The 144,179-nt window shown below is 43.1% G+C and overlaps 1 pseudogene; it reads left to right on the top strand.

Annotated features, from left to right (window-relative positions):
• The first annotated feature begins 106,918 nt into the window (after positions 1-106,918).
• Positions 106,919-108,762, top strand: LOC147702202 (uncharacterized; annotated as a pseudogene).
• Positions 108,763-144,179: the final 35,417 nt, after the last annotated feature.

Below are 144,179 nucleotides of genomic sequence, written 5' to 3'. Positions count from 1 at the left end.
TAAAGCATTCCCCACCCGGGACCAATGGACCCCATCCTCTAGATACATATGGTCCCCCCTGATACATCCGTGAGGAATAGAATGCAATGTACTTGTACGGAACAACCTACCAAGTTTGTTATTCACTTTCTTCACCGAATGATTTAAAGCTGACACAGAATTAGCCCCCCGCCACACCTTCCGTGGAATCATATGGGACCATGCAATCGTGCACCCCGGAACCCTTCTCGCCAACCAACTTACTGTGGATAGAATCAACTCGAGAAGTACTCGTCAACCAGTGGTCACCAAATCATTGCCCCCATGATGCACTATGATTACAGATGGCTGTGACCTTGTCCGCCCTAACAAACCCTCCATAAAAGTTTGGAACTGGTCAATACAGAGCCCGCCCCTTCCGTGGAAGGTCACCCTGTACCTGTATTCCCCAGCCATGTGAATCATGTCACCTGCTTTGAATACGTCTGCGGCACGCCTCACGTATGAGTGGCCCACGACCCACACCACTCTTTCCTCAGCCGGTGATCTTTGACCGCTGGTTCCCAGGTGTCGGGTCGACTGCACAGTCTGCCCCGCCTCACAAGCTCGCGAAACTGTAAACCAAACAAAAAACAAGAAGCGTAAGTGCTTGCCATTAGCTTCACAACATGTGCAACCGCACATACCTTTTATAACAATTCGAGGACCAACGCCCCAACCGTTTCACTTTTTCCACACTCAGACCCCTGGCTGTAGCCTCTGTAGCAGCCCCTATCCGGAAGGAATGGGTCCCAAACTCGCACGGGTTCAAGCCTGCAGCTGCGATTGCCATTGTTAGCACCCGCTGGAACTGAAACCTAGTCAGTGGGGTGGCGTCGGCATGCCTCAGCAAGCTTCCCCCCCATGATGCCGCCCTCTGCGCCAAATACTCCTCAACGCATGTTACCGGGCACATGGGGGATCCCGGAATCCGCTGGACTACCACGCTGTCCCCGATCGCTCCCTGATCGCTCTTGGATCTGGCAATTGAGACTACCATTGTCTCCCCCTTAATTTGAATGTGTTCTCGACACAGACCTCCCCCCGTATCCTGCTTGTTCCTCGCTACCAGTTCGCTTACCCGCATAGCCCCATGAAATGCTAATGCAAAAGCGGCCCGGAACAGCACTGTCTCTGATTGAGATGAACATGTCGCAGGAAGTACGGACATTAACAGGGACAACCTATCCAAACCTATCGGGTGCCTCTCATCCACTCTGCGACCCTCAAGGCGTTGCCACCCACGCAGTGCCTTCTGTACTAGAAAGGACGATGTGGGGACCTGGATGCCATGAGCCCGTGCCATGAAAGAAATGGCGGCGCGGTGCCTATTGGCCGTAACCACTGATTTGCCTGCCTGATGTAAAGATACCAGAAATTTCAGGACATACTCTTCCTGATCCCAGTGTTCCCCCCTAGCAGGACCCAAAAAGGACCAATAAGAACGGAACATCCCTTCATATGCCTTCCTTGTCCTGGGTGCTAGACACTCTCGCACGAGGTCTTGTAGTCCGGGGCACCGAGAGACCAGAGAGCTTCGGGAAATGGTGCCGCCACCGGGTCCGCTGAGGGCAGAAAACCCCAGAAGGCCTGCATACGGGAACGAGAAAGCGCATCAGCTGCCTGATTTAACACCCCTGGCACATGTCTTGCCCTAAAGTGGACGTTTAGTCTCATACACAGCAGGACAATTTCCTTCAGCAATCTCAAGATCCATTTGCAGCGTGCTGTCTGACTATTGATACACTCAACCACTGTCATATTATCAGACCAGAACACCACAGAGCGATCACGAAACCCCTCAGGCCATGTTGTTAAGGCCACCAGAATAGGGAACAGTTCAAGAAACCCAATGTTACCTGTGAGCCCACTCTCGTGCCACCATGCCGGCCATGTTCGTGCTGACCAATGATTACCAAAGATGGCGCCAAAGCCCACACTCCCTGCCGAGTCTGTCCACAACCCCAGCTCCTCGGAGGAAACCGCTGGTTTGTTCCCCACGACACGACCTTTGAAATCCGCCAGAAATGCCAACCATATGCGCATGTCCTGGCGAACCTCTGCTGAGAGCCTTGTGCGGTGGTGCCCTTCCTTCAGGCCAACCATGGCTTGAGCAATAGAGCGGGAAAAGGGGCGAGCCATTGGTATCACTCTAAGGGCAAAATTCAGCTGACCCACAGCCTGCTGCAACTGATGCAAAGTTACTTTCGTCTCGCTAATACATGTTTCAAGCGAGGCCTTACATTTCATTACCTTTTCCATGGGCAAACGGAAGCACCCCTTTTCAGAATCCAGCTCAATTCCCTGAAACTCGAGTGAAGTAGACGGCCCCACTGTCTTACCTGGTGCCAATGGCACGCCAAAGCGTCTCATGAGATCACAAAATTCATTCAAAGACTGTGCACATTCTGTGTCCCCGGCTGCCCCCAGAAACAGAAAATCGTCAAGATAATGCATAACATGTGTAAACCCCGTGGTTCTTGTGAACGCCCATTGCAAAAAACTACTGAATCTCTCAAAATACGCACAAGAGATGGAGCAACCCATTGGCATACATTTATCCATGTAATAGCGTCCATGAAACATAAAACCAAGGAGACGCTGATCATCTGGGTGTACCGGGAGCAACCGGAACGCCGACTCGATGTCTGATTTAGCCATCAGCGCTCCGGGCCCCAGGCGATTCAAAATGGCGACGGCCTCATCAAAAGATGCGTACCGCACCGAACAAACTACCGGGTCAATCGCATCGTTCACGGAAAGACCCCTTGGAGCTGACAAATTATGTATCAACCTGAATTCCCCTGGATCCTTTTTGGGGACCACTCCCAGAGGCGAACAAACAAAATTAGCAACTGGTGGCATGTCATATGGTCCAGCAACCCGACCTCGGGCCACCTCTTTCCCAATCTTTGCTTGTACCACCGCCGTATTCTGCTGAACCGATAGTTGGTTCCTACATTGTGCTTTCCCCTGAAAATCCCCCGCCGGGATGCGGAAACCATACGAAAAACCATCACGCAACACCCCAGCGGAGATATGATCTGGGTATTCGTTCAGCCAAGGGATCAGTGCCATGATATCAACCGGAGTAGGTAAAGGCGCCCCTCGGACTATTTCAGACCTGTTTGGCGCCTCCTCTACTTCCCGTATCACCAGTCTTGGCTCTGCACGTACTCTCGGGGTGCGAGGACTGCCCGCACCCTGCACACTCATGCCTGAACCTGCAAGACCCCTGTGGCCTAGAACATTTGCCTCTGTTAAAGCTCCAGCAGACCCCTTTTTTACCTGAGTTGCCATTATTCCTTGTGTTCTGATCATTGCTTGTTCCTGCCCCAAAGGGTGCCCCCGACGAATGGCGAGAAGACTCAACCCCGTTTCCCCCTAAAGATGGCGACTTCGCCGTGCTCGACTTCTCAATTTTTTGCCAGGAAATGGAGTCGAAACAATCCCACGTCAGGGATGAGTCGTGCTCCTTGGACTTACGAAATATGCTATCATAACAAAACCATTGATTACCCCCATATGTTTCATAAAATTCCATGATACGTGTCTGATACACGGCTAATTCCACCAATAATTCGGGCCTACGTTCCCCCATAATTGCTCTGGCCCAATTGGCTATCGATTCATCTACTCTGAAACCGGCCATCTTTGCGCGCCATACACTAGGATGCAAAAACTCTTTCTGGTTTTTTACATGCTCAATCTCATAGTGATCGGTCAACAGGGAAAACATGTTCACATATTTGTCCGCCCATATCCTTTCTTTTACCTCAATCGGGATATGCTGAACAACTTTTTCCCTCCTTGAAGGTACCGATCCCTCCCCCGCCATCGGCAATGGCTGCTTACCTGAACCGGTAGCTGTGACTGTTGTCGCTGCCGAGCCAACGCCCGATACTGGTTGTTCCACGGGAGCCTGCGGGGAAACAAGAGGAAATGGTGCCTTCGCAGCATCTTTCGATTGCCGCAACTGCTTCATTATCGACCTGGCTTCTTCAGCCGTGGCCCCCTCATTCTCTCTGCCCAACCATGCCGCCAACTGGGCAGCCAGCTCAGGTGGCATATCCTCCCCGTTCACAGGAGTGACCACCACAGGAATCGGTTGCCCCGCGTTCGGGACCGGAACTGGGGCCTCGATCGGGGTGACCGGGTTCGCTGGAGGTGATTCGGGAACCGGGGCCTCCCCATCCGATGCACCCTTCTTGGCCCTTCTACCTCTCCCGCTAGGGACTACTCCCGGCAATGCTGGTCCGACGACTCTCTATGGTCCACCCGCACCATTCATTGCCCCCATCAGTTTCTTCATGTCCGCCATGTCTTTTACCAGCATACGAAGCATCTGGTCGGTCCCAACCCTCTTTCCGACCTTCTTGCCAGGCATCGTCCCGGATAATCCTCAAGGTCCTAGGCCAGGAAGCTTCGAACTCGCTGAAAGAAGAAACACAAAATTAAATTCTTAAAATTGGCTCTTCGTTCCGTCTCGAGCTCACGTGCAACGGGGAGGTGCAGCTTCAGAGCACAGGAACAAGAGGATGCTTCCTTGGCTTGTCGCTCCTTTTATCCTTCTTCGGGCGGGCGTGGACCCACCTCCAATCCGCCTCCGGGGCGTGGCTAGCGGTGTCGGTGTCTAGGACAACCCTCTCTGGGGCGGGAAAAGGCGCGCCCCGGCTACGCCGCTTCGGGCATACCAGCCGAGACTCGCCTCCCGCCCAAAATGGCTTCCCGGGGGGGATCGGGGTACTCAACCATACGTTCGGGGGGACCGAGTGGTCGCCCCTTTCCAGTCACCTTTGTGCAATAAAGTGCAGTACTAAAAAATGTAGAATGTGTGCAGTCACTTTTTTAGTAGTGAAATACTTAATAATGCTGCTTGTTTAGAATTAGACTTGTGTTCTAAATCTACAATTTTGTAGTCAGTATACATAGACTGCTGCATACACTTTTGGGCAGATTTACAAGCCCCTTGGGCCTGTTTCTTTTTTTATTGTGTTTCATTTTTGGATGTAATGTTGGTAAAAAAATAATGCAGCAAATTGGAAATGTATTTGCAAAATGAGTCAGGATTGTCCACTGAAATGTAGTGGTTATATACATGGAATGTGTTCAGTCACTTAAACGTTTTAGTGTGGTAAATGTGTTTTGGTAAAATGTTTGGTTTTACATTTTTTGTCGAGAATCACACTGAGTGTCTGTGTAAATTAAGGAATTATACTTGCATCTTTTTCCATAATCTCTTCTGTCTCTCCTCACAGTCTACCTCTCTCTGCTTATAATGTCCCCTCTCTTCTGATATTTCCCCTCTTTCCTTATTTTCACTTGTCTTTCCTCATAGTGCTGCTTGTTCTCATAGTCTCCCATGACTCCTAATCATTCCCCCTCTTTTTATACTCCCTCCTCTGACCTATTAATCCTCCCTCTCTCACCATACCTCCCTCTTATCAATTCCTCGGATAGTATACATAGACTGCTGCATACAATCTTGGGCAGAGTTACAAGCCCCGTAGGCCTCTTTCTTGTTCTATTGTGTCTCATTTTTGGATGTAATGTTGGCAAAAATAATAATGCAGCAAATTGGAAAAGTATTTGCAAAATGAGTCAGGATTGTCCTCTGAAATGTAGTGGTTATATACATGGAATGTGTTCAGTCACTTAAACGTTTTAGGGCCATATGTAGGTGGCAAAATACCGGTCGGTAACGGCCGATTTCGGCCGTTACCGACCGGTATTTGTAATTCCAGATGTAGGGGGCCTGAAATTTACCGATTCTATATATTTCCCGAATCGGTAATTTTACCAAATCTGTAAATTACCGAATCGGTAAATGTATAGAATCGGAAATTTGGGATGTAGGTGGCACTGGAAACAGTGCCACAGGCCCTTAGAAATTGGTTATTTACCATGAAATTCAAAGGCATGGTAAATAACAAATTTCTGTGTACATGCACATCTGTGCATGTACACCTGTGCCATGTGGCACACATACATGGCCTAGAGTGCAAAGTGACGCCCTGTCCCCCTTGACAAATCAGTAAAATTACCGAATCAGTATTTACTCCCGCCCTCCCAGACTATTAAGGGCATTTCATTTGATGCTCGGTCTTGTTTGCTAATACTGTGATCGTTTTCACCCTGAGGCGGAAGCCGGGGTTATTTGCGCTCCCTTGCGCTCTTTTGGTAATAACGTGTAAATTGAACGCTAATAATACAGCGTTTTACTGGATCAGGGATTTTTAACTCATGTAAATATTTTAAGGGCAGTTTTTATTTGATCCTTACCTCGGGCGAGATCACTTCGCTCCAGGCTGTGTCACGAGCACACCACAGCCCGCTCCTGATTGGCGCTGGGCACTTACTCCCACCCACCGGATCCGCCATCTTGGGAAGGGAAGGGAGACGGTCGAGCCTATCGTCCCTCCCGCCCTCCCAGACTATTTAAGGGCATTTCATTTGATGCTCGGTCTTGTTTGCTAATACTGTGATCGTTTTCACCCTGAGGCGGAAGCCGGGGTTATTTTGGTAATAACGTGTAAATTGAACGCTAATAATACAGCGTTTTACTGGATCAGGGATTTTTAACTCATGTAAATATTTTAAGGGCAGTTTTTATTTGATCCTTACCTCGGGCGAGATCACTTCGCTCCAGGCTGTGTCACGAGCACACCACAGCCCGCTCCTGATTGGCGCTGGGCACTTACTCCCACCCACCGGATCCGCCATCTTGGGAAGGGAAGGGAGACGGTCGAGCCTATCGTCCCTCCCACCCTCCTCACACGACCAATGGATAAAAACAAGAGCATTTCCCGTCCGCGCAGCGGGCGGGCGCAGCGGGCGCGCCGGCGGCGCGCCGAAGGCGCGCCAAAGGCGAGCCCGTCTGCGCCCGTCCGCGCCGGTCACGGGCCTAGGGCCACAACCCCTGGCTCTACTGGAGCTGACCGACGACTACACTACTCACATGCCTTGTTGAACGACCTCCGTCCACAAGCGAAGGCAGCATGCACAAGGTATAGTCCAGATTTTATATCGCCTATAAACGCACTATACTGTGAGCATTGTCAGACGGCTATTCCCCTCCTAAATCACACTGTGAGAGATAATACTCGCAAACAGACAGGACTAAATTTCTTAATAGCCCTTATCAATGTGCGCTCTCTAGCCAAACACAGGCAAGAAATAGCAGATGTCATTACTGACAGGAACATCGATATACTGTTCCTGACAGAGACATGGTTGGATAAAACTTCAGATCCAGACCTTGCAATAGCCGTCCCTACAGGTTTCAAATCCTACAGATTAGACAGAACGGGCAAGAGAGGAGGTGGGATTGCTATAATTGCCCGCGACATTTTTAAAATTCGCATCACAACAACTCCTTCCAAGACATGTGAAGCGTTTCAATTTGTAGGATATCTATTTGTCCCCCTCTTTTAATTTTAGAGGTTTTTTATTATACAGACGGCCTGAAACTCGATCGGGATTTCTCACAGAAATCACTACCATCCTAGAAGCTTCTGCCAACGACAAGTCCACTACTCTACTAGGAGACTTTAATTTCCACTTGGACTGTAGCGAGGACAAGGATACCATTTCTCTGCAATCGGAAATGGAGGTTTTTGGCCTAACACAGCTGGTAAAAGGCCCTACTCATAATGCTGGACACACCCTAGATGGTATATTTACCAATCTAGAGAATTTACTAGTGACTGATGTCCTGCCAATGACCTGGACTGACCATCATCTGGTACTGGCCACGATACATATTGGTAAACCTCCTATTGCCACAACACCAGATCCTATACCAGAGTCTTTTAAAGTATGGAAAGACATTAATATTTCTAACTTCAGGGACACACTGGAAACTTCCAAACCTTCCCTGTCTAATGATCCGGGTACTGCCACTGAACAATACCACGCATGGTTGAACCAGGCAGCTGATAACCTAGTACCAATCAAAAGAATATCTAGGAACAGAAGGTGTCCTTCAGCACCATGGTATACTGAGGAGCTCAGAAAACTCAAACAGCAATGTCGAAATAAAGAAAGACATTGGAGGAAAAACTACGATCAAGAAAACAGAAAGATGTACAAAGTACTCTTAACTCAATACAAACTCCTAATCACCGAAACTAAAAAAAGGTACTATACAGAGCAGATCGAAAGCGCTAAAAATTCAAAAAAGTTATTTGAAATAACTAAACAGTTGGCGGGATCTGTTCCAGACCTGAATCCCCCCTGTTCACAAGAGTTCTGTGATTCATTGGCCTCTTTCTTCTTCACTAAAGTGAACGATATTTTCGCTGCATTTAATCTTGGGCACAGTCAAAACACAGAAAAGATAATGACCCCACTCTCAAGTAATACTCTATCTGCCTTTGCAGAAGTTACAGAGAATCAAATTTATGATATCATTAAAACCATTAAATCTGGATCAGCCTTAGACCCATGTCCCCTGAACACCCTCCGTCCGTTAATGGATACGGTGATTCCAGTTATAACTAGAATATGCAATTTAATGTTTCATACAGGCATCTTTCCAATCCATCTAAAGAAAACTTTATTAAAACCTCTCCTAAAAAAACCTGGCCTAGATAAAACAGAATTGAAAAACTTCAGGCCCATAGCTAATCTACCACTCCTTGCAAAAATAGTAGAAAAAGCCATGAATGTACAACTCACGGAATTCATCGAACAAAACCATCTGCTCGATGAATCACAATTCGGCTTCCGTAAGTTTCATGGAACGGAAACAGCGCTTATTAAAGCGGCGGATGATATCCGATTAATTAGAGACCAAGGTGGTGCAGCACTTTTGGTGCTTTTGGATTTATCGGCCGCCTTCGACACGGTTGACCATAAGATCTTGGTCAGCCGTGTCGCAAGGATGGGCGTGCAAGGCCTAGCTAAAAATCTTTTAGCATCTTTTTTGGCGGAGAGAACCCAGGCCGTCACTCTGGGTCAATTCAAGTCCGCAGAGCTGACACTGCCATGTGGGGTACCTCAAGGTTCATCCCTTAGTCCGACACTTTTTAATATCTACGTGTCGGACCTCGCAAAAACCATCAAAGCGCACGGGATGAACCTTACCTCATATGCTGATGACACCCAGCTGATCCTGGCAGTCAGACATGATGGGGAAACAGTAGCAGAAAGTTTCAGAACAGGTATGCTGGCCATCGGACATTGGATGTCAGCAAATTGTCTGAAACTAAACTCTGAGAAAACGGAGGTGGTCACTTTTGGCCATCTCAGCCCCAACTGGTCGCCATCATGGTGGCCTTCATCATTTGGAACTTTGCCAAAACCAGCCACAAAAGTAAGAAATTTGGGCGTCATTTTTGACGACAAACTAAATTTCATGGCCCATGCCAATCAAACGGCTAGTGTAGCATTTTTTAAACTACGCTTGATAAGGAAGATTCTCCCTTTTCTCCCAAACAATGTAGGCAAAACTTGCCCAAGTGAGGGTCATCAAGAAAATGCAAACAATTCAAAACGCTGCAGCCAGACTTCTTTCAGATACCCCCAGATTTAAGCCAATAGCCGAGACCTTAAGAAGTTTCCACTGGCTCCCCGTTAGGAGCAGAATTAAATTTAAAACACTATGTATTGTCTATAAATCGCTACATCATCAAGCACCCCAATTTTTTAGAGACAACCTGGTTCATTATGCTCCCCCACGAACACTTCGTTCAACAACACAGAATGATTTGGTGGTACCTCGGACCAAGCTGGTCAACTGGGGAGACAGACGCTTTCTGGTCACGGCCCCAAAGCTGTGGAATACTCTCCCGCAATCTATAAGATCCTGCCCAACCCTCATCTCTTTCAGGAAGAAACTGAAAACTTGGTTATTTAGCCTCTAATAAGTTTAATAGAGTAGCACAGGAGAGCAAACATATGAACAGCGCCGAGACGCCTGCGGGCAATTGTTCGCGCTTAACAAGTGTTAAAAATAAATAAATAAATAAATAAATTTACCTATTCAGTAATTGCCATTGATTCCTATGGGCCTCAAGGCCCATAGGAATCAATGGCAATTACCGAATCGGTAAATACCGATTCGGTAAATACCGAATATTACCGATTCGGTAATAATTAAAGGATTATTACCTACATGGCATTTACCTAAGTGTAAATACCGAATCGGTAAAATTCGGTATTTACGATTCGGTAAATGCCATTTACCTACATATGGCCCTTAGTTTGGTAAATGTGTTTTGGTAAAATGTATGGTTTTAAATTTTTAATCTAGAATCACACTGAGCATCTGTGTAAATTAAGGAATTATACTTTTTCCATAATCTCCCCTGTCTCTCCTCACAGTCTACCTCTCTCTGCCTATACTGTCCCCTCTCTTCTGATATTTCCCCTCTTTCCTTATTTTCAATTGTCTTTCCTCATAGTGCTGCTTATTCTCATAGTCCCTTCTGTCCTCTTAGCCCCCTCTGTCTTCATTGTCTCCTCTGTCAACTAATGGTCCCCCTTCTTTTTATACTCCCTCCTCTGACCTCTTAATCCTCCCTCTCTCATCATACCTCCCTCTTAACAATTCCCCAGTCAGTATACATAGACTGCTGCATACACTCTTGGGCAGATTTACAAGCCCCTTGGGCCTCTTTCTTGTTCTATTGTGTCTCATTTTTGGATGTAACGTTGGCAAAAAAAATAATGCAGCAAATTTGAAAAGTTTTTGCAAAATGAGTCAGGATTGTCCTTGAAATGTAGTGGTTATATACAAGGAATGTGTTCAGTCACTTAAACGTTTTAGTGTGGTAAATATATTTTGGTAAAATGTATGGTTTAAATTTTTTTGTCTAGAATCACACTGAGCATCTGTGTAAATTAAGGAATTATACTTGCACCTTTTTCCATAATCTCCCCTGTCTCTCCTCACAGTCTACCTCTAGCTGCCTATACTGTCCCCTCTCTTCTGATAGTTCCCCTCAATCCTTATGTTCACTTGTCTTTCCTCATAGTGCTGCTTGTTCTCATAGTCCCTCCTGTCCTCTTAGTCCCCCTCTGTCCTCATTGTCTCCTCTGTCTCCTAACAGTCCCCCTTCTTTTTATACTCCCTCCCCTGACCTCTTAATCCTCCTTGTCTTATCATACCTCCCTATAAACAATTCCCCAGTCAGTATACATAGACTGCTGCATACACTCTTGGGCAGATTTACAAGCCCCTTGGGCCTCTTTCTTATTCTATTGTGTCTCCTTTTGGATGTAATGTTGGCAAAAAATAATGCAGAAAATTGGAAATGTATTTGCAAAATGAGACAGGATTGTGCACAGAAATGTTGTGGTTATGTACATGGAATGTGTTCAGTCACTTAAACGTTTTAGTGTGGTAAATGTGTTTTGGTAAAATGTATGGTTTTACATTTTTTGTCTAGAATCACACTGAGCGTCTGTGTAAATTAAGGAATTATACTTGCATCTTTTTCCATAATCTCCCCTGTCTCTCCTCACAGCCTACCTCTCTCTGCTTATAATGTCCCTCTCTTCTGATATTTCCCCTCTTTCCTTATTTTCACTTATCTTTCCTCATAGTGCTGCTTGTTCTCATAGTCCCCCCTGTACTCTTAGTCACCCTCTGTCCTCATTGTCTCCTCTGTCTCCTAATCATTCCCCTTCTTTTTATACTCCCTCCTCTGACCTCGTAATCCTCCCTCTCTCATCATACCTACATCTTAACAATTCACCAGTCAGTATACATAGACTGCTGCATACATTCCTGGGCAGATTTACAAGCCCCTTGGGCTTCTTTCTTGTTCTATTGTGTCTCATTTTTGGATGTAATGTTGGCAAAAAAATAATGCAGCAAATTGGAAATGTATTTGACAAATGAGTCAGGATTGTCCACTGAAATGTAGTAGGTATATACATGGAATGTGTTCAGTCACTTAAACGTTTTAGTGTGGTAAATGTGTTTTGGTAAAATGTATAGTTTTATATTTTTTGTCTAGAATCCCACTGAGCGTCTGTGTAAATTAAGGAATTATACTTGCACCTTTTTCCATAATCTCCGCTGTCTCTCCTCACAGTCGACCTCTCTCTGTTTATACTGTTCCCTCTCTTCTGATATTTCCCCTCTTTCCTTATTTTTACTTGTCTTTCCTCATAGTGCTGCTTGTTCTCACAGTCCCTCCTGTCCTCTTAGTCCCCCTTTGCCTCATTGTCTCCTCTGTTTCTTAATAGTCCCCCTTCTTTTTATACTCCCTCCTCTAACCTCTTAATCCTCCTTCTCTCATCATATCTCTCTCTTAACAATTCCCCAGTCAGGATACGTAGACTGCTGCATACACTCTTGGGCAGATTTACAAGCCCTTTGGGCCTCTTTCTTGTTCTATTGTGTCTCATTTTGGATGTAATGTTGGCAAAAAATAATGCAGCAAATTGGAAATGTATTTGCAAAATGAGTCAGGATTGTGCACAGAAATGTAGCTGTTATATAGATGGAATGTGTTCAGTCACTTAAACGTTTCAGTGCGGTAAATGTGTTTTGGTAAAATATTTGGTTTAACATTTTTTGTCTAGAATCACACTGAGCGTTTGTGTAAATTAAGGAATTATACTTGCACCTTTTTCCATAATCTCCCCTGTGTCTCCTTAAAGTCTACCTCTCTCTGCCTATACTGTCCCCTCTGATATTTCCCCTCTTTCCTAATTCTCACTTGTCTTTCCTCATAGTGCTGCTTGTTCTCACAGTCCCTCCTATCCTCTATGTCCCCGTCTGTCCTCATTGTCTCCTCTGTCTTCTAATAGTCCCCCTGCTTTTTATACTCCCTCCTCTGACCTCTTAATCCTCCCTAGGATATAGTAGTAAATAGTAATATGCATGGTGTTTATTTTTTTGTCTAATATCACACTGTGTCTCTGTGTACATTAAGGAATTATATTTGCCCCTTTTTTCATATTTTCTAAATTCTCTTATCATACTCCCTCTTCTATCCTCTTACTTAATCCTCTCTGATTATACAACCTCATTTTTCTTATATGTCCCTCTCTCCTTATACTTCTCTTTTCTCTTCATATGTGCCTTTCTTTTTGCATAGTTCCCCATCTCTCCATAATCTATCTTAATATTCATCCCTGTCATTATAGTTTTTACTGTCTTCTCATAGTAATCTCTCTCTCCTTTTACACTCAGTCTTCTCTTATATTTCTTTTTTCTCCACATGTTTGTCTCTCTCTCTCTTTATATTCCTTCTTCTTTTCTCATATATACTCTTTTTTCTTTATATTCTCCCTTTCTTCTTATTCTCGCTGTTCTTTGCACATACTTCACATTCTTTTCTCTTATTTTTGTTTCTCTTCTCATACTCTCCTCTCTCTGCTCACACTTCTCCTCTCTTTTCTTATACTCCTGAGTCTGTCCTGATATTCTTCTCTTTTCTTATTGTCACATTCCTGTCATCATTCTCACCCCTGTCCTTATACTCCCTCCTGTTTTCATATTTTCCTCTCTTTTCTCTTACTTCTCCCTGTCTCCTCATACTATTCCCTTTTACTTATATTCCCTTTTGTACTATACTCCTCTTTGTGTTCGTCTTCTCCTGTCTCTCTTCATATTCTTTTTCTGTTTTCATTTTGTCTTGTCTCTCTTTATACTTCCCGTTTCTGTTCATATTGCCTGTTCTCTTCTCTTACTCCTCCTTGACTCCCTGTGTATACTTTGCAGCACTTTCCTCATACTCCCCGTCTTTTCATACTGACCTCTCTCTTTATATTTGTTTGTTCTGTCATACTCTTCCCTCTTTCGTCCTACTCTTTTCACTCTAGAAAATCTACCATCTGTTTATACTCCTTCCTTTCTCCTCATAGTTTATCCTCTGTTTTTGTACACCCTTTTTCTTCTTATGCACCACTTTTTCTCACATTATCCCTACTCTCTTCTGGTACTCTTCTGTCTCTTTATATGCATCCCTCTTTCCTTATATTTCTTTTTGTCCTTATACTAGTGCCTGTTGCCACATATTCCTTATTTTCTGTATATAGTCCTTGTCTGTCTTATTATACTGCTCCCCTGTCTCCTTACAGTCTGTCTCTTTCTTCTTATACTCTACCATCTCTCGTCATACTGCCACCTTTCTCCTCATACTCCTTCTAATCTCTTCATACTTTCTAGTCTATTCATAGTCTCTTTATCCCCTTATACTGCAGTGTCTGCTAACATTCTTTTTCTATTTAAATTTTTCGTTCTCTCATAGTCCTCTTTCTCTTGTTGTAAATCCTTCTATTTTCATACTCCCACATTTGTTGTGATAATCTCCCCTCTCTTCTTCTAAGTAATATAATAGTGTATTTCATATATTTATTTTTCTAAAGTGATATATATTTTTTATAATACATTCTTTTGATCAACACTGAAAAAAGTCATCATACCTACAAAAACAGAAAAGAGGAAAGAACGAAAGAAAGCAGTTCATTTAAAGAGAAGTCTTCTACAAGATTCACCTGAACAACAATGTGTTAATAAAAAGAAAAAAAGTCCTGGTAAGAAAACTTAGACTTTCCTGCGAAAATTGTTAAACACTAGGGGGCCAATTAGGATGACGGGCAGACTTTGTCCGCCCGTCATCCTGTCGTGTCTAGGGACTGCCCACCATAAGGGCTGGGGTCCCGTTGGGGGCAATAGGATGCGCCCGCCACAGTGGTGGGTGCATCCTGTATCTTCAGCATTGCGGTGGGCGGTGCTGAATGCACCGCCCTCCGCAATGCTGAAGATACATGCAATGCATTACAAAGAATAACGTGACAGGCACCGCACGGTGCCTGCCATGTTGTACTTTATAATCCTGGGGGGTACCATCGGTACCCTCCATGTGCACCCCCCACTCCCCCGGAGTCCCTGGGGGCCCGCAACAGACCCCCGCAGGGTATCTCCGCATGCCTTTCCATGGCGGCATCGCCACCACCGAACGGCATCTAACTAATCCCATGCTAATATGGCTGGCGGTGTCTCATAGACACCGCCACCATATTAAACCTTTTCCGCCCGGTCCGCACGGTGTTTCCATCCGCTGCGGTCCCGCCCACCATCGTAATATGGTGGGAGGGAATTTAGGTGCTGATGGCCTGGCGGTGGCAATCCGCCACCATCCTAATGGGCCCCTAAGAGTAGTGTGCACAAAGAAAAAAATAGTATTACTGTATCTGCAACTAAGAGGAAAGAGAGGAACCATGGAAAATCATCTTCTGAAAAAAATGTGTGTAGCAAAAGGAGGAAAAACCAATATAAGGAAATAAGGAAGAAGATGTTCTATAAAAGATTATTGTCTAGTTTGACTAAGGTAGTAGAGAATTGTAAAAAAAAAACAACAATAGAATTCGATCACTAGATAAGGCAATCCATTTAATGAAGGCCAAAAGTAAGTGGAGAAGGGTAATTAACAGAAGTAATTTTTCTGAGGTTTTTTGGGTGAATGGAAACAGTTCTGAGCCTTTTTTAATGAAGAGAGTTATCTTCAGAGTAATGATTTGTTGCATGCAGTTGACACTACTGGTCATGCTTATGAGGTTAAAATGGTTGTCCTATTGAGAAAGAGAAAATTGTTCCTAGAAATGTAGAAGAGGTGTTAGCTGATGAAGTTTTAGGGAGACGTCCTGAAGGTCCAGTGTACACTTGGAATTGCAGTAGTATTTGTAGTGTACAGCAGGAATCTATTGATTTTTTTATGCACTTTCTTACCTAACTACTCTAAGAAAGGGTGTTAAACAAAAGATTAGGGGCCAGATGTAGGTGGCCATATACTGGTCGGTAACGGCCGATTTCGGCCGTTACCGACCGGTATTTTGTGTTTTAGATGTAGGGGGCTTAAAAATGACCAATTTGGTAAATTTTCCAAATCGGTGCATTTACCCAATCGGTAATTTGAGATGTAGGTGGCACTGAAAACAGTGCCACAGGGCCTTAAGGATTCGTTATTTACCACCAACTTTTAGTTGGTGGTAAATAACGAATACCTGCGTACATGCAAATCTGTGCATGTACACCTGTGCCATGTGACACACATACATGCCCATAGGGCATGTATCCCATGTGACACACATACATGCCCTTAGGGCATGTATGTGTGCCTCATGGCACACAAGCCTGAATCAAGGGTGTTACAGGGTGTCAAAGTGACACCCTCCCACCCTTGACTATTCGGTAATTTTACCGAATCGGCATTTACCAATTCAGTAATTGCCATTGATTCCTTTGGGCCTCAAGGCCCATAGGAATCAATGGCAATTACCGAATTGGTAAATACCAATTCGGTAATTACCGAATCTTAACGATTCGGTTATTGTTACTGAATATTTACCTACATGGCATTTACCGATTTGTAAATACTGAATCAGTCAAATTCGGTATTTAAGAATCGGTAAATGCCATTTACCTACATCTAGCCCTAAGATGTTGCAAGGACTAGACCCTTGCAGAGTGAGAGAAAATACTGGTTTGCAAGGTCATTCTCTGGCTTGTCTTTCTAAAAAAGTATGTCAAAGTATTTTTCACCATTTCAAGATGTTAGCAGTACATCATACTGAAATTAGGAAATTAGTCAGAAGGTTGTATTATGCAAAAAGTCCAGCACTAATGTTAAAAAAGTTAAACAGTGCTCTTTTGCGTGGATCTGTATCAGATGTAACGAACTTGAGTGATGAAATTCAGGTTAGTTACTTTGGTCCTGAAGAAGACAGTACAGAAATAGATATGTTAATAGAAGGAAATGTAGAAGAGAATGTACACCATTGTAGTACAGACAAATGTGAGCAAGGCATTTCAAAGTTCAAGGTGATTTCAGGTGAAACACCAAATTATTCTTGTATTTATTGTCGACCTACTCATTATAGAAATCAGACCAGGACTTTTGATCTGTATTTAAAATGTGAAAAGGAAAATTATAGTGAGTGGATGGAATTTGCAACTTATTTGTTGATAGAGAATTGTTTTGATTTGGGTTCTGACTTAGCATATTTGTAAATATTGGTATAACAAATTAGACGAGAACAAAATGCCTGCTAGAGCTGTGCATAATAATCTTGAGTTGGTAAATATTCCTTCTGAACGGATAGATTTAAATGCTTATGAGTCTATTCTTATTAAATGTGTGCATCCTTTTCAGGCTATTGTTCGTATGGAGCCTAAGACAGGGAAATTGCCTCCTTCAGATTTACAGAGAGGAATAAAGGGAAGAGTTGTATATTTGCCTCTAGATTTAAAGAAACATATTGAAACAATTGGTGTAGAAAATGTAGAAGATGAACCTTTAGTTATTCTTGTTAATGGTGTTCCTACTAAGAGTAAGAAAATCTGGCAGGAATTAGTGGATGTTAGGAAAGTGAAAAAGGCATCATTGTATCTGGTAAAAAATAATCAATATTATAAAAATGTGTTTGTGAGAGAAGAAGAAATAACTGTAGAAGAAGATAGTGATTTGCCATCTGGACAAATTGAAAAAGTGGATGTGTCTAGAAATGAAGAAATCTACGAACATTACAGTGTTTATCCACTGCATTCTAAAGAAGTGATGGGGAATATTATAGAGTTATTCCAAATGAAAGAAGCAAAGGCAAGTCCCATTAGTGTATGGGAAAAAAGCTTGGAAGCTCGTTGTTTCCCTCAGTTGTTTCCCCACAGGAAAAGGAAGACAATATGATAACCGACCTGTGCAGATTCCTGCATCTGAATACCGGACATCAAGATTGTATGCAGAAGATCCATGATTCCGACAATGTAATCCGTATTTGTTTCATCTTTTGTTTGAGAGTGATTTGTCTGGACTTTCTTATGCAGTAAATCATATATTGAAAACAGGTGTACATCTGCAAAATGTTTCGGCAAAGGAATTTACGGATAAAGTAAACCAGAAAGATAATGTTTTGGAATCTCAGCTAATTAATCTAATGGCATGTCAGCGTGGTACTAATGAGTACTGGTACCGTTGTCATGGAGAGCTTAAATGTATGCTAAGGAACTTAGGAACTCCTACATGGTTCCTTACTCTAAGCTGTGCTGAATATGCTGGGGATGATTTACTTCAATTTCTTCTAGAGGCAAATCCAAATATACTATATATTGAATACAAGACACCTGGAGAATTGTGCTCTTTGGATCCAGTTAATGTATGCAGCTATTTCAATTAGAGATTTGAAGCTATGATGTCTTTTATCACCAATACCCAGAAGTACACAAGATGAGGACTTAAGACAACAAGTCTTACGATTCCAAAGCCATCGTTGTAGGAAATACTGTCGTCAAAAGTACAAATCTAAGGACAAATTCTACACCAAACACCGTTTTGCATTTCTACGACCTGTAATATCGAAAGGAAGAGTGAACAGTTTTATGTCATCTTTGCGACATACTATCACAAGAAAGTCTCCAAAAAATACCTACAACTTAAGAAGAAATGAAGAATAAAAATATATAAATGACTATAACCCAGTCATTTTGTCCATGAGGAATGCTAATATGGATATTCAATATGTTGCGGACAATTCCATTGCTGTTGCTCGATATGTAACATCTTACATAACAAAATCAAAAAAGACGGAATTGAAGGAAATGTGGGAAGAGATTTCTCACCAGAAGAGTCTAAGTAAGAATTTATATACTTACAGTTTGAAGATATCTGATCGAGAAATACAAGCAGAAGAATGCTCAGATCATCTGCAAGTCTATACTCCAAATCTAGAAGAATCATTTGGGTGAGTCTAGGTCTTGCTGCAACTCGAAACCGAGTACTTAAATCTGTACAAGAAATTGGATATTTAGCTGAAAAAGAGCCAGAAAGTACAGACATTGTGAAAACAAATATGTTGGATACATATTATCCAAATAGAAGTCATCATCTTGAGAACGTTTGTCACTATGAAGTTCTGCAAAACTATATTTGTAAACGGAATATTACAGAAAACATCAATAATGGTATATATGCCGTGATTGGTTCTGAAGGATGTTTGGTGAAACAAAGAAAAGGACATTTGATTAATCACTGTAAACTGAGTTGCGAAACACCTGACAAAAGGGAATTTTACTATTTAGCTCTTTTGCAACTTTTCAAGCCATGGCGTTCCGAATTGGAATTACTTGGTGATTTCGAGAGCTATGAAGATTCCTACAACGCAAGGAATGATACTGTAGAATGTCCTGTTTGTGCTAATTATGTGAAAATGTTAAACCATGAAATTGAGCAAGAAGCTACAATTGCAGCTGAGATTGCTAGAGACAGTTCTCAAGACAGTCAAACTTCTGCTCCTTTGAGTCAGGACACATTAGGAGAACCAATAGTTCAAAATGAAGCAGCAACTGCTATGGAAGAGGTGGAAACAGCAATGTATCAAGCTCAAGGAGATGTAACAAACTTAGGAAACTTGGAAGAACAACTAAATGTTGAGCAGAAACAAATATATGAGCGAGAGAACAGATTCACCATGGATTACTTCATGAGAAGAAAGAGTGCTCTTGCTCATCATTTGAACCTATCCGAATGTACGTGAGTGGACAAGTGGACACGTGGGAAGAGATTTCTCACGAGATGAGTCTAAGGAAGAAATTATATACTTACAGTTTGAAGATGTTATCTCATCAAGAAATTCAAGCATATGAATGCTCAGATCGCTTATCATCTGCAAGTCTATACTCCAAATCTAGAAGAATCATTTGGGTGAGTCTAGGTCTTGCTGCAACTCGAAACCGAGTACTTAAATCTGTACAAGAAATTGGATATTTAGCTGAAAAAGAGCCAGAAAGTACAGATATTGTGAAAACAAATATGTTGGATACATATTATCCAAATAGAAGTCATCATCTTGAGAACGTTTGTCTCTATGAAGTTCTGCAAAACTATATTTTTAAACGAAATATTACAGAAAACATCAATAATGGTATATATGCCGTGATTGGTTCTGAAGGATGTTTGGTGAAACAAAGAAAAGGACATTTGATTAATCACAGTAAACTGAGTTGCGAAACACCAGACAAAAGGGAATTTTACTATTTAGCTCTTTTGCAACTTTTCAAGCCATGGCGTTCAGAATTGGAATTACTTGGAGATTTCGAGACCTATGAAGATTCCTTCAGCGCAAGTAATGATACTATAGAATTTCCTGTTTTTGCTAATTATGTGAAAATGTTAAACGATGAAATTGAGCAAGAAGCTACAATTGCAGCTGAGATTGCTAGAGACAGTTCTCAAGACAGTCAAACTTCTGCTCCTTTGAGTCAGGACCCATTAGGAGAACCAATAGTTCAAAATGGAGCAGCAACTGCTATGGAAGAGGTGGAAACAGCAATGTATCAAGCTCAAGGAGATGTAACAAACTTAGGAAACTTGGAAGAACAACTAAATGTTGAACAGAAACAAATATATGAGCAAGTGAGGGAACAGATTCACCATGGATTACTTCATGAGAAGAAAGAGTGCTCTTGCTCATCATTTGAACCTATACGAATGTACGTGAGTGGACAAGTGGACAAGTGGGAAGAGATTTCTCACGAGAAGCGTCTAAGGAAGAAATGATATACTTACAGTTTGAAGATGTTATCTCATCGAGAAATTCAAGCATATGAATGCTCAGATCGCTTATCATCTGCAAGTCTATACTCAAAATCTAGAAGAATCATTTGGGTGAGTCTAGGTCTTGCTGCAACTCGAAACCGAGTACTTAAATCTGTACAAGAAATTGGATATTTAGCTGAAAAAGAGCCAGAAAGTACAGATATTGTGAAAACAAATATGTTGGATACATATTATCCAAATAGAAGTCATCATCTTGAGAACGTTTGTCACTATGAAGTTCTGCAAAACTATATTTTTAAACGGAATATTACAGAAAACATCAATAATGGTATATATGCCGTGATTGGTTCTGAAGGATGTTTGGTGAAACAAAGAAAAGGACATTTGATTAATCACTGTAAACTGAGTTGCGAAACACCTGACAAAAGGGAATTTTACTATTTAGCTCTTTTGTAACTTTTCAAGACATGGCGTTCAGAATTGGAATTACTTGGAGATTTCGAGAGCTATGAAGATTCCTTCAACGCAAGTAATGATACTGTAGAATGTCCTGTTTTTGCTAATTATGTGAAAATGTTAAACAATGAAATTGAGCAAGAAGCTCCAATTGCAGCTGAGATTGCCAGAGACAGTTCTCAAGACAGTCAAACCTCTGCTCCTTTGAGTCAGGACATATTAGGAGAACCAATAGTTCAAAATGAAGCAGCAACTGCTATGGAAGAGGTGGAAACAGCAATGTATCAAGCTCAAGGTGATGTAACAAACATAGGAAACTTGGAAGAACAACTAAATGTTGAGCAGAAACAAATATATGAGTAAGTGAGAGAACAGATTCACCATGGATTACTTCATGAGAAGAAAGAGTTCTCTTGCTCATCATTTGAACCTATCCGAATGTACGTGAGTTGACAAGTGGACAAGTGGGAAGAGATTTCTCACGAGAAGAGTCTAAGGAAGAAATTATATACTTACATTTTGAAGATGTTATCTCATTGAGAAATTCAAGCATATGAATGCTCAGATCGCTTATCATCTGCAAGTCTATACTCCAAATCTAGAAGAATCATTTGGGTGAGTCTAGGTCTTGCTGCAACTCGATACCGAGTACTTAAATCTGTTCAAGAAATTGGATATTTAGCTGAAAAAGAGCCAGAAAGTACAGATATTGTGAAAACAAATATGTTGGATACATATTATCCAAATAGAAGTCATCATCTTGAGAACGTTTGTCTCTATGAAGTTCTGCAAAACTATATTTTTAAACGGAATATTACAGAAAACATCAATAATGGTATATATGCTGTGATTGGTTCTGAAGGATGTTTGGTGAAACAAAGAAAAGGACATTTGATTAATCACAGTAAACCGAGTTGAAAAACACCAAACAAAAGGGAATTTTACTATTTAGCTCTTTTGCAACTTTTCAAGCCATGGCGTTCAGAATTGGAATTACTTGGAGATTTCGAGACCTATGAAGATTCCTTCAACGCAAGTAAAGATACTATAGAATTTCCTGTTTTTGATAATTATGTGTAAATGTTAATCGATGAAATTGAGCAAGAAGCTACAATTGCAGTTGAGATTGCTAGAGACAGTTCTCAAGACAGTCAAACTTCTGCTCCTTTGAGTCAGGACCCATTAGGAGAACCAATAGTTCAAAATGAAGCAGCAACTGCTATGGAAGAGGTGGAAACAGAAATGTATCAAGCTCAAGGAGATGTAACAAACTTAGGAAACTTGGAAGAACAACTAAATGTTGAGCAGAAACAAATATATGAGCAAGTGAGAGAACAGATTCACCATGGATTACTTCATGAGAATAAAGAGTGCTCTTGCTCATCATCTGAACCTATCCGAATGTACGTGAGTGGACAAGTAGACAAGTGGGAAGAGATTTCTCACGAGAAGAGTCTAAGGAAGAAATTATATACTTACAGTTTGAAGATGTTATCTCATCGAGAAATTCAAGCATATGAATGCTCAGATCGCTTATCATCTGCAAGTCTATACTCCAAATCTAGAAGAATCATTTGGGTGAGTCTAGGTCTTGCTGCAACTCGAAACCGAGTACTTAAATCTGTACAACAAATTGGATATTTAGCAGAAAAAGAGCCAGAAAGTACAGATATTGTGAAAACAAATATGTTGGATACATATTATCCAAATAGAAGTCATCATCTTGAGAACGCTTGTCTCTATGAAGTTCTGCAAAACTATATTTTTAAACGGAATATTACAGAAAACATCAATAATGGTATATATGCCGTGATTGGTTCTGAAGGATGTTTGGTGAAACAAAGAAAAGGACATTTGATTAATCACAGTAAACTGAATTGCGAAACACCAGACAAAAGGGAATTTTACTATTTAGCTCTTTTGCAACTTTTCAAGCCATGGCGTTCAGAATTGGAATTACTTGGAGATTTCGAGACCTATGAAGATTCCTTCAACGCAAGTAAAGATACTATAGAATTTCCTGTTTTTGCTAATTATGTGAAAATGTTAAACAATGAACTGCTATGGAAGAGGTGGAAACCGCAATGTATCAAGCGCAAGGAGATGTAACTTGGAAGAACAACTAAATGTTGAGCAGAAAGAAATATATGAGTAAGTTAGAGAACAGATTCACCATGGATTACTTCATGAGAAGAAAGAGTGCTCTCGCTCATCATTTGAACCTATCCAAATGTATGTGAGTGGACAAGCTGGAACAGGGAAATGTTTTTTAATTAAAGTAATCCCAACTTTTCTACAGAAAACAACTGATTTGCATTTGTCTTGTGTTGTCACTGCTCCAACTGGATTAGCAGCCCACAATATTAAAGGAATTACTTTACATCGTTTATTAATGCTACCAGTAGAGCATGAAAATAAATTGGAGTACCACAAGCTAGGCATGGGCGAATTTTGGGAATCTGGCGTTCGCGAATTTTGCAAATTTGCGAACTCGCAATCCGCAAAATCCGCGAATTCTCGCGAATTGGTGGTTTTTTTTGTGTTTGCAAGGATTTCTGCCAGTTTGCAAGGATTTCTGACAGTTCGCGAGGGTTTTGTAACAGTTCGCAATCGTGAACTTACATGTCGGCTCGCAACGGTCACGATTATGTTCTTTCTACGTCTGGTTCATCATCATAGGTTCCCAGCACCCTCTGTTTCACCCCTGCCACCCTCTGTTTTACCCATGCCACCCTCTGGTACATCAATGCCTTATGCCACCCTCTGGTTCATCATCACTGTAGATTATGGGGGGGAAAAGCAAGCACACCTGCCTGCTTCAACTGACATGAATTAATTTGGGGCTGATTTATTAATGTGTCACTGTTTTAAAATTCCAGTCTGGCACCTGCATCCTTATCTGTAATTTGCTTTCTGTTGCAGTGCAATTTTTTTTTCCAGGACCTTTGTGGCCTACTTGTAGCTATTCTATGAGCCTGCTGTGAGGGTCAGAGCAGGGTCATACAATTGTTGCAACTAGCAACTGAACAATTGTTGCAACTAGCAACTGAACTTTGGAGGGGCCCTTGTCAGGAAGCACTACAGGGAACGGTTACTAATGATGAGTTTGAACTTTTGAACCTGTTTTCACTTTTGCAAAACTCGTTTTTCTGCAGAGCAGCATTACAGCAACTTTAATGCCCCACCAAGCTTATATGAGAAAGTTGATTTCTAATCCAAAAGTTATCCAAAGAAAATCAAAAGGCCTCAAATCTAAAAAAGTGCAGGCAAATGTCAACCTGAGGAGTTATTCTGATAAAAATTTTCAGAAGGTCTATGCTGCTTGCTAGTAGATTTCTTGTGCAGAATTGCAATTTTTGTAATTTCGCGAGTGCGAGATTGTTGCTGGCCGCCGCACCTACATGTTCGCAATTGCGAACTTACACCGCAAAGAAAAAAAATCTGCTGCGTGCGAATTTGCGGATTTTGCAGGAAATTCGCGAATCTCGCGGATTGCGAATTTACCGAAAATCCACAAAATCCGCAAGCGTAACGGATTTTCCGCCCATGCTTACCACAAGCTATCTGGAGAAGCTTGTTGTGAAGTTTCAAGAGCCTTGAGGAAAATGAAACTTCTCATTATTGATGAGGTAAGCATGGTATCAAACTTAATGCTTGCCTTTGTGCATTTAAGAATGCAGCAAATTCTTAAAACAGAGTATGACTTATTATTTGGAAGAAAACATGTCATAGTTTTGGGAGATCTACTACAACTTACTCCTGTAAAAGGACAACTAGTGTTTAAAACACTGGCACATGAAGATACCAGAAAATCTTTGAGTATTGGAAATGTTAAGATTTGGTCAATTTTTCAATATAAGGAACTTATTACAAATATGCGTCAGGTAAATGATGCAGATTATGGAAATATTCTTCAAGATATAAGATTTAGAAAAAGTGACAGAACATGGCAAACAAGCTTTACAGAGACGATTACTTCCCAATTTGTTTCCAAATGAAAATATTGTTCCTGAGGAAATATATAGGAGAATTACAGAAAACAAATCTGTAATCTGCTTAATGCCAACACTGTGTGAATGTTCTATATTCAATGAAGAAATGTTAAAGTTGGAAAATGAAGAAATTATAAAATTGGAAGCTATTGATAAAATAGAACATGAAGGAATCACCATTATTTTGACTGAAAAGTTGAAGAGAAAATTGGATTCTTTAGAGAAATCGATTAAGTAAAACTGCTGGTTTAGAAAAGAATTTGTATGTATGTGTCAACTATAGAGTAATTTTACGTCGTAATTTGCATGTGGAAAAAGGTTTAGTAAATGGAGCAATGGGTAAAATTGTTGAATTTTTCAATTATGTAAATAGAGATGGGATTGAATTTTTGAAAATCAAATTTGATCAAATTGCAGAAGTACAACAATTTATTTGTTGTCCAGCTTGGTTTTTGCTTGTAAAAGATTTGTATGTACGCAGAAAACAGTTTCCTATTTCTTTGGCGTATGCGGTGCCCATTCATAAATCTCAAGGTTTAAGAGTAGATAGTGTTGAGTGCATATTGGAAGTACCGTACTTAAAGAGGGTATGGCATATGTTGCTTTGTCTCGAGTGAGAACTTTATCTGTATTGTACTTCATTGACTTTGATGAGACAAAGGTTAGTGCAGATGCAAAATATGTGAAAGAGTATAATAGGATAAGAAAAAAATATGCACCCTATTTAGGTCAATATCCAGGATTTGAAAAGTGTATGGTTGGTAGAAAAGAAGAAAAAGAAAAAGGACAGTGTTGAAGAGAATGTTGGTTATCAGTAAGCATGGGCGAATTTTGCGAATCTCGCGTTCGCGAATTTTGCGGATTTGCGAACTCGCAATCCGCAAAATCCGCGAATTCTCGCGAATTTGCGGATTTTTTTTTTTTGTGTTTGCGCGGGTTTCTGCCAGTTCGCGGTTTTGTACAATGTCGCAAATTGCGAACTTACCTGTCGGGTCGCAAGTTTCGCGAACTTGTTGTTTCTACGTGTCCAGCCTGTTTGGGACACTCTTCTTCATCACTGCCACTCTCTGTCACCACTGCCACTCTCTGACTACTCATGCCACCCTCTGGCCCACCCATGCCACCCTCTGTTTCATCACAGCACCCTCTGGTTGTCCAGTCAGTGTACATTATTGTGGCAACGCAAGCACACCTTCCCTGCCTCAAGTGACCTGAATTAATTTGGGGCTGATTAATGTGTCACAGAATATTTTTTTAGCTGGCACCTGCTTCCTTAGTGCTTCCTGATTAGTGATCTTTTGCACTTGCTAAGTGCTTTCATTGTTGCAAAATTAGTTACAACACCTGCCCTGCCCCAACTGACAATAATGAATTAGGGGCTGATTAATGGATTTGAACCTCCAGCCTGGCTCCTGCTTGTCTCCCTTAGCTGTAATTCAGGACCTTTGTGGCATATGTGTAACTATTCTGAGGTTCAGAGCAGGGTCACATAATAGTTGCAACTGGCAACTGAACTCTGGAGGGGCCCCTCAGGAAGCACTACAGGAAATGGCTACTAATGATGAGCCTGAACTTTTGAACCTGGTAAGTAGTTTCAGTTTTGCTAAGATCGTATTTCTGCAATTTTGCACTTATTCGCGGGGCGCGAAGTTGTACTGGGAAGCCGCGAACTCACGCGAACAGTGCGAGCAGTGCGAGCAAAATCCGCTGCTCGCGGATTTGCGGATTTTGCGGGAGATTCGCGAATTTTGCGGATTTTCGGTAAATTCGCAAAATCCGCGAGCGAAACGGATTTTCCGCCCATGCTTAGTTATCAGTTTGAAAATAGTTGTGGTGTCAACTGCTATGCTAATGTAGTTGTTAATGTTGTGTTTTTTTCTTGAAAATTTGCAACAGCAAATTGTTGAAAATCGGGACGAAAGATTCTGTTCAGTGTTGTATTCTGTTTATGAGAAATGTAGTAGTGATAAAAGTAAAATACAAAGTGTTTCTGATATTCGAAATGTTTAGGACATATGTTCTGATTCTACTCAATTTACAGAGAATATTCAGCAAGATTGTCAGGAATTTTTAATGTTTATGCTTGGTGTATTGGATGATGAAGGTATAGATATTGCAAACCTTTTTGGCCTTTCTTATAAATGGCAACATGACTGTGAAAATTGTTTGTTTACATGTACCACTAACATAGACACTGAAAGATTCATATATTTGACTTTACCAGACTGTGAATCAGTGTCTTTTAACAATCTAGTTAGAGGAGCAAGTCAAAACATGGAGTGTAGGCAATGTAAATCAGAAATATCATCAACATTATTTATACAAAGATATGGACAGTATGTAATTTTAATGCTGCAACGTTGTAGAGCTGATGGAAGAAAATTGGAAACTTTAATTAAAAACTTTGCAGCTACTCAAGTATCAACATCAGGAAGAACGTTTGTAGCTGTTGCAATTATTTTCCATGATGGACCTTCTACAACATCTGGACATTACACTGTTTATTTAAAATGTCTGAAAGGTTGGATACATTGTAATGATAGTCAATTAGTTTTTAAGCAAAGTTTGCCTAAAGAGTTACCAAATTCTTACCTAATATTTTTGAAAGCCAACATTTTTTGTAAGTGAGAGTGAGGAGCTTGAAGGTGATCCTATAGTTGATGTTGAGGCAGTGTAGGTGTATCAGGTCGTGGGTGATGTGGCTGCACCAGTGGACATTGAAGATCAGTCAGGTGAAGGTGTTTGGATTTGTTGTAGTCGTTGTAGGTGTTTGGCTGGAATTCTTGTGTAGAGTGTGTTGCCACAGTGTAGTCTGCTGCTAATGAGGGCCTGTTTTACTGTCCTCTTCCTTTGGTTAGGATCTACTTGTAAATGTTGCAGAGCATGTGTAGGGTGTTATAGCAGTATGAGGAAATGCTGTAGACTTGTTTACACATGTAGAGGGAGCAGTTGAGGATGAATCGTAGGTTGTGTACATGGTCAGTAGGTATTGGTACTGTTCACAGTGTGGTTGGCCAGCAGGAGTCATCTGAAGCTGAGGGGGTGGGTCTGAGGATGAGTACCTTCATTTGTGCGAGTTCAGGTTTAGAGAGCTGCTCCTTATCTAGTTGGTGATGTCCTTAATTGCGTCTCGGAGGTTGTTTTTTGTGGTATGTGGCACCTTGGTGAGGAAGAGGATGAGCTGGGTGTCGTTGGCGTAGGAGATGATTTTAAGGTTGTGATGGCCGGCCACTTGTGTGAGGGTGGCCATGGAGATGTTGAATAGCAATGGGATGAGGGATGAGCACTGGGGGACAATGCAATTGATGTCAGTGGTTTTGGATCAGAAGGCTGGAAGGCAGACGCTCAGAGTTACTATTGAACAACTTTCAAACTAAGAATTTCACACATGCTATTTGGCCATGGGGAAAAGTATGTAAAACCATTAAGGACTTTTTGTTGTAAATTTTGTCAGCATATATTTGTAAGTAACATTATTTATAATGGAAGACAATTAATGATAGTGTTTTGTTATTTTAAGTTTGTTTGACATACATCATAGTAACGTAAGAAATTGGTCTTGATTTGATTTGATTGATTTCACTTAGTCACTTTTTGGAGGCGTTCCTGCGCCAGAACAAACCCCCCCCCCTGCGCAGGAAAGCCTCCTTCTGGCGCAGGGATTTACAATGTGATGCACCTCCCAAATGCGTCACATTGTAAATACAACACACCATGGCACATCTTTTGCACCACTGCTGCGTCAGAAAAGTGATGCAACGGCTGTGTAAAAGAGGAACAAGGGGGTTGCAAATCCGCCCCTAACACATACAAATTCATCCAGGCAGTTTCACCAACAGTGCAAATTGAAGCATAGACTTGTAACATATTTATGTGCATATGTTACATTCAAGTGCTTCGGAGGTACTACAGTATACTAAAGGCAAACACCTTATAGATTTATGCTGTAGCACTTACTTATAGTTCTGCACTTTCACATTCACCATACACTACTAATGTATTCATGCATTCATTTATGAACTACACATTCATTCTGACAAACCTTTACACACTAACATAGAAATATAGTTCTTTCTTTGACCAGTCTAGGTAATTCTGAAAAGAACAGCTTTTTTGTATTTTTAGTTTTTTAGTTTTTTAGTATTTTTTTCAACATTTTTTTTTTTAACCAAAAAAATGTAACTGGAAACAAAAAAACTGTGGAACAGGAACAAAAAAGTTTTAAAAAAAAAATGTTATAGGCAACGGTGCTCTTCTTGCCTCTTTACAATGAGGTCAACCATAACAAAGTATTTCTTTGCAATATTTACAATGAAAAGTGAGTTCTGTAAACTGAGGCACAATTACGCGATGCGGACTGCTCAGAGGAGGTGGTGCTGCACTTGAGGTGCTAGCAACTGCAGGTGGAGGATTCTCTTGCAAGCTTTGAGTTGCCACCCTTGCATAGTTGTTTGGATGCAAGTTTTTCACATGGTGATCCATGCTGGCTGTACCAAAATAGTACTATTTAGAGGGGTTACCCCTGGATAGAGTAACGTCACAGATCTTGCACATTACTTTTGGCCCTCTTTTTCTGAGGGGGCTCAGTAACAAATTCTTCATCAGAGGAATGTTCAGATGGAGTTTGAGGAAGACCAGCCATTGCAAAGTAGGGTTCTAAAGGACTACAGCTCCCCAGAATAGATGCTGCTCCTGAGAAAGTCCAAATAGAATGATCAAAATGGGAGGGGTCTTTCAACAGTTGGAGTAGGAAGTGTTATGAACCAATGCAATCTCTTCTTTTAAAGTCACATGGCTTTGCGTACACTCATGGTGCGCTTAAGGAGCTCTTACACTGCGTTTACGGTGCTCTTACTATGCGAGTAAGGATGACGTACCGCCTCGATTTGCGTAATTGCTTTTAAAAGTAATATACGGTTATTAAAAGTTTAAAAAAACTATTTTTATGATTATCCCAGATAATGTCTTCCCTTAATATGTACATTAAATACTTAAATATATGTTTTTGAACAATTAGAAACTTTTGCGGCGTGCGCGTATGGGGGCGCCGTACGTGACGTCATGCGGAAGCGTAGATGCGACACGCAACGTCAAAGCGTATTCGTAACGTATGCGCAGGTACGCGCTGAGTACGATTTGCCGTACAATGTATGGTGCGAGCAGTGTGCGCGTACGGTACGATTATAAAAAAAAAACAATGAAAAAGGAATTATATAGAATTTTATTTCAATATATTTTTTAAAAAATGTAATAAATAGGAAAAATATTTTGGAATTTAGTTTTGTTATTATTTTACATTAAAATATGAAATATAAATTAAAAAATAAAATAAATATACATATTTATAATAAAAATGTAGAAAATTAATATCAAAAGAAAGAAATATAATAATTATTACAGTTAACAATTATGATTTACAAAACCTTTGCAATTGACTGAAAAAAACATAGGTTTCACAGACGTTATAGTTAGGAATTAGCATTTAAAAAACCTTTGAAATTCACTGAAAAAACCATAGGTTTCACACATGTTATAGTTAGCTGGACATTTCACTCATACAAAACTATAGAAATTCCCCTGTTATAGTTAGTTCAGCTAACTATAACTCGCGCGCCCGCAATGCACTGCTGATGATGTCACATATTACATATTACATCACTCATGACATCACTGATGAATTTCAATGGTAATGTATGAGTGAAATGTCCAGCTAACTATAACGTGTGAAACCTATGTTTTTTTCAGTGAATATAGATATATACACGTGAGCAAGGGATTTCCAGCCGACTAGGGTGTGCTAACTGGAAGTGGATCGAGTGTTTGGGATATATATATATATATATATATATATATATATATATATATATATATATATATATATATATATATATGCATAACCCACAATGCCCCAATGTTCGGCACTGTGTGACTGGAAGCGTCCTGATTGGGGTGATATTTTCAGAGAGAGTGTCCGTGGGAGGCACAGCTTTAGGATGTCGATAGGAGGTAAGCCATGTGAAACAACTCAGTGCCCCCTTGAGTCCCCCTGCTTTGCCGCTGCAACCCTTCTGCTTGTAATCCTTTGCGGGGGTGAACACAGGTTCCTGGTTACCCAATTAGAGGATAGAATATCCCCTGCCGCAGTCTCCGCCAAGCGTCGAGGTGGGTTCTGGAAGTTACTGCTACCGCAGTGTCCTTTTCAGCCGAGTTTGCCAGAGAGTCCAGACCAACTTTTGGCAGCGGGGGTACACGTAGATGCGCACTGGCATAGCGCATTAATGTATGAGCAGCTACCTCCTCCAAAGAAAAAGGCCGTGACCCGAAGGGAGACAATCAGGAGCACTTTATTAAACAGATGGTTTTGGTGAATGCATTTCGGCAATATCAGCCTTCCTCAGCGCCCCTCTCCAACTGTTCCTAGCGCTGCGAAGTAAGTACAGTCCTTCCCCTATGTTGTTTTAACTAACTTGCTCCGCCCCCTTGATGTGTTCCGCATCCTCGTGCAGTCCCGCGTAGTGAAACTGCATAACCCACAATGCCCCAATGTTCGGCACTGTGTGACTGGAAGCGTCCTGATTGGGGTGATATTTTCAGAGAGAGTGTCCGTGGGAGGCACAGCTTTAGGATGTCGATAGGAGGTAAGCCATGTGAAACAACTCAGTGCCCCCTCGAGTCCCCCTGCTTTGCCGCTGCAACCCTTCTGCTTGTAATCCTTCACGGGGGTGAACACAGGTTCCTGGTTACCCAATTAGAGGATAGAATATCCCCTGCTGCAGTCTCCGCCAAGCGTCGAGGTGGGTTCTGGAAGTTACTGCTACCGCAGTGTCCTTTTCAGCCGAGTTTGCCAGAGAGTCCAGACCAACTTTTGGCAGCGGGGGTACACGTAGATGCGCACTGGCATAGCGCATTAATGTATGAGCAGCTACCTCCTCCAAAGAAAAAGGCCGTGACCCGAAGGGAGACAATCAGGAGCACTTTATTGAACAGATGGTTTTGGTGAATGCATTTCGGCAATATCAGCCTTCCTCAGCGCCCCTCTCCAACTGTTCCTAGCGCTGCGAAGTAAGTACAGTCCTTCCCCTATGTTGTTTTAACTAACTTGCTCCGCCCCCTTGATGTGTTCCGCATCCTCGTGCAGTCCCGCGTAGTGAAACTGCATAACCCACAATGCCCCAATGTTCGGCACTGTGTGACTGGAAGCGTCCTGATTGGGGTGATATTTTCAGAGAGAGTGTCCGTGGGAGGCACAGCTTTAGGATGTCGATAGGAGGTAAGCCATGTGAAACAACTCAGTGCCCCCTCGAGTCCCCCTGCTTTGCCGCTGCAACCCTTCTGCTTGGAATCCTTCGCGGGGGTGAACACAGGTTCCTGGTTACCCAATTAGAGGATAGAATATCCCCTGCCGCAGTCTCCGCCAAGCGTCGAGGTGGGTTCTGGAAGTTACTGCTACCGCAGTGTCCTTTTCAGCCGAGTTTGCCAGAGAGTCCAGACCAACTTTTGGCAGCGGAGGTACACGTAGATGCGCACTGGCATAGCGCATTAATGTATGAGCAGCTACCTCCTCCAAAGAAAAAGGCCGTGACCCGAAGGGAGAAAATCAGGAGCACTTTATTGAACAGATGGTTTTGGCGAATGCATTTCGGCAATATCAGCCTTCCTCAGCGCCCCTCTCCAACTGTTCCTAGCGCTGCGAAGTAAGTACATGTGAGCAAGGGCTTTCCAGCTCGAAACGCGTTGTGTGTGCGTTTCACTTGAATAAAAATAACATCGCTACCTAAAAGTAACGAGGTCTGTGTCTCCTTCCTCGCCGGAGCCGCCTAGGGTGTGCTAACTGGAAGTGGATCGAGTGTTCGGGACATATATATATATATATATATATATATATATATATATATATATATATATATATATATATATATATAACCTACTGGCGGTCGCCAGTATATAACCTACTGGCGGTCGCCAGTAGGTATATATAGTTAGGATTTTTTCTCTAAGGGATTTTTGAAAATTCTATGTCTAATAACTTTGGCGTTTGTGGACGGAATTGGCTGAAATTTTCAGGAAAATGGAACATTTTGTTTCTGAGCAGCCCCTGACAATTTGGGGGGGTTTCATCAAGGGGGGGCCGAGAAAAAAGGGGGGTCGCAAAACACGTTTTTCCCATGTTAATTTCCATAGGGCGGTTGGCCTCACTTTTAGCTCGAATGGCTGAATGGATTTGCACGAAACTTGGCAAAATTGTAGGGACTGTTAGCCCGATGTGCCTTTGCTAGGTCTCAATATATGTGCTCCAGTGGATTCTGAGTAATTTAGGTTCAAAAAAAGATATATATCTGGGCGGAGCCTAACCACACATCTGATCTGATTGGCTGTCAGCACTTCATCCAAGAAGTGTTGGCAGCCATCTTGGGACCAATATACATGATAGCACCTCATTAAAAAGCATTGTAGTTAATAGAGGGTTTTAGGACTTTAGTTACATTATAAATCATTTGTTGATGGTACCATACTCGTTTTAGGAATTGTGGTGGGTTCTAAGGTGATTTTACCATGTGAAAAAACCTTCTGCTGTGATATCATGAATATTGTTTGAAAGAAAACTAATATCTCATGATTTTCCCACAGTGGTTTGGAAGGGGATCTATAAGCTAAACTGAAAGCATATTTTCTGTAAATTCACATTATCTTTCTCAGTCATGTGAAAATGAAGTCTGACATTCTCAGTAAAACATGTACATCCAACAAGGGCAGAGACTGTCAGTTGATTCCTTTGTGTTCTACTGCAGCCTCCTAGAGTGTTCTAAAGAACAACTAGAGCGCTAACAGTCCTACTTATTACAAAGGTATGGCACACCTGAAGCCATCTTGATTGGAATAAAGTGGTAACTCTTAAAACATTTAATTTAAAAAGAAACAACATGAGGGGGTATATTTTGCCATAGAAAGTATGATTAGTGCTGCAGAATGAAAAATTAGGGCACATTTTGAGTGACTTCTCGAATCCTTTTCTATTTCATTAAAACATTCTGACATGCAGTCTCCCAAAATGGCCACCAGAGACAAAAGAGCCCAAATGTAGCCCAAATATCACCCAGATGTAGCCCAAGTATAGCCCAATGACAGAATGTCCCAGAGTGTTCTAAAGAACAACTAGAGCGCTAACAGTCCTACTTATTACAAAGGTATGGCACACCTGAAGCCATCTTGATTGGAATAAAGTGGTAACTCATAAAACATTTAATTTAAAAAGAAACAACATGAGGGGGTATATTTTGCCATAGAAAGTATGATTAGTGCTGCAGAATGAAAAATTAGGGCACATTTTGAGTGACTTCTCAAATCCTTTTCTATTTCATTAAAACATTCTGACATGCAGTCTCCCAAAATGGCCACCAGAGACAAAAGAGCCCAAATGTAGCCCAAATATCACCCAGATGCAGCCCAAGTATAGCCCAATGACAGAATGTCCCAGAGTGTTCTAAAGAACAACTAGAGCGCTAACAGTCCTACTTATTACAAAGGTATGGCACACCTGAAGCCATCTTGATTGGAATAAAGTGGTAACTCTTAAAACATTTAATTTAAAAATAAACAACATGAGGGGGTATATTTTGCCATAGAAAGTATGATTAGTGCTGCAGAATGAAAAATTAGGGCACATTTTGAGTGACTTCTCAAATCCTTTTCTATTTCATTAAAACATTCTGACATGCAGTCTCCCAAAATGGCCACCAGAGACAAAAGAGCCCAAATGTAGCCCAAATATCACCCAGATGTAGCCCAAGTATAGCCCAATGACAGAATGTCCCAGAGTGTTCTAAAGAACAACTAGAGCGCTAACAGTCCTACTTATTACAAAGGTATAGCACACCTGGAGCCATCGTGATGGGAATAAAGTGGTAACTCTTAAAACATTTAATTTAAAAAGGAACAACATGAGGGGGTATATTATGCAATAGAAGGTATTATTAGTGCTGCAGAAAGAAAAATTAGGGCACATTTTGAGTGATTTTTCAAATCCTCTTCTATTTCATTAAACAATTCTGACATGCAGTCTCCCAAAATGGCCACCAGAGACAAAAGAGCCCAAATGTAGCCCACATATCACCCAGATGTAGCCCAAGTATAGCCCAATGACAGAATGTCCCAGAGTGTTCTAAAGAACAACTAGAGCGCTAACAGTCCTACTTATTACAAAGGTATGGCACACCTGAAGCCATCTTGATTGGAATAAAGTGGTAACTCTTAAAACATTTAATTTAAAAAGGAACAAAATGAGGGGGTATATTTTGCCATATGAATTATGATTAGTGCTGCAGAAAGAAAAATTAGGGCACATTTTGAGTGACTTCTCAAACCCTCTTCAATTTCATTAAAAAAATTCTGACATGCAGACTGAAACATGCACTTTGAATACCAGCAGCAGACGTCCCTGGTGAGCAGTAGCTTTACTACAGTGATCTAATGTGCAACTAGAGTGCTAACATTCAGAATTTATGGCAAATGTGTGACACATCTGAATGCCTTCTTGATGGAACCAAAGTAAACAAGCATTGAAAATGCAATAGATCTCGCCCTCGTTTAAGTTAAAGCCATTCTGTTTGTAATGAGGTGGCTTTTTAGCTTTGCTTTTATTAGTGTTTTTTCAACTTTCATGTAAATAACATGCATCTGTATGCATATAAGTATATGTATGCATGCATTTATGTTTGTATTTATATAGATATACAGATGATATATGTTTATATATGTATGTATATATATATATTCACTGAAAAAACCATAGGTTATAGACCATATATAGTTAGGAATTAGCATTTACAAAACCTTGAAAATTCACTGAAAAAACCATAGGTTATAGACCATATATAGTTAGGAATTAGCATTTACAAAACCTTGAAAATTCACTGAAAAAACCATAGGTTATAGACCATATATAGTTAGGAATTCGCATTTACAAAACCTTATTTTACTCACACAAAACCATTGAAATTCCATATATAGTTAGTTGCACTAACTATATATCGCGCACCCGCAATCCACTGCTGATGATGTCACATATTACATCATTCATGACATGGTCAGTGACATCACTGATGACATCACTGATGACATCTCAAATGACATCACTGATGACATCACTGATGACAACATCCAGTGACTGTATGTTTCTGTAAAGTTAAAATATGTCTTACATATTGAAGAATGAGTGGATGTTTAAGTGTCTGGATGAAGGATTTAGTAGGTGCATGACTGACTGTATGAGTGAGTGATTAAATGTGTCCCACTGAGTGCATGGGTTAGTGACTAAACTGTCTTAATTTGTGCATCATTATGTCTGTTGTTCTGTAAACTGGTGCATGTGTTGATAAGTAGCTATATGAGTAACTATATGGGTTATTGATTGGTTGCCCAAGTATTTGTATGGGAGACTGAGTGTGTGTGTGGGTGGCTGGGAGGTGTATGACTCTGTGCATAGATGTGTGAGCAGTTGATTCACTAGATGTATGGTTTCAAAAGTGCATGTGGAAACAGCTGTATGGGCGGTTGACTGTGTGCATGAGTGTATTGGTGAGTGAATGGATATCTCAGTGCTACATGTCAAAGTAAGTACATATGTAAAACACAGTACATGTGAGAGTTGACATATATAAATAACTGTGCATAAGAGCCAGTGAATGTGTGAGTGGCTGTATGGATCATTGTGAACTTGTATCAGGGATTGTATAAGAGAGTAAATATGTGTTAGTATATGTTTGAATAAGTAAAGTTTGTATAACTGTATAGTTGAGGAAATGGAGGTGTGATTGATTCTTTGCATGACTGACTAGGTGTGTGAGTAACTCCATGGATGAGTGACAGTCTGTGAGTGTCTATTTACACTGATTGTATCTAAGGTTATATTAGAGTCTGAAGAGGTTCATCGTATTATCACATGAATGATATCATCAGTGATGTGATCAGTAATGTCAAATGAGATGTCATCAGTGATGTCATCAGTGATGTCATTTGAGATGTCATCAGTGATGTCATCAGTGATGTCACTGACCATGTCATGAATGATGTAATATGTGACATCATCAGCAGTGGATTGCGGGTGCGCGATATATAGTTAGTGCAACTAACTATATATGGAATTTCAATGGTTTTGTGTGAGTAAAATAAGGTTTTGTAAATGCGAATTCCTAACTATATATGGTCTATAACCTATGGTTTTTTCAGTGAATATATATATATATACATATATATATATATATATATATATATATATATATATATATATATATATATATATATATGTATATATATATATATATATATTTATTTATTAGTTAGTAAGTATTGCAGAGCAAACATGTTATTTATTATATTTGAAAATATACTTACATATGTCTTGTTTTGCTTTTCTCGTTGGATATGTTTTTGATGGTCCTGGTTTATTCACTGATTTCTTTTTTTCTGTTGATTTAAAAGGAAAATGTTTACATCAGTTTACTCTGTTAGTTAATTCATATAATTACTTTTTAAAATATTTTTCATTAGTGTTGATTTTGTAGTTGGGTTGGAAATTAATCGGTATTTTGAATTTTCTAGGTGGAATTTTTAGTGAAGTTTATTTTGTGAAATATAATGGAAAACTTGTTATAGTTTTAGTTCATTTGTTTATATTTGTTAAGCTAATTCTTTTTATTTATTTGAAAAGTTTTGTTCTTATCTTTAATGGGAGTTTTTCTGGTAAGTTATTTGTGTAGTTCTTTTTATATTCTGTTTTCTGTCTTGCAAAGTTTTGTGCTTTTTGAGTGTTTGTCCATTTGATTGTGAAATTTGTGTTAATTCATTGATTTATTATATACTGGTTATTTAATTAGTTAGAGTTTTTATTGGTTTTTGTTGGTGGAGTTTAAATTAATTGGTCGAGATAGCTTTTTTTAAATTTTTAGACAGATATAATTTAATTTGTTTGATGTTAATTATGTTTATTTAATGTTTGTTTTTATTTTGTCTAGTAGTATAATTAAAATGTATGCATAAATACATGTTAAATGTTTTTATTATATGTAATATATATGTATATCTGTTTATTTTTCATAGTTGTGATTTGTATTATGTTGAATTTGTTCATTTATTTGTTTTTGGTGTATCAGTGTATTTGTTTGTGTTTTAGTTTTATTAATTTTGTAATTTCTTTTAGAGTTTTTATTTTTAATGTTTGATGTATGTTATTTGAATACATTATTGAAAATACTTATTCTTATTTTTAAATGTTATTTTTGAGTATAGTATGTATGTATTTTATTGATGTTTGTGTTGTCGATATTATTTATATTGATGTGTTTGTGCTTCGGCCTAATTTCATAGCAAAGGTTTTGCTAATAATAATTCTCAACCCCAAGTTCTCCATAAAGTGCACAAAACAATCAAGAAGATGCTGCAGGGCCAGTGGGGCATGTGCCATGAATACTGCATCTTCCGCATAAAGTAGAACGGGTATTGGGCATTGCTTGGTCTGTGGCAGATCCCAACATGATTTTGCAAGTGAGTTACCTAGCTTGTTGATGTACAAGTTGAATAAAAAAGGAGCAATCACACATCCTAGGTGAACTCCCTTTTCAATGTTAAAAGGACATGTACATTCGCCCTTTATACCGAAGCAAACCCAGGCACAAATGGTGGAGTATAAATATCTAGGAAAATTAATAATAGTATGGTCAATACCCATTGAGGTCATAATAGACCAAAGCTTGTCGTGAATAACACTATCAAAAGTGGTTGACAAGTTGACGAAAACAAAAAACATAATACCTCTTTTAATAAGAGCATACTTGCTCATAAACAGATTCAAATTATTAGCTTAGTCCATGATCCCTATTCCTTTCTGGAATCCATATTGTAAATCCATCATAATATTGTTGCAATCCACCCAATTTTGCAATCTATTTAGGATTATATGACCCACAACCTTGACTAAAGAAACTAGCAAGGAGATGGGTCTGTAGTTAGCAGGGCTCCTTTTTTAAAAATAGGTACAATATGGGACTTAGACCATGTAGAAGGAAACCCTACGCTCTGGCATGATCTAAAAACAAGGGTCAAGAGGGTGTTCCAGAGCTCCACATTGGCCGTAAACAAATCAATGTGAATCCCATTGGGCCCATGTGCTTTACCACCCTTGCTTGAATTTATAGCCAAGGTGACCTCTTCCAGAGTAAAATTAAGGCCAGACCAATCATATACCAAACTGGAGGATGAAGTATCCACCAACATTACCGATATAGTGCTATTTTGACACGTTTTTTGTAATATCGAAGTATAATTTGGAACCTCCTCATTCACTGCCATCTCTATTTTAGGTTTATTGTCCTCATTAAATAGGAATTAATTAACTACACGCCAAAATGCAGTTGTGTCATTATTATGAATGGCGTCATGCAATTTATCCCAAGCCTCTGCTTTCAGACTTCCTTTATGTTTTTTTTTATTGGAAACCTGTACAGACGTCTCCTGTGCTGGACCTCCGAGAAATTCCTATGTGTACACTATAGAGACAGTTGTAAGTTTTTAAGAGCCTCAAACCAAGGCTTCCTATTTACTTTGCTACCTTTCCACTTTGAAGTTAGTCCTACTTTAAGTGGCTTGTTGATTCCATCTAAAGACTCCATAATAACAGAGGCACCTGCCACATCATCCAGACATACGTCGGACGCCCTCTTTGTTGGTAAACTAGTTGCTCTAGGAAACCATTCGGTTCGATCATAGACCACCAAAGGGTGTAACCATTGGTTCCCGACAATTCTATGTTCTCTACTGACATAGTGTGACAGATCCCTCAATCTTTTTAGCAGCGGATGTTAAGCCTTAGGCTTTGCGGAAAGTGATCACTCATAGCTATATTGTGGCTAGTAAAATCAGTGACAATGGCTGAGTATCGGTTGGGAAAAACTATATAATCAATAACACTCTTGCCCTTGCCGCCATCCTAAGCACAAGGGACCCCAACTGGTCTACTATCAAATTTGCTGCTGTAACCCAGATCAAATTTGCAAATAAGTACATTACATTTTTTCACCATAATCTGAGCGTAAAAAATGGGTAAACCATCATTTGATGGGATGTGAAGCCACATATTTTGTTAGACACCATTTTACACAGTTTTATGTTAAAATCCCCTTCCCACACTAAAATATTATCTCTTTTCCACTTAGTAGTTAAAGCTTCTAGATCAGCGTTAATATAAAAATTTACTGAGATCAATTGTGTGGACCCTAAAAGCTCGACAGAGACAATTTGGTAATAGATGTTAGGGAATTTTACACTCCCAGTAGAAGATATTAATTCATTTGACACATAAATGCAAATGCCCCCCCTTGACAAATTAAATGTTTTATAACCATTAAGGTGGGTAGGTTTCACAACCCATGTTTCCTGAAGACAATTTTTTTTTAAAACAGTCACAAAATCTAACCATTTAGGTAAACTAATCTTACTGCTAAGCCACACCACATTCCAATTTAAGATGTTAAGTATACTTGAGTCTGTAGTTGTACAATCTAAATTTAACTCATCCCCAACACAATCTGCTCCATAGGTCTTTGTATGTCCATAATACTCCCCTCTGATCGTAAAGTTGTATATTTTTATCAATGTGATGCGTATTCATTTTCCACCATCGATATCGACAATTGAACTACATGTCGAAGGTTCGATAGTCTCTTTCGATGGATTGTTTGTGTATATAACTTTTATTATATTGCTGTATGATACGTTTATTTTGTATAGTATCTATAAAATGTTTTTATAGCTTTTATGACACTAGTTGTCGAAATAAAGCTTATACAACAACAACAGTTGGGTTGTAGCAGCCCTTAGTGGTGTAGAGACATTGTTTTAAGCAGGGACTCCTGCCAATTAATCAGCCTGTAGTCAGTCTACCTTCGCAAGGTTGGAAAAACAGTTATATCTGTTAGATGTTAAAATATTATACATCAGGGGACATGGTTTATTTAGATGTGAAAATGGAAATTGAAAACCTGGGAGTAGTAGGGAGGGTTGCTGCACCTTGGCAGTCAGCCGTCTAGGCATATGTAGTGGGGGTCTGTAAAAAAAAAAGCGGTAATACTGAGATTTGATATGTATTTATAGACAGTTAGTTTGTCCTGCCCAGTATTGTGCTGACAAGTGCTGGGGATTTGAAAGACAGTACCACGCAATCACCCTGGAACACTTTGGTGCCCCTACCAACGCACCCTATCCGTCTTACCATCTTAAAGTCTGCATACAACGGTCCCTCTATGTTAACCATAGAATTCAACCAATTAAAAAACTTGTTTCTCAACGAGTCCCAAGATTCTTGAAAAGGTGCATCTAAGATCAGGACATTGGCCAGAATAATCACATATGGGGTAGAGGCGAGGGAAAGATCTAATCGATGATTGACATGCATGGGCTTAGTGTATTGGGTAGTGTGAGTGAAGGAGGATCCCCCCAAGGAGGTACCAGGTTTGGAAGCTAAGGGTGTCACTTCATCATTATATCTATCTGTAACTTAAGCATGGAATGAGTAGGGCTACCAGAGCAGGTTTGATAACCCTCTAGTAGGAGACTCAGGATTCACTGAAGCAGGTTATTTGGGCAGGAGAGTTATAGAGGCACTAGAGGTTATACCATCAGTTTTATCCCTGACATAATCGGTTAATCCACTGTGAGGGATTACTGCACCTTAGCACAGAGCATTCAATAGCTTTCAATAGTTCAGTAAGACTAAAGACAGAGGTCTTTATGAGGCCAGTCAGGACATGGACAGCTGACACCAGTGGAGTAGAGTACAGAGGCTCAGCAGATATCAACTTATTGGCAGTTCTAGTGGTCTTTATGGTCTGTGCTGCCTTCCGCACTGGAGGTCTCTTCTTAGCATTAATTGGTCCACCTGGTTGAGCCCCAATGGGTTCATCAGGGCAGTTCCTTGGAGTCGTTAGGCGTTGAGGTGAAGGTTGGGTGATCGAAGTGCTAGGATAAATTAGAGTGTACACAGCCTTGTTGCTGGATTTGTTTGGAAAAACAGTTCCATTGGTCTGCACTACAGATGCTTGAAGTTGCTTCTCTATTTCCCCCAATGCCCCTGTTATATCATTCATAATGGACTGCCTTGAATTTGATGGGGACTTTGGTAGTGTAGAGCTTGGATGTTTCCTATTCCCCATTTCCGTTTTGCACAAAGGTTACAGTACCAGTAAATGGCGGCCCAGCCCAACCTCTTTCTGCAGCTGACGGGACCCTGGCGCAAGAGCAATGGCATTAGTGCATCCTGGCGCATTGCCTGGTGTGGGATGTGGTCCCCTTGAGGCTTGGCGAGGCTTGCTGCTGTCGTGGAAAGAGAAATCAATTACGGGTGTCAATATTTTTGTGTACGATATTATTGACTCAATTTTATTGTAGTTCAATATTACAGGAGTCAATATTGTATCAGTAATCCTGCAACACTGTTACCCTTAGGGATATTTAAGGCACTGAAGGTGCTTTGTCTCTGTTGAAAAGCCAGGTCAAAATATTTTTTTCTGAAGTCTGCCAGGGAAAGTGCTGTACAGAGGTGGAGGGGCATGGCATTCGAGGTTTGTTAGCAATGTTGGAGAAGGAGGGTCCCTTGCTGCAGCTGTGAAGGATGCGAGGGGTGTAAGAGGGCAAGAGAGGCAGATCACAGCTGTCTTGCGGGTATGTGGAAGTTCAGGCGATGGTCCTTGTTTTTGTTGGGGCTTGTATGCATGAGTGAGTACCTTAAACTGGCACCTCTTCTGAATGGGTAGCCAGTGGAGGTTTCTGAGGTGTGAGATGATACAGGTCTGTGTGGGGAGGACCACATGGCTAGTGAGCTGAGGAGCTTGTAGAGATGCACCTGTGCACCTGTGAGAGGTACTAAGACTTGAGAAGACTGTGGTAGCATCCTCAGCAAGCCTTGGAAAAATGTATTTATGATCTCTACTGATGAACGAAAAAATCCAGATACACATGTCTAGAGATGAACAGCACTACCTGCACCAACTTTGGTGAAATACTACTACTAATATTCAGGTAAGCGCTAATTGTGAACTGCATTTACCATATTCAAAGGGGCAACCTGCTGGGATGTGAGGCAGTGTTCACCCTTCAGCCTTCTGTTTGGAAAGGCTCTCTTGATCCAGTGAGCTGATGAGCTTTTGGAGCTGCACCTGTGCGCCTGTGAGAGTTTCTGAGACCTGAGAGGACTGTGAAAGCATTTTCAAGAACCCCTCATAAAACTAGTTTTTGATCTCTACTGATGAAAGATAAAATCCAGGAATGAATGTGTCTAGGGATGAACAGCACTACCTACACCAAGTCTAGTGAAATATATGAAGCAGTGTGCTCCAATATCCCTTTAACTCAAGTGAGGAAGGTTGAAGTTAAAGGGCCATGTAAAGTCTGACTTCAATGTGCAGCCTGGAATTATTAACAGTGAAGGATCCTAAGCCCTGTGCTTAAGTTGTAAGACAAATATTTGTCAGGGTCCAAGCTTTTCCTTCAGTGGAAGTCACCAAACTACAACACAGTTTTATCATTAGTGCCAACGACTACCAGTCAGTCAGTCAGTCAAAATTTCTTTATTCGATTAATTAAAATCATAAAAGAAGAACGAGCAATACACGGTAACATTTCATCATGACACATAGTAATACATACACGAAAATTTATAAATTTACAAAGTTTTTATAAAAATTTTTTTTTAAAAACCCTAAAAACACATTATACAAGAGTAAAATTGTACCATAATCTAAAAAATTCATTTAAATATAGATGGTAATCATTGATCAAGGACACAGTGCCTGGCGTTGAAGCGATGCTTATTTATACGTGCGCCAGCAACCAAAAAACTAGCAACATGAAATGCCACTTTTAAACTGGATAAAAGTTGCAGAAATAGCATAGCAGGTTTAACTTGAGTAAAACCCATATTGCACAGTATAGGCAGCAGGAATTTTTTTCTGCACTCTTTGTAATGACCACAGAACAGGATAAAGTGCGTTGTGTCTTGAATAGAAAATTGGTCACAATCACAAGGATCGGCATATTCAGGTCTAGACCACTTTTTAAAATTGCCCAGTATAAAAGGAATTAAATCAAGGCGGAATCTTGTTAGGAGGAAACGATGGTATGGTTTATGTACTGAACAGAGATATAGTTCCATACCTGGGACAGTTATTATCATACAATGTTTCCTAACCGTATGTTTGTTCAACTCTGTGGCTTCCCTCTCCAGGACATAACGCTCAGTCAAAAGATTTTTGACTGTCTTTGTGTCTTCTAGATTTATCAAATGTGGGGAGGAAAAAAGTTCAGATCGGCCAACTAGAGTTAGCTGCGTCTTGACATATTTTAACCAAGGAATGTTATGAACATTGTCCAAGGCTAAGCAATCTTTAAAAATATGATGGTTTAGAGTGAGCTCCTGATTGAGCCACACTTTCAACCAACCAATAACTGGGGCTGCCTTCAGGGTGTCGGTAATGTAGCCCAAGCCGAGCTCTGTATGTATTATGTAAGTAGAAATTGACTGGGGGACAGAGAGCAGAGTTCTCAGGAATTTATTTTCAACTTTTTTAATTTTATCATGCTCATGATTAGTGTGCCCCCAGATGACAGAGCCGTATTGGGCAACCGATAAACATTTAGATTTGTAGACCTTTATAATGCTCTCCATGGGGCGAGCACCCAGCTTTTTAGCAAAGCCAAGCAGCCCAGCAGCCGCTCTTGCTACTGCGTTGCTTTTGGCCAAAAGCTGGGGGCCCCACTTGCCTTTTTCGTCAAAGATCACACCCAGGTAGGGGAAAGATGGAACTCTCCTGACCTCCTTCCCTGAGCAAAAGAAAGTTTTAGACTTTTTTTTCCTGGCTGCTGCTCCTACTATCATTACGTGGGATTTTTCTACATTGGTTTTCATGTCCAGTGAGGACATGAAATCCCCAAAAGCTGACAGTAGTTTGCTTAGTGCCACTCCAGAACGAGCTAAAAGGACGGCGTCATCCGCGTACAGGAGAACAGGAATCTTTATTTCTCCTGCACGCGGAATGTCCATGTGGGACGCAGCCAAAGCTGCCTCAAGACCATTTATATAGAGTGTAAAGAGAAGGGGTGCAAGGATGCATCCCTGCCTAACCCCTCTCCCTGAATCAAAGTGACAGGTACATCTCCCTTCTCTGGTCACTCTGACAGACGTCTTGAGGTCTCTATGTAACTCTGCCAAGTATCCCACTAAAGGGGCATCAAAGCCCATGGCCAAAAGGACCCCCACAGCTTAGCCCTGTTGACCAGGTCAAAAGCTGAGGAGAGGTCCATAAAGGCCATGTACAGGGAGCCCCCCTTGGCTGCCACATCCTTACTAATGATCAATTCTAAATTCAGACACTGATCCAGGGTTCCCCTTTTTGCTCTGAAGCCGTATTGTGCATTCGATAAAATGCCCTTTTCTTCTAGAAGCAGGGTCAATCTGCCTAAGAGAACTCTTCCCAGAATCTTGACACTTGAGTCGATTAGGGAGATTGGCCTATAACAGGCTGGGTCTGTTCTTTGTCCCTTTTTAAAAATAGGTATTATGGTGGACTTTGACCAGCTACTAGGAAAAACAAAATCTCTTGTGGCATTAAAAATGTTGGTAAGAATTTTGGCGCTTAATTCAGGGGCGCTCTTAAAAAAGTCAGCGGGAACCCCGTCAGGCCCTGGAGCCTTTTTAGAATGTGTGTCGCTGATAGCTTTTTTTACCTCTTCTATACTAAAAGGAGAAATGGGAGGGACTGCTTGTGTGGATTGTGATCCACAGCCTGAGGTGTTATCAGGACAACTGTAGATATTGCTGAAGTGTGTGACCCATTGGTCGTCCGGAATGGTGCAATCTGCTCTCTGCTTATCTGAATCGACAAAAAAGGGATGATTTATTATAGCCCAAAATTTTGAGCTATCTCTCTGGATTTCGGGCGAGAGCAAATCGTTCCAGGCCTCAATTTTGATCTCTAATTTTCTCTTTTTGATGGCGTCGTTGTAATTTTTCCTTAACAGCGCTATCTGTATTTTATCTCTTGGCTCCGCTTTTAAAGCCTTTAGGAGAATTGAGTGGGCCTTTGAACAACCTGTGTTAAACCATTTTTTACCTCTACATGTCCGACCCTTGTTCCTTACAGTCAGATCCAGGTCAATCTGGTTGCAGATGATATTAAAAGCCTCTATCAAACTAGAAGATGAGTTGTTTTTATCTAGGCAGATTGCAACCTCACCCTCAACTTTGGACAGGGTATCCTGTATAAAAGTGATCGGGGTGACTTGATCCCACTTCAGCCTACGGTTCTGATCTCCCAGAACTAAATTAGTCGCGCATGAGGCTGCAGCTTCTCTCTTTCCAAGAACTCCCTGGGATAAAATCTCTAAAATTACTGGGTTATGATCACTAAAAACTGAGGTTTCTACCTTATAGGTTGTGACCTCAGACAAAATACTAGACGACAAAAAAATATAATCTACTATTGTGCCAGAGTTGTTTCCCACAAATGTCGGTAACCTCAAATCTCTATTACTGCTAGAGAATTCATAAAGATTAAAAGTTGCTAAAAGTGATTCCAGTGCCTCCCCACGCGGTGAGTGTTCAAAGTGCGGAATACAGAGATAAGGGGGAAAATCTTCATATTCCTCACGGCAATCCCTGTTGCATGGGTGGATATTGTAGTCTCCCATGAGAATCACGTCAAAGCCGTGGGCACTGTTTTCGCTGTGGGAAGACAAAAAATCCTCTAAGGTTTCCAACAGCTCGTTAAGCAGTTGACTGACAGGAGAATTATAAAAATGTACTAATAGGATAGGCTGTGAGTTAAAAGTAGTTAATTCAACTGCTAGTATATTTGTTGAGCTAAAGTTAATTCGTCTTGGCTTTCCCTGAATGTTTAAGGAAATATAAATAGCCAAGCCTCCCTTTGCCCTTCCAGATGTGCTAGGAATAGCAGGTACGGAGAACTGAGAAAAGCCGTCTAGAACAAATCCGTCGGACGTCTCCCAGGTCTCCTGGAATACAAGAATGTCGTGGGAACTAACCATTTCCAGCCAGTCCTTGTTACCAATTTTTGAGTTAATGCCAGCGATGTTCCAGCTCAAGATACTACACACCCTGTTGCTTTTATTTTTTAGATCTAAATGTACAGGGGCAGGAAAAGAAACAGGTAAAAAATCCTCATTGTTAGTATCTTCTATAGGAGCGAGTCAATCATTCTGGTCCATGAAGGACAATGGGGCATAGCGGTTAAATAACTGGAGAGGTTCGACAAAAGAATTTTGCCGTGATAGGAAAGGATATTGAGCTACAGAATTATGCCTTATATCCTGCCCTTGTCTGGGGTTGGAATCCCAGGGTCTGTCCCACCCCAGCGCTGGAGTCCTTGGGTATGTGACATTTTGTTGCTCCCCAGAGAAAAACTTCAAAGTAAGAGGAACAACAGTGCCTTTTCTGCGTTGAGGGGGGAATAGATTGGCCAGGATGTTTGGGAGAACGTCTTGGTTCGAAAGGGTCACTGCCACGCAGTCCCCCTTAAACTTTTTTGGGCGGTTTCCCAGCCAAGGGACCCTGGTCGCAGACGTGATGACATTTGCTAGATGATGTTTCCCCCCAGGGGCTAACCGCATATTGTTGGTTAGCCAGTGCAGAGCCTTACTAGTAAGGGAGGTAGGGCTTTCGACTATTCCTCCTTCCAGAGGGGGTACGTTTGCAAGCACCAGAACCACAGGGGTGGCCTCAACTAGAAATTGGTGAGGGACCGTTGTTTGGGTATTTGCCGGGGGTGGTCCAACAGAAGGGGGAACGTCTGTTGGTATGGAAACCAGAAGAGGGCCCTCAGAGATGGTAGACAGAGGTATTAATGGCTGGGGCGATGGATTATCAACAGGTAACTGAATCCCTTCATTATCACGGAAGACTTCGTTAATCACATCTCCCCCTATGTTGTTGGGCATGATAGTGACTATCTTGGTGATATTTTCCACTCCATCTACTACCTTAGTGCTTAAACCACCCAACATCTTAACCTCTGCATGCAATTTGTCTAACTTAGATATTAAAGGTTTGACAATGGCATTGATTTTATGCTCAAGAAAGTCAGAGATCCTTTCGAAAAGAGCATCCTCAAAATTATGACACTGATTTTCCTCCATGACGTTTGCTTGTTTAGTCTTTGGGGTAGTAACCCTTTTCTTTCTTGCCCCTATACGCTGGCAAGCTGTACTCGTTGGCCGTTCACCTCACGGCTTGTGAAGATGTCCAACGACTACCATAACTGCCAAGTGACACTATCACTGGTGCTAAAGCCCTCCAAGTGACCCACGCCCATGTTTATTAAGCTGTTCAATTATCCTTGCATCAATCCTAAGGATTCAGTAATATTTACAAAGGGATGCAGCCTGAGTTGCATGGTGAAGTGTGGCTGTGTAAAGAAATGTAGTGTAATGCAGCTGCTTGCACTGTGTTACATTGCATTCCAACTTGGGAAGCTTTCGATGAGTAGAGCATGGGCATTCCCATGCATCCACCCATAGCCCTTGGAGCACTCCCAGATTTACAAAAAATTTGTCAAAATGCTACGCATTCCTGACTGCATATATGTTAACATAGATCAACAAATTGTTTTAGTTTAGGTTTCTATTTCAATGTACAAAGAAACTCAAACTTTCACCCCAGCCCTTGCCTTCCCTTCAAACAGGGGTGCACATTTACTAAACTTTCATCCAATGATGGTCAGCAAGCAAAGTGTCTCCGCTGTGTTTCTTGAAAGGGCAAAATTGCTCCATATTTCCAAAAATACGATTTCTGCTCTCCTCTTGCTCTGGCGCAGTATGCTGCCTAGAGCCAATGCAGATACCCCTGCACCTAGTGCAAGGGTGCCTACATTACAGGAAGGAATGCTATTTGCATGAAGAGTACCTTCCTGCACAAAAACAATCCTGCCTGTAAATAGGAGAAATAAAGATATTTCTCCTCCTTATTCATTTTAAAAATCCAACACTCTCAATAGGAATTCATGAGCACTCCTTCACTGGCATACAAGTGGACTGAAGACTCAATGGATTGATTGATGGACTGCAGATTCTGCTATGGTAACCGAAAGTCAGACCGCAAACTATCCTTCAACATCGATAAAAGGAATATCAAGACACAGCCTGGTATTATAACGTTTGGCTTTCGCTGGAAATAGTTATATGTGAAAGTGTTGGTTATTAGAGTGTTTAAGATGCATGTAGAAATATTTAGGGATTTTGAGCATTTGTATTTGGGACAAAGGCATGCATCAGTAAAATAAATCAATGCAAGTGGATGAACATATTGAATTAGTAATTACAACACGTTAATGGAGGTGGCTAGCACCACAGACAGATGAGTAGGTGCTGAGGTTTCAGATTCTGCTGCTGACGTTTGTTTGTCTGCATCCTGCAAGCTTCAGCTATAAATTTCAGCAGAATCAAGAGGCACCGTTCACAGCGGACTGATCAGTTTCAGACTTAACCCAGTTACTGACGTCGGGACTGAATATCTATTAAATTAGCCTGAGTAACGTTTCCGTTGATTACACTTGTTTCTTGGAGATGGTTACTCAGTCTGTGTGTTGCTGTGGTTGGTGACTATCTGCTAGGCAGAACGGTATGCTGTGCTATATGATTCCAGGTTGTTCTACGCTCAAGCCTATGGCATTAGGTGCTGTATACATAGTTCACATGGAATAGAACCAGTCATGGAACAAGGCCAATGAATATGTGCGAGATCACTTTTTTCACGTTAGATATTTTTCCTTCACGGAAATAGACAGCTGTCCACAGCAGATTATGCTCCTCGTGGTCTACTAGCACTTCCATGTAGGTCTGGTCTGCAAGAGTCAGATTCAAATCTAAGCTGCCATTCTCCCCTTCATCTTTCCCAGATCAACAAATTGAGTATCATTTGTAAGGGTGGGCGGAGCAGGCGTAGTGCCTCTACTCGAAGTTCCACGCAGTTGGAAAATAACTCAGTGGAACTTCTGCTCAGCTCCGCGCCCTCACCCCTCCCAAAGTAATTATAAAGTAATGAAAAAGGAACTTCCCTGCCGCGGTCTGCCTCCTCCTTGCTATGGCCGCTCTCCTTCCTCGTCATCGCCGTCCTTCTTCTTAGATAACCCCTACATTGTAAGCCTTGTGCATGTGCACTCGCAAGACGTACAGCATTCGGGTTATTAGAGTAGAAGGACGGCGAGAAGAAGGAAGGAGAGTGGCCATGGCGAGGAGGAGGCAACCATGACTGGTAAGTGCCTTTTTTTATATATAACTTTCTAATTACTTTGGGAGGGTGGAGGGGCCGGCCCGGAGTCATAGTTTTGCCTAAACTCCACATTCGCAACGGAAGGCGAAGTAGGCAAAACTACGTAAACTACGCTGGCAGAGCTTAGTTGCCAGTCCGGGATTAGACATCTGTTGGTTGCAATATAATGCATCTATTTTCTACAAAATTATAAGTGCTTGCAATATTTTAAGTGGCACATATTTATTGTGAAAAATAAACCATTTATTTGGGAAATTGCCCTCAAGCAACACAGCAATGTAAAATTTACTATGGTAATTTTCATGTTAGTGGTAATGCCTGTTAGGTATCAAAGACTAGACTGTTACTCTGGGGAGGAGACAGCATTTAGCAGTCACTAGCTCCATCCATAGCTACCCTAAACTAGTTTGTCTCTTGCTTTACCCTCTGTTCATCCTAAAATGTGAATTAGACAACAAAAGACTAAATGGATGAATAAAACAGGTTGTACGCCCCTTTAAATAAGTATGTAATACATATACATTTTTAAAAAAAAATCAAAAGGTCTGTGCTAAAGCCAGACCTAAAAATAAGATTGTTGAGATTAGATGGCGTTGTTTTCTGTACCTTTCTGCTAGGAACATATACGAACATTTGTACACTAATAATTGCATCTTCTTGTTTCCATTAAATAGAGCTAGGTGAGAACTGTGCTGCAGCTCTGCTTGGTTTGGTGGTGGGTGCCATCTATGCATGGTTGGAAGACTGTAGTTCTCTGGGTTACAAGCACTGGTAAAGAATGTGCAGTTATTTAAAGGGAAAAAAATAATTACTTGCCAAACTAAAAATTACGTGTCCATCTTTTATTATACACGAGACCTTTTGGCGTATTGGTTTCAGCCTGCCTCTTCTGGGACAAACTACATTAATAAAGTGCAATACTGAATAGAAAGCCACGCACACTTAATGCAATACTGGGATTTAAAGAGCTAGAGCTTGAAAATAATGACATTCATAGGATATTCGAGGTAACGATTTTCAAGGTAATGATGTGTCAACGGATTATCATAAACATATGTATCATTTCTTATGATATGAATCTATTTGCTTTTTGTGCAGACGCGTGCATTCAAGGATACATTAGCATGCTTTTGTAAACCCCTTTTACGTACGTTTGACTATTTACTTATTATTTTCTTTGTTACTTAATTCCAAGTGGAACTTGGACAAACATCATTACAATGATGTTTTCACATTACAAAACAAAACAGCCTTAAAATATCAAATGTAAGATGTCTACACATATTGCTTTCTTCACTGCAACAATGAAGACAGCGCTTGTCAGGGCCTAATTACTTAGAAACATTTATGACAAGTTACACTTCAAAAGGAAGAAAGAAGTGTGACATGTATAGAAAATAATTATGTTTGTATACTGCACCACCAGAGGCTTCTAAACCTTATTCGCAGCTCTTGCAATAACTCTGAGGACTTCAGGCCCTATCATGATGGGCTGCTTTTACACATGGGTAGTGTGTTAAGTTCAAACTTAGAAATGAGTTAATGCCAACATTTAGAAAGAACAGATACAGATACAGAGGCAAGCCATGTTAACTATTGGCGACTTGTTCTGTTCCAAATTGTGGCCCCGATTCAGAAAGGTAAACTTTGACCTGAAGTATAATTTTAGACATAAAATCTAACTTTGAACCTGAAAACCAACTTTAGACTTAAGGTCTAAAGTTAGACTTCAGGTCTAAACTAAACTTTGGCTTTTGACACCTTTCATGCAAAACAGGTGCTCTGCCCACCGTAATAATTCCCCGATGTAAACAGACCAGGTCACAAATCACGTTATTGGATCTTTGTGACCCAACGCTCATTTTACACTGTGGCTGATCTACAAGTCTATTCCAGTGCAAAATGGCCATGCATGCAGTAGAATTTGCGTCACACTATCTCATTAATAATGGAGTCATATCATGGTAGCAAATTCCATGAAACAGGCTGTGAATGGAGGTCTGAGAGGGCTAGCAAAACTCCATCCTTGTATTCAAACTTACAGAATGCCTTAATTTTGTTTTAAATACAATCTTTTTCATTTACAGAGGCAGGGCTAAATCACAAAACGTTAGGATTAAATGCCCTTTTTATTTTACTCTATTGCTTTGATTTTGCCGTTATGTTTAGATTTTGGTGTTATAGCAGGTGCGCTGTACTAGCTCTTCCGTGATGGGTACAGGGGACATTCCAGCTTTATCAGTTACTGCCTCCCGCTTGATGATGTTGAAGACTCTTTTGGGGGTGGACTTTAGTTTATCTGATTACTATTTCACAGCATGCCAATTGTGTGCATTTGAAACAGTATTCATTAAGCTGCAATTTTTTGGCAAGCGCTCAATGAAGTACATTTAAAACTGCACTTCCTTATGTCATGGAAAGGGGCGACCATTCGGTCCCCCCGAACGTATGGTGGAGTACCACGATCCCCCCGGGAAGCCATCTTGGGCGGGAGGCGAGTCTCGGCTGGTATGCCCGAAGCGGCGTAGCCGGGGCGCGCCTTTTCCCGCCCTGGAGTGGGTTGTCCTAGACCCTGACGCGGCCGGCCACGCCCTCGGAGGCAGGCGGGGGCGGGTTTACGCCCGCCCGAAGACGGATAAAAGGAGCAACAAGCCAAGAAAGCATCCTCTTGTTCCTGTGCTCTGAAGCTGCACCTCCCTGCTGCACGTGAGCCCGAGACGGAACGAAGAGCCAATTTTGAGCGTTGTAATCTTTCTTTTTGTTTTGCAGATATCTTCATTGAGAATGCCAGGCAAGAAGGTCGGAAAGCGGGTCGGTACCGATCAGATGCTCCGCATGCTCATAAAGGAGGTAGCCGATTTGAAGAAGCAGATGGCGGCTAAGAACGTGGAGGGAGGACCGAAGCGAGTCATCGGACCAGCTTTGCCAGGAGTAGTCCCTGGTGGGAGAGGCAAGAGGTCCAAAAGGGGGGCACTTGGGGGGGAAACCCCGGTTCCCGATACCCCACTTGAGGAGCCAACCCCGGTTCCGAAGGAGGGGCATCCGATCCCCGTGGTGGTTACCCCCGTGACCGGGGAAGATATGCCTCCCGAGTTAGCGGTGCAATTGGCAGCGTGGTTGGGAAAAGATAGTGAGGGCACCACGGCTGACGACGCCCGGGCAGTAATGAGACAACTGCGGGAATCTAGAGAGGCTGCGAAGGCATCTTCGGTTACCCCGCCAGTGCCGGCGGCGGAAAATGCAACAGGCCCAAGTTCGGCGGCAAATGCAGCATCTGGTCCAGGTAAGCGGCCATTGCCGATCGCGGGGGAGGGGTCTGTACCTTCGCGAAGGGAGAAGGTGGCTCAGCATGTTCCACTGGAAATTAAGGAAAAGATTTGGGCGAATAAGTATGTGAACATTTTTTCTTTGCTTACCGACCATTACGAGATGGAGCATGTTAAGAGCCAAAAGGAGCTCATGCATCCGAGTGTTTGGCGCGCGAAAATGGCCGCCTTTAAGGTTGATGAAAACATAGGTACTTGGGGCAGAGCGTGGGGCATTTTCACCTCCATCATGGGCGAGCGCAGGCCCGAGTTGCTGACCGAGTTGCCTATTTATCAGTCACGTATCATGGAGTATTCCGTATCGTACAGGGGCAATCAGTGGTTCTGTTATGACAATATATTTAGAAAAGCTAAGGAGCACGACCCAGATCTGACTTGGGATTGTTTCGACTCCGTTTCATGGCAAAAAATGGAGAGTTCAGGAATGTTAAAAGTGCCATCGTCAGGGAGTAACGGGGGTGAATTTACCCGCCAATCCTCTGGGACACCCTTTCGGACGGGTGCAGGTAACGAACACCACTCGAAGTCGAGTTGCAACGCAGGTAAAAGGGGGATTTGTTGGAATTTTAACAGGGGAAAATGTACGAGGCCCCAGGGGTCATGCAAGTTCAGACATGAATGTGGGGGGTGTGGGCAGCCATCCCATCCTGAGTCCATGTGCAGAGCCAAAACGGGTGATAACGGTGGTAGGGGAAGCGCCAAACAGGTCTGAAATAGTCCGAGGGGCGCCTTTACCTACTCCGATTGATACCATGGCAATGATTCCTTGGCTCAACGAATACCCGGATCATGCTTCCGCTGGGGTGTTGCGAAACGGGTTTTCATATGGTTTCCGCATCCCAGTGGGGGATTTTCAGGGTGTAGCAAACTGTAAGAATCAACTGTCGGTCTTGCAGCATACGGCGGTGGTACAGGGAAAGATTGGGAAGGAGGTGACTCGAGGTCGTGTCGCCGGTCCATTTGATTTTGCCACCGGTTGCTAACTTTGTTTGTTCCCCTCTAGGGGTGGTCCCCAAGAAGGACCCGGGTGAGTTTCGGCTGATACATAACCTGTCAGCCCCACGTGGTCTTTCCGTGAATGAAGCGATAGACTCGGAAGTGTGTTCGGTGCGGTACGCATCTTTCGATGAGGCCGTTGCCATGTTGAATCGCCTGGGGCCCGGGGCGCTGATGGCAAAATCAGACATCGAGTCAGCGTTCCGGTTGCTCCCGGTGCACCCAGACGATCAGCGTCTCCTTGGTTTCATGTTTCAGGGTCGCTATTACATGGATAGATGTATGCCAATGGGGTGCTCGATATCCTGTGCCTATTTTGAAAAGTTCAGTTGTTTTCTGCAATGGGTATTCACAAGGAAGACGGGTTTTTAGCATGTTATGCATTATCTCGATGACTTTCTGTTTTTGGGGGCAGCCGGGGATCCTGAGTGTGGACAGGCTTTACATGAATTTTGTGTCTTAATGAATCAATTCGGTGTGCCATTGGCGCCAGGTAAGACTGTGGATCCCTCGACTTTGCTCGAGTTTCTGGGGATCGAGCTCGACTCGGAAGAAGGTTGTTTTAGATTACCCAGGGAAAAAGTGTTAAAATTCAGGATATCCCTTGAAACATGTATTTGTGCAACGAAAGTAAACCTGCATCAATTGCAACAGGTGGTGGGTCAGTTGAATTTTGCCCTGAGAGTGATGCCAATGGCACGCCCCTTTTCCCGCTCGATTGCACAAGCCATGGTCGGCCTGAAGGAAGGACATCACCGCACGAGGCTCTCGGCAGAGGTTCGCCAGGACATGCGCATTTGGTTGGCATTTTTGGCAGATTTCAATGGTCGAATTGTCTGGAACAAACCGGCGGTGTCCTCCGGGGAGCTGGGGCTTTGGACAGATTCGGCGGGGAGTATAGGTTTTGGTGCCATATTTGGTACACAATGGTCGGCTCAAAAATGGCCGTTATGGTGGCACGAGTGCGGCCTGATGAGTAACATTGCTTTCCTTGAACTCTTCCCTATTTTGGTGGCCTTGAAGACATGGCCGGAGGGGTTTCGGGATCATTCTGTGGTGTTCTGGTCTGATAACATGACTGTGGTTGAGTGTATCAATAGTCAGGCAGCACGTTGCAAATGGATTCTGAGACTGCTCAAAGAAATTGTGTTATTGTGTATGCAGTTGAATGTGCTCTTTAGGGCAAGACATGTCCCGGGGGTACTGAACCAAGCGGCTGATGCGCTTTCTCGTTTCCGTATGCAGGCCTTCTGGGGTTTTCTGCCCACAGCGGACCTGGTGGCAGCACCCTTTCCCGAAGCTCTCTGGTCTCTCGGTGCCCCGATCTACAAAACCTTGTGGGAGAGAGTTTAGCGCCCAGGACAAGGAAGGCATATGAAGGGGCGTTCCGTTCCTATTTGTCCTTTTTGGGTTCTGCTGGGGGGAAGCTTTGGGGACAGGAAGAGCTTGTCGTAAAATTTCTGCTGTCTTTACATCAGGCAGGCAAATCAGTAGCTACGGCCCAGAGGCATCGGGCCGCCATTTCCTTTATGGCAAGGGCTCATGGGATCCAGGACCCGACAGCGTCTTTTGTGGTGCAGAAAGCGCTACGTGGGTGGCAACGCCTTGAGGGTCGCAGAGTAGATGAGAGGCACCCGATAGGTCTGGATAGGTTGACCCTGTTATTGTCCGTACTCCCGGCAACGTGTTCATCCCAGTACGAAGCAGGGTTATTCCGAGCTGCATTTGCGCTAGCATTCCATGGGGCTATGCGGGTAAGCGAATTAGTGGCGAAGAACAAGCAGGATACGATGGGGGGACTGTGCCGGGAGCACATTCAGGTCAGGGAGGAGACGATGACGGTCTCCTTTGTTAGGTCCAAAACCGATCAGGGTGCAATCGGGGACTGCATAATCATTCAGAGGATCCCCGGGTCTTCCATGTGCCCTGTGGTGTGCGTGGAGGGATATTTAGCGCAGAGGGTGGCATCATGGGGGGGGACCTTGTTGAGACACGCTGACGCCACCCCACTGACGAGGTTTCAGTTCCAGCGGGTGCTTGCGATGTCGATTTCGGCCGCGGGCTTGAACCCCGGCGAGTTCGGGACCCATTCCTTTCGGATAGGGGCTGCTACTGAGGCTACAGCCAGGGGTCTGAGTGTAGAAGAAGTAAAACGTTTGGGGCGTTGGTCCTCGAACTGTTATAAAAGGTATGTGCAGTTGCACATGTTGTGAAGCTGTAATAATGTACTCACGCTTCTTGTTTTTGTTTGGTTTTCAGTTGCGCAAGCTTACGAGGCGGGACAGACTGTGCAGTTGACCCGACACCTGGGGAACAGCGGTCAGACATCACCGGCTGCGAGAAAGGAGGTGTGGGTCGTGGGCCACTCATACGTGAGGCGTGCCGCGGACGTATTCAAAGCAGGTGACATGATTCACGTGGCTGGGGAATACGGGTACAGGGTGTCCTTCTACGGAAGGGGCGGGCTCTGTATTGACCAATTTCAATCCTTTTTCGAGGGTTTGTTAGGGCGGACAAGGTCACCGCCGTCTATAATCATAGTCCATCTTGGGGGCAACGATTTGGTGGCCACTGGTAGACGACTTCTTCTTGAGGCAATGCTTTCTACAGTAAGTTGGTTGGCAAGAAGAGTTCCAGGGTGCACAATTGCATGGTCCCATATGATCCCACGGAAAGTGTGGCGGGGGGCTATTTCGGTTTCTGCTCTGAATCATTCAGTAAAGAAAATAAATAACAAGTTGAGTAGATTGTTTCGTTCAAATACACTGCATTCTGTTTCGCATGGTTGTATCAAAGGGGACAGTATGTATTTGGGGGATGGGGTTCATTTGTCCCGGGTGGGGAATGAGTTACTCATAGGAGACCTCATAGCTTGGCTAAAGAGTTTAAAACATGACCTTTAGGCAGGAGTTGTTGTGGGGGGTCCGGATAGCCGGTCAACTATCCGGCCTGTGGCGGTAAGGTCATGATCGGTGAGCAGTAATTGGAAGATCCCTATGGGGGGGCGTCACCCATTACGGATGGGAGCGCTCGGGGGAGGTGGCCATTGGCCCCTCAACGGGGAGGCGGTCCCTTCTAAGGATAGGCCGCCGGAAGGAAAGGAAAGGTGGTCAAGGCCCCTTCCTGGATAGGAGGGGCTACGGGCCCTCCTGGGGAATTTCCCGGGGCCAGGACATCTGCGACAGCAGATGGGGTAAGTTGTGTGGGGTTCGGGAGGGGGTTTACGCTACCTTTTAGACACCTCACACGAGTCCTCGGACGACCGTTAAATGGCGTCGAGTTCATTGGGGCCCCCGTCAAGTCCAAGGGAAATTGGTAGATGCACTTGAGGTACGCCTCTGTGCGGTCGCTCCCCTCACAAGTGAGGGGGGGATTTCTGGTTTAGGGATCTGACACCGGTTACGACCTTGCCGTTGGCCCTTAACGTTAGCATGTACAATTTAAAGTCAAATGTTTTGTAGGATGTTAGTTCGGCTAGGAGAACCTTTGTATTAGAGATCTGTTAAGGTTAGCCAAACATCGTAATGTGGAAATGAAATTGTACATGATATGAAACTGTTATTTTAAAGTTTTGATTTTGTTTCATATTTTAATAAATACGGCCGGGAGGGTCACTCCCTCCCGCCTTCCAAAAGTTCAGAACCGTTTCCGGTTTCCCATCCTTGGGGATTGTGTTGAGAGGGGGTGGCGGGTATCTCAGCCATATGGAAAGGGGCGACCATTCGGTCCCCCCGAACGTATGGTGGAGTACCACGATCCCCCCGGGAAGCCATCTTGGGCGGGAGGCGAGTCTCGGCTGGTATGCCCGAAGCGGCGTAGCCGGGGCGCGCCTTTTCCCGCCCTGGAGTGGGTTGTCCTAGACACTAACGCGGCCGGCCACGCCCTCGGAGGCAGGCGGGGGCGGGTTTACGCCCGCCCGAAGACGAATAAAAGGAGCAACAAGCCAAGAAAGCATCCTCTTGTTCCTGTGCTCTGAAGCTGCACCTCCCCGCTGCACGTGAGCCCGAGACGGAACGAAGAGCCAATTTTGACCCACCCACCAGCCCCTGAGGACAGCTAGTTGTTTTGAATAAAGTTTTGATGTGGTAACTCTATTTCTTGCAGGTTGTGATGATTGTCGTGATATTTTGAGTATGCAATAAAGAATGGTCATTTTCAGTATGTTTTTCAAATAAAGTAATTCTGCACTAGTGTTGATCAGTAATCATGCTTGTAATAGTTATGGTTGTTTTATAAATTAGTAAGTTAGGTAAATTGTCGTATTTATTTTTGGTCGGGCGGTAAGGTCATGATCGGTGAGCAGTAATTGGAAGATCCCTATGGGGGGGCGTCACCCATTACGGATGGGAGCGCTCGGGGGAGGTGGCCATTTGCCCCTCAACGGGGAGGCGGTCCCTTCTAAGGATAGGCCGCCGGAAGGAAAGGAAAGGTGGTCAAGGCCCCTTCCTGGATAGGAGGGGCTACGGGCCCTCCTGGGGAATTTCCCGGGGCCAGGACATCTGCGACGGCAGATGGGGTAAGTTGTGTGGGGTTCAGGAGGGGGTTTACGCTACCTTTTAGACACCTCACACGAGTCCTCGGACGACTGTTAAATGGCGTCGAGTTCATTGGGGCCCCCGTCAAGTCCAAGGGAAATTGGTAGATGCACTTGAGGTACGCCTCTGTGCGGTCGCTCCCCTTACAAGTGAGGGGGGGATTTCTGGTTTAGGGATCTGACACCGGTTACGACCTTGCCGTTGGCCCTTAACGTTAGCATGTACAATTTCAAGTCAAATGTTTTGTAGGATGTTAGTTCGGCTAAGAGAACCTTTGTATTAGAGATCTGTTAAGGTTAGCCAAACATCGTAATGTGGAAATGAAATTGTACATGATATGAAACTGTTATTTTAAAGTTTTGATTTTGTTTCATATTTTAATAAATACGGCCGGGAGGGTCACTCCCTCCCGCCTTCCAAAAGTTCAGAACCGTTTCCGGTTTCCCATCCTTGGGGATTGTGTTGAGAGGGGGTGGCGGGTATCTCAGCCATATGTTGGTATGCATTGTATTGTTCTTGAGGGCTACAGTTACATTTGAAAACTGATGTTGCCTCTATGTCTTATTTGAGACTTTTCATTGTGCTTTCAGTGCTCTTGTATGGTGTTTACAAACATAAAGCATTTTACGGTGTATGCCCTGCTAACTGATTTATCTTTGAGTCCCAGCAGGCTTTAATTTTACAAGGAGCACATCCACACACAAAGTGGTCCACTTCAATGTAAGGTTGGGGACTACTATAGTAATGTGTGCCTTTTTGAAACATAAAAAAACTATTTTTTAAGTTAGTCACTGGCCTTTTTTACAGACTGATGACAGACCAGCTGCCTCTTGAAAAATAATGTTTTGTACAAATTATGACAGAACAAAGCAAGAACTGACACAACCTAAAGGCTGAAGGGTTGGCAGATAGCACCAGACATACAGGCGTTGCCAATTCATGTTGGAGTTGATATCTCATGAACTGTTTTCCACTTCAACTCTAGTCAAAGAAAATTGATGTTGTCCACTGGGGAAAGGAAGGTAGAGGGAGACACAGTGAAGACTCTCTGTGGTGTACTGTAAATACCATTTTAGGCAATGGTGAGGGATTGCACATATGTGAAAGTTCTCAATTTACGCTGGTCTATTGTTTTATCCACAAACTACAAAACATGTCTTAACCTTAAAGGTATTCAGCAGCACAAGACCTGAAGAACTTGGGAAGAAGGATTCCATGAGGTCAGGAACATCTGTGAAATTGTTCTACTGTGTTGTGAACATCACACCTTAATGGTGAACACAACTAAGATAAATACACAGAGTTTGAATCTCTTTTGGATGTGCGTGGCATCTTGTATTAGGATTGACAGGGCCCATGAGAACTAGCCTCTTCTAGAGTCACACTCCAATGGTTCTTTTTAGCAGCATGGAGATATAGAGGAAAGGAAAATCATTAGAGAAGCAAACAATTAGCCAATCACTCTCCTGAATACATAATGACCCACGGACAACTACTTATGGTTAATTCATTTATTACAAAGGCAAAAATAACTGGACATAAAGACACCTACATACGAGACTATAGAGGTACACGAGAATTAGCATGAAGGCAAATCTGCGTATCCAATTTAGACATGTCAAGCATAAGCAATACGATTAGTTCAGGAAGCAAGATACAGAAAACCAGGAAGCATGAGTCCAAATTTCCTTGCATCTAGGGCTGGTCAGTGAAAAGCAATAAATCTTTCCCTGCACTAACACTCAGGTGACATCCCTAACTAACCATTTTCCAAAGGTGAGGATAAAAGGTGTCTGCATGTGGAGACTCCTTAAGAAGTTTCTCCACGATCCATGGGTTAAGTAGCATGAAGCTACAGAAGACAGAGCTCAATCCAGGTTGCTTTATCTCTGAAGGAAAGAAAAAAGTGCAACCCTATTCCTCACTTCGACAAATAATTAATCATGGGTAGCCTTCCCATGGTGCAGTGTGGGTCACGCCATCCATCCTGGGTTCAGTTCTGATGGTAACTTTCCATGATGTTGATGGTGCACCTTCCTCGATACAAGTTGTCCTTGGCCTTCTCCTGTGTGAAACACAATTACCTTCCTTTAGAGATCCAAATCACACATTTGTAACTTCTTCTCTCCTTGCCTAGCTTACTAAAACATAGACATTACTTTTCCTAAAAAATGTATTCTCCACCTGCAATGGAAAGAGCAGAAAGAACAGAGTCTGCAATCCACATGAATTCAACTATTAATTATTAAAGCAAGAGTTTCCAGGGGCTTGCAATTCAGGTGTAAGACTTCAGCTAACATAAGAGAATCATCATATAAGGTTTACAAATTCATATAACATTAATGCAAATTCAACTAATTCATTCACATTCTTGTAAAATTACATATTTAATAACAACATTCAAGGAAAGTTAAAGTGTCAGTTGCAAAATAAGAGTTCTTAACGTTAATATTTTCTGCTAATTAAATTTATTTCCTATGTTAATTTTCCATTACATTTATCCATTAACTAAAGCATGCCATATAATTGTGTTAACACGTTTCAAAATTCTAACACTTCTTGTTAACACTAATTGCATGATCCTATGTGAATGATTTCTACATCTGATTATGATGTACCCCTACAATTTGTATTATTTTTCTGCTACATCAGTACCCCCCTCTGATGACGCTGAGTCATCACAAATCTTCCAACATTCCTGTAAAGTAGACCAATCTAAACAGATGATGTAGCTAGATTCTCTGCACTCCTCCATTTGCTTCAAATTATCATATCGAGTGTCCTGCAGTCTTGCCATATTTCTCTCTCTTTCTCTCATGGAGTTCTCAACCTGCCTTGCCTTATGCCACTTGTATGGTCTTATCATTCCTACCAGGACAATGATACAGATTATAACAATAAGTATTAGCTTCAAGTTGTATCCAAATGTTCCACTTCCCAAATTTGCAAACCATTTCCCAACTGTTTCAAAACCTTTTCCAAACTTATCCCAAATTCACTCAGCTGTCAAATCCTGAGCCCTATGATGTGTATCAGTGATATTATCAATATTATGCCTGGGCAATGAACTCCACTCTGCTAGCCGAAGTTGCAGAGATTTGGAAACTACGCATTTCAATGAAAACACGGAATTCAGTCCAAGAGCCTGCCCCTTGAGGAGTGTTTTGATATTGGATACCATATTATTCACTGTACTCTAGAATATCATCCCATAATGCTTTGCAGGGTCACTGGCCTTGTGTGAAAGTCGTATACTATGCCTAAGAAACCGGAGGAAGTACAGTCCAACACCATTAATAATTACCTGGTTCAAACAGTTAAAAAAATAAACATGCAGAGAAGAGAGTCCTTGGGACTGAGCCAATCCCCTGACTTGAGATGTTTGTCACTTTCTACACCTACCTTGACTGACGATATCACCTCGCAAGAAGATCATTGTGTGGATATTCTCAGTGGCCCCATTTCCCAAGGTTCTATTGACATATCTATTAATGCTACCCCAGCACTTGAGGGATTACACGAGGAGGCTGAGGGTAATATTGACATGGACACTGAACTTGAACTAGTAAAACAGACTTGCGTATCAGCGGATGAGCAGTCTCCCACTAGACATGTTCCGAGACCAAGACGACTTTGCACTAAAAAACCCCCAAAGCGGGTAGGGCTACGCTCAGGTGCAAAACGGAAGAGGGTTACTACCCCAAAAGCTAAGCAAGTGATCAGCGATGATGATGATACACCAAAACTAACTCTTGAGGATGCCTTCTATGAAAAAATTACAGAATTCCTCGAGATAAAAATTAATACTCTCATCAAACCTCTAATATCAAAAATTGATAAATTGCAAGCAGAGGTCAAGAAGTTGAGTGGGCTTCATACTGTGGTAGCTGGTGGGATAGATAATATAACCACGCTAGTTACACATCTAAGCGATGGTACAGGGGGAAATGTTGCTGGAGATGTTGTTACTGAAAATGTTGTAAATCAATTACCAGGGGAAATGTTACCATCTCAACCATTAACATTGATTGTTAACAGAGAGGGCCCTTCGTCAGCTAACATTTCTACATATATAACCCCCCAGGTAAATACCCCCTTACCACAAATTCACCCATCAGACCCTCTACAATTCTTAGTAGAAGCTACACCTGTGGTCCTAGTCTTAGCAAATGTTCCTCCTTTGGAAGAGGGAACAGTGGAAAGCCCTACTTCCCTCAGTAGCAAGGCCCTACACTGGCTGACTAGTAATACACGGTTTGCACCAGGGGGAAAGCGCCATCTGGCTAGTGTCATCAAGTCAGTAATTAGGGTCCCCTGGTTGGGAAACCGACCAAAAAAATTCAAAGGGGACTGTGTGGCAGTGAGTTTTTCAACAAATGATGTCCTTCCTAATATCCTTGCTAATATCTTTCCCCCCCAACGTAGACGGGGCACTGTCGTTCCCTTGACTTTAAAGTTCTTCTATGGTGAACAGCAGAACGTCACTTACCCAAGAACCCCAGCCCCTGGGTGGGACAGTAACTGGGACTCGAATTTTAGATGGGATCAGGACTCAAGGCAAAATATAGCGGCTTACCACCGTTATCCAGTACAGTTTAACCCGGTTGCACAACCCCTCCAACTGTTCAACCGCTATGCTCCATTATCCTTGATGGATCAAAATGATTGACTCTCCCCAAGACAAGATAATAGAGGAGATGGCCCTCTGACTGCTCCTAGTACATTAGTACAGAGTTCTGCAGGAGTTAGTGTTTGCAAACTTATGAGCTGGAACATCGCTGGACTTAGAGCCAAATTATACGATAAGAATTGGCTGGACATAATTAGATCCTACGATGTTCTTGCCTTCCAAGAAACGTGGGAAACATCAGACAGCTTGGTTCTGGATGGTTTTTCCCATTGTTCCATACCTGCAGACCCTAGTAAAGCAGGAAGGGCAAAGGGGGGCTTGGCTATATATATTTCATTAGATCTTCAAGGTAAGCCAAGACACATTAAATCTAACTCAACTAATTGCTTAGCGGTGGAACTATCCATGCCAAATTCCTTTCCCATATTATTAGTTAACTTTTATAATTCGCCGGTCAGTCAAACCCTTAACGAGCATTTGGCAACTCTAGAGGAATTCCTGTCTACCCATAGTGAGAATAGTACCTATGGGTACGAGGTGATCCTCATGGGAGATTTCAACATTCATCCTTGCCAAGTGGATTGCCATGGGGAACAAGAGGATTTTTCCTTTTATTCCCCTCCACCACATTTTGAACACACGTCACGTGGGCAGACGTTGGAATCGCTCTTAGCCACCTTTAACCTGTATGAGTCATCTTGTTGCCCTATAGGCCCGAGGTTACCGACATACGTAGGCAATAATACGGGCACAACTATAGACTACATTTTTTTATCTTCTAGTCTCCTACCTGAAGCTATTAACTACAAGGTGGAAACTACAGTTTTTAGCGATCACAATCCTGTGATTTTAGAGATTATATCTCAAGGAGTGTTGGGAAAAAGAAAGGCCGATATTTTATGTGTGACAGATTTAGTCTTAAAAGATCAGAACCGAAGGCTGAAGTGGGATCAAGTGACCCCTATTGCCTTTTTACAGGAAACCCTGGCAAAAGTAGAGGGGGAGGTTGCAATTTATCTGGATAATAAGAACCCTGGTGCCAACATAATTGAGGCTTTTGACACCATTTGCCGTCAGGTTAACTCAGATCTAACTGTTAAGACAAAGGCAAATAGGACGAGGGGCCCCAGATGGTTCGATTCAAACTGCTCCAAAGCTCACTCAATTCTCTTAAAGGCCTTAAAAACCAAACCAAGAGATAAAGCACAGATAGCCTTGCTGAGGCAGCAATACAATCATGCTATCAGGCTTAGGAAATTTGAGATAAAATCTGAGGCATGGAGTGAATTGTTATTGCCCGAAACACAACGAGATAGTGCCAAATTTTGGGCAATCATAAATCATCCATATTTTGCCGGAAAAGATAACCAGAGAGCAGACTGCATTATCCCTGATGATCAATGGGTGACACACTTTAGTAATATCTATAGCCGCCCTGATACCCTCTCAGATTGCGAGATGTTATCTCTGCAACCAATGATGACTACAATCTCTCCCTTTATCCCTGAGGAGGTCAAGAAAGCAATCACTGATACACTCTGTAAAAAGGCACCAGGGCCCGATGGGGTCCCTGCAGACTTTTTCAAATGTGCCCCAGAATTCAGAACCAAGATTCTTACAAATATTTTTAATGTTACTAGGGACCTCATTTTTCCCATTAGTTGGACAAAGTCTACCATAGTACCTATTTTTAAAAAAGGACAAAGGACAGATCCGGCCTGTTATAGGCCAATTTCCCTTATAGACTCAAGCGTTAAAATCCTGGGGAGAGTCCTTTTAGGAAGACTGACCCAGCTCATAGAGGGAAAGGGCATTTTATCAGTTGCACAATATGGTTTCAGAGCAAAAAGGGGTACCATAGACCAATGCCTAAACCTGGAACTAATTTTAAATAAATATGTAGTCGCCAAGGGGGGCTCCCTGTACATGGCCTTTATGGACATCTCTTCAGCTTTTGACCTGGTCAACAGGGTTAAGCTGTGGAGGATCCTTTTGGCCATGGGCATTGACCCCCCCTTTGGTCGACTACTTAGCGGAACTACACAGGGAACTTAAGACATCGGTCAGAGTGACTAGGGAAGGAAGATGCACCTGCCATTTCAACTCGGAGAGGGGGGTTAGGCAAGGGTGTATCCTTGCCCCCCTCCTCTTCACTCTTTATATAAACGACTTGGAGAAAGCCATGGCCGCATCTCACATCGACATTCCGCGCGCAGGCGAGACAAGGTTACCCGTCCTCCTGTACGCGGACGATGCAGTCCTACTAGCTCGCTCCGGAGTGGCCCTGAATAAACTCCTCTCATCCTTTGAAGACTTCATGACCTCATTGGACATGAAAACTAACACAGAGAAATCCCACGTGATGATTGCAGGAGTTGCAGGTAGGAAAAGAAAGACCAAAACATTTTTCTGTACAGGGAAAGAGGTCAGGAGAGTCCCATCTTTCCCATATTTAGGAGTGACCTTTGATGAAAAGGGCACTTGGGGCCCCCAGCACTCCGTTAAAAGCAACGCTGTTGCTAGAGCGGCAGCAGGGTTGCTTGGTTTTGCTAAGAAATTAGGTGCCCGTCCCATGGAAAGTATTATCAAGGTTTACAAAGCGAAATGCGTGTCCATTGCCCAGTATGGCTCTGCTGTTTGGGGGTATACTAGTCACGATAAAATCCAGAAAGTAGAAAATAAATTCCTGAGATCTCTGCTTTCAGTCCCTTCAATCGACTCCCACTTACGTATTACATGCAGAGCTAGGTTTGGGCTATATAATGGACTCCTTAAAATTAGCCCCTGTTATTGGATGGATGAAAACCTGGCTCAACCAGGAGCTAACATTAAATCATATTATCCTAAAAGATTGGTTAGCCCTGGATAGAGCCCTACATATCCCATGGATAAAATTTGTACAAACACAGTTGACTCTTGCCGGTCGTCCGGAGCTTTTTTCCTCCCCAGACCTAATAACTCAGGATGATCTTAAAACAGTAAAAAATACCCTGACTCAGTTGTATGTTCTGGAGAGGGAAGCTGTAGAGTTAAGTAAACCCACGGTAAGGAAACATTGTATGTTGAAATCTAGCCCAGGAATGGAACCATATCTTTTCCTGGTAACTAAACCATACCATCGTTTCCTTTTAACGAGATTTCGTTTGGATTTGATCCATCTTATCTTGGGCAATTATAAAACTTGGAGTAGTCCTGTTGATGCTGAACCATGTGACTGTGACCACTTTTCTATTCAGGACACGACACACTTCATTATGTTTTGTGAACATTACATTGATATTAGAAAAAAATACTTGTTCCCAATCCTGCGTAACCAAGGCTTCATTCAGGTTAAACCAGCCCTGATGTTTTTGCAACTCCTTCCTAATGCAAAAATAGCCTTCCATGTGGATAGCTTCTTAGTCGCTGGAGCACGGATAAATAAGAACCGTACTAGAGTTAGGCATCTTACTGACCATTGAATAACGTCTCCCATTTTAAATTCTTACTCTTTGTTTCCCGGAGGGTCTCTTTTTAACACTTTTTAATACTTTTTAAGATTTCTATATATTTCGTTTGTATAATACACACCAAGCACAGGGGTTTGAGGCTATGCGATATTGCACCTATCCACTAGTGTCACGTCAATATCTGAAGATTTTAGGTGCTAAGGACAGGAGATCCAGAACCCTAGGTCTCCCTGAGACTAAAAAGTCTCAAACAAATACAATATAACACAATGTCCAGCACTCTACAAATGTATGGAAGTGATCTATTTCTTTATCGTATAGTAGCCAAGGAAACAATAATTATGGATAAAACACCATATAATTACAACATTTCATTCATTCTATCCAAGGAAATTAGGAGTCTTCAATAGTTGAGTAGTCAGGTCTTTTATTCTGTTCAAAAAACGCTATCTTCATAAAAGCAAAGTTGTAGCCAGTGCCTACGCATTTCGTCCAAACGGACTTCTTCAGGGCTACAAATAACAAATATATATACATTATTTACAATTTTAGACATTTCTTTACACATCATAACAATATATAAATTTTTACAAATTTTAAAACCTATTATTACTGTCTAACAAAAAATCACAGAAAACACAACATTTCATTGCATATGTACACGATATTTGTATGCTTTGCCTTTGTCAAACTTATTAAGGTAAAAAAAACTCCATTGAAGACCACTTTCCTTATGGATTTACAAGTTTGTTATAATTAGGGACTAAAAGGATTGTGTGTATCTTGTCATTGTGGGCACATTTCACTTATCACAGTTTTTTTAAATACGGTGGGCAAGACAGATCTTATTGTCAAAGCTGAAATGATCAGTAAGAATAGTATCACACATACTACATTAAGTATTTTAGAAACTCCATCAGAACAACCGTTATTATTTTTGAGCAAAATAACACTTTCCAGAGTGAGCTTTACATTTCCCTTAAAGAAGAAATGGCGTATTTAAGTGACCACAGAAGATTAAAAAAACTCTACCTCTGTAACTGTACAAACTATGTTATGGACATTTCAACATACATTAATTTTCTATTTCTTACAGACCATATAAGTATTTGCAATATGTCTTACCAGGTTAGTTACTGTTTTTTGTCTAGTCTGATGCTTCATCTAAGTGAGTTCCTTTCTCAGCAACAGAAGCAAACAATTAGCCAATCACTCTCCTGAATACATAATGACCCACGGACAACTACTTATGGTTAATTCATTTATTACAAAGGCAAAAATAACTGGACATAAAGACACCTACATACGAGACTATAGAGGTACACGAGAATTAGCATGAAGGCAAATCTGCGTATCCAATTTAGACATGTCAAGCATAAGCAATACGATTAGTTCAGGAAGCAAGATACAGAAAACCAGGAAGCATGAGTCCAAATTTCCTTGCATCTAGGGCTGGTCAGTGAAAAGCAATAAATCTTTCCCTGCACTAACACTCAGGTGACATCCCTAACTAACCATTTTCCAAAGGTGAGGATAAAAGGTGTCTGCATGTGGAGACTCCTTAAGAAGTTTCTCCACGATCCATGGGTTAAGTAGCATGAAGCTACAGAAGACAGAGCTCAATCCAGGTTGCTTTATCTCTGAAGGAAAGAAAAAAGTGCAACCCTATTCCTCACTTCGACAAATAATTAATCATGGGTAGCCTTCCCATGGTGCAGTGTGGGTCACGCCATCCATCCTGGGTTCAGTTCTGATGGTAACTTTCCATGATGTTGATGGTGCACCTTCCTCGATACAAGTTGTCCTTGGCCTTCTCCTGTGTGAAACACAATTACCTTCCTTTAGAGATCCAAATCACACATTTGTAACTTCTTCTCTCCTTGCCTAGCTTACTAAAACATAGACATTACTTTTCCTAAAAAATGTATTCTCCACCTGCAATGGAAAGAGCAGAAAGAACAGAGTCTGCAATCCACATGAATTCAACTATTAATTATTAAAGCAAGAGTTTCCAGGGGCTTGCAATTCAGGTGTAAGACTTCAGCTAACATAAGAGAATCATCATATAAGGTTTACAAATTCATATAACATTAATGCAAATTCAACTAATTCATTCACATTCTTGTAAAATTACATATTTAATAACAACATTCAAGGAAAGTTAAAGTGTCAGTTGCAAAATAAGAGTTCTTAACGTTAATATTTTCTGCTAATTAAATTTATTTCCTATGTTAATTTTCCATTACATTTATCCATTAACTAAAGCATGCCATATAATTGTGTTAACACGTTTCAAAATTCTAACACTTCTTGTTAACACTAATTGCATGATCCTATGTGAATGATTTCTACATCTGATTATGATGTACCCCTACAATTTGTATTATTTTTCTGCTACATCAGTACCCCCCTCTGATGACGCTGAGTCATCACAAATCTTCCAACATTCCTGTAAAGTAGACCAATCTAAACAGATGATGTAGCTAGATTCTCTGCACTCCTCCATTTGCTTCAAATTATCATATCGAGTGTCCTGCAGTCTTGCCATATTTCTCTCTCTTTCTCTCATGGAGTTCTCAACCTGCCTTGCCTTATGCCACTTGTATGGTCTTATCATTCCTACCAGGACAATGATACAGATTATAACAATAAGTATTAGCTTCAAGTTGTATCCAAATGTTCCACTTCCCAAATTTGCAAACCATTTCCCAACTGTTTCAAAACCTTTTCCAAACTTATCCCAAATTCACTCAGCTGTCAAATCCTGAGCCCTATGATGTGTATCAGTGATATTATCAATATTATGCCTGGGCAATGAACTCCACTCTGCTAGCCGAAGTTGCAGAGATTTGGAAACTACGCATTTCAATGAAAACACGGAATTCAGTCCAAGAGCCTGCCCCTTGAGGAGTGTTTTGATATTGGATACCATATTATTCACTGTACTCTAGAATATCATCCCATAATGCTTTGCAGGGTCACTGGCCTTGTGTGAAAGTCGTATACTATGCCTAAGAAACCGGAGGAAGTACAGTCCAACACCATTAATAATTACCTGGTTCAAACAGTTAAAAAAATAAACATGCAGAGAAGAGAGTCCTTGGGACTGAGCCAATCCCCTGACTTGAGATGTTTGTCACTTTCTACACCTACCTTGACTGACGATATCACCTCGCAAGAAGATCATTGTGTGGATATTCTCAGTGGCCCCATTTCCCAAGGTTCTATTGACATATCTATTAATGCTACCCCAGCACTTGAGGGATTACACGAGGAGGCTGAGGGTAATATTGACATGGACACTGAACTTGAACTAGTAAAACAGACTTGCGTATCAGCGGATGAGCAGTCTCCCACTAGACATGTTCCGAGACCAAGACGACTTTGCACTAAAAAACCCCCAAAGCGGGTAGGGCTACGCTCAGGTGCAAAACGGAAGAGGGTTACTACCCCAAAAGCTAAGCAAGTGATCAGCGATGATGATGATACACCAAAACTAACTCTTGAGGATGCCTTCTATGAAAAAATTACAGAATTCCTCGAGATAAAAATTAATACTCTCATCAAACCTCTAATATCAAAAATTGATAAATTGCAAGCAGAGGTCAAGAAGTTGAGTGGGCTTCATACTGTGGTAGCTGGTGGGATAGATAATATAACCACGCTAGTTACACATCTAAGCGATGGTACAGGGGGAAATGTTGCTGGAGATGTTGTTACTGAAAATGTTGTAAATCAATTACCAGGGGAAATGTTACCATCTCAACCATTAACATTGATTGTTAACAGAGAGGGCCCTTCGTCAGCTAACATTTCTACATATATAACCCCCCAGGTAAATACCCCCTTACCACAAATTCACCCATCAGACCCTCTACAATTCTTAGTAGAAGCTACACCTGTGGTCCTAGTCTTAGCAAATGTTCCTCCTTTGGAAGAGGGAACAGTGGAAAGCCCTACTTCCCTCAGTAGCAAGGCCCTACACTGGCTGACTAGTAATACACGGTTTGCACCAGGGGGAAAGCGCCATCTGGCTAGTGTCATCAAGTCAGTAATTAGGGTCCCCTGGTTGGGAAACCGACCAAAAAAATTCAAAGGGGACTGTGTGGCAGTGAGTTTTTCAACAAATGATGTCCTTCCTAATATCCTTGCTAATATCTTTCCCCCCCAACGTAGACGGGGCACTGTCGTTCCCTTGACTTTAAAGTTCTTCTATGGTGAACAGCAGAACGTCACTTACCCAAGAACCCCAGCCCCTGGGTGGGACAGTAACTGGGACTCGAATTTTAGATGGGATCAGGACTCAAGGCAAAATATAGCGGCTTACCACCGTTATCCAGTACAGTTTAACCCGGTTGCACAACCCCTCCAACTGTTCAACCGCTATGCTCCATTATCCTTGATGGATCAAAATGATTGACTCTCCCCAAGACAAGATAATAGAGGAGATGGCCCTCTGACTGCTCCTAGTACATAAGTACAGAGTTCTGCAGGAGTTAGTGTTTGCAAACTTATGAGCTGGAACATCGCTGGACTTAGAGCCAAATTATACGATAAGAATTGGCTGGACATAATTAGATCCTACGATGTTCTTGCCTTCCAAGAAACGTGGGAAACATCAGACAGCTTGGTTCTGGATGGTTTTTCCCATTGTTCCATACCTGCAGACCCTAGTAAAGCAGGAAGGGCAAAGGGGGGCTTGGCTATATATATTTCATTAGATCTTCAAGGTAAGCCAAGACACATTAAATCTAACTCAACTAATTGCTTAGCGGTGGAACTATCCATGCCAAATTCCTTTCCCATATTATTAGTTAACTTTTATAATTCGCCGGTCAGTCAAACCCTTAACGAGCATTTGGCAACTCTAGAGGAATTCCTGTCTACCCATAGTGAGAATAGTACCTATGGGTACGAGGTGATCCTCATGGGAGATTTCAACATTCATCCTTGCCAAGTGGATTGCCATGGGGAACAAGAGGATTTTTCCTTTTATTCCCCTCCACCACATTTTGAACACACGTCACGTGGGCAGACGTTGGAATCGCTCTTAGCCACCTTTAACCTGTATGAGTCATCTTGTTGCCCTATAGGCCCGAGGTTACCGACATACGTAGGCAATAATACGGGCACAACTATAGACTACATTTTTTTATCTTCTAGTCTCCTACCTGAAGCTATTAACTACAAGGTGGAAACTACAGTTTTTAGCGATCACAATCCTGTGATTTTAGAGATTATATCTCAAGGAGTGTTGGGAAAAAGAAAGGCCGATATTTTATGTGTGACAGATTTAGTCTTAAAAGATCAGAACCGAAGGCTGAAGTGGGATCAAGTGACCCCTATTGCCTTTTTACAGGAAACCCTGGCAAAAGTAGAGGGGGAGGTTGCAATTTATCTGGATAATAAGAACCCTGGTGCCAACATAATTGAGGCTTTTGACACCATTTGCCGTCAGGTTAACTCAGATCTAACTGTTAAGACAAAGGCAAATAGGACGAGGGGCCCCAGATGGTTCGATTCAAACTGCTCCAAAGCTCACTCAATTCTCTTAAAGGCCTTAAAAACCAAACCAAGAGATAAAGCACAGATAGCCTTGCTGAGGCAGCAATACAATCATGCTATCAGGCTTAGGAAATTTGAGATAAAATCTGAGGCATGGAGTGAATTGTTATTGCCCGAAACACAACGAGATAGTGCCAAATTTTGGGCAATCATAAATCATCCATATTTTGCCGGAAAAGATAACCAGAGAGCAGACTGCATTATCCCTGATGATCAATGGGTGACACACTTTAGTAATATCTATAGCCGCCCTGATACCCTCTCAGATTGCGAGATGTTATCTCTGCAACCAATGATGACTACAATCTCTCCCTTTATCCCTGAGGAGGTCAAGAAAGCAATCACTGATACACTCTGTAAAAAGGCACCAGGGCCCGATGGGGTCCCTGCAGACTTTTTCAAATGTGCCCCAGAATTCAGAACCAAGATTCTTACAAATATTTTTAATGTTACTAGGCACCTCATTTTTCCCATTAGTTGGACAAAGTCTACCATAGTACCTATTTTTAAAAAAGGACAAAGGACAGATCCGGCCTGTTATAGGCCAATTTCCCTTATAGACTCAAGCGTTAAAATCCTGGGGAGAGTCCTTTTAGGAAGACTGACCCAGCTCATAGAGGGAAAGGGCATTTTATCAGTTGCACAATATGGTTTCAGAGCAAAATGGGGTACCATAGACCAATGCCTAAACCTGGAACTAATTTTAAATAAATATGTAGTCGCCAAGGGGGGCTCCCTGTACATGGCCTTTATGGACATCTCTTCAGCTTTTGACCTGGTCAACAGGGTTAAGCTGTGGAGGATCCTTTTGGCCATGGGCATTGACCCCCCCTTTGGTCGACTACTTAGCGGAACTACACAGGGAACTTAAGACATCGGTCAGAGTGACTAGGGAAGGAAGATGCACCTGCCATTTCAACTCGGAGAGGGGGGTTAGGCAAGGGTGTATCCTTGCCCCCCTCCTCTTCACTCTTTATATAAACGACTTGGAGAAAGCCATGGCCGCATCTCACATCGACATTCCGCGCGCAGGCGAGACAAGGTTACCCGTCCTCCTGTACGCGGACGATGCAGTCCTACTAGCTCGCTCCAGAGTGGCCCTGAATAAACTCCTCTCATCCTTTGGAGACTTCATGACCTCATTGGACATGAAAACTAACACAGAGAAATCCCACGTGATGATTGCAGGAGTTGCAGGTAGGAAAAGAAAGACCAAAACATTTTTCTGTACAGGGAAAGAGGTCAGGAGAGTCCCATCTTTCCCATATTTAGGAGTGACCTTTGATGAAAAGGGCACTTGGGGCCCCCAGCACTCCGTTAAAAGCAACGCTGTTGCTAGAGCGGCAGCAGGGTTGCTTGGTTTTGCTAAGAAATTAGGTGCCCGTCCCATGGAAAGTATTATCAAGGTTTACAAAGCGAAATGCGTGTCCATTGCCCAGTATGGCTCTGCTGTTTGGGGGTATACTAGTCACGATAAAATCCAGAAAGTAGAAAATAAATTCCTGAGATCTCTGCTTTCAGTCCCTTCAATCGACTCCCACTTACGTATTACATGCAGAGCTAGGTTTGGGCTATATAATGGACTCCTTAAAATTAGCCCCTGTTATTGGATGGATGAAAACCTGGCTCAACCAGGAGCTAACATTAAATCATATTATCCTAAAAGATTGGTTAGCCCTGGATAGAGCCCTACATATCCCATGGATAAAATTTGTACAAACACAGTTGACTCTTGCCGGTCGTCCGGAGCTTTTTTCCTCCCCAGACCTAATAACTCAGGATGATCTTAAAACAGTAAAAAATACCCTGACTCAGTTGTATGTTCTGGAGAGGGAAGCTGTAGAGTTAAGTAAACCCACGGTAAGGAAACATTGTATGTTGAAATCTAGCCCAGGAATGGAACCATATCTTTTCCTGGTAACTAAACCATACCATCGTTTCCTTTTAACGAGATTTCGTTTGGATTTGATCCATCTTATCTTGGGCAATTATAAAACTTGGAGTAGTCCTGTTGATGCTGAACCATGTGACTGTGACCACTTTTCTATTCAGGACACGACACACTTCATTATGTTTTGTGAACATTACATTGATATTAGAAAAAAATACTTGTTCCCAATCCTGCGTAACCAAGGCTTCATTCAGGTTAAACCAGCCCTGATGTTTTTGCAACTCCTTCCTAATGCAAAAATAGCCTTCCATGTGGATAGCTTCTTAGTCGCTGGAGCACGGATAAATAAGAACCGTACTAGAGTTAGGCATCTTACTGACCATTGAATAACGTCTCCCATTTTAAATTCTTACTCTTTGTTTCCCGGAGGGTCTCTTTTTAACACTTTTTAATACTTTTTAAGATTTCTATATATTTCGTTTGTATAATACACACCAAGCACAGGGGTTTGAGGCTATGCGATATTGCACCTATCCACTAGTGTCACGTCAATATCTGAAGATTTTAGGTGCTAAGGACAGGAGATCCAGAACCCTAGGTCTCCCTGAGACTAAAAAGTCTCAAACAAATACAATATAACACAATGTCCAGCACTCTACAAATGTATGGAAGTGATCTATTTCTTTATCGTATAGTAGCCAAGGAAACAATAATTATGGATAAAACACCATATAATTACAACATTTCATTCATTCTATCCAAGGAAATTAGGAGTCTTCAATAGTTGAGTAGTCAGGTCTTTTATTCTGTTCAAAAAACGCTATCTTCATAAAAGCAAAGTTGTAGCCAGTGCCTACGCATTTCGTCCAAACGGACTTCTTCAGGGCTACAAATAACAAATATATATACATTATTTACAATTTTAGACATTTCTTTACACATCATAACAATATATAAATTTTTACAAATTTTAAAACCTATTATTACTGTCTAACAAAAAATCACAGAAAACACAACATTTCATTGCATATGTACACGATATTTGTATGCTTTGCCTTTGTCAAACTTATTAAGGTAAAAAAAACTCCATTGAAGACCACTTTCCTTATGGATTTACAAGTTTGTTATAATTAGGGACTAAAAGGATTGTGTGTATCTTGTCATTGTGGGCACATTTCACTTATCACAGTTTTTTTAAATACGGTGGGCAAGACAGATCTTATTGTCAAAGCTGAAATGATCAGTAAGAATAGTATCACACATACTACATTAAGTATTTTAGAAACTCCATCAGAACAACCGTTATTATTTTTGAGCAAAATAACACTTTCCAGAGTGAGCTTTACATTTCCCTTAAAGAAGAAATGGCGTATTTAAGTGACCACAGAAGATTAAAAAAACTCTACCTCTGTAACTGTACAAACTATGTTATGGACATTTCAACATACATTAATTTTCTATTTCTTACAGACCATATAAGTATTTGCAATATGTCTTACCAGGTTAGTTACTGTTTTTTGTCTAGTCTGATGCTTCATCTAAGTGAGTTCCTTTCTCAGCGCAGTTGTACAAACATTAGGGCAAATATCTGGGAAAAAAATATATCCCTCCTTGAGTTCAAAAACTTTATGATATGTACAAGCTTGTGCATAGATGAAAAGGGCATACGTGCGGTATTTATTAACAGTCAGGTAATTGACAGCTATTGTATGGAATATTCGCATACCTTATAAGCAATAAGTATAGTCTATTAGTTGGGGGTCCCGTGACTCAAATAGATATTTTCGTGCTTTCTTTCTTGAAGTAATTTGCTGAGCCGGAACGCTGTAGGTCCAACTTACTATTAAGGAAATGATATACATTTTGCTTAGGTTTATAATTGATAGCCACAATAAGTGAGCATTTTTTTTTTAAAAAGTTACTTGAGCACGGCGGATTTCTATTTATTAAGTAAGCCATGTTTGTTGTTATGTTATGTTATGTTATTTATTTTTTGTATAGCGCACGGATGCCGCAGCTAAGAGGCGTCCCGGCGCTTGGAGATCTGAATAACACAACACATATGAGAAGGCGAAGGCAAGAAGACAGACTAAACTGTGGAAAAGAGGAAGGTCTTCAAGGCCTTCCTAAAAAGAAACAGGTCTGGGATTGAACGGAGTGGAGCTGGTAGAGAGTTCCAGAGGGCAGTTGATTCTTTAGAAAATTCAGGCAGTCATTGATTAAAATTTAAATCAACAGTTTTGAGTTTTTAGCTATCTAGAAAATTATACAAGAAGTGGGACATGGTTATAATCCCTGCACATACATAGATTTTAAGGCTGACATCAATTTTTTAGAGAGACAAATCAGCTCAAGTCTAAGCTGTTCATGAACAAGGTTGCAAGCCCTTACTTCTTTATTCTAAATTGCATGGATTAGATTATAGAGCGTCCCAGATTAGGTTCTAAGGCTAAGCATCTAACACAGTATTTCCCACATTTACTTGTTCTGAGATGTAGAGTCGAAGCATCATGGCATCATAACCGCATACGCTTACAAATGGGTTTGTTTTCTCTTCCGTTTAAATAGCCCGCTTAGATCTCTTAATTGGGCACAGCTGATCTCATTCGTGAATCTAAGTAATCGCCGCGGCAGGAAGACACTCCACGCATTAACGCGGTGGCGCCATCTTGTAGTGTGATTTGCTGCCTTCGTACTAAATAGGGATATAGCGATCTTTTATCGGAAAAAATACTATCTGAGAAAGAAAGACAATATTTTTTCATGGCGTTTCGTCTCCACTATATTGTTAGTATGTTCTCGTATTTTTGAGCCATGAATATTAAGTTAGGTTCGATGCACGAAGTAACGGGCGCCATTTTGGAATGGTTTTATTACGTGCAACGAAAGGAGGCAAATTCTCCCTTAAGGTTGCCCATATTTTTGCGTAAAATGGCATTAGTAATGATGGAGAGTTATTATTTATATTTTAAAAATCGTTTGGAAATACCGAAGATTTTTATGAAACAGCCGGTGAATCACGAGTAGTCCGTGCATGTATTAGTGTTCTATGCCGGATTAAATTTGACGCCATTTTGAAAAGGGTTTCAAATAGATTAGCGTCAATGACCAACAGTCGCTATTTATGTTTATTTCGAGAAAGAAATAAGCAAATTGTCATATTATACTCAAGGTTGCCCATATTTTTGCGAAAAATAGCATTAGTAATGATGGAGAATTATTATTTATATTTTAAAAATCATTTGGAAATACCGAAAATATTTATGAAACAGCCGGTGAATCACAGGAAGTCCGTGCATGTATTAGTATTCTATGCCGGATTAAATTTGACGCCATCTTGAAAAGGGTTTCAAATAGATTAGCGTCAATGACCAACAGTCGCTATTTGTATTTATTTTGAGAAAGAGATAGACAAGTGTCATATTATACTCAAAGATCTTTTTAGTGAGTGTTCTCATGGTTATTGAGTATATTAACTATTTATTTTTGTCGGTAATTTATTTTATGAACCTTAATTTTAAATTTGTGCTAATTTTTTATAAAGCACAATCGAAATGATGTTTTTTAGTTGGGAGTCAATATGGCACTCCTTAGCACCTACTGGCTCTAAGTACAGTTAGGATGCTGGTATTTTGCTGAAAGAATATACATGTTGTCATGATATATTACCTAGAATTCTATATGACACTCCTACCAACCTGCTAGCTGTTGACTCAGTTTGAAGCCAGGTATGTAATGGAGGGGTGCCTATAGTACCTATAGTATCTAGGCATATTTCTCTGGATTGGCACATTTCAGATATCTTAGGAGAAGGGGACAGTTTTTCAATTATATGTTTTATTTATAAGAAGTGATGTAGCTCATTGTTGACATTAAGTCCCAAAGTTGTTGCCCGTAGGCGACAAATCCATCCTGCCTCTGCCTTTCTTAAGTTCACTTCTCTGTTGCCTCCTCGTGGTGGACTCTTTATGTGTTCCAAGGCATGGAACCAAATGTCACTCTTCTCAGGATGTTGTGTTTGGATATGAGTAGCTACAGGATACTTGATGTCTCTGTTTTTAATTGCTCGTACATGCTCCTGTATCCTGATTTTTAGGCTTCTAATGCTACTGCCTACATAAATTTTACCACAGGCACAGCCCAAAACATATACTGTGTGGGTTGTGTTGCAATTTATAAAGGTTCGTATTGTGTAGCCTTTCTGAGTGTTGTATTTGAACTCAGTCTTTTTGTTAAGTCCAATCTTGCAAACGCTGCAAGAACCACAAATGTGGAATCCTGCCGGCCTACTTGGTAGCCAGTTTTTAGAAGCGGGTGTACTATTGGCATTGGTTACATAACTTGGACATAGTTTTTTCTTTAGCGTTTCTCCTCTCCTGTAAACAACTCTAGGTCTTTCAGAAATAGTTCCACTTGGCATTGGTCCAGATTTAAGTAAATGCCAGTTTTTACGTAGGATGTTATAGATGTGATCACTATACGCGTTGTATTCTGTTATGAATAGCACTTCATCATTTCTGTTGGAGCTCTTTGATTTGGGTTTTAGAGTAGACTTACGATCTATTTGAATGGCCTTTGATTCAGCTTTTTTCAGACACTGCTTAGAGTATCCCCTCTCAGCGAAATAGTTTTGTATTATGTTAAGTTGTTTTAAAAAATTTGGGTTTTCACTACAGTTTCTACGAGCCCTAATCATTTCTCCGTAAGGTATTGCATTGATAGTGCTCTTAGGATGAGCACTCTCAGCATGCAGCACACTATTGCAAGCTGTAGATTTCCTATGTATATCGCTGTGTATTCTGTTGTCTTTTATGTACAGCCTTAAATCCAGAAAATCAATTTGTTTCTCAGAGCAATTCATGGTCAATTTCACATTGAACTGATTGTTATTGAGATATTCAAGGTAGCTCGTTAGATCTAGGACACTTCCATTCCAAATTAACAGAATATCATCTATGTACCTTCCGTAGAATATTATGTTGTCACTCCATTTTTTGGATCCTGGTCCCCAGGCATGCTCCGCCTCAAACAGACCCATGAACAGGTTCACATAAGACGGAGCAAACCGGGATCCCATTGCTGTCCCTTGCTTTTGTAAGAACCACGTGCCATCATGCAAGAAGGCATTCAAGTCTAGGATCATGCGAGCCATCTCCAATAGCATGATGGTGTGTCCTAAGTTGCTGGCGTTCCGTTTATAGAGGAAATGTTTTAGGGCTCTTAAACCACATTCGGTTTCAATACAGGTATACAAGCTTTCCACATCAAGTGTGGCAAATAGCAGATCTGGACTGTCCCAAGGGAAATCTTCTAATTTACACAGAACATCTTTGCTGTCCTTTAGATAGGCTGGTTAGTTTTTCACAAAAGGCTGCAGATATTTATCGACATATTCGGCAAGGCTTTCTGTTGGTCCTCCATTCCCTGATATTATTGGCCTCCCGGGGGGAAAGCCTCCCCCCCCCTTATGGATTTTTGGAAGTACATAGATGCACGGAAATCGGGAGTCTTGTGCTTGTAAATATCTATGTTCTGTATCGGACAATAATCCAGATTCATGCCAATCTGCTAGCCGTGAGTTCATGTTTTGCTCAATTTTTTGGATTGGATTTTCAGCCAGCTTCATGTAGCAACTTGTGTTTCCCAATTGTCTATCTATTTCTTTTAGATAGTCCGAGCGGTTCATGAGGATGATATTCCCACCCTTGTCCGCCTCTCGAATGACCAAGCTTTTATCGTCCTGTAAAGCATTGATGATCTCTCTATCTTTTTTGGACATATTGTACGTATGTTTGCAATGCGAGTTAGGGCCATGGCTATCCTCTAGTTGATATAGCTGTTGTGTAACTTTTGTGTAGAAATCATCAATAAACGTGTCCTGTGGTCTAATAGGTACAAATTTTGATTTTAATCTTAAGCCACTATCATTGCTGACATCCTCAGTTATGTTTAGCATGTTGGCCGTGTCTGCAATGTCAATGTTGTCATTTTCCCAATCCATGGTTGCCAAGAGATGTGTAGCATTTAAATCATTAATAGACATACTTGACAGATTTGTTTCAGTACGCATGACATCACATACCACAGATTGTTGCTCAAAATTTTTTTTTAATCTTAGTTTTCTTACAAAGTGATACAGATCAACATGTAGATCGACAAAATTGCAAGTGTTTGTTACACAAAAGTTAAGGCCTTTTTGTAGTGCAGCAGTTTCTTCATTAGAGAGGACTCTATCTGACAAATTAACAATATGCAATTGATTTGAAACACAAGAGTTGTTACCATCACTTCCTATTTTCTCAACTGGGTCTTGCTCTGTAATCTTGTTTGCACTCCTTGTTTTCTGTTTCCTCCCTCCCCTTCTGATTCTGAATTTGCGTTTTTCTTTTTGTTTCCCAGCCTGTATCGCTGGACCTCTCTTAAAAAAACAGAGGAGCTAGAAGTATTCTGGTTGCTTGTTCCTTCACCTGGATCACTATCTATGGAAGACAGGGAGGTACTGCTTGATGATACACTAACTGTTCTATTGGTGCTATTCTGTACAGTAGTTGGCCTTGGTGCCACATCATTATACTTTTTGGAAAAAGTGAATATGCGCCCATTGGCATAATCTTTTTCATCTCTCAAGATTTTTTTCAGTTTTTTTTCTTTCAGATACACTTGATATGCTGCCAATTCTGGTTTTAGGATGTCGTAGTTTTTAAGTGTTGCATCCTTCAAGTTCATATCCGCTATTTCCTTTTCAAGTTTAGAAATTTCCTCTTTTATCTTATTCACCTTCCTTTCGGCATTGGTTATAAGAATCCTCATCATACGGTAGGAGGCGTCATAAAGACCCTCCTCCCAGTCGTCCAACAGGTCTTGTTCCAAATCCTCATAATTTGGAAAGATGAGGATTCTGAGTCCTCGGGGTATCTTCTTATTTTCAATATATTTACGCAGGGTCGCCCCATCCCACCACTTGGCGAGTTCCTGTTTCTTTAGCTTTTCTAGTTTGTAAAAATTTTCTTTTAGTCCCTCATTCTTAGGAGCTGAAACTTTAGGAGCACTTGTGCTTGGACCTTTGGATTTAAATAGGTCACCAAGCATCTCTTCCCGCTTGTCGTCAAAATCCATCTTGTGAGTGGATAGTGCTAATTTAGCCCATTAATTTAGTACAATACACACCAAGCACAGGGGTTTGAGGCTATGCGATATTGCACCTATCCACTAGCGTCACGTCAATATCTGAAGATTTTAGGTGCTAAGGACAGGAGATCCAGACCCCTAGGTCTCCCTGAGACTAAAAAGTCTCAAACAAATACAATATAACACAATGTCCAGCACTCTACAAATGTATGGAAGTGATCTATTTCTTTATCGTATAGTAGCCAAGGAAACAATAATTATGGATAAAACACCATATAATTACAACATTTCATTCATTCTATCCAAGGAAATTAGGAGTCTTCAATAGTTGAGTAGTCAGGTCTTTTATTCTGTTCAAAAAACGCTATCTTCATAAAAGCAAAGTTGTAGCCAGTGCCTACGCATTTCTTCCAAACGGACTTCTTCAGGGCTACAAATAACAGATATATATACATTATTTACAATTTTAGACATTTTTTTACACATCATAACAATATATACATTTTTACAAATTTTAAAACCTATTATTACTGTCTAACAAAAAATCACAGAAAACACAACATTTCATTGCATATGTACACGATATTTGTATGCTTTGCCTTTGTCAAACTTATTAAGGTAAAAAAAACTCCATTCAAGACCACTTTCCTTATGGATTTACAAGTTTGTTATAATTAGGGACTTTGCTTTTATGAAGATAGCGTTTTTTGAACAGAATAAAAGACCTGACTACTCAACTATTGAAGACTCCTAATTTCCTTGGATAGAATGAATGAAATGTTGTAATTATATGGTGTTTTATCCATAATTATTGTTTCCTTGGCTACTATACGATAAAGAAATAAATCACTTCCATACATTTGTAGAGTGCTGGACATTGTGTTATATTGTATTTGTTTGAGACTTTTTAGTCTCAGGGAGACCTAGGGGTCTGGATCTCCTGTCCTTAGCACCTAAAATCGTCAGATATTGACGTGACACTAGTGGATAGGTGCAATATCGCATAGCCTCAAACCCCTGTGCTTGGTGTGTATTGTACTAAGTTATTGGGCTAAATTAGCACTATCCACTCACAAGATGGATTTTGACGACAAGCGGGAAGAGATGCTTGGTGACCTATTTAAATCCAAAGGTCCAAGCACAAGTGCTCCTAAAGTTTCAGCTCCTAAGAATGAGGGACTAAAAGAAAAATTTTACAAACTAGAAAAGCTAAAGAAACAGGAACTCGCCAAGTGGTGGGATGGGGCGACCCTGCGTAAATATATTGAAAATAAGAAGATACCCCGAGGATTCAGAATCCTCATCTTTCCAAATTATGAGGATTTGGAACAAGACCTGTTGGACGACTGGGAGGAGGGTCTTTATGACGCCTCCTACCGTATGATGAGGATTCTTATAACCAATGCCGAAAGGAAGGTGAATAAGATAAAAGAGGAAATTTCTAAACTTGAAAAGGAAATAGCGGATATGAACTTGAAGGATGCAACACTTAAAAACTACGACATCCTAAAAACAGAATTGGCAGCATATCAAGTGTATCTGAAAGAAAAAAAACTGAAAAAAATCTTGAGAGATGAAAAAGATTATGCCAATGGACGCATATTCACTTTTTCCAAAAAGTATGATGATGTGGCACCAAGGCCAACTACTGTACAGAATAGCACCAATAGAACAGTTAGTGTATCATCAAGTAGTACCTCCCTGTCTTCCATAGATAGTGATCCAGGTGAAGGAACAAGCAACCAGAATACTTCTAGCTCCTCTGTTTTTTTAAGAGAGGTCCAGCGATACAGGCTGGGAACAAAAAGAAAAACGCAAATTCAGAATCAGAAGGGGAGGGAGGAAACAGAAAACAAGGAGTGCAAACAAGATTACAGAGCAAGACCCAGTTGAGAAAATAGGAAGTGATGGTAACAACTCTTGTGTTTCAAATCAATTGCATATTGTTAATTTGTCAGATAGAGTCCTCTCTAATGAAGAAACTGCTGCACTACAAAAAGGCCTTAACTTTTGTGTAACAAACACTTGCAATTTTGTCGATCTACATGTTGATCTGTATCACTTTGTAAGAAAACTAAGATAAAAAAAATTTTGAGCAACAATCTGTGGTATGTGATGTCATGCGTACTGAAACAAATCTGTCAAGTATGTCTATTAATGATTTAAATGCTACACATCTCTTGGCAACCATGGATGGGGAAAATGACAACATTGACATTGCAGACACGGCCAACATGCTAAACATAACTGAGGATGTCAGCAATGATAGTGGCTTAAGATTAAAATCAAAATTTGTACCTATTAGACCACAGGACACGTTTATTGATGATTTCTACCCAAAAGTTACACAACAGCTATATCAACTAGAGGATAGCCATGGCCCTAACTCGCATTGCAAACATACTTACAATATGTCCAAAAAAGATAGAGAGATCATCAATGCTTTACAGGACGATAAAAGCTTGGTCATTCGAGATGCTGACAAGGGTGGGAATATCATCCTCATGAACCACTCGGACTATCTAAAAGAAATAGATAGACAATTGGGAAACACAAGTTGCTACATGAAGTTGGCTGAAAATCCAATCCAAAAAATTGAGCAAAACATTAACTCACGGCTAGCAGATTGGCATGAATCTGGATTATTGTCCGATACAGAACATAGATATTTACAAGCACAAGACTCCCGATTTCCGTGTATCTATGTACTTCCAAAAATCCATAAGGGGGGGGGAGGCTTTCGCCCCGGGAGGCCAATAATATCAGGGAATGGAGGACCAACAGAAAGCCTTGCCGAATATGTCGATAAATATCTGCAGCCTTTTGTGAAAAACTTACCAGCCTATCTAAAGGACAGCAGTGATGTTCTGTGTAAATTAGAAGATTTCCCTTGGGACAGTCCAGATCTGCTATTTGCCACACTTGATGTGGAAAGCTTGTATACCTGTATTGAAACTGAATGTGGTTTAAGAGCCCTAAAACATTTCCTCTATAAACGGAACGCCAGCAACTTAGGACACACCATCATGCTATTGGAGATGGCTCGCATGATCCTAGACTTGAATGCCTTCTTGCATGATGGCACGTGGTTCTTACAAAAGCAAGGGACAGCAATGGGATCCCGGTTTGCTCCGTCTTATGCGAACCTGTTCATGGGTCTGTTTGAGGCGGAGCATGCCTGGGGACCAGGATCCAAAAAATGGAGTGACAACATAATATTCTACGGAAGGTACATAGATGATATTCTGTTAATTTGAAATGGAAGTGTCCTAGATCTAACGAGCTACCTTGAATATCTCAATAACAATCAGTTCAATGTGAAATTGACCATGAATTGCTCTGAGAAACAAATTGATTTTCTGGATTTAAGGCTGTACATAAAAGACAACAGAATACACAGCGATATACATAGGAAATCTACAGCTTGCAATAGTGTACTGCATGCTGAGAGTGCTCATCCTAAGAGCACTATCAATGCAATACCTTACGGAGAAATGATTAGGGCTCGTAGAAACTGTAGTGTAAACCCAAATTTTTTAAAACAACTTAACATAATACAAAACAATTTCGCTGAGAGGGGATACTCTAAGCAGTGTCTGAAAAAAGCTGAATCAAAGGCCATTCAAATAGATCGTAAGTCTACTCTAAAACCCAAATCAAAGAGCTCCAACAGGAATGATGAAGTGCTATTCATAACAGAATACAACGCGTATAGTGATCACATCTATAACATCCTACGTAAAAACTGGCATTTACTTAAATCTGGACCAATGCCAAGTGGAACTATTTCTGAAAGACCTAGGGTTGTTTACAGGAGAGGAGAAACGCTAAAGAAAAAACTATGTCCAAGTTATGTAACCAATGCCAATAGTACACCCGCTTCTAAAAACTGGCTACCAAGTAGGCCGGCAGGATTCCACATTTGTGGTTCTTGCAGCGTTTGCAAGATTGGACTTAACAAAAAGACTGAGTTCAAATACAACACTCAGAAAGGCTACACAATACGAACCTTTATAAATTGCAACACAACCCACACAGTATATGTTTTGGGCTGTGCCTGTGGTAAAATTTATGTAGGCAGTAGCATTAGAAGCCTAAAAATCAGGATACAGGAGCATGTACGAGCAATTAAAAACAGAGACATCAAGTATCCTGTAGCTACTCATGTCCAAACACAACATCCTGAGAAGAGTGACATTTGGTTCCATGCCTTGGAACACATAAAGAGTCCACCACGAGGAGGAAACAGAGAAGTGAACTTAAGAAAGGCAGAGGCAGGATGGATTTGTCGCCTACGGGCAACAACTTTGGGACTTAATGTCAACAATGAGCTACATCACTTCTTATAAATAAAACATATAATTGAAAAACTGTCCCCTTCTCCTAAGATATCTGAAATGTGCCAATCCAGAGAAATATGTCTAGATACTATAAGTACTATAGGCACCCCTCCATTACATACCTGGCTTCAAACTGAGTCAACAGCTAGCAGGTTGGTAGGAGTGTCATATAGAATTCTAGGTAATATATCATGACAACATGTATATTCTTTCAGCAAAATACCAGCATCCTAACTGTACTTAGAGCCAGTAGGTGCTAAGGAGTGCCATATTGACTCCCAACTAAAAAACATCATTTCGATTGTGCTTTATAAAAAATTAGCACAAATTTAAAATTAAGGTTCATAAAATAAATTACCGACAAAAATAAATAGTTAATATACTCAATAACCATGAGAACACTCACTAAAAAGATCTTTGAGTTTAATATGACACTTGTCTATCTCTTTCTCAAAATAAATACAAATAGCGACTGTTGGTCATTGACGCTAATCTATTTGAAACCCTTTTCAAGATGGCGTCAAATTTAATCCGGCATAGAATACTAATACATGCACGGACTTCCTGTGATTCACCGGCTGTTTCATAAATATTTTCGGTATTTCCAAATGATTTTTAAAATATAAATAATAATTCTCCATCATTACTACATGGATAGATGTATGCCAATGGGGTGCTCGATATCCTGTGCCTATTTTGAAAAGTTCAGTTGTTTTCTGCAATGGGTATTCACAAGGAAGACGGGTTTTCAGCATGTTATGCATTATCTCGATGACTTTCTGTTTTTGGGGGCAGCCGGGGATCCTGAGTGTGGACAGGCTTTACATGAATTTTGTGTCTTAATGAATCAATTCGGTGTGCCATTGGCGCCAGGTAAGACTGTGGGTCCCTCGACTTTGCTTGAGTTTCTGGGGATCGAGCTCGACTCGGAAGAAGGTTGTTTTAGATTACCCAGGGAAAAAGTGTTAAAATTCAGGATATCCCTTGAAACATGTATTTGTGCAACGAAAGTAAACCTGCATCAATTGCAACAGGTGGTGGGTCAGTTGAATTTTGCCCTGAGAGTGATGCCAATGGCACGCCCCTTTTCCTGCTCGATTGCACAAGCCATGGTCGGCCTGAAGGAAGGACATCACCGCACGAGGCTCTCGGCAGAGGTTCGCCAGGACATGCGCATTTGGTTGGCATTTTTGGCGGATTTCAATGGTCGAATTGTCTGGAACAAACCGGCGGTGTCCTCCGAGGAGCTGGGGCTTTGGACGGTTTCGGCGGGGAGTATAGGTTTTGGTGCCATATTTGGTACACAATGGTCGGCTCAAAAATGGCCGTTATGGTGGCACGAGTGCGGCCTGACGAGTAGCATTGCTTTCCTTGAACTCTTCCCTATTTTGGTGGCCTTGAAGACATGGCCGGAGGGGTTTCGGGATCATTCTGTGGTGTTCTGGTCTGATAACATGACTGTGGTTGAGTGTATCAATAGTCAGGCAGCACGTTGCAAATGGATTCTGAGACTGCTCAAAGAAATTGTGTTATTGTGTATGCAGTTGAATGTGCTCTTTAGGGCAAGACATGTCCCGGGGGTACTGAACCAAGCGGCTGATGCGCTTTCTCGTTTCCGTATGCAGGCCTTCTGGGGTTTTCTGCCCACAGCGGACCTGGTGGCAGCACCCTTTCCCGAAGCTCTCTGGTCTCTCGGTGCCCCGAACTACAAAACCTCGTGGGAGAGAGTTTAGCGCCCAGGACAAGGAAGGCATATGAAGGGGCGTTCCGTTCCTATTTGTCCTTTTTGGGTTCTGCTGGGGGGAAGCTTTGGGGACAGGAAGAGCTTGTCGTAAAATTTCTGCTGTCTTTACATCAGGCAGGCAAATCAGTAGCTACGGCCCAGAGGCATCGGGCCGCCATTTCCTTTATGGCAAGGGCTCATGGGATCCAGGACCCGACAGCGTCTTTTGTGGTGCAGAAAGCGCTACGTGGGTGGCAACGCCTTGAGGGTCGCAGAGTAGATGAGAGGCACCCGATAGGTCTGGATAGGTTGACCCTGTTATTGTCCGTACTCCCGGCAACGTGTTCATCCCAGTACGAAGCAGGGTTATTCCGAGCTGCATTTGCGCTAGCATTCCATGGGGCTATGCGGGTAAGCGAATTAGTGGCGAAGAACAAGCAGGATACGATGGGGGGACTGTGCCGGGAGCACATTCAGGTCAGGGAGGAGACGATGACGGTCTCCTTTGTTAGGTCCAAAACCGATCAGGGTGCAATCGGGGACTGCATAATCATTCAGAGGATCCCCGGGTCTTCCATGTGCCCTGTGGTGTGCATGGAGGAATATTTAGCGCAGAGGGTGGCATCATGGGGGGGGACCTTGTTGAGACACGCTGACGCCACCCCACTGACGAGGTTTCAGTTCCAGCGGGTGCTTGCGATGTCGATTTCGGCCGCGGGCTTGAACCCCGGCGAGTTCGGGACCCATTCCTTTCGGATAGGGGCTGCTACTGAGGCTACAGCCAGGGGTCTGAGTGTAGAAGAAGTAAAACGTTTGGGGCGTTGGTCCTCGAACTGTTATAAAAGGTATGTGCGGTTGCACATGTTGTGAAGCTGTAATAATGTACTCACGCTTCTTGTTTTTGTTTGGTTTTCAGTTGCGCAAGCTTACGAGGCGGGGCAGACTGTGCAGTTGACCCGACACCTGGGGAACAGCGGTCAGACATCACCGGCTGCGAGAAAGGAGGTGTGGGTCGTGGGCCACTCATACGTGAGGCGTGCCGCGGACGTATTCAAAGCAGGTGACATGATTCACGTGGCTGGGGAATACGGGTACAGGGTGTCCTTCTACGGAAGGGGCGGGCTCTGTATTGACCAATTTCAATCCTTTTTCGAGGGTTTGTTAGGGCGGACAAGGTCACCGCCGTCTATAATCATAGTCCATCTTGGGGGCAACGATTTGGTGGCCACTGGTAGACGACTTCTTCTTGAGGCAATGCTTTCCACAGTAAGTTGGTTGGCAAGAAGAGTTCCAGGGTGCACAATTGCTTGGTCCCATATGATCCCACGGAAAGTGTGGCGGGGGGCTATTTCGGTTTCAGCTCTGAATCATTCAGTAAAGAAAATAAATAACAAGTTGAGTAGATTGTTTCGTTCAAATACACTGCATTCTGTTTCGCATGGTTGTATCAAAGGGGACAGTATGTATTTGGGGGTTGGGGTTCATTTGTCCCGGGTGGGGAATGAGTTACTCATAGGAGACCTCATAGCTTGGCTAAAGAGTTTAAAACATGACCTTTAGGCAGGAGTTGTTGTGGGGGTCCGGATAGCCGGTCAACTATCCGGCCTGTGGCGGTAAGTTCATGATCGGTGAGCAGTAATTGGAAGATCCCTATGGGGGGGCGTCACCCATTACGGATGGGAGCGCTCGGGGGAGGTGGCCATTGGCCCCTCAACGGGGAGGCGGTCCCTTCTAAGGATAGGCCGCCGGAAGGAAAGGAAAGGTGGTCAAGGCCCCTTCCTGGATAGGAGGGGCTACGGGCCCTCCTGGGGAATTTCCCGGGGCCAGGACATCTGCGACGGCAGATGGGGTAAGTTGTGTGGGGTTCGGGAGGGGGTTTACGTTACCTTTTAGACACCTCACACGAGTCCTCGGACGACCGTTAAATGGCGTTGAGTTCATTGGGGCCCCCGTCAAGTCCAAGGGAAATTGGTAGATGCACTTGAGGTACGCCTCTGTGCGGTCGCTCCCCTCACAAGTGAGGGGGGGATTTCTGGTTTAGGGATCTGACACCGGTTACGACCTTGCCGTTGGCCCTTAACGTTAGCATGTACAATTTCAAGTCAAATGTTTTGTAGGATGTTAGTTCGGCTAGGAGAACCTTTGTATTAGAGATCTGTTAAGGTTAGCCAAACATCGTAATGTGGAAATGAAATTGTACATGATATGAAACTGTTATTTTAATGTTTTGATTTTGTTTCATATTTTAATAAATACGGCCGGGAGGGTCACTCCCTCCCGCCTTCCAAAAGTTCAGAACCGTTTCCGGTTTCCCATCCTTGGGGATTGTGTTGAGAGGGGGTGGCGGGTATCTCAGCCATATGGAAAGGGGCGACCATTCGGTCCCCCCGAACGTATGGTGGAGTACCACGATCCCCCCGGGAAGCCATCTTGGGCGGGAGGCGAGTCTCGGCTGGTATGCCCGAAGCGGCGTAGCCGGGGCGCGCCTTTTCCCGCCCTGGAGTGGGTTGTCCTAGACACTGACGCGGCCGGCCACGCCCTCGGAGGCAGGCGGGGGCGGGTTTACGCCCGCCCGAAGACGGATAAAAGGAGCAACAAGCCAAGAAAGCATCCTCTTGTTCCTGTGCTCTGAAGCTGCACCTCCCCGCTGCACGTGAGCCCGAGACGGAACGAAGAGCCAATTTTGACCCACCCACCAGCCCCTGAGGACAGCTAGTTGTTTTGAATAAAGTTTTGATGTGGTAACTCTATTTCTTGCAGGTTGTGATGATTGTCGTGATATTTTGAGTATGCAATAAAGAATGGTCATTTTCAGTATGTTTTTCAAATAAAGTAATTCTGCACTAGTGTTGATCAGTAATGATGCTTGTAATAGTTATGGTTGTTTTATAAATTAGTAAGTTAGGTAAATTGTCGTATTTATTTTTGGTCGGGCGGTAAGGTCATGATCGGTGAGCAGTAATTGGAAGATCCCTATGGGGGGGCGTCACCCATTACGGATGGGAGCGCTCGGGGGAGGTGGCCATTGGCCCCTCAACGGGGAGGCGGTCCCTTCTAAGGATAGGCCGCCGGAAGGAAAGGAAAGGTGGTCAAGGCCCCTTCCTGGATAGGAGGGGCTACGGGCCCTCCTGGGGAATTTCCCGGGGCCAGGACATCTGCGACGGCAGATGGGGTAAGTTGTGTGGGGTTCGGGAGGGGGTTTACGCTACCTTTTAGACACCTCACACGAGTCCTCGGACGACCGTTAAATGGCGTTGAGTTCATTGGGGCCCCCGTCAAGTCCAAGGGAAATTGGTAGATGCACTTGAGGTACGCCTCTGTGCGGTCGCTCCCCTCACAAGTGAGGGGGGGATTTCTGGTTTAGGGATCTGACACCGGTTACGACCTTGCCGTTGGCCCTTAACGTTAGCATGTACAATTTCAAGTCAAATGTTTTGTAGGATGTTAGTTCGGCTAGGAGAACCTTTGTATTAGAGATCTGTTAAGGTTAGCCAAACATCGTAATGTGGAAATGAAATTGTACATGATATGAAACTGTTATTTTAATGTTTTGATTTTGTTTCATATTTTAATAAATACGGCCGGGAGGGTCACTCCCTCCCGCCTTCCAAAAGTTCAGAACCGTTTCCGGTTTCCCATCCTTGGGGATTGTGTTGAGAGGGGGTGGCGGGTATCTCAGCCATATGCTATTTTTCGCAAAAATATGGGCAACCTTGAGTATAATATGACAATTTGCTTATTTCTTTCTCGAAATAAACATAAATAGCGACTGTTGGTCATTGACGCTAATCTATTTGAAACCCTTTTCAAAATGGCGTCAAATTTAATCCGGCATAGAACACTAATACATGCACGGACTACTCGTGATTCACCGGCTGTTTCATAAAAATCTTCGGTATTTCCAAACGATTTTTTAAATATGAATAATAACTCTCCATCATTACTAATGCCATTTTACGCAAAAATATGGGCAACCATAAGGGAGAATTTGCCTCCTTTCGTTGCACGTAATAAAACCATTCCAAAATGGCGCCCGTTACTTCGTGCATCGAACCTAACTTAATATTCATGGCTCAAAAATGCGAGAACATACTAACAATATAGTGGAGACGAAAAGCCATGAAAAAATATTGTCTTTCTTTCTCAGATAGTATTTTTTCCGATAAAAGATCGCTATATCCCTATTTAGTACGAAGGCAGCAAATCACACTACAAGATGGCGCCTACGCGTTAATGCGTGGAGTGTCTTCCTGCCGCGGCGATTACTTAGATTCACGAATGAGATCAGCTGTGCCCAATTAAGAGATCTAAGCGGGCTATTTAAACAGAAGAGAAAACAAACCCATTTGTAAGCGAATGCGGTTATGATGCCATGATGCTTCGACTCTACATCTCAGAACAAGTAAGTGTGGGAAATACTGTGTTAGATGCTTAGCCTTAGAACCTAATCTGGGACGCTCTATATTCTAATCCATGCAATTTAGAATAAAGAAGTAAGGGCTTGCAACCTTGTTCATGAACAGCTTAGACTTGAGCTGATTTGTCTCTCTAAAAAATTGATGTCAGCCTTAAAATCTATGTATGTGCAGGGATTATAACCATGTCCCACTTCTTGTATAATTTTCTAGATAGCTAAAAACTCAAAACTGTTGATTTAAATTTTAATCAATGACTGCCTGAATTTTCTAAAGAATCAACAACAAACATGGCTTACTTAATAAATAGAAATCCGCCGTGCTCAAGTAATTTTTTTTTAAAAAAATGCTCACTTATTGTGGCTATCAATTATAAACCTAAGCAAAATGTATATCATTTCCTTAATAGTAAGTTGGACCTACAGCGTTCCGGCTCAGCAAATTACTTCAAGAAAGAAAGCACGAAAATATCTATTTGAGTCACGGGACCCCCAACTAATAGACTATACTTATTGCTTATAAGGTATGCGAATATTCCATACAATAGCTGTCAATTACCTGACTGTTAATAAATACCGCACGTATGCCATTTTCATCTATGCACAAGCTTGTACATATCATATAGTTTTTGAACTCAAGGAGGGATATACTTTTTTCCCAGATATTTGCCCTAATGTTTGAACAACTGCGCTGAGAAAGGAACTCACAGACAAACTCCTTAGATGAAGCATCAGACTAGACAAAAAACAGTAACTAACCTGGTAAGACATATTGCAAATACTAATATGGTCTGTAAGAAATAGAAAATTAATGTATGTTGAAATGTCCACAACATAGTTTGTACAGTTACAGAGGTAGAGTTTTTTTAATCTTCTGTGGTCACTTAAATACGCCATGGGTCAATCTTCTTTAAGGGAAATGTAAAGCTCACTCTGGAAAGTGTTATTTTGCTCAAAGATAATAACGGTTGTTCTGATGGAGTTTCTAAAATACTTAATGTAGTATGTGTGATACTATTCTTACTGATCATTTCAGCTTTGACAATAAGATCTGTCTTGCCCACCGTATTTAAAAAAACTGTGATAAGTGAAATGTGCCCACAATGACAAGATACACACAATCCTTTTAGTCCCTAATTATAACAAACTTGTAAATCCATAAGGAAAGTGGTCTTCAATGGAGTTTTTTTTTACCTTGATAAGTTTGACAAAGGCAAAGCATACAAATATCGTGTACATATGCAATGAAATGTTGTGTTTTCTGTGATTTTTTGTTAGACAGTAATAATAGGTTTTAAAATTTGTAAAAATGTATATATTGTTATGATGTGTAAAAAAATGTCTAAAATTGTAAATAATGTATATATATCTGTTATTTGTAGCCCTGAAGAAGTCCGTTTGGACGAAACGCGTAGGCACTGGCTACAACTTTGCTTTTATGAAGATAGCGTTTTTTGAACAGAATAAAAGACCTGACTACTCAACTATTGAAGACTCCTAATTTCCTTGGATAGAATGAATGAAATGTTGTAATTATATGGTGTTTTATCCATAATTATTGTTTCCTTGGCTACTATACGATAAAGAAATAGATCACTTCCATACATTTGTAGAGTGCTGGACATTGTGTTATATTATTCAATTCAATAATCTTTATTTCGTTGCAATTGCATCATAAAAGATATACAAAAAAAATACATAATACACATAGTTATACATGGCCACAATGTCATCAGCAAATTTACATGATTTATAATTCAGAAAGTGCTAGTGCATGACCAAAATATTATCCCTGGGCTTCTTAGTTAAATCACAAGAGTGAGCTTTAAAACAATCATCAATAAATATAGTTAAAAAGATGGTTAAAATATTTACAAGGTTAAAAAAACATTAAATTGATATATAACAGCCAGACACTTAAAATGCCAGTGATGATTTTTGCCTAATGAATATTACTGCCAAAAGGAATCTACTGATACCAAACACTATTATTTGACTAGTGTCCGTAAGTAAAATTCTTCCTGCTTCCTTATATGAAGTTGTTCCAATATTACGGCACAATGGCACTATCCATTTTTTCCTAGTTTCTACATAACTTGGACAGAAAAACAAGATATGAAAAATGTCTTCTCTTGCATTATTTGTACATAAAGTGCATTTGTCATTACTGGTTTTCCCCCATTTAGACTCGGTTTCCCGAGTTCTTAGTATACCGTACCTATACTTTATATACAAGGTTTTCGCTAAAGGTGGTTGAATCTCGTCAAGAAACATTTCAAACTTGGCTGCATTTTTCACCAATAAAAATCTTTCGGTTAGGGGGCCATGTGCTCCAACATATACAGCATCATGGCTCACTAGAGCCCAAAAAGAGAGTTTTACTATTTTCTTTGAGGACACAGTCAGTAGTTCAGGTTGAGTCCAAAAGTGGGATAAACCCATTTTTGTTAACCAAATTTTAACATGTTTAAACCAATTATATTTCGTTTGTATATTGTGATTTTAAAATGATTTTTAAATATGCTGATTATTCGTAAACCCATGTATGAACTTGTGCTCTGATGAATTGCTATGTAATTATGCTCGTTCTTTTATGATTACTAATGCGCATGCGCGGCCGCCCGCGCATGCGCATTAGTACCCAAGACGGCGCAGATGAAGAGAGGGAGCCCCGGAGACGCGGCGGGCAGCGGCGCGCAAGGTAAGTGCCTTTTAATTCTTACTAACGTTTAAATGAAAGGATTTAGGGAGGGCGGGAGGGAGGCGGGTGGCGGCCAGCTACGCACCGTCTGCGGAGCGTGCGTAGTGCCGAATTCTACGCCTGCTACGCAAAATGCGTAGAAGCCGGCACTACGCACACTCCGCGCACGGAGCGTAGCTGCCCGCCCACCCTTAGTACAAACCATATTTTGCGAGTGGCTAAACTATTATTGACTCACAAAATATGGTTTGCAACTCGCTACCAGGAAGGGGAGTGCCAAGGGTATCCCTTCCTAATAGCGAGTGCAAATGGCATGTACCATTGTTTTGCGACCGCATTTGTGTTTGCAAAACACTTACAATTTACCCCCCTTTTCAAAAAGGTGGTTAACCATTTGCAAACCGGAAGAGGTCCCGAGAGGACCCCTTCCCCTTAGAGAATGGGTGCTTAAATATTTTTTAATGAGGAGGCAGTGGTCCCAGGGACCACTGCCTGCCCTTAAAAAATGAAAATGAAAAGTTTCATTTTCCTTTTTAAATGCATCCCATTTTCCTTTAAGGAAAACGGGATGCATTAAAAAAAACTGCTTTATTGAAAAAGCAGTCACAGACAATGGGTGTCTGCTGACCCCGGCAGGCCACCATCCCTGTGAGTGCTAGCATTCTTAATGGGGTCGCAAATTGTGCTTGCCTCATGAATATTGATGAGGCAGGCAATTTACAACCCCATTGGGAATCTCATACAGTGTCTGAGACACTGTTGTACATTGCATTTTGCAACCTGCAAATTGCGAGTCGCAAGGCGACGCAATTTGAGAGTTGCAAAATGCACGCTTCATATATCTGGCCCTTGATTCCTTAATTTCTAAGTCATTTTCTCTCCCTTAAGGAACTAGTTGCACAAGGGTCTTCTATCAGTTCAACTTTTTCCAACATTTATGTCACTTAGCACTTAGACTTAGACACTCGGAGACTGCACTGCGCAATTTGCAGAGCTTCGTTCTCTGATGCTTGCATTGGAGTACGCGGATCCTAAGGTGACTACTCTTATCGTAAGTGATTCTTACTACTGTGTCCAGTCGTACAATGAGAACTTGTTATTTTGGATTCAGAATGAGTTTTGTGATTCCAAGGGTAGCACAATAAAACATAAAATGATCTGGGTCTGAGTGGCTGAGCTTAAAGAGCAGTTGCCACTTGTGTTTGTGATTCATACACTCGGCCATCAGCGTGTGTGGAGTCCACACTGTCGGTAATTCGCTTGCTGATGAAGCGGCAAAATCTGCAGTATCAAAATATTTAGTTGCAGCAGTTACATGGTCCAAAAGTAAAATAGATGATGACATCTTGGCGGCGGTCGCTGTCACTGAGAAGGGAGGTAAATATCCTGCGGGGTTCCCTTCGAAGTACACATACCACTTAAGTCCCGATAAGGTTCCTTATGTGAAAATTCCTGATGTTGGCGAACGTTTGATTCCCAACTCGGATCTCAGAGCTACTTTGATTACAGCGGCTGATGAAGGTGTGGCGTCTGCGCATGCGGGCATCTCAGCCTCTGTAACTCAGCTACAACAGAGGTTCTGGTGGCGGGGACTGTACAAACAGACGCGTGATTATGTCCTTCAGTGTGATATTTGCCAGCAGATCAAGCCTTCGACTGCTGCGAGTCCGCCACAGACACAGTTGTACATTTCTGGGGGGCGCTAGGTGGCGCTAAACCAAGATGGCAGCGCCGTAGTGAGGCTCTCGCCAGATCAAGCCTTTGAACTATCCTTTTGACCATCCTGACCGGGAAAAACTACCCAGACACCTCGCCATTGTGCCTCCAACACTTCACTGATCATAGCGGTGCCAAAAGCGTCACAATCGCCCAGCAGTAGGCGGAGATATCCATCAGCTTGCCTGGAGCCGGACCGAGGCGCCGGTCCGAGACCTGCCGATCCGAGGGTCAGCCTGCTGGGAAACTCCGTGGCTTTGCGGCCTCATCGGAACTGTGGGAAAATATCGGCACCGCCAATATACCTGTGCCAGTGTCTTTGCTGTGTGCGGACCTCAATGTATAGAAGGTGAGCCCTGCTTAACGGAGACGGGGGTGAATAAGAGGGGATAAAAACAAAACAAAGAAAAAAGAGCGCGAACTTCAAGTCCACGGGCGGGGACTGCCGGCGACCTCATCGGACCAGACAACCCCAACGTACAATGACCGGTGCCCCACTGCACGCTTAATTATCGGCTGGGACGTTGCATGCGGAGCCCGGGTCATAGTTATTGCCAAGCGCTACGCAGCATTCTACACAGCAGTGACCAGCAACCGAACACGCCCGCTCCCCAACTGCGGCCCCCCGCTGCCTACAGACTGCCTGAAGCGGCCTGCGACCGTCCCCGAGGCCTGGTAGCCCAGAAATAGTGCTCGTGAGGCCGGGGACGCAGAAAGTGCCACAATATTCACTAACGCTCCGCACTGCCACATACGACGACAGGGCCCGTCAGTTCTCCGGCAGTGACCTTCCCGCCGCCTCTTACCCGCCGACGGCTGCCTGTGGATTGGAGCCGCTCTGACCCATCGTTCTCACCGGCACCTGCTTTAATTGACTGGGGGACGCGGCGGTCAGCTAACGGATCACCCGCTTGCCGTTGGGAGGTTGCCTGCCTGACATGACGTGCAGTCCTTTCTCCCCCCCGGCCTCGTGAACTAGCGTGCTTCCTCTTCAGAGTGACTTCGGAGCCCCATCAGGTCACTGCGCTGCTGCCTGAACGCGAGGTGCCGGGAGGGAATCGGGGACTGATTTTAATCTGCACTCGAACGGCATACTAGCTACGGGTCGGGCAGCTGCCGGTGGCTCCATCAGTCAGCAGCATAACACCACCCTCATCTGTATTGGCTCCCCCCACTTGTGGCACTACCTCCCCTTGTACTCACCAGCTGCTGATTGGATTGGGAGGAACCTCACTGCGCCATTACCTTGAGCTCATAGTCAACAGTGACGCTACACGGAGTAACCTGTCCCGCAGCCATCTCCTGCTCAAACAGAGGCTAGTGGGGACGAATAGCTAGACCCAATGTCCCCATTTATGTATTGCGGGATGAAGAACTAAATTGCGCCAAAGAAGACACTACTGAGCGGAGCTGTACCCCGAGCACCACTCACAGGAAGTCCACTCTCCGCAGTCCCACTCTGCCCTGTCTACTCCCTGGCAGCTGGACGAGGAGCCACTTCACCGCACCCTGGCTGCTGCTGCACATCGGCTTCACGTACGCCAAGACGCGACATGGGCCGAAATGATGCCAAACAATCTAAAATACCCTTTGAAGCTAAGAAAAACCCCAAAGGTGCACAGGATCCGGAGGGTAGCCCTACCGCCCGAGGACCCCCTGACGAAGACTGGAAAACCTTGCTGATAAGCATGCAACAAAGTTTGACAAGCATCGATTCCAAGATTGACACGATAAACACGCGCATGGACAGTGTGGTCACTAAGCTGGAACAACACGACACCAGAATCAAGGACGCGGAGGATAGGATCTCTGAATTGGAAGATGGCGCCACTACTAATAGCAGGCAAGTGACCCAAATGGACAGGCTCCTAAAAATCATTGCGGAAAAGAACGAGGATTTAGAAGCACGGTCCCGACGCAACAACATTTGCGTTCTGGGCCTTGCGGAGTCCACCAACACAGGGAAAATGGAGGTGTTTATCGAAAATTTGGTCATCGAACTTTTTGGTAAAGAATCATTCTCCTCGCACCTAATAGTAGAGCGTGCCCACAGATCCTTAGCCGCACGCCCACCACCAGGTGCCCAGCCGCGTCCCATCATTGCGAGATTCCTAAATTACAGGGACCGAGACGCGGTGCTGAGACGAGCAAGAGAGGTCGGCACCGTGGGATACTGCAATACTACTCTCTCCTTTTTCCCTGACTTCACCCCGGCGGTACAAGAAGCCAGGAGGAAATTCTCGGGAGTGAAAAAGAAGCTTCAAGATCAAGAGATGACGTACGCCATGCTATATCCGGCGAAATTAAAGGTTTCCTACCGAGGCAAACAACACTTCTTCCAAAATCCTCAACAGGTGGAGGATTTCCTCAAACAACACAAAAAAGACAAAACCAGAGAAGGTGCTGAAAGTCATCGCTCCAGATCCCCCTCGCCTATGAACCAGCAAGAATAGAAAACAATCACAACGACTACTACACCTAAGATGTGAGTTGGCGAGCAGGACTCCAACAGTCTGGTGAGGTACAATGTAGCACCGTTGCTTAACCTGGTCTATATACTTTTTGGGCTTGATCGCCCACCTCCGTCCCACGTAGAGAGACCGGGTACATGCCTGGCTCCAAGTGGGTGCAAGTAGGGAGGTGGATGGCAGGTTGGGTGCCCCTAGAACTGACCCCCGATGGACGAGCCCCAATACCCCCCTTCTGCTCGTAGAATGGAGGGATTTGCGACATTACTTCTGTTTTTAAGTTGGGGAGAGGGTGGGATGGTTGGGGATGGGTGGGTTCCAAATGCCCGGCGGGTTGGGGTTGCCGGAGTGGGAGGGGAAGTGTTCCAACACGATGCATTCATGAACCGACATTTAATACTCACGGCCCAAAAAGCTCCGGAAGACGTTCGGATCGTAATTAATGTACTGGTTGTTGTAACTGCTAGGTCCGCTGCTACCCTTGCTTCTGGTATATACTGTACTATCATGCTTGCGTATAGCACATTTTCAGGTTGGATGGGATGGGGGACGTAACAAATACGCAGACAATCCAACAACTACAGCTGGTTTCGCGGAATGTCAGAGGACTAAATGACCCAAGGAAAAAGAGACAGATTCTAGGCTACTTAGATAGACAGGGGGTCTCCATTGCTATGCTACCGGAAACACACCTTAGTCCAGGCGGTTCCCCACAGTTTGCATCCCGTTGGGCAACTAGCAGAGTATTTTCGTCATATTCCAACTATGCCAGGGGGGTCACCATCCTTGTTAAACGAGGTGTACAGTTCACCCCTGCGGGTACTGACACTGATGCAGGAGGCAGATATTGCTTTGTATGGGGCAGATTGTATTCCCACACTATACTTTTAGCGTGTTATTATGGGCCGAACATAGATGACCCCTCATCCCTTCTCACGCTGTGGGGTAAAATTCAGTCGTTGGGGACTGCCCATGTCATACTGGGGGGGACTTTAATACTACACTACGACCATTGGCAGATAGATCTCATCCCCAGGCTACCCACTACACGCGGACGCAGCGTACCCTATCAGACATAGTAGAGGAACATCACCTGATAGATACCTGGAGACATCTCCACCCCACGCAAGCACAGGGCAGGCACCACTCAGCCGTGCACTCTACCTGGGCGCGGTTGGACTACATCCTCTGTACGGCCGGGCTCTCCCCCTGGCTTACTAAGGCTACCCACCTCGCACGCACTTTCTCAGACCACTCCCCAGTGTTAGTGACCCTGCGCGTCCCCCTTGAAGCCTCCCCCTATTTAGGCTGGCGCCTCAACCCGGCGCATTTAACAGACTCGGCCTTCAGAGCGGAATTAGAACAGGACATAAAAGATTTCTTTGACCGCAACATATCATCTGTGTCCAGCATTACCACGGTCTGGGAGGCCTTTAAGGTCACGGTACGAGGCTGGTGTATTGCTAAGGGGGGTGGAGTCCTCCGCTCCTTGCGCGGTGAGCTGCGTAAATTGGAAACTGAACTGAAACAGCTAGAGGGGGAAGTGGGTGACCCTGCACGGGGACACTCGGTAAAAGCCACAATGCGTGAAAAACTCAATGAATATGCTGAACTTTCACAAAAGGAATGCAGGTTCCGAGGGAAACCCTTTGCTGTGCGTATATATGGGGAGGGAGATAGACCGGGTAGAGCGCTAGCTTCCGCTGTTAAATCCCCTAGATATCACAATTACATCACTACCCTGCTGGATGACCACGGCACCCCACACAGAAATTTGCCGGATCTACTCAGGGTCCTCACTGAACATTACTCTACACTGTACTCCTCCCATAGGTCCACCCCGATAGACCTAAACACATACTTGGCAGACACTGCGCTCGATTGGCTAGGCCCCTCCCAGCAGAAATTCCTTCATCATATACTTGAGCTGGAGGAAATAACGGACGCCATAATGTCCATGAGGTCGGGTAAGTCGCCGGGTTCCGACGGATTGCCGATCGATTTTTATAAGGCATACATGCATATCTTGGCCCCGATTCTGCAACAGGTGTATTATGCTGCGCTTGAGGAAAACATTCTTCCGAATACTATGCGGGAGGCCCTAATAACGTCACTGCTGAAGCCGGGCAAGCCACCTGAGTCTTGCGATTCATACCGTCCCCTCTCCTTGTTAAACACGGACGCTAAGATCCTAGCTAAGGTTCTGGCGTCGCGCCTTAGTTTGTTAATGGAAAGACTGGTACTGCCGGACCAGGCGGGCTTTGTCCCGAACCGCGTGACGTCCCATAATTTACGCACCCTCCACGCGGTGATACAGGACATAACCCCCAACTGTGAAGCTGCCGCTATTTTTCTTGACGCCACGAAAGCGTTCGATTCGCTAGAATGGGACTACCTGTTGGCGCTCCTAGAAAGAATGGGCTTCCCCTTTAGCTTCCTAGATTGGATTTGGTTATTATACCGACAACCTCTGGCCTCCGTGGTGCTAAATGGATCGCGATCGGCTCCCTTCGAAATCCAACGTGACACACGGCAGGGATGCCCATTGTCCCCAGTACTATTCGCTATTGCTATCGAACCACTAGCGGCCAAACTGCGCCAACACCACAATCACCGCTCTCTCATCTACCCGGACAGGCAGTTACTCATAGCCCTCTATGCTGATGACATGACCCTTTATGTACACAAACCCCAAGAGAACTTGAACCCCCTGCTGCGTGAGGTCACCAAATTCGGGGGGATTTCGGGTGTACAAATCAACTGGTCGAAATCTGCTCTTTTCCCACTCACTGACAGGACCACACAGTTTCCCCTGGATTACCCCCTTGTCTGGGAGGCGGAGGAGATTAAATATTTGGGTATAACGGTGACCAGAAAACGCGACACGCTCATCAGAGCTAATTATGGGACAGTCATTGACAAACTGACTGACAATGTCACCAAATGGATACACCTCCCATTGTCCATGGCGGGCCGCATCTCACTTTTCAAAATGGTGGTTCTACCAAAACTACTATACCTCTTCACTAATATACCATACAACCCAGGCGCGAATTTCTTTCATACACTAGACTTGCTGCTGTCACGACTAATCTGGGGCGGGAAGCAGGCCCGAATGAGCCTACGGTCCCTAATGCTCCCGTACCATCAGGGCGGTTTCGACGTCCCTAACTTCAGGCGCTATTATGACTGTGCGCAGGGCCACTTTGCTGCGTACTGGCTCCATCCCCCCCCCTTCATGGCACATCTTGCGGTCGAAGATGGCTATATGAGGCCGATGCAGCCATCGGGTTACCTCTACTCAGAAGCTAAACTCAATGACAGCGACCCTTCTACAGTCGACTGTACAGTACTGGCCTGGAGGCACTTGACGGCTGCCATGGGGACGAAGTTCTTATACTCGCCACTCATGATCCTAGCGAACGACTCACGGCTTGGTATTGCTTGCGAAGAAATTGGCCGCAAATTGCTCGCACGCTTAACATACCGCACGTGGGGGGACCTATACTTGCAAGGCAGTTTCCGCACATCGGCGCAATTCTTCGGTGACGAATCTCCCTCTGTCATGGATACATTCCTATACGTGCGTCTGAGGCAGGGAATCAGGAAGGTCACACCAGCCTTCCCAGTCGAACCTGATGTGGTCCAACCTCTCCACTTACTACTCCAATCTGACAATCCGAAGCATGTGGTCTCTATGCTCTATAAGCATACACAAGCCGCCTCGTCCCCTCCTCTTCTTAGGGCTAGGAGGGACTGGGACACTGATCTGGGATCCCCCATGTCCGATGACGAGTGGGAGGCAAGTTGCGTGCACACTACTGCGGTTACAGGAAACGCACGCCTCCGGCTGGTACATTATAAGTTCCTACACAGGCTGTATTATACACCTGCCAAACTGCACCGTTTTCACCTCCGGGACAATGACAGGTGTCTCCGCTGCAAGGCCGAGGGCGCGGATTTTTTCCACCTTGCATGGACATGCCGAGCGGTGACTGAGTTCTGGGAGGCAGTGTTTGGGGCCTTGTCCGATATGGTTGGCGTGTCTGTGTCACCTTGCCCTGGGATTGCGCTGCTGGGGCAGGCTTGTCCCGCACTGACCGCACATCGCAAATTCTTTGCACTCGGCCTTCTCCTGGCAAAACGCCATGTGGCGTGCCGCTGGGGACGCGGTCGAGCGCCTAAGTTCAAGGACTGGCTTACCGTCATGACTACATGGCAAGACCAACTCCACAACTACGCGGAATTATTGCCACACAGGTCTAGGCCCAAGGACATCTGGGGTCCGCTTGTTGCATACCTTCAACGGCTGCAAGCTGACTCTCAGTCGGAAGACGATGAACCGGAGCGGGCGACTATTCCTGCGGCACCAGGCACAACACACCACTCCTAAAATACCTTGTATGATATTGCCTTCCCCACTACAAGTACCGCACCTTCAATACACAACCCCTCCTCTGCCCAAGCACACCAAGGCTCCTGCCCACGCCTTCACAGTAGGGTAGCCTACCCGCGCAATCTGGAACCTGCATTCCTCTCTCACGTGCGAGTTGCACCCTCTATGGTAGTCCTAGTATCCAGAACCACCTAGCTGATTATACACGCGCGCTGTGTCCCCCATGACATGCACGTAGCATACAGTGGCACTTAGTGCACCCACCCGTCCCCATTCTCACACAACAATTTAAGATGTAGCTAATGGGATAATTTACGGGCAGGAAAGCGACCCAATACAGTCCGTTGAGTTTGTCGGATTTTTTGGTTACGGTTATGTTGTTTTCGTTAGCATGGAAGGGAAGAAAAAATTGGAAAAACTGTGAAACCTCAGGCATTCGATTTCTTAAATCCATTGTTATTCTACGTACCTTGCGAATGCTTCCTTATACAGCTCCCACTAGCCCTCTTCGCGGCCGGCCCTGATGGGTTGTAGGCGGCTTGCTGTGTCAATCTAATTTTCCCCTGAAGCATAGTACTCTCCCACAATGGTGTGGAAGCGGCCGGCCTGCTCATACAGGTTGTAGGCGACAAAGCTGTGTAACCACTACTGATCATAATAAAGGTTTTAAAAAAAAAAAACAGTTGTACATTTCTAATAAACCACTAGGATGCGTTTATTTAGATCAATGAGGTCCTTTTTCTTCTGATACTGCGTATAAGTACATCTTAGTAGCAGTTGATTCATGCACACGCTTTGTGTGGATGTGGCCCCATCGCAGCGCTGATTCACGGACTGTCATAAGAGATTTGCGTATCTTTGTAGGGATTTTTGCCTGTGGTACCTTCCATTCGGATCAGGGTCCGGCTTTCGCCTCTAAGGCGTATGAGGATGCTATGGTTTCGTTGGGAGTCCAAGTCAAGTTTTCGTCTCCGTACAGACCTGAGGGTAATAGTGTAGCGGAACGAATGAACCGTGACTTAAAGCAATCTTTGACAGCTCGAGTTATAGGCACTGGCAGAAACTGGCTGGCCCATCTCAATGGCGTGCAGCGTGCTCTGAATAATCTCCCTAGAAGGTCTCTGGGTGGGCGGACCCCGTACGAAATGCTCTTTGGTATCAAGATGTATGTCCCTGACCTCGACGGTCTAGACTGCGTGGCCCAGGCCACGGCCTTTGACGTAGATGAACATTGCACTGTTTTACAGCATCTGCAAAAGACCAGAGACCGTCATGCAAAGGAACATTTGCCCTCCACATTGGATGATGCGTTGCAGATCCCGGTAGTTGGCTGGCTACCCAAAGTTGGAGAACTGGTTCGAGAGAAGATTGATAACAAGAAATAATTTGGTCCTTCCTATCGAGCACCGGTCCCCGTTCTTGGAGTGAAGGGCACAAGAACAGTCATTTTACCACCACTTCCAGGTCATAAGGAAAACAGGTTTATCTCAATTGACAATGTCAAGATACACAGGGTGGCCGATTCTTCATAGCATGACACCGGCTCCTGTCCTTCGATTGTGAGAAGTTCTGTTTTGGCCATTATTGCAGCTGCTGAGCCAGAAGTGGCCCTTGAGATGCCTGTCATTTCCAATCCTTTAATGAACACTTTCCCAGTTAATAACATTGATGACCTCGATTATTCCTATCCTGCTGAATTATCGATGCCTGACTTACAAAAACGTTTGGCCACAGACTCTAGATTCTCATTTGACTCTGCTTCAGTGACTTCGACAAAACCCTCACTTTGTGCAATTTATGCCTCTTTATTCAAGAAACATTTTTTGGTTCCCCCTTGGACATATATTTGGATAATGCTTTTTTCAATATACCTTTTTATGTCATTTGGTTTTGTGTTTTATTTTTTCCATATCATGGATGGACACTAAGTCGAGGAGAGAACATGCATTCGGCATCTTAATGGAAGTTTGGCACCCTTATCCTCTTCACATTCTGCACACAGACTAAAGAGAGACTTGAACTTTGTTAACATCACAGATTGGCCGATTCTTGATGGAATTGTGTGGGATGCAGTTAAATTTCAAATTCATGGCCCCACTGAAGTGGTTAATGTCCCAAATGTACTGAAAGTGAAAATGGGGGATGTGGTAAAACAAAACATACGTTCTGATGATTGGAATGTTCAGGCCATAGAATCATTATTCTCTGATTTAAAATATTATGCTGCCTTTGATGCTGAAGATTTATATTTAGAATCTGCTAATTATGGTGATTTATTTTGCTTTCAACATTTTGGTTATCATTTTTTGCATAAGACAAGTTCCAGAAGGGGTACTGTAAATTACACACAGTGGGAACATTGCCCTGCACCATTACAAGGCAGCTCCAGTACATTTTTAAAGAAGTACTCTTACTTTACTGACTTTAATCAATCGAGTCCTGAGTCCTTTTATTTTAAACTGACACAAAAACTCACGTCCAAAGTTAGACTTATCGATACTAAATTATTGTATTCAAAGTCCTTTCTAGAAAAATTGGCTGTAGATGGCTACGAGCTATGGAAGGAAACAATTGACCTTAAATCGGTTTGGGGTTCTAAAAGTTGGCAGGTACAAGGCACTGAGGCTTTGCACCGTGCATGTCTCATCCCGAATCACATGTTGTTTTTGAATTCTATTTCTCAGACAACGTGCTTTGGATTGGCTACTTCAAAAAAGTTAAATACCCCAGCTGTCCCTGATTTAGATGAATATTCTGGTTGGGATAATTACACAAAGTTTTCCATTAGAGAGTTGCCAACATTAATGAATAATGCATCCTTTAATGTGTCCAGTTTTGATCCAAAAGGTTGGCTGCTATGGCACAGAAGCTCTGACTCTTGCCAGCGTCGCTTTCTGGGTTTAACTGAAGGTTTTAAACAAGTCAGGCCTGATCCACGTTTTGATCCTGACCACACTGTTACAACATACTCAGTTGGCAAATTATGTCAAAATTGGTTACAACATTCTATATTAGCAGCTGTTAAATTACATCTATCTAAGCTGACTGATGAGGTGGATATTAATGATTTTATAAAAGGCCCGGCAAGCGGTAGATCTAAACGTTGGATCTATGCTGGTTACAATGAAATTTGGAAGCTCAGATTGAGGCTGCTAAGCGCCTGACAGCTATTGATCAAGCAAGTTTAGAAAAGGTGCTTGCAGTTGTCGATAACAGTATTAACATGCTTTCTTCCCGCATATACACGTTGAATAACATTGTTTCTTCAGTGGTTGATCTAGCAAATGATGAGGTGTCTGTTTTATACCATGGCCAAAATCAGTTGCGTTCTGTAATGCAGTTTGCATGGACTCTGCAGACTCTTAAGTCTGGCCGTGTGCCCTGGAATTACATGAACGTTTCCTCCCTTTTTGCCCCGTTTAATTTGACTGAGAAACAGCGCATGCTTTCAATGCGAGATGCATCTTTTTCCATGTTACACATTGAGAGGTTGGAATCTTTACCATTCTCTGTTGCTGAGGCCACTGATGCAACGTGGCTTATCCACGGATTAATTACATTACCATTCGCCCTGTACAAATTCACTAGTTGTATGCGACATGTTGCAATAGGACGTTATGAACCGTTAGGTGGTGCCTTCCTCCATGAAGCATGGTCTCTCCCTTTCACATATAGGTGCCTGAAAGACGGCAAAGAAGTTTATCTTAATGGGGAAGAATGCACTGAGTCCCCTGACCATTCATTAATATGCAGACACATCCAATTGCATGGTTCCTGTAACCAGGAATGACCTAATCTGGCCTGTGTGTTAAAAGGGACTCCTGTACCCGCGATTGTTCCCACGTTTACACTTTTGGCAAATGGTAGTTATTTGCTGTTGAATAATGAGGAGTGTTGTGGTTTAATTGTTGGTATCGCTTATGTGGTAACTGTATCTGAACGTGTTGTGTGCTGCAAAAACGTTATGTATCCCCCTACGCATGGGAATTCAGATGTTTCCATCTGGCCGCGCATCGTAACCTTGAAGGCAGAGTTCAATGGTATGACTAGAATAAGAGCCCTTTTGTCTCAGAAAGAGGTGGCCCTGAGTTCGGCCCGAGAAACATTCGTCCTTCACATAGCTAACACACGCACAGAAGTACAAGCGCTTTTGAATACTGATTTACCGTTACATTTCAGCGAGCTGGTTCATCAAATCTTTAATGCCTCCTCCACTTCCGGCCTGGCTCACTTTTTTAAATTAGTTAGCAGCGGTCTCGCGACTTCATATGAAAAAATATTTGGGGTCATCCCTGCTTTCTTTCATTCTATTTTTTCAAGTTTGTTTGGAGGCTTTCCTGTCTTGCTGGCTTTAGCTGCAGGCGTTTTGGTGATATTTTGTTTTATTACAAATGGATGCCCATCCTGCATTAGGAGCAGAAGAGCCCTCCTGTCACTGTTGCGCAACGGGATGCTTGATTACTATGGCACCCTGCCGCTTGCGACTTTAAGCACGGCGTTTGGATTATCGTTTCGATTTTCCTATTTCACATGTGTCCAGCCTGTGTTTCATTGCCTGAGCTGCGATTTCCACTGGGCCCTTGATTTGTGTCTCTGCTTGACGGTGTCTCCTGACGTCGGATTCATCTGATGAGCCCCGTAGTTGCTCACGAGTTGGTTTGTTCTGGCGAAAGGATTATGGCCATGGCAGCGATGCATGGACTAATGGGTCGTTGGGATGTAATCGCAGCAGCGCATGAGTTCTTGGCAAGGAGCTTTCTTGAGAACCCACCGAGTTGTCCTCTGATGTTAATAGAGGATCCAGTGACAGAGCAACACGTATGTTCCTTCCCACTACTTAATTGGATGGCTGAACTGTTTTCGGATGATGACAGTGATTTCATATTGGAGGCTGTGGCTGCATATTTTTCATATTCAGTTCTATCGTGAGATGCCATGGAGTTTTTACTTATTTCGGCACGTGCATTTTTATATTTTTGGACAGTGCCTTTTTTCATGTGTGAAATTTTTTTTTTATACGTCCCAGACCTATTGACTTATATTTTCAATGGTTGGAACATTTACGCTTGGCCCCTATAGGCCTTCATATATACGTTTGAAGAATAGATTAACTCATTATTATTGAACTCTGTTTTCAGGTTAAACCCTTTCCAGGTTCTGGCTTTACATGATTTTTGACAGTGCTCTGGGGGGGTGTCATATAGCTACTTCTTTTCTACATACTGTGTTAAGTTAGCATGAGTTTATTAAATGTCTGCACGCCGTTTTCATTCTTGCTTCACTTTTGCACACGACACATAATTGTTGTTTTAGCTTTCAACCCAAAAGAGCTTTGTGATTTACTAGAGAAATAATATGTTATTGCTCTGATATCAGTTTTGTTCTGCACTCTGTCTGCACAGTGAGTGCTGAAGGTTCCACCGATAACTTAACCCAGTGTTGTTGTAAGGTCTGATCTTCGCACCCCTATAGACATAACACACATGCTGCTGACAAAATCTGGCTCTAGGCGAGTTTTATATTGTTGTGATGAACGCACAAAAACACACTTGATGCGATTCGCATGCAGAGAGCTGGTGGAAGGTGATGTGATCCTGCTGCCACTGAGATTTTAAGGTATGGGCCCGCCCTGCTAAAACCCAAATGAGACCTTCATAGATCTAAAATACTATGCTAAATAGGGAGGGTGTGAATTAGACATTGTTAATTTCTATTCATTTCAGCATATTAGTATGCTGTCACCATTCGCCTTTTATGGACTGATAACTATGCTGATAACTTTGTTGCTTATAATATGTTTGCTAGTATTATACAAGATACTGCGTTTGAGAACCTTGCATTAGTAAATAAATATTTCAAACATGCAAGTGTCCTCTTTTGCTCCTCGTTCTGGTTTGTGATGATTATATAACGAAAGAGTGTTCATGTGTTCCACGATACCTGAGGTACTCTAAGTTCATGTTCTGGTCTGTCTAAGCATTGGGAGTTTGGTATGACCAATGAGACATAAGCGTGGGCGGAAAATCCGTTCCGCTCGCGGATTTTGCGGATTTTCGGGAAATCCGCAATCCGCGAGATTTGCGGATTTCCCGCAAAATCCGCAAATTCGCACGCAGCGGATTTTTTTGGCGGCGCGCGGCGTTGGTGATACAATTTTTGCGGCGCGCGGCGTTTATCATCGTTTGCCGAGTTGTTTTTTTCGATAGTTTGCGAGTGCTGCGCCATTTTGGATCTTGCTGTGTGATCCCGCGGGAATTGGCGAGCGCGATTACGTCATCGCGGCTTGCCAGCGAGAGTTTGTCAACGCGAGTACGGCGAGATCACGTCTCGCGGTACTTCGCAAATTGCGAGATTTGAGATGCGGCGCGCGAAAATATAAATTTGCAATTCTGCACAAGAAATCCACCAGCAAGCAGCATAAACCTTCTAGAAATGATGATTTTTATGTGAATAACTCCTTAGTTTGACATTTGCCTGCACTTTTTTAGCGAGGAGTCCATTTTGGGGAGGGGGGCAGGGGGGTGGGAGGAAGGAAGTGCCCCATAGTCTTCAACTTCCTGTTCCTGTTCAGCAGGCTCCTCCCAGTGCTTTGTCCATCTCCTGGTCACTTTTCATTCGGATGTGGACCTGGAAGGATTACCTTTTGTGGATGCTGCTGGATCTTTGGATTTGAGGCCTTTTTGACTTTCTTTGGATCACTGTTGGATTAGAAATTTTACAAGTAAGTTTGTTTGGGGCATTACAGTTGCTGCAACTAAAATTTTGGGATTTTCGATTTTTGGGCTGTTTTGGGGCCTTTTCCCAGGGGTACTCAGTGGTGGGTGGACTGATTCTTTCTGTGGGTTGTCTTGAATTTAAACATCATGGAGGCCATAGATGAATTGGGATTGTGCTGATTTTTCTGTGTTTTTCGATTTTTTTTTTTTGTAAAATTTTGTGTTTTTCGATTTTTGACCTGTTGTTGGGGCCTTGACCAGGGGTAGTGAGTGGTGCATGGGGCCTAGTCTTTCTGTGGGCTGTCTTGAATTTAAACATCATGGATGGAATGGGATTGTGCTGATTTTGCAGTGTTTTTCGATTTTTGGGGGTGTTCATGGGGAGGGACATGCCATGTGGCTGGTGGCCATTTTGAGTGCAGCTACAGGCACTTGCCATGTGCTGGCAGGCAAGTGGCCATTTTGAATGCAGGCTTTGTTGTTAGGCCTCCAACCATTTTCCCTACTTTTCAACCTTTATTTATGCCAGGGGTAGTGAGTCTTGCATGGGCCTAGTATTTCTGTGGGTTGTCTTGAATTTAAACATCATGGAGGCCATAGATGAATTGGGATTGTGCTGATTTTTCTGTGTTTTTCAATTTTTTTTTTTTGTAAAATTTTGTGTTTTTCGATTTTTGACCTGTTGTTGGGGCCTTGACCAGGGGTAGTGAGTGGTGCATGGGGCCTAGTCTTTCTGTGGGCTGTCTTGAATTTAAACATCATGGATGGAATGGGATTGTGCTGATTTTGCAGTGTTTTTCGATTTTTGGGGGTGTTCATGGGGAGGGACATGCCATGTGGCTGGTGGCCATTTTGAGTGCAGCTACAGGCACTTGCCATGTGCTGGCAGGCAAGTGGCCATTTTGAATGCAGGCTTTGTTGTTAGGCCTCCAACCATTTTCCCTACTTTTCAACCTTTATTTATGCCAGGGGTAGTGAGTCTTGCATGGGCCTAGTATTTCTGTGGGTTGTCTTGAATTTAAACATCATGGAGGCCATAGATGAATTGGGATTGTGCTGATTTTTCTGTGTTTTTCAATTTTTTTTTTTTGTAAAATTTTGTGTTTTTCGATTTTTGACCTGTTGTTGGGGCCTTGACCAGGGGTAGTGAGTGGTGCATGGGGCCTAGTCTTTCTGTGGGCTGTCTTGAATTTAAACATCATGGATGGAATGGGATTGTGCTGATTTTGCAGTGTTTTTCGATTTTTGGGGGTGTTCATGGGGAGGGACATGCCATGTGGCTGGTGGCCATTTTGAGTGCAGCTACAGGCACTTGCCATGTGCTGGCAGGCAAGTGGCCATTTTGAATGCAGGCTTTGTTGTTAGGCCTCCAACCATTTTCCCTACTTTTCAACCTTTATTTATGCCAGGGGTAGTGAGTCTTGCATGGGCCTAGTATTTCTGTGGGTTGTCTTGAATTTAAACATCATGGAGGCCATAGATGAATTGGGATTGTGCTGATTTTTCTGTGTTTTTCAATTTTTTTTTTTTGTAAAATTTTGTGTTTTTCGATTTTTGACCTGTTGTTGGGGCCTTGACCAGGGGTAGTGAGTGGTGCATGGGGCCTAGTCTTTCTGTGGGCTGTCTTGAATTTAAACATCATGGATGGAATGGGATTGTGCTGATTTTGCAGTGTTTTTCGATTTTTGGGGGTGTTCATGGGGAGGGACATGCCATGTGGCTGGTGGCCATTTTGAGTGCAGCTACAGGCACTTGCCATGTGCTGGCAGGCAAGTGGCCATTTTGAATGCAGGCTTTGTTGTTAGGCCTCCAACCATTTTCCCTACTTTTCAACCTTTATTTATGCCAGGGGTAGTGAGTCTTGCATGGGCCTAGTATTTCTGTGGGTTGTCTTGAATTTAAACATCATGGAGGCCATAGATGAATTGGGATTGTGCTGATTTTTCTGTGTTTTTCAATTTTTTTTTTTTGTAAAATTTTGTGTTTTTCGATTTTTGACCTGTTGTTGGGGCCTTGACCAGGGGTAGTGAGTGGTGCATGGGGCCTAGTCTTTCTGTGGGCTGTCTTGAATTTAAACATCATGGATGGAATGGGATTGTGCTGATTTTGCAGTGTTTTTCGATTTTTGGGGGTGTTCATGGGGAGGGACATGCCATGTGGCTGGTGGCCATTTTGAGTGCAGCTACAGGCACTTGCCATGTGCTGGCAGGCAAGTGGCCATTTTGAATGCAGGCTTTGTTGTTAGGCCTCCAACCATTTTCCCTACTTTTCAACCTTTATTTATGCCAGGGGTAGTGAGTCTTGCATGGGCCTAGTATTTCTGTGGGTTGTCTTGAATTTAAACATCATGGAGGCCATAGATGAATTGGGATTGTGCTGATTTTTCTGTGTTTTTCAATTTTTTTTTTTTGTAAAATTTTGTGTTTTTCGATTTTTGACCTGTTGTTGGGGCCTTGACCAGGGGTAGTGAGTGGTGCATGGGGCCTAGTCTTTCTGTGGGCTGTCTTGAATTTAAACATCATGGATGGAATGGGATTGTGCTGATTTTGCAGTGTTTTTCGATTTTTGGGGGTGTTCATGGGGAGGGACATGCCATGTGGCTGGTGGCCATTTTGAGTGCAGCTACAGGCACTGGCCATGTGCTGGCAGGCAAGTGGCCATTTTGAATGCAGGCTTTGTTGTTAGGCCTCCAACCATTTTGCCTATTTTTCAACCTTTATTTATGCCCAGGGGTAGTGAGTCTTGCATGGGCCTAGTCTTTCTGTGGGTTGTCTTGAATTTAAACATCATGGAGGGCATGGATGGATTGGGATTGTGCTGATTTTGCAGTGTTTTTCGATTTTTTTGTGCTCTATAACTGAACTGATGTTCCTCTGTCTTCCATTTTTTTTAGGTGCACAAGACTCAAGAGAACCACCAGTGCCAGGAAGAAGTCCTGCAGCGGTGTGTGTGTGCAGCATAACGTCACGCGACGTCACGTCTGGCCTCAGACAACTCTACAATTCGTGCAACTGCGGCCTGCTGTCTGACCTGCTCTGAAGAAGATGGCCCCAAAGAAAGTTCTCCGTAGCTCCTCTAGCAAGAAAGTTGCTAGTAAGGAGCAGAAGAAGCAAGTTACCAAGGAGGCTGGTGTGCCACCCGCCACTTTTTTTGGGAGCAAAAAAAAAAGTACGCCTGCAGCAGCAGGATCTGCTGGGGACCAACCTGAGAGCAGCACCCCTGCTCCATTGGGTTCAGTGCCTCCACCACCACGCCAACTTAAGTCAAAGCCCTTGAGTGCTTCAGAGGCAGTCAGTGTACTTCTCCAATCACCATCGACCAGTGATGTTGGCTCATCGCAAGAAAGTAGCAGCAATGTCCCTGAATCAACACAGGTTGTTGTAACTCATCTGACAAGTGTTGAACAACCACAGCCGCAACAACAACACCATGTGCAAGTACACGCCCAAGTACATGTGGAAGGAGAGGCAGCAAAAGGAGATGCGCAAGCAAAGGTGCATGGACGTTCACAAGTGCCCACAATAGTTGTTCCTCCCGAAGTAGGGGCACATTTGGAAATCGACAATGAAGCTGAGGTATCATTGGAAGCCACTCCTCCTGATGATCATTCATTGTCTTCCACATCCCTAGCAAGGAAAAGATCAAGGGGGGTGTCTACATCTTCTTCAAGCCCACCTCGTTCTGGTGCAAGTGATCTGTCTTGGGAACCACGACAACTGCGGTCTGACAGCGAGGCAGAGGCACACCATGATCTGCCACCGGTACCTAAGCGTAAAAGGAAGGTCGTCCAAAAACTCAAACCTATGGAGTGTGATGAGGCTCAACAAGAAGTGACAGATACTGCTGGTGATGAAGCCTCTCACGATGACGACGAGGCAGTCATCACAAAGGTCACTGCAGCCCCACCGGGCATGCAGCAAAGAGACATTTTGACCCTATCCCGAGAAGCTGCTGAGCGTGATGATGATGTCGGCGAGGAGGCAATGGAAATGGAATCATTAGATTTGGAGTTAAGTAGTACACCAAAACCTACCGCTTCCATATTTCTTCCTCGCAAGAAGGTACCCACCTCGTCCTCGACCTCAATTCGTGGTGGTGAAAGTGCAAAACGTACTGAAGTTCGGCAATCCACATCCTCCACTTCATCTGTCATTAGCAGCAGGACCACCACCACCAGTATCGCCGCCTCCTCCGGCCCCCGAAGACATTTCAAGTCTCCAGTTTGGGACTTCTTTAGTGTTTGCCCAAAAAAGGAAAACGTAGCCATTTGTAGCCTTTGTAAGCTTCGATATAGTCGTGGTAAGCTTGGTTCTAACTATGGTACCGGAGGCCAGAGAGGTCATCTTGAGAGAAGGCACCCTGTCGAATGGTTTCCGCACCTAGAGGCGGTCAAGAAAGCCGGAATTGCACGTAATGAAAACGTTGATTTGTCATCTGCTGATGACGAGGAGGTAGAAGAAGACGATTCAAACACTTCACTTACACCCAGTTCCCATGTCAGCAGCACACCCCATGGGAGCCACACTAAGAGTGTGGGAGAGAGTGAGACATCAATGCGGAAAAGTTCATCAGCGAGCGTAACTGGGTCGAAGAGATCATCATCATCCCGTAAATCATTGGTCCAGGGCAACATTAAAAAGATGTTGTTTACAGAAGCGCAATATGAACGCAACCACCCAATGACCCGTCTGTATAACACTAAGCTGGCTAAAATGCTAGCTCTGGACCTTCTCCCTTTTTCTTTTGTAGAAGGGGTTGGTTTTCTAGAATTAGTGACAGTGCTCTGCCCTAAATGGAAGGTTCCTAGCCGGTTCTATTTTGCCCGAGTTGCGGTTCCAGCACTACATGAAGATGTTCTGAAGTTGATTGGGGCAGCTTTGGAGAAGAGTGCTGTTCACACTATACATCTGACAACAGACATGTGGACCAGTGGCGCAGGCGCTGATTACATGTGCATCACTGCACACTGGGTCTCTTTTTCAGGGGCTAAAGCAAAGCTAAACTCAGGTGTTGACACTAACATTGTTTTTAAAGGTGCTCGGAAACATGCAACACTAGCCATGTTTGGTTTGGAGAAACGTCACACAGCAGAAAACATTTTGGATGTCTTTAACACAAAGGTCCTTAACTGTCTGTCCCCACTAAAACGCAAGGTTGGTTATGTTTCCACAGACAATGGCTCCAATATAGTTAAGGCCATGAGGGACGGTTACTATTTCAGAGTGCCGTGTTTGGCGCACTGTATAAACCTGGTTGTCCAAAAATTCTTGGGTAATAAACGCAGTGCAGCGTACAGTGTATTGGACAACTGCCGAAAAATTTGCAAGCATTTCAGGCATTCTTTTAAGGCCCGCAAGCAGCTGAGGAGCATGCTATATCAAAGTCAAATGCCAGTGAAAGCACTCATCCAGGAGGTGGTAACACGTTGGAACTCAACCTTCTACATGCTTGAGCGTCTGTATGAGCAGTATACGCAACTCGATCAATTTTTCTTGAAAGAGGGTATAGAGGAGCTGAGGATGGGTGGGCCGCAATGGAACATAGTTGAAAGCCTAACACGCATGCTTCGTCCTTTTGAGGTCTTCACACGTGCAGTCAGCAAGGAGGACTCTAATTTGGGAAAAGCTATCCCATTGTTGTACATGCTGGAGGACCAACTGAAGGAGGTGTGTTCTGTGTTTCGAAAAGATGACAAAAAGAAAGACTCTTTGCTTCTGGCTGAGACATTATTAGAGCTCCTACAAGGTGATGAACGTCTTCAAAAGATCCACTCAGAACAGCATTACATTTGTGCTACTATTCTGGATCCACGCTACAAAAAGGCGCTGGCAGGCAGAGCATTCTTTCCTTTTGCTGATGAAGATGTTACAAAGTACAAACGTTGGCTAGCCTTGTCAGCCAAGAAGTTTGAAACAGAACGGCTGGAAATTGAAGGAAATGGCAGTACATCAGCAGGCCATCCCCAGTCAAAACAATCCACTTCTGCACCTGTGGCTGTGGCACAAGTGACCTCTCAGCCGTTAAAGACACCGGCAACCGCATCATCTGCACGAAAGGCAGCAGAAACATTGGAGGCTGAAGAGGATTGGCTAGCTCTGCGTGGGTTTGGTTCTCAAAAGGCCAGAGGCACAGCAAGAGCTACGCAAAGTGGAGGAACCTTGGAGGAGGACCTTGAGTCGATGGTGAAGGACTATCTGAATGACTCCACAGAGGTCTATGTTAATTCTGACCCATTGGCGTATTGGCATGGGAAAAAAGAATTGTGGCCACAGCTCACCAACCTGGCTTTAAACTACTTGTCTTGCCCACTCGCAAGTGTGTCTTCTGAACGGGTTTTCAGTGCGGCTGGTGGGATTGTAACTCCCAAACGGAGCCGCCTCTCGCCCAAAAATGTGGAGAGGTTAACAATGATCAAGATGAATCAGCACCTCATACCACCAGATATAAGAGTACGAGAGAGCGTGCCGGATGAAGAGGAGGTGGCCAGCACCATAGATGAGGGAATTTCTACTCTGTCAGGTGGCACTGACCTCACCCGGGCTGAATTCGCAGAGTATGATGACGAAGCCTTATTCTTATTCCTGGACCGTGATTCCGACTTCGAGCCCTGAAAATGAGACAACGAATCAATAACTTTCTTTTTCATCCTTATTCACTTTTATTCCTGTGTGTCTGTCTTTCTTTGTTGTGCACAGTTAATATAATTCAAACTTTAATCAGATAATCACAAAGACAAGCCCATCAGCAGAACTGTCTTCACTTGTTTGCTAATTTATTTGAAGGTGCCGCAGTCTGCATTCCTCAGGTTCACAAGTTCAGAAGAACATGCTCCTCTATCCTCCTCCTCCAGACTCCTATTTCCATCAAAGCAGAGGGCTGGTTTACGCCCAATGAAGAAAGACTCAGCACTTGTGGGGGTGTTGTTCTACCTCTTTGCAGGTGAGTTGACGGGTCTGGGGCCATTGCTGGGAAGCACTAAAAGTGGTTTGTGCCAAATCCGAGGCGGAAATTTTTTTGTGTTTTTGATGACTTGCTTGCCTTTGAGGTGCTCTTAGGGGGGGTTCCGTCTGTTTGTGGGTGAGTTTCATGGTCTGAGAGCATTGCTGGGACACTCTAATCTTGATTGCATTTGCTTTTCAGGAAATCCGTCGTGCCAACCCCGACTTATGGCCCAGCTACGCAGCGCGTTTGGACCGAAGGCCCAGAAATATTGCAAGTATGAGAGTTTGCTTTTGGCCTGTTTGGGGGTGTTATACTTCTTGGCGGGTGGGTTGCCGGGTCTTGGGGCATTCCTGGGAAGGTCTAATACCGGGTAGAAGTGGTTGGGACTAAATCCAGGCCGATTTTTTTTTTGGGCTATTTCTGACATTTTGCTCTATGTAGCGTTTTCGGGGGCCTGTTTGGGGGGCTTCCTGGTGTTTGCGGGTGAGTTTCGTGGTCTGGGAGCACTGCTGGGACACTCTAATCTTGATTGCATTTGCTTTTCAGGAAATCCGTCGTGCCAACCCCGACTTATGGCCCAGCTACGCAGCGCGTTTGGACCGAAGGCCCAGAAATATTGCAAGTATGAGAGTTTGCTTTTGGCCTGTTTGGGGGTGTTATACTTCTTGGCGGGTGGGTTGCCGGGTCTTGGGGCATTCCTGGGAAGGTCTAATACCGGGTAGAAGTGGTTGGGACTAAATCCAGGCCGATTTTTTTTTGGGCTATTTCTGACATTTTGCTCTATGTAGCGTTTTCGGGGGCCTGTTTGGGGGGCTTCCTGGTGTTTCTGGGTGAGTTTCGTGGTCTGGGAGCACTGCTGGGACACTCTAATCTTGATTGCATTTGCTTTTCAGGAAATCCGTCGTGCCAACCCCGACTTATGGCCCAGCTACGCAGCGCGTTTGGACCGAAGGCCCAGAAATATTGCAAGTATGAGATTTTGCTTTTGGCCTGTTTGGGGGTGTTATGCTTCTTGGCGGGTGGGTTGCCGGGTCTTGGGGCATTCCTGGGAAGGTCTAATACCGGGTAGAAGTGGTTGGGACAAAATCCAGGCCGATTTTTTTTGGGCTATTTCAGACATTTTGCTCTATGTAGCGTTTTCGGGGGCCTGTTTGGGGGGCTTCCTGGTGTTTGCGGGTGAGTTTCGTGGTCTGGGAGCACTGCTGGGACACTCTAATCTTGATTGCATTTGCTTTTCAGGAAATCCGTCGTGCCAACCCCGACTTATGGCCTAGCTACGCAGCGCGTTTGGACCGAAGGCCCAGAAATATTGCAAGTATGAGATTTTGCTTTTGGCCTGTTTGGGGGTGTTATGCTTCTTGGCGGGTGGGTTGCCGGGTCTTGGGGCATTCCTGGGAAGGTCTAATACCGGGTAGAAGTGGTTGGGACAAAATCCAGGCCGATTTTTTTTGGGCTATTTCAGACATTTTGCTCTATGTAGCGTTTTCGGGGGCCTGTTTGGGGGGCTTCCTGGTGTTTGCGGGTGAGTTTCGTGGTCTGGGAGCACTGCTGGGACACTCTAATCTTGATTGCATTTGCTTTTCAGGAAATCCGTCGTGCCAACCCCGACTTATGGCCTAGCTACGCAGCGCGTTTGGACCGAAGGCCCAGAAATATTGCAAGTATGAGATTTTGCTTTTGGCCTGTTTGGGGGTGTTATGCTTCTTGGCGGGTGGGTTGCCGGGTCTTGGGGCATTCCTGGGAAGGTCTAATACCGGGTAGAAGTGGTTGGGACAAAATCCAGGCCGATTTTTTTTTGGGCTATTTCTGACATTTTGCTCTATGTAGCGTTTTCGGGGGCCTGTTTGGGGGGCTTCCTGGTGTTTGCGGGTGAGTTTCGTGGTGTGGGAGCACTGCTGGCTATATATACTTTACTTTGCAAGAGGTTTGAAGCAAATCCATGGTGGCTGAGGGGACTTAGGGCCTAGCTGCAGAGCGCGCGCGGAGTGATTTGGGAAATTTGTGAAAAAGTGACTAAGTCCCCATTTTTGTACTTTTGCTCTTTGGCTGTTTGGGGGTCTTCTACTCGTTTTCTCCTGGGTTGACGGCTCTGGGGCCATTGCTGGGAAGCTCTAATACCGGATAAAAGTGTTTTGGACCAAATCCCAGGCGGAATTTTTTTTGTGTTTTTGATGACTTGCTTGCCTTTGAGGTGCTCTTAGGGGGGGTTCCGTCTGTTTGCGGGTGAGTTTCGTGGTCTGGGAGCACTGCTGGGACACTCTAATCTTGATTGCATTTGCTTTTCAGGAAATCCGTCGTGCCAACCCCGACTTATGGCCTAGCTACGCAGCGCGTTTGGACCGAAGGCCCAGAAATATTGCAAGTATGAGATTTTGCTTTTGGCCTGTTTGGGGGTGTTACGCTTCTTGGCGGGTGGGTTGCCGGGTCTTGGGGCATTCCTGGGAAGGTCTAATACCGGGTAGAAGTGGTTGGGACAAAATCCGCGCGGAAAAGCCTTTAGTTTTGGCACTTTTTGTAACTTAGGGTTCGTTAGGGTTAGCCCTAGCAGCAGGATTGCATGTGTATCGGGGTGTTCTAGATTTTTCAAACTGAGTTCTGGGGTCTTAGAGCACTCGTGAGAATGTGTAATTTTGGTTGCAAGTCATTTGAAGAAAATCCATGGTGGGAAAGGGGGGATTTGGCATAGTTAAAGAAAGCCTTTGCCACTATTCTTAACTTAGGGTTCGTTAGGGTTAGCAGTATTTCTATTGCATGTGTTTGAGTGGGGGGGATTTCGAGTCTTGGAGCGATGCTGGCTATGGCTACTTTTGCTTGGTTGCTTGCAAGTGGTTTGAATGCAATCCACGGGGGGTAATGGGTAATTAGGGTACTTCGGCCTACTTTTACTTTCAAAGTAAGTTTTGTCTCCAGTTTTCTGCTAGGCCTCGTTTTTTGGGTGGGAGCACTGCTAGGAAGATCTATTTTTGTTCTAAAACACAGTTTACAGTACACCTAGCTTGAGGGGCAAGATCCGCTACATTAATTTGCCCATACTTATTTATCCTTCAAAAGGTGACTCAGAGTACGCACTTTCAAAAACATTGTACTGTCTGTCTACTAGGAAAAACAAATTGTGACTTTTTGCACTCCACAGCCTACATACCTTATATTTATTTATCAGTGGTGTTGTAATATTATATCACTTCCTGTTTTTCGTTGCAGAATTACAGGCCGGGTTTCAGTCTCTGCAATGGGGAAAAAAGGATGGAGTCAGGCTTCACAGTAGCGAGCCACAATTCAGCATCAGGCAGGCAGTGGACAGGGTGTCTTCTGGTGACCAACATCGGTGGACGAAGCGTCGGCTGCAATGGAGGAGTGCCGCTAATAGGAGGATTTTTTTTCTGCGGGCAACTTACTTACCACTTCCAACAGGACCACTACAACCACATAGATACAGTATCCCTTGCCTTTTTCTCTGACTGTGACTGCATTTCTTTGCTCTCTCTCGGCTTCTACATTGATCCCTTAACACATCACTTAGTCCACTCCACTATCTGCACCACACATAGTCATTTGTAAGTGCTCCTACGTAATTCGCAAGTCGCAGCACGCCCCAGGCCGTAGAGGACTGGGATGGCCCCAATGATGAAGCATGTCACCAAGGGGCAACCCTGGTGAGTGAGGGGACACCTAGAAAAAAAGCAATTTCTCCTTTTCTATCTACTATACCTTCTGTCAGGTTACGCAGCCCCTAAGCGCCTACCGTACTATGAAACTACATTTCCCATGAGTAGGCGGGAGACTTGCAGACTATTTAGTGAGACTATATGAGAGTACCCTTGTATGTTAGGACATCACTTCACTGATGCCTGTCTTGTCTTCTCTTACAGGTATCCTTTCCCTGCTGACCCTACCTTTACCCATCCCACATTTTTTATTTTAGTTTGTTATTTTTCTCCCTCGCCTAATGCCTCGAACACCCTGTGTTTACACTTCTGGGTGTTGGTGACATTTGGAGGTGGAACCATATTTGCATCGACTGGATCACGGGGAGTAAACGTGACACCTTCCAGACCAACCCCATTGAGTGTTGTTGTGAATGGATTTATAGTGACCAGCAAGGCTCTCGGGTATCTGGCTACAGAGACCTTATGTTGAATATAGTTATCAATAATTCCACACAGGCCCTGTACTGTCGCATTCTTTCTTTCCACAGTTGTCGATGATATATTCTTACTCTGCTTGACAAAGAACCATTGCTAATGTGAAAGAACTTCAACCGAATTAGTAGTTATACTTTACCATTTGTTAGGCTACAATGTGGCACTGCTCTACTGTACTTCTGTCACCTGCTATATTCTCAGTTGTACCGTTGAATTGCTCAGGAGGACAAACCAGATTTCATTTTCTTTTTTTTCATAGGCATGCAACTGCCACTGTGTCACACCACTAGTACCACCGCTATGAGGAAATTTTATCCGACCAAGATTGCCAACGTTATTCGGTGTTTCCCGTGGAGCCAGCCCTGGGCCTAGCCCTACTTTCAAACACAAATTACAGGTAAGATAAGCGTTTGGGGGTATAATGGAGTATTAGTACGAGAGACGAGAGACTGAAGGTAGTACTACTAAAGTCCTAGGACTCTTGGATTCACTTCACTTAGTCTGTGAGAGGCACTTAGTGTTGAAAACATTTGGGCATTTACACTTAAAGGAAGAAAATGGAACTAAACTTTCAGGAAAACAGTCAACGTTAAACCCCCACCCACCAGGCAAGCAGTAAAAAACAGGTATGCTCAGATAAAGTTTGAAAAAGTATATTTATATCCCTAACAAAATAATCTCCCGCAAGACCCTCCCTAACCCCAACGATTGTCCTTCAAAAGTCCCCAAAAACCCAACTCCCAATTCCCACCCCCCAAAAGTCTCTAAAAAAGGGGCAAGGGACACTATGGGTGGATGCTGTTAACTTTTTGGGCCAGGGCATCATGCTCCTCGCGGAGCAAGGCGAGCTCCTGCTGAAGGCGGGACACCATCAGGGTAGTGCGGCGCAGGCGTGCCTTCACTGCCTTGCAGGTGCAAGGCCTGTGAGAAGCAGCTGTTGGCCTTGCTGCTCGGCGGTGGCGTTTGCCTTTGGCAGCCCGGCTCAGTCTCGGTGGACCACTGTGCTGGGTGGCAGCCGGTGGGGCCACGGAGGCCGATGCGGACGACGTTGTCGTTGTTGTCGACCGCACACTTTCCTCGTCCTCCAGGGCCACCAGCCGCCGATATTCCGCAACAGTGGCCTCGATTCTCCGTTGCCGGGCCGCTCTAGCCAGCTCCTTCCTCCTTGTTCGTTTGGAAGGAGAACCTATATGAAGAAAGAAAGACATAGTCTGTAACCAATGCTCTTTAAGATTAACTCAATCATTCAGCAGAAATGTGTGCTGCAGTACAACTAGCAACTTGCAAGCGCATTACATAACTATTGAGGCCAGTATCTATCTAACCTCACACTTCTTCATCCTTGCTCTAACATTAGTGGGAGTTTAAGGAACAAATTCTATGAGCACTGTGGACTTCCATTGGAGTCGACTATGAAAGTACACCAGTCTTATTCTTCTTCTTATCTCTTGTTTTGGAAAATTGGTACGTTATTTTCTGCAAGCCGGCATAATGCCAGCGCGGTAAACTTGCACCCGAGAAAAAGAGACGCACGCCATGAGGAGTGACCTAGACTTGCGTTGCCGTTGCGTTACTGTACCCGTCCAGTACATGCAGGTGGTGAATCTCTTACTTTTCTATTACGGGTGGCACTGAGAATACTCTGTTACAACTCAAGGGCTACTGCTTAATTAATTTAACTTTCACCCTACAGTGGAAATGAGTACTAGAAATGGAAAATTGAAGAAGATAAATAATCTGATTATCTATCACTTCACATGGGATGTTTTTGCTTATATATGGGATGACTTTAGGTGCTTTGGTTTTTATTGAGTGACAGGCAGTGATACATCCACACATGAATGACTGAGTACTACTAAACTTATTAAGAGAGGTAGGGAGTGGCCACCATAATAACCGGATCTATGCAGTGCTTGCAATACAAACTACTGCTACTATTTATGGTAGTATTTGGACAAAATTAAAAGTTCTTTTCCTTGCCTTTCCTACACTGGAACGGACGTGCGGGTGCAGTGTTACATGCTCTTCAAAGTTACACTTAGTTCATCCACTGACCATCTACTCTCTCTAGATCATGGGTACTCACAAACTTTCTCTCAGGGGCTACATTTACAGTGTAGTTTGGGGCCGAGGGCCGCACTGGTGGGGGCGGAGTCAGAGGGGGCGGGGCTAAAGCAAAACGATAACTTGTGACCATGAGGTTGCACACAGGTCCCTGCAGCAGATGCCCTCATCCACTGAGCCACCAGACCCAGCATTTACATACATCTCTCTCCCTCCTGCTGTCCCTCCTGCCCTCCCTCCATCTCTCTCTCCCTCCTGCCCTCCCTCTCCCTCCCCCTCTGTCATCTCACTGTGTGTGTGTCTATCTGTGTCAGCCTTCAGCCCGGGTTGAGACCGCTTCCTCAACGCGCACACACAGACAACAACACCAAAGTACTTAACAGGTCTTTAAAAGACCATTAACATATTATTGAGGCTTTGTTTGTTTTAGCGCCCCTGCTTCTCCACCCTGACAATCACTGCTTGCCCGGCCCCACAGAGCAGAGGCTTTGTTCTATTTCACCTCTTTGTGGCCTTGCATCTCCACTCTGCTCTGTGGGGGCCGGGGGAGCAGTGATTGTCAGAGTGGAGATGCAGGGGCGCTAACAGGTGAAATACAAAAAAGCCTCTGCTCTGTGGGGGCCGGGGGAGCAGTGATTGTCTGCAAGGTCTGCGCACCGCCAAGGAAGGCTTGCCGGGCCACCACCGGCCCGCGGGCCGTACTATGAGTACCCCTGCTCTAGATACACATATGCTATCTAAGAGTCAGATAGTAGCATGATCCAGGTATATGGACACATACAGTTTCTGTGTCACCCACCCAGGCTGTTGTCCTTCCACCCATCATTGCTTCATCATTCACCCAGCCATGCATCTCATATTCTTGCCTTCCCAGCTAGTCTTCAATCTCAATAAGTAAGGAATATATAAGAGCTTACCTCTGGCCGCCACCACCGTCTCAACTCTCACAGCCGCCGCCGCCGCCTCCTCCCCTGATAAACTGCCCTCCGCCTCCGTGTCGAGCACCACCACCACACTGGCCCCGCCACCAGATGTTCCACCTACAAAGTACATTTAAGAATCTTAGAATAAAGCACTCACTAGTCACTAGTATTTGGTCTAGGAATGAAGACATGTGAAAACAATGTAATTTGTGACTGTCTACGTTAAAGTTAAAAAAAATGTCCCTTTTTCCAGGGAAGGTTGTCTTGCTGCACTTTTTGGCACAACTGATGAAGGCTGATTTTTTAACACGCACCATTTTTCTCCACACAGACAGAAGATGGACTTCTAACAACAAGATCAAGTTGAAACCAGGTGAGAGCTCGGCTCGACCACAAGAAATGTCTTCAATTAATCGTCAGCACTAACCACTTTTCCATTATCAGTTAAACGTTTAGTTTTATTATGACTTCATTTTAATAAATGTGTTTACTTTTAATAAAGCTTTTAAACTTAAATACAATCTGTGTTTTTGGGTCCTCCAGACTAGAGTGACTGAGCGAAAGGTTTTGCAATTTTTGCAAGCATGAGTCCAGATAGAACACTTCAAAAGACATTATGGACAATCCCAGAGAACTGCACTAAGTTGATAGAGCTATTGCTGACTAGAATCATGGGAGTTTCGCCAACCGTGCAATCTTAGTTAGCTACACAGACAGACTAATAAGAATAATCTAGTAATACCACAGGGAGTCATAGTAGAGGCAGGATAAGAATTTAGATACAGTCTACAAGAAGAGCAACGACAATTTTGAAAAAATTCAAATGAGGAACGCTAGGAAAAATAGGTACTAGTCTAAAATGAAAACTTACTGGGGCCAGCAGAGGAGCCCTCGCCTGCCCGATCCTGGCCCTGTTGAACAGCATCCACCGCCTGCTGCTCCTGTGTCCTCCTCTCGCCCCTGGGGGGAGCTGACGTACAACATGAAAGAAAGAACAGAAAACATGGATGATTGTTGCTTGTCAATGTCAACCAAATCAAACATTTCAAAAGAACAATAACAAAATATTTCCGCGAAATTATATTGATTATGGTTACTTTTTATTTATTTGCGGACCTGTGACTTCGAAAGTCACGTAACTCACTAAACAAAGTACTGAAACGTTCACCTAGGACTGGCAGGCAGCAGTCCGCAGGCAAGACGCAAAGTGACAGACAAACTCCATTGTGATTTTCAGTCAGATCAGTGACAACACTAACAGTTGCCTGCTACATTACCAGTCATTTAAATAGTCAAACTATCAATCCACCGCCACTATTTTTCTTATTGTCAGGGTTACAAAGGAAGGGGCAGATTTAAGCCCTTGCGGCTCTTTTGCGCCGTTCTTGCGTGACTTTTGTGACGCAGCAGCTAAACAAAAAAGGGCGCCATGGTGCGGCGTATAATATTATAACAACGTGACGCATTTGGGAGATGCATCCCGTTATAAAGCCCTGCGCCATCAGGGGGCGTTCCGGCGCAAGGGAGGGCATTCCTGCGCTGGAACACATCCTAATAGTGGCTGAGGGAAATCTACAAAATATCAATCAGTCACCTTTAGGACAATGATGCGTCACACAAACCCTGCACCTGCTTGAAGCAGACGTACGGCTTGACCCAGCATTGGGGAGATAGGGTACCCCAGAGCATTGATGGAGCTGCGCCATCGTTGCGACGCAACTCCAGCAGTAAAGCTTCGGTGACGTTTTGGGCCCATGGGGCGCCGCATTGCAAATACGGCGCACCATGTTTGGTGGTGGTAGCGGGCCGCACAATTAATGGCGCATCCCTGCTACTTTGCAGGGATGCGACGGTAATTGCAATTCTGCCCCTTAGGGGCATACTTACTTACGCGTTCTGGCGCATCTCCAGAGATGCGCCAGATCAAATGCGTCACGCAAAACTACCCTTGCGACACGGCAGATGTGCCTCATTTACAATGCGGCGCGCCCTGGCGCAAGGGTAGGCACTTGCGTGACGCATCTCGTCACGTAAGAGCGGCGCATCGCTGGAGTCACGTCGCCAACGCAATGCAACTCCAGTAATGCTCAGGGCCACCCAATACTTTACATGCTGTGTCAGTCCTTTCGCCTGCTTCGAGCAGACATAAGGAATTGAATTGACGTAGCAGCGTCGCAGAAGTGCCTGCGTTAAATCTTGTAGATTTCACGCAGGCAATTTTGCGAGGCGCACAGCCGCTGGACCGCCCACCCTGCGTACTAGGAACGCACCCATTGTGGTGCAGGCCCATGGCTTTATAACGTGACGCATCTCCCTAGATGCGTCATGCTGTAAATGACTTGCAGGGATGCGGCACGTTTACGCCGCTGTTGCGTCACGCAAGGCAGCGTAAACGTGGCGCAAGGGGCTTGTAAATGTAATCTGCCCCCTAGTGTCTAGCATTACGCAGTTCTGTTAAGTACACTCATACATAATAGTTACTCAGGCCAATGAGACCACGAAATAGAAAACAAATAAGCATAGTAGCAACCCCACTGAGAAGGAGAGCAGTGCACCTGAAATGCACAGAAGATTTTGAAATATAATTTAACTACAATGTAATCGTCATCAGCGGCATTATTGGCTTGCTCCATGTAAAAAACAAATATTTGCAATACAACAACACAGAGCAGGAGAAAACATCATAGTAGTGAGTGATTAAATGCCAATGGCTACTACTACTCACCAAGCCCGGGGATCTCCAAGCCGAGCTGGTCCAGCAGGTCGCGCTCGCGGTCCAGGAGGTCCGTCCAGCGATGGGTGACCTGGCTGTAGGTGCGCTGGACCCCGTAGAGGTGGGATATGGCCCAGCACACCTTCTCCCACCGCTTCCGGCGCTCCCGCATGTTGTACCCGCCGGCCGCGATCCTGCCGCCTCCCGCGATGGTCCTGGGCAGGCGGCGCTGGACGAAGTAGACCAGCGCGCCCACTTCCTCCGGGCTGAATATCTCCCGGCGCGTCACCTGCTCCCCCCTCGATCTCACGCCTGCTGTCCTGCCACTGGGTCCAGCACTACTCCCCGCCGCCGCTGCGGCCCTCAAGTGCCTGGGCAGCTTCACGGCGCCTGGCTTGACCATGGTCTGGGCAGGTAAGGTAGGAAGAAGTAGAAAATTAAGAAGGAATAGGATAGGGAAGAAGAAAAGAAAAGAGTTTACAAAAGTAGTTTAAAAGTAAAGAAAAATAGCAGAAAAGACAAAAATATACAGCTAGGAAAAGAGAGGGATAGATAAGAAGCAAAATCGTAAAAAAAAAACTGAAAACAAGCAAAGGATGGGAAAGATATCAAGAGGATTAAACACCATGCCCAGACACAGGAAATGAATGAAAAACAAGATGGCCGGCGCCCGTTTCCGAGCGCGAAAGTCAGTTCGCGCGAGATTTTCCTCGCGATCTCGTGCGAACCTCTAGATTTCCCGCGCGATCTCGTGCGAACCTCTACTCGCAATGCGCTTACTGCGCGAGATTATACATAGCGGGCGGAAACGGAAATACGTCACGCAAACAAAATGGCCGCGCCCGTACTCGACCTTGGGGTAAATTCGCGTGTTGCGCTGCAAGCGGCTCGCGAATACTGCAAAAAAACTCGCGAAACAACAAGCCGCAAAAAAATAAAATGCTCATTCGCACGAATTGGCGGCTTCCGCGGTCGGTTTCGCACGACGCCGCGCCCCGCGAATAGCGCGAAAAAAACCGCAAAACGATTTCAGCAAAAGCAAAAGCAATGAGCAGGTGCAAAAGGTCAACCTCATGATTTGTAACGATTCTTTGTACTGCTTCCTGAGGGGGCCCTCCAGAATTCGGTTGCCTGCTTGCAACTATTGTGTGACCCTGCTCTGACCTTAACTGTATGCCACAAAGGTCCTGATTTACAGCTAAAGGAGCAGACAAGCAGGTGCCAGGCTGGAACTTTAAATTCTTTCAGTGACACATTAATTAGCCCCTAATTCATTATTGTCATTTGGGGCAGGGCAGGTGTTGTTAATAAACTAACCCCAAATTAATTCATGTCAGTTCAAGCAGGGCAGGTGGGCTTGCTTTTCCCCCCCATCTTCTACAGTGATGATGAACCAGAGGGTGGCATTGATTTAACAGAGGGTGGCATGGGTGGGCCAGAGGGTGGCATGAGTAGTCAGAGAGTGGCAGTGATGAAAGAAGAGTGTCCCAAACAGGCTGGACAAGTAGAAACAACAAGTTCGCGAAACTTGCGACCCGACAGGTAAGTTCGCAATTTGCGACATTGTACAAAACCCTCGCGAACTCGCAGAAACCCGCGCAAACACAAAAAAAAAAAAAAATCCGCAAATTCGCGGGAATTCGCGGATTTTGCGGATTGCGAATCCGCAAATCCGCAAAATTCGCGAACGCGAGATCCGCAAAATTCGCTCATGCTTAATGAGACACTGTAGCTAGCTCGGTAAGGGGATTGTGGGTACTGAGGTGAGTTTTGGGGCATCCTAATTCACCGAGGTTCCAGGTCTCTATGCACAGTTCTGTAGGAGAACGGAATTCCCACTACACTTCGTTACATCTATTGCATAAAGCAGAGAAGAAAAGTCTTTTTTTAAGCCGGCATTCATATGGTTCCCATTCTAAGATCTCTTCTTTCAGCTTGCCAATCTAACTGAAAACAATATTTTAATTAAAGTTCAGCAACATGTTGTTGTCCTTTTTCTATATTATGCAAGAGTCTCTCCTTTCTCTCCTTTTACCCCTAAAATCAGAGCAAAGCAGACATAGTGTGTAGTAATATCGGGTTTAAAATGTGCAATATTTTATTTGCATAAATTACTGAGACTGTGTCTAGATACAATATTATTGCACATTATGATATCACACTCGTTAATACTAGATGTGGTAGTATCACATCCAGTATCACTGTACATGTGCAAAGTGTGTGTCACCAGGACCTACAGTAAGTATGGAATTTTGTCGACATATATGATTTAGGAAGCATTCCAGTATCACTCCACCACTGGCTGACAGAAGACTTCAAACATTGTACCTTTCTTCTCTGCTCATAAAGTGCCAGGGGACCTCACAGCCAAAAGGATTACATTATGGTGCTAATTTTTATTACAGTATATTGGATTTCACAATACATTTAAATCCTCAAATTGGTGCCATTACTGACCTATAGATGATGACATCATCATACCATTGCTTCCACATTATTCCATGAAGTAAAACTCACAGAGAGGAAGCTTGGAATTTTGGTGGAGGGGGTGTTTAGGCTTTAGGGGCAACTCCTGCATAACACAGGAGTTGAAGTGACTGGAAATATTAAGAGAAAGAAACCAGGGTCAAACCTATGGCCTTACATCCACCAGATGCTGACGCCTGCAAAGAAATCTCTTCTCTGTGCTGATGGGAGACCCTGGCCACTTGACATAGGCTAGCACTGGAACTCACACTCCAATGATGGAAGGACAGAATGAGGTTCATATCTAATTCCGCTAGTCTTGAGGGATGAGAAAGATGAAGCATTGCGGTCAGGGGAACCTTCAAAGCGTATATAAATGTTAAGCTCTCACATACTACAATAAAGATATTTTAACATGCAGTAAGTGACATGTGGGGGAGCCCGATAGTCTGCTTGATTCCCCACTGTTCCTTGATACCACTGATCTATGGGGATCTACTGATACCCTGACAGCCCACACATTACACAGGGAGCCTGCTGTCTTGGTCACCTTTGCTGCAGCCATGAGCGGGGAGGCTCAGAACTACATCCCCCATCAGTCTTATCGGCGCACAAACCAAACAAAGCGTCACACATGCCAGGAGGCGCTCAAGAGGGGGCCAGGGCTCACCGCCGCGAGGGACAAATGTGGGTTTGCCGGGCCATGCTCGGGCCGGACCGGGCCAAGGGGGGCCCATCTGCACCCGTCCGAGACCAGACAAGGCTGGGCCCCGGCAACATCTCTTGGTCCTGCGATCCTGAAGCCAACTCTGCCAGTAAGGATTTGTTTTGAATGTATCAACTGTTTGACTGGAAAACTAGCCCCAAGTAAAGCAAAGCCTTATGGGAAAACAGCTCCCATTACTAACTATTTAAAAAGTGCCATGGGGATCATAAACAATGAGATTGTCGAAGTTGAAAAACAATTGGCTGCTACCAAAACGGCCCTAAATGTTGCACAAAGGGAGGCCACAGCTACATTTGAAGATTGTGTTTGTGATGACAGCCCCGGCCCAGAGATCCCTGGGGCGGGGTACAAGATCATGATCATAAGGATAGTAGTAATCAGAATATTGATCCCGACCACCTCTAAGGCAAATCCATAAAAACTTTCAGGCCCATGTGTATCACATTCCCCATTGGAAATTTCGACAACATCTGATGCAATTGATCAGGCCTCACCACCGGCCAAAAAGAGCAAACAACACACCGCACAGGTCAATATTTGCCCTAAGAAAACTAAAAACAAAAGAGGGAAAAGCACAAACTATAATGGAAGGGACACATGAACTGAAGATGGGGAGTTATTGTTAAATATGCTTGGTATTGAAATCCTTATCTAGAAACTACATGGAAAAATTGACACCATTGAAAAGCATATTATGACTGAAAAAAAAATCTATATAAAAGGATATCTGCCAATTAACAGAACTGATCACAGACTTTAGACAACAAAACATCCCCAGTTCATGTACAGAAACCCTGCCAAATAGAGACTCTGTTAAGCGACCCTTGTCAGATACAAGTAAAGTAATTGACAATGAAATAGGGAAGGTGGTTCCTGATAAACACTCTGTGAACTATGTAGTGGGGCCATCTGGCTTATCTGGATCATCCGGTTTGAGTACCACTAACCGAGGAAAAAATGGAAGCCTACAAAAACACTCCATTAATGAGATTGGTTCTGGAACCAATCTACAGCCTAAGAAGCATCAGGGTGTCTCCTTAAACTTGCCCCCTCTGGCCACCCCCTATGTCATTGTCTTAAAAAATGTCCCCAAATAGCCTGAAAACCATATAGAAACATGGGGTTCATTGAAAAATCGTGTGGTTCACTGGTTTGTTGTTTACACTCATTGCAACATTGGGCTCCTGACTCATGAAATAATAATGCTTAGGAGAGAAAGCTGGGTGGGTAGCATGGATAAAAGCTGTGAGGGGGACTGTATTGTTGTAAATTTTCATCATACACATCTGGTGGCCGGTTTATTAGATGAGTTCTCAATAAAACGAGGATGGTCAAGGGAGCATGAAAATGTCACTTGAACCGAAATGCCGCTTGGATACTTTTTATAGACCTGAAATTGAGCAATATATAATAATCCAGAAGAGTATGGTACAGTACTACAAATGAAATAATCCCACTCATGTCAAACAGGCTTGAACCTTTGAGAAGTTGCAATGAGGTGGATTGACTGAATATAATAACAACCATAATGGATGACTTTCAGCCTACTAACAGACCTCTGAGTAGTCCTATAGAAACAATCTGTATAGATGCAGCCTATTTGGATGAAGGAAATCTCCTCCTCCCCAATGGTATTAAGAGTGTGCCAGCAGAATGAAACTCACACCCCCTTTCTATTAGCGGTGAAGCCGTGCCTGCAATAGAAGGTATACAGTTTTACACCAATAATGACCCCATTCCTTCTCGTAACTTCCCTGGTATTGATCCAGTAGGTAGCCAACTGGTCGCATCACTGCAATTTATTTCGTGGAATGTTGCAGGGGTTAAAAACAAACCGTCTGACCCATTATGGCTTGGCTTCATACAGAACCGAAATTCGGTTTTAATGCAGGAAACCTGGCTTGTAGAACCCTTCCATGTAAATGGCTTTAAAACCATTTTCACTAAAGCAACTTCCTCTAAGGCTGGGAGAGCGAGTGGAGGTCTGGCCTGATTACTCTCTGTAACTTCTCTGCTAACCCTAAAAAAGACCTTTACTAACTCACAGCACTTTCAGTTCCTACTACTTAGTGCTAAGGGGAAGCAAAACAATGTAGTGATACACTACTATAATAATATCTTTAATAACACAAGATCAGGAATAATCACAACAATGGAGGAGGAACTTGATACCTTTGTGAAGAGACTGGGGGATGAGTATACAGTGATATGGGGTGGTGATTTCAATATTGAATTGTGTAAGCTAACAACTGCGGATCAATGTGGCCATATAGATGATTAGGGGACCATGGGCCAGATGTATCAAGATACACTTTTGCGATTCTTAAATAGCGATTTTTAAGGAATCGCTATTTGAGAATTGCAAAATGGTATGTATGTAGAAATTCACTATTTTTTAGCGATTTTTTAAAATTCCTTAATTTTGATAAGCAAATTGCTAATCGCAATTAAGGAATGATTTCCCATTCATTTCTATGGGCCAGGAGGCCCATAGGAATGTATGTGAAATTATTCTCAATTTGCGATTCGCAATTTGCAAATCGCTTATTGAGAATAATTTCAAGGGTTCAGGGATGTCCAAAGGACACCCTGGTGCACCCCTGAAATAAGCATGGGTGCACATGTGGTGCACATAAATACCCTAAGGGCATCTATGTGCATCACATGGCACTTTGAAAAATGCTAAAATGGGCATTTTTCAAGAAATTCGCAAATTACCACCAACTTGAAGTTGGTGGTAATTTGCAATTCCTTAAGGACAATTAGCAAATTTTTTTTGCTTCATACATTGCATTTAAGGAATCGCAAATTTTGAGATTCCTTAAATGCAATCGCAAAATAAGCAATCGCAAATTTGTGATTCCTTATTTTGCTCTGAAATTTGCTACATACATACCATTTTGCTCAAATGAGTTCGCAAACCCATTTCAGCTTCATACATCTGGCCGTTTATTACTAATTTTTTACATGATCCTTATGGTGAATCACACAATTGCATCATGTATAAATATGGTATGGAAGTAATGAAGTTGGGTGCCAGTAATGGGGCTGTTGATGTCTATACCTATGAGGGGGTTAGATCTTCCTCATGTATTGACCACTTCCTGTTGTCAAGGAATAGTAGGCCTTATGTGAATGATTGTATCATACCGTATAGCTTACTAAGTGATCACCACCCACTACTGTTAACTTTAAACTTCAGCCTATATTCCATTGAAAAAATATGTATTTCGGCAGCTGATATAAGAACCCATGGAGAAAATCGGATTTCAATCAAATGGTCTGGTGTTAATCCTGTTAACTTCATGGAAAATTTAATTGCAAGCAATAACCAAGATATAGAAATCTGTCTAGATGTATCCTCCGATAATGAGGTTGTTACTGCTTTTAATAATATCTCTATAGGTATAGATAAGGGTCTGAGATTCAAAATAAAGAACCATAAAATAAAAGGGATTATTGCCCACAATGGTTTAACCAAGAAAGTTCGAAACTGAATAGAGATCTGAAGGATGCGTTGAAATCTAAATCCAGAAATGGGGAAAAAGTTAGAAACCTTGGAAAATGCTATAAACAAGCTTTAAATTCAAGGAAAATAGGAATTAGAGAGATCGCTTGGGACAACCTGGTCCAGGCAGTCGAGATCAAGAACTCAAGTATTATTTGGAAAACTATAGATCAACCCCTGTTCAAGGATTCTTCCTCAGCAGGGGTTGACACCGTAGTAACACCAGAAGATTGGTTACTGCATTTCGAGGACATCTTTTAACCTACCAAATGTTGCAATAAAAAGTTTAATGATGGCAACATCATCCGATTAAAAAGCATTAAAATCGATATTATTACTGCAGATGAGATTGGAACTGCCTTATAAGGGTGAGCAAGTGGGAATGCTGCTGGCCCGGATGGGGTCCCGATAGACATTTTTAAACATTATATTGATTTTTGGTCCCCCATTTTAGTAAAAATTTTTAATGCTGTTACTGATGGGGTGTTGCCCACAACCTGGGTCGAAAGTGTGATCGTCCCAATTTTTAAAAAAAGTAACAGAGCTAGTGCCAAATGTTACCGTCCGATTTCCCTCCTTTGCCACATTTACACTCATGGGCAGAATTTTGCTAGCCAGATTGGAATTTTGGGTCAAGGATGGAAATATTCTTACTGAAGTACAGTATAGCTTCAGAAGGGAAATCGGTACGGTTAAACAGTGTATTAATTTAGATTTGCTCATACCCGTGAAAAGGAGGGGTCACTCCACCTTTGATTTGTTGACTTCTCCAGCACATTCGATCTGGTAAACCATACCATGTTATGGCAAACGCTGGAAGGGATGGGTGCCCCACATAACATTATTAGTCTTCTATCCTGAATTTTGTAAGTATACTGTGGCACCTTTCTCCTGAAAACCAGCTATCAATTGTCTGAAGTGCCATCGCTTAGATACAGTTGCCTGGCAAAAGTCAGGTCTAACAAAAAAAGACACCCTTTAGCGGAGTGCTTTTTGTCCGGTCTGGCCAAATCAAAAACTGCTTCTCTAGCTAGAAAATTATTAAATCTGACCAAAATGGCTCTAGGATAGTCACCTTCTTTTTGCCGGGTTCTAACAGAAAATGGAAAGCGATGGGTACGTTCAATAAACACTGACCAGTCCCAAATTGTGAGCTCTGGAAATGCTGCAGCAAAAAGTTCACAAATAAATTTCCGAACATCAGATCCGCCTAGATTTTCTGGCACCCCCAAAACACGTAGGTTGTTCCTCGGAGATTGATTTTCCAGCTCGGAGAGCTTATGACTAAAATCGTCCCATTGTGCCTTAACTAAGGATAGTTCATTCCTCTGTACAACGACTTCATCTTCGAGGGTTGATATCTTAGTCTCAGCTTCTGAAACCCTTGCTGACATATCAGTACATATCTTAGTGATGCGACAGACAGTATTCTTTACTTTTTGGCACGTGGCTTGAGTACGTGCAATTTCACTTTTCGTTTCAGATCTGTGTGCCATCATAGTCTGATATATCATTGCTAGAGTCACCTCAGAACATTGATCAGGATCAGGTGCTACTGTGTGCACTTGTTCATTGGTAGAACAAGATTGTGAAGGGACAAAGTCACCAAAACCATTAGTCTTTTTCCTCGATACTTGTGATTTCGTGGCCCGATGCTTCTTAACAGTGAAAACCGAGCCAGGCGAGATCTCACTTACTCCAGTCTCCTCTTCTTCTTCTAAGCTGCTATCTTTCACTGGATAGTCATCACAGTCCTTGTCTATACTCTCATCTGAGGTAAGATCGGACATTAAAAAAACTTTTCATTAGTCTCCTGTATAGTGTTTTGCCTTATGCCATTTTCTAAAGTGGGGTTGATAAAATCGACCTCGGATATCGTAAGTGCACTAAAAGGTTCCACTGCTCCAACATCACTAGTTATAGGAGATCCTACAGATCCCATAATGCCATTCGATGGTGATCCAGACTCAAGCTCAGGCTCATGCCAATGTCTGTCTCTGGGTCATGGGTTAACTCCATTTCAGGCTCTGGTGCGGTTTCAGTATCACCAGAGCCTTCAATTAAACCTTCTTGACCAGTTAGGGAAGCATTATTTTCATTTCTTGTCAATGCTGAGTGTCCCGAGTCTGCAGATGTGAGAGCTACTAAATTTGTTTCAGGACGCTGTACCAAAGCATTCTTCATAACTTGTTTTTCAAACAGTGCCAGTACAGTTTGCGCAGTGTTTTTAATCAGGCGCTCTCCCCCTTTTTTTGTTAATAAGGTTGTTATAGACTCACCAACCTTTAGAGTACTCTGAGCCAGGCTCCCAACATCCGAATCTTCGGCTCCATGCCTGTCTGTCACCGCTCCCTTTAATTTGCTGCTCCGGGTATTATGCGGCTTTGGCTGCAATTTAGCATTTTTGGGTGGCATTGCGGTCAAATACCAAAAAGAAGCCCAAGACGAATATCCAAACCACCAGAATAGAGAGCGTCCGGTTCGATGTGAACGCTGAAAAAAACAAGCAAGCCAGAGCAGCATCAGGTGTGGAGGGCGGGAACCTCCAAGCCTCCGAGCCGCGCTTACACAGATCACTCGGTCAGTAGTCAGTGAACCGCCAGGTCAACTTATCAGAGACTTTAACCGGTAAGGCCTTTCCAGGGGTAAAAGTCCAAACATAGGCACCAGCATCACACTCCGAGCAAGAAAATCGCCGGAAATTCAAATTCTCATATCATCCCCCCATTTTCTTTCTTCAGATCGGGAGCGGAGGAGCAGGCTACATACCCCGCTAGCCCAGCGGCCACCATCTTGCCTCCCGCTGTCCATTTAACATCAAAGATACGATACGGACAGAACGGGGAATGCACAACGCACTTTAGAGTTACCCATGGGATCAGACAAGGTTGTGTCCGGGAGACATCATTTACCAAGCATTGATTTCAACATGGTACTATTACATTGTGGTTTTCACTACACAAGTTGTTACACCGACTTGCACTGGTGGGTTCAGTTGACTAAGGAATAGTGTGAATTACTGTTTCCAACACCTTCCCTACTATATGTAGACTGGAGTTGGAATAGTAATTCACACTATTCCTAAGTCCAGCGCCCCTCCAGCACAAGTCGATGTAACGACTTGCTTTGTGAAAAGCGCGATCTAACAGACCACGTTGAAATGGCCTTCGATGTATCGTCATACATCCTTGTGTCCTTGCTCCGCTTTTATTTTCACTGTATATTAATGGAGTTGATTTTTTATTGCAGGGTTTAAAGGCTAATGCCCCTATTGTTGATAAATGTGCAACACCAGTTTTATTATATGCTGACAATGCAGTCCTGATTTCCAGGACTGCTAACTGTCTTCAACTCCTGATCGATAATTTTACAAAATTCATGACTGATAAAGACCTAGCGATTAACTCGTCCAAGACCTTGGTTATGACATGCGAGAAGAGTAAAACTAAAAGTAGAACCCATTTTATCGATGGTGTACCAATTGAGAGGACTTCAACTTTCTCCTATTTAGAATTACTTTTTAACTGTAAAGGTACTTGGAATGCACATATCAACTTAAGCAAATTGAAATTTTTAAGGGCAAGTGAGGCTATTTTTAGATTTTCAAGAAATATAGGTAACAAGCCAGTGCGAGAGGTTTTAAAATGATACAAGAGTAAATGTATATCAGGGGTATGTTATGGTGGAGCAACATGGGGGATGGCAGACACCTCCATATTACAAATATTGGAAAATAAATTCTTACGTATGGTGTTATCAGTCCCTAATTCCACGGCTACTTATATTGTCCATAGAGAAACAGACGTTTCATTCCGAAGTAACCTGTCATTGAATTTGGACAAGGGAAGAACCCCATTTTACAAAGGAAATAATATGTGACTGTTTAACTCTAGATTACTCAAAGAAAATACCATGGTTACAATATATCAATGATCTCCTTACTGAGTGTGACGTGAAACCTGATTTTAGAGATCCAATGAGTTTCGGAATTTTTGTAAGGGGGAGTTGAAAATGAGACTCCTTAGATCTAGGGAAACAATAAGGGAAGTGGGGTTGCATACTAAATCAAATGTCAGATTATATTTTGAAGGGCCTTTATCACTGGCACCCAGCCTTATCTCATTTTTACTAGAAATACGCAACATAGGTTTTATTTGACTTGATTAAGGCTGACAATGCTGCATTACCAGATAGCATTCCCAAAGATGGGAAAATCGTACATAAACCTTCCAATGTGCCTGTGTGATGGTAAATCTGCCCAAAGCACACTGCACTTTGTACTATTTTGTAATTTTTATAGGGACTTCAGGAAATCAATTTTACTCCCACTTTTTATTTCTAATACATTATACTCGTATAAAATCGCTTTTTACTTTATTTGTAATCTAGAACATGTTTGGGTTTGTTACGCGGTAATTGCCTTCACCCGACTTGCCATCAAGCGAAGGAAGGAGGAACTCTCACACCTGGAATCACTTGTCTATGAAACTGAACAGTTTATAAAATTTCTACCTTTTTATATATATCATGTATTTTATTTACGCCTTTGTATTTTTTTTTATGTGATCTATGAAAAAATCATTGAATGCTATGGTGTTTATATACATACAGGGAGTACAGTTGACACACAGGCCATCATTCTAAAACACAGTTTGTATAGATCTTGTCAGGGACAACATTTCTCTGGATGGTATCAATGCAGCAATAATTTACAGTGTGGTCAGCTCATCAACGGGCATAATGAGGGGGGGTTCACATTCACATAGGGTACCACGATAGTCATTCCAGTTGGACCACACAATCATCCACTTCTGGGAACAGCCCCGGGCCACATATACTGTCTTTTCTTGGATCATACACCAGTCAATATCCTTCTTCCAGGAACTGAGCGCTCCTCACAATCTTGCTATATTCCTTTTTGCAATTGCCAAACCTAACGTTACCCATAGTTTGCCTTTCGATGTTAGATCTGTGGGCTTCCAGATGTTCAGAAGGCTCCTCTTAACCTCTGGACACAGTTCCACCCCCATACTTCTCGCATAGAGGTGTGTACCTGCTTCCAGTAAGTCTGCAGCACGGCATTCCCACAGTATGTGTAAGAATGTTCCTACCTCCCCATATCTCCTCCTGCAGAGCCCATCCTCACTTGGGCCCATTAGAAGCAGCCTAGTGCCAGAAATATCGACTCGGTGGAGTATTTTCAACTGGACCAGTCTCAATTTGTCTGATATTGCTATTTCCTCAGGGGATGGAAGCGCTTCCCTCCACTCCTCATCATCAATTTCGAGTCTGTCTCCTTCCCAATTTTCCCAAAGCGCGAGCAATGGGTCTGGAGTGTGATTGAGAAGCTTCTTGTATGTGAGGGAAATAGCCTGTTCTGGCAGGTATCCATCCAGCAGGCTATCTTCGAGAGGAGAGGACTCTGGGAGCTAAATCCTTGGAGGGATGTTTGCCTGAAGGGAATGCCGAACCTATAGGTATCGAAAGTGCTCCGTCTGCGCCAGGTCATATGTGTGTTGGAGCGAAGCAAACATCACAACTCCGTCAGGGCCCCACAGGTCTTTGATGCGAGAGATCCCGATTAAGTCCCAACTGCGGAACCCTTTGGTGCGGCTCAATGTGTCCAATCTTTCCGAGGCCCATAGTGGGGTAGCCAGTGTAAGTTTGTCAGCCCATCCCAATTTTTGGTTAACAATGTGCCATAGTTGGACAGAGTGTTTTGTAGGTCCCGTGAGGGGGTACCTGCCCTGTCTGGAATAAAGTGCTGCCTCGAAGTTTCCGCCAGGGAGGAGCCATCTGTCCATCCCGTATCCAGGGTCGTTCCTATCGCAGTAAGTGCCCTGATTTATGGCAGAGAGATGAGCAGCCCAATAATATTTCTGGATGTCTGGAAGTGCTATACTCCCATCGTACCACCCTAGTGTGAGTTTCTGTAGGGATTTGCGGGGCATCCTGGTCCACACAGATCTCTCTGTGTGGCCTCAATGGCAGCAAAATATTTTTGCGAAACTAGGTCCGGGTAGTTTTGGAGGGCCTAGAGAAACCGCGGCAGTACCATCATTTTAAAGAGCGCTGCCCAACCTAAAAGTGGCACTTTCAAACACACACTTAAACCCAATTTCACTAAAAGATGTGTTGGTAAATTGTGAGTACAGAGACCTCAAATTACAAATCTTTATCTCTTCCCAATGGGAAGGTACACTTGTAAGAGGGTACAAGAGAGCTCCAATAATAACCTATGGAAGAGAGAGTCCTTGCAATAGTGAAAACAAAATTAGCATTATTTCACTTTCAGGCGATGTAAATCACACCAGTGCACCTCCTACCTTTCAAATACACTGCACCCTGCCCATCAGACTACCTTGAACCTATCTTAGCGGTTACTTATATGTAGTTAAAGGCAGGTTTGGGGCCTGCAAGTTGATGCACTTGCCAGGTCGACATGGCAGCTCAGTACTAAACACACAAACACTGCAGGGGCAGGTGTGAGACATGGCTCACAGGGATACTCATATAGGTTGCACAATCAGTACTACATGCACACTAGTAGCACTTGATTTACAGGCTCTGGTCACACAGTGCACATTACCAGAAATTTACCAGTAAATCAAAAATGCCAATCAAGAATAACCACTCAAAATCACAATTTACAAAGGGAGTACTTGCACTTTAGCACAGAATAGTAGTTATAAAGTGCTCAGAGCTCTAAAACTAGCAAAACCAAAATGCAGCACACAGTCAAAAACAGGAGGTCAGAAGTAAAAAGACAGGGGAAAAACACGCTAAAGATGCCAGGTCTAACAATGAGCGTATTGAATGGTGTTAGAGTGAGTGCCAGAGCTACGTTAAGACCAGAGACAGGAGACTTTGACGGTGGTCCATCCTACATTCTGGCAATGTGTGGACTTGATGGAAGCCCAGAGCCAACATTCGCTGCACTTGACAGAGAACTGAGGCTGCACAAGAGTCCTCTACTCTATCATATCACTAACTTCATGAGGCAATGGCAGAGCAACATATGGCTATGATGACTGCTGCACAGGACAACATTGCATTCTAGGCAGCATGGACAAGGAACAACAGCCACCACTCGACTGACAACTCCTCACCATCCCAGTTATCCCAGAAGGTTTCTCCTGTCATGCTACGCAGGAGGTCTGTCCATACTGCTCACTTAATATGAGCAGGTAAGACCGAAATAAAGAAGAGTGGTCAGTGAGGACATATCTGTATACATTATGTGCATGGTTAGGTTGCCTCAGATGCCAGCAGCATTGGTGTTGTTGCACTGGACCCTCTTGTCCTTTACCTTCTCATCATTTAGGTCTTTACGGGCATCATCATCTGGCATTACCACAATTCTTAAAACGGAAATATTATGCAGATTCTCTGACACGGGCACACAATATTATGCAGCAGCTAACAAAGTAACATAAGGTTACCCACCTTGCCGCTAGCGCACTGAAGACATTAGAAATGGGCTTTCAAATCCCAAATGAATGATCAATACTATTGCGTGTCTAGGTGTATATTCGTTTGTAAGCTTTTACTACGGCATTCCTGGTTCCTAGAGAAAGGTTATCAATCAGGTCCTCAATCAACAAAAGTAACAGTCTCGGGCATTCACTGACCTAGACCTTGACAGGGAAGTGACGCATTACAAAGGAAATGTGGGGATTTATATGCAAATGTTCATTACATGTGTTTATTTGAATAGCAGAAACCTCGTGCTATTCTTTAGTTATAGTAGCAATCATCTAGTCAGTATAACAGTAAAGCACTGCCTTGTGGGCAATGCATGGACATGAAAATGAGTCAGATAAAGGAGAACTTTTCCTGATATTGTCTACATGTGTCTGTATATGTGTAATCTACATCCATAGAACTTGTTAAGGCAGTATATAAATGAAAGATCTAACCCAATACCCCTATATCTGTGCGACATATCAATCATATCATGTTACAAATGGAAATAATTGTGTTAATACGGTTAGGCCACTACAAGTCGTATGACGTATCATGACTATTCCAGTTGTATGACGTGTGAGAAGGTTCTCAGCTTAGTGCTCTTTAACATAATCTTCAATGAGACACTGAATTCCTGACTAGTGTCACTTCCTCCCTGTCTCAACCTCTGAGTGAGGAACATTGTGGTATTCTCACCTAATAGCCATGCACTGAGTGGGGGATATGTCTTTACAGGCTTTGCTGTTGCCTAGGATGATAAAGTCCTGGGCAGATTGAGGAAATCAGTTGCAACAGTGTGTGAACACCAGCCCTGCTTTACATGCCATCTGCACACTGATGGTACTTAGCATTTTCCAGTGTCTGTAAATTTGCTAAGTAGCCCTTGGAGCTGCAAGTGGCACAAGTGTGCATTTTATTACCCCAGTAAGTTAGGCGCCATAGACCGTTGCTTTGACTTTATTCAATATCTGGGAGTCAGTAGAAAAAAAAAGTTTGGTGGAGGGGAGTAAGTAGGGCGATTATTACCTGGCTCAACACATTACTGAAAATACTCAGTGACATGGCAGGCAGATGTCCAACTAGCCTCTAGTTTACCAGAGCGGCAAAGAAAATGTTGGCAGTTATAATGACAATATTAAATTCAAACAAAATCGGAATTCAGAAGGAGGGGGGAAGGCTGTATCCGTGCGAGGTGCTCTGGGCATCTCCTAATCTGCCAGGGGCATCTCCTGCACCAAGGGGGTGACAATGCTCTTTGACACTGGACAGCACCCTCTGTAGTACTTATTGTTAGATGATGATTTGTATTCACGTGGCCTGGTCGATGTGTGCTTGCTGGGATTGAGGGATGTGAGTGAGTGACTGGAATGACCTGTAAACTGGGCAACTGGAATCATGCGATTGTTCGGCCGCGGCTCATAATGGGCATATTTCCCCCCAAAAAATGTTTCCATCTCAAACGGTTCAAAAGTTACTATGCACACAGCTGCTCGTGTAGACACTCAGTGAAAGAACCTTTGTAAAGTTTAAACTGTTCATCTTTCTATTGTATATTGCTGTATTTGAAGTGCAACCCAAGCAAAGAATGTGAACAAGTGTAAAAATGACAAGATAATGAAGAAATAATATAACAAAATTTGCCGTATTATGCCGCATAATTAGACTTTTCTTGCTGTATAATATGGCCTTCCCCAGCTGCATATTTCCAGTGTTAAGATGTTTCTTGTTGTTCTAGTGTAAGTAATGGAGTGTGTAGAAGTTTATATTTATAAACGTTTCAACTTTTGTCATGAAAGCTTGGTTGCGTTGTTCTTACTGTGGGATATATAGACATTAAAATTGTGATATCTTGTTTATTCTTGTTATTGTGTTATTTTTGGGATTGATAATATTTACCATCTGACCTGAAGCTGAGGTTTTTCATACCACCCAGCTACTTGTTACTGCAGTGAAGCTATTTTTCACATGCAGTTATAACCAGTATTACTACCTGAGCTACCTTTGTTAGGAGTACCAAAGCATGGAACCTACTGAGTATGTGCGGTGGTCTTCTGCAGGCAATAATATTACATGATATTATCACACGAAAACTTGCATAAATGCGGTTATGCTTTGATTCGTAGCGTGGCCCTAAATGTTAACATGGAAAAGTAATCCTTTAAAAATGTATCATAGACAATGAGTTATTTTTGAAACAGTCACCAATTCCTCACCAGAGTTTATCCGGCAGACAATGAAAACGTGAAGACTTTAGGAGACAAAGTTTAAGGTTGAGGTCACCTAGTAATATTTCATGTCTTTTATTAGAGCAATGGTCTCCCAATTAACCTTTCTTTGGTGATAATTGGTCTCGGGCTCGTGGTGTCTGCTGTGTCAAATATGCGACAACTACAAGTAGCAGCAGTGAACCAGTGAACTATCTAAATGTCTTTCCGCAGTCTACAAGAAGTCTAATGGCCAAGGTAAATAAAATGAATACGTTTCGCTATTCGCCGTTGTAATGTTACCTCCTTGCTAAATCAGGTTCAACTTCCTTGGCCGTATGTTTTATTTTTTCATTTCCTTCATATCACTGACTTGCCTAGCCTGTCACAGTAATTAGAGACAGCAAAGAGCATAGTTTTCATGTGCTATCGATTAATCGATTGATTTGAGAATTTATGTAGCACAAAACATATTTCATGAAATATTGCTGCTACATTTGCATTTGAATGGTATGCTTCGGGAAATAAAATGAGCCTTGTTAGAGCAAGGAAACCTGACACCTGGGAGAATCAATACAATGCAATTTGCACCTCTATAGGGAAAGAGCACCTTTGTGGCATGTTTTACCATTGATCGAGCAGGACGTGTGATATACCATCTGCCATTTTCTTCCCAGCTGTCATTTCCCGTTATTTTCTTCACCACAGAAAATATTTTCATCC

This window comes from Lissotriton vulgaris, chromosome 7 (assembly GCF_964263255.1).
Source record: "Lissotriton vulgaris chromosome 7, aLisVul1.2, whole genome shotgun sequence".
NCBI classification, from domain to species: Eukaryota; Metazoa; Chordata; class Amphibia; order Caudata; family Salamandridae; genus Lissotriton; species Lissotriton vulgaris.
This window is presented reverse-complemented; position numbering and strand designations above follow the sequence as displayed.